Source organism: Castor canadensis, chromosome 6, assembly GCF_047511655.1.
Source record: "Castor canadensis chromosome 6, mCasCan1.hap1v2, whole genome shotgun sequence".
Taxonomy (NCBI): Eukaryota; Metazoa; Chordata; class Mammalia; order Rodentia; family Castoridae; genus Castor; species Castor canadensis.
This window is the reverse complement of record NC_133391.1, coordinates 31,222,683-31,366,861: the sequence shown is the minus strand read 5'-3', so window position 1 is coordinate 31,366,861 and position 144,179 is coordinate 31,222,683. Positions and strand designations below refer to the sequence as shown.

The 144,179-nt window shown below is 35.2% G+C and overlaps 1 protein-coding gene and 1 pseudogene across 7 annotated transcripts; both read right to left on the bottom strand.

Moving 5' to 3' along the window:
• Positions 1–58,329: 58,329 nt before the first annotated feature.
• Positions 58,330–59,167, bottom strand: LOC109674398 (taste receptor type 2 member 13-like; annotated as a pseudogene).
• Positions 59,168–80,306: 21,139 nt separating this feature from the next.
• Positions 80,307–130,264, bottom strand: LOC109674396 (taste receptor type 2 member 13-like). 7 transcript variants are annotated; one of them, XR_012448842.1, is made up of 6 exons: positions 130,028–130,264; positions 111,859–111,903; positions 109,780–109,933; positions 106,601–106,680; positions 82,178–82,309; positions 80,307–80,737 (listed from the first exon to the last, which is right to left on the bottom strand). XR_012448842.1 is itself a non-coding variant. In XM_074076044.1 (6 exons), exons 3-6 carry the CDS (start codon positions 109,824–109,826, stop codon positions 88,682–88,684), a joined length of 261 nt encoding a protein of 86 aa, XP_073932145.1. In that variant the 5' UTR covers positions 109,827–109,933; positions 111,859–111,903; positions 130,028–130,264; the 3' UTR covers positions 85,076–88,681. The 7 variants fall into 7 exon arrangements, 4 of the variants coding, with proteins under 4 accessions (XP_073932145.1, XP_073932146.1, XP_073932142.1 ...); XM_074076044.1 differs by lacking the exons at positions 80,307–80,737; positions 82,178–82,309 and adding exons at positions 85,076–88,718; positions 89,092–89,188; XR_012448841.1 differs by lacking the exons at positions 80,307–80,737; positions 82,178–82,309 and adding an exon at positions 85,076–88,718.
• Positions 130,265–144,179: the final 13,915 nt, after the last annotated feature.

The window sequence follows — 144,179 nt, the reverse complement described above, 5'->3', positions numbered from 1 at the left end:
ATTGTTTTTCTTTTCCCCATGTCTATACAATTTAATCTTGCTACTTGAATTTGGGCAAGTAACATTACAAATCTTTAATGTATATGGAAACCACCAAGAATCAAACCATCTATATGCTACTAACTAAGCAATAAATTTCTTCTAATGGTTCAAAATTAGGGCTCATGCTATTCAAAGTTATCCAATAATCTTTCATTGTTGGTCAAATGCTGGGTACTAAGAAAAATATATATTCAACATGTACATATAACATATTACCATTTTACTTTTTATAAAAGCATGCATACTCACATAATTGCACACACACATGTATGCACAGACATTTTTTTAGGTGCAAACCCTCTATTTCTTCACTGTAATATTCAGATTATTCTTTTAAAATTTCTTATGAATCTAGCTCATACTTAATATTGTGCTAGCAGTTATATGTCATAGAATATTAAATATAGATATTCAGTAAACTTGAACTATTTCATCTGTGCATGTGAAACCAGGAGGAAATGCCTCTGCTTCCACATGAAGCAGACATTGAGGTAAGTAAGTTCTTACACACAGCAAAATCCATCTCTTTCTCTGACATCCTTGCACAGGAAGGCACCTTCCATCAGAAGGAAAGATCTTTGTATTTTATCTAACTCCCATCAATTTTTGCTCCATCATTCTCACTATTGACACCAAGGCAGATGAAGGATGCTACAGTGCCTGGGCAAGATGGGAATACCAACATGATACTATCACTCCTCTTCAGTAGCTAATGAATAAACCAGAGATCAATGAAACAAATTCAGCAGTAACTACCAAGACAACAGAAAAATACATGTATGATAATTCTCAGAGATGGCAGGGAATGACATGGTGTATCCAGGTCTGACATTCCTTAGTCTCCTGAAGCAATAGTAAGCAAAAGAAGTGAAGATAATACACCTCAAAAATTCTCACAAGTGTCCTACATTAAGGGTAGGAACATATGTAGAATTCTTAATAGTGCATTACGGGCTAATTTTAAGAACAAACTCCTAGAAATAGAATCACAAACATACCAATAATGTAGAATCATGAAGTTCCTCTTGGTTTGGCTCCTGTCAGGTGCAAACATGAGCTCTGGAAAGCAGACAGAGAGATGCAAACGACCATGGAGGTGGGGCTGTGTAGAGTGGGTGCAGGTAATAGAACTTCATGAGTTTTTATAGGCAGATTTTGCCTCCCCAATGAAGGCTACACTAATTCCTGAGGGGTACCCCTGAGACCTCTTGACTATAACTTTTCATTCTGGATAAGAAACATTTACATTCCACATGAGCACTTCCCTTTGTCAAGGGAAAGACAATTTTTTTCCACACAAGGTAAGAATGGCACCAAGGATAATCTCTACACTTATCATCCATAATACAAAATTTAAAAAAAATCATTCCCTCAGAGTAGGGCAGTATATTTATCCATTTCAGAGTCTAAGTTTGTATACAGCTATATTTAGAAGTTAGTAAATCTTCTTTTAATTTTTTTCAGTTGTGATAAGATTTATTTAATGACTACACCAAATGCAAGAAATCAGAAAGGAGTTAGTCAAACATAATTTTATTTACTTTCTGTCTGCTAAGATAAATATATTTATTAAAATAATCCTGTGTCTATACTTCTATCAACACTTACAGTCTTCCTTTTAAAAGTAAATTAAGTTCTTTTAATCATAAATTTTATGTAGCAGAAATTAAGGAAAAATATCATGGAAACTCCACTCTCCTTAGATTTTTAGTACTGTTAATTTTAAATATACTTTTGATATATGAAGGGAAAATATGTTTTCCAATAGTAGATAGAAGGTCAGCAAATGAATAGATTTATGCAAGCAATCTTATTCATCTCTGTGGAACTGTTCATCTGTTTTCTCAGTAAGGACATGGTATATGATCACCAGCAAGGTCAGCCTAGCTTACCAGAAACAGAATTGAGAACTTGACCTCTCTAAAATTTTATTTTTAGGAAGAGGAAGACCATCTGATAGAGGAGACTGGGAGACATAGCTCAGTGAAGAAAGATAAAAACCAGGAGCAGGCAGAACCCTGGAAACAAATGAGTTTTATCTAGTGCAGCTGGTAGACCATGCAGGGTGAAGACTGCACATTGGCAGCACAGATACTGTGGGTCCAGTAAAGGGTAGATTCAGGGAGGCTGTGAGAGCAGCAGCCTATGGAGTTGGTTCCTAAGACAGCAGTGGAAGAGGTTTTGTAGTCTCATAATACTATGAAACAGAGGGAAGGAAGAGCTGAAAATTTGTTTCCTGAGATTAGTCTTTGAAGTAGAAATCCAAGGTTTATTGAGTTTTGAAATGCCTTCTGTACATAGATGTGTATATTGTTACATAGATTTGGGGAATTTTCTACTAAGATTTCATTGAAAAGGTTTACCATGCCTTTAGTTTGCTTTTCAGCTCCTTCTTCCATCCTGTGAATCTTGGGTTTGGTCTTTTGTTGTATTCATGGATACTCATTTTTTCTTTCTGATTATTGGCATGCAATATCTCCTTGATGTTGTCCTCCATCTCTGATGTTCTTTCTTCTGTGTGATCCTGTTTGCTGATAATACTATCCACTATGGTTTATATTTGATTTATTGAGGTTTTCATTTCTAATATTTCTACTTGGCTATTTTTCATAATTTCCATTTCCTTGCTGAATTTCTCTTTCATATTGCTGACTTTTTTGTTTAGGTCTTTAATTGATTTCCTAACTTCATTTATCTGCTTATTTGAATCTTATTTGAGGTCATTTTTAAGGGTAGGCTTCTTAATTCTCTCTCAGACATTTCAGCCAATTCATTTTACCTTGATTAGGATGTTGAATCGTGCTGGGAGTTTGGAGGTGAGACATTGCCTTGGTTTTTCAGGTTTAAATGTCTATACTGTGATTTGTGCTTCTGTTGTTCCAAGTTTTCTTTTACTTCCTGTGCAAGCAGATAAACTATTTCAGTTGCAAGGTTAACAATTCAGTAGTAAATCAGGTATTTGAATAAGTTAGGAAGAATTAGAACCCTTATCTGTATCCCTATTAAGTCTGCATGGGACAAAACTCTGGTTTCTAGGGGATGGTCTGGGAGACTAATGATGATTGAAAGGTATAAGGATGGGAAATTGAATCATCTGGGAGTTTGGTGTGGGAAAGGAAGGGGTGTCAGACCAATGGAAAGAAGGGGAAGTTGATAACTGAGATTATGAGAGAGCTCTATAGATTTATAACAGAAAAATAGAAAATGGTTTGGGAATTAGGGAAAGACAGAAAAAAAAAGATTCCAATAATTAGAAGCCATATTTTAACAAAGAGAAGAAAAAAGAGGAACAGCCAAAAGAAAGCAAATTGGATGAAGGAGAAAAGAAGACAAAGAAAACAAAACAAATACAACAAAAACACAAACAACAAAAAAAGACATAACAGGATCCAAGATGGTGACTAGAGTAAGGAAGCAGACAGCATGAGCTCTGTAAATTAAAAATCTTGCTGAGATGCTGGAGTCACACTTGGTGGAAATAAAGCACCAAGAATCAAAACTTCGACACCCTGAACCCCCAGCCTATACAAAGCCTCTCCACTCCATGTTACACTGAGAAAACAGGAAGAATCCTGTACCACCAGATGCTGGCTCTAAACCTGTTTGGGAGACATTCAGCAGACCAACAGGTGAGCACCAAGCATCATGTGGTATTTCCCCAGCTACCCCTGGGATAAACCAGCATAGCTCCCTAGGCAGACTGACACCCCACCCTGCAAAAAAAAAACCAAACTGAATAATAAACAAGGAACTGATAAGGAACATGCAGCAGAGGGGGTGGGGTGCTGAAAGCACACCAGAGAAGGGGGGAAGGCAAGGATATGATCTCCATACAAACTTTCAGTAAACAAAGCCTGGAAAGGCAGAAAGGCTGACAGCAGGTGGGTGATAAGTCACTGCCTGAAATAGGGCAGGTAACAGCCTACAAAGCTCATCTCCTGAGCCAGTGAGCAACATCCAAAGTCAAATGACACTGCAAAATTGAAAAGCAATCAGCAAACCATTACAAGATGCTGACAGCAGGATCTACCTGATAGATCTCTGACCTTGCCCTAGAGAAAGGGGGTGAGGCAAAGAAACAATTCCCCAATAAACCAATATTGCAAAAACTCAACTCCAAAGCAGATGGTTGGTGGGCCACAGTGCTGATCTCCAGAACCTGAGGACAATATACAAACTCAAACTGCCACACCTCACTGAGAGAGGACCTGACTAAGCAGCTGACACTGAAAGACAGGAAAAAAAAAACCAGCAAGACTCCCCAGGCACCTGGTAAGACTAAGAAAGAGCCTTTGCTTAAATACCAACACCAGAACTGGATGCTGAAGGAATAATACCAGAACAACTAAGACTGAAATTCTATTGTTCCTGAACCTGGAATTTTTTTGTATGTTTGTTTGTTTGTTTTGCTTCCTACTTCGTTTGTGTGTGTTTGTCCATCTCTCCCTGTTGATTCCATTGTTTTTTTGTTTGTTTGTTTTATTTTGTTTTGTTAGTTTTACTATTGTCAGTTAGCTAATACTAAATTACACACAGACCAGGGACAGAAATAGCATACATACAGTAAGCTAGAAACCCAATACACCCACAAAACAAAATTAAACAAAGGGAAACAAAACAAGTGACTGAAGCCACCAATAGCTTATCAGGAACATAGTTATACAGTAACATGTGGAGCAATGGGAGGATGAAAAAGGGATGGAAACCATTCTCTTCCCCAAAATAGTTTAATACAGGATTCAGAGGAAAATGAAGAAAATGGATACCCAGTTCCAACTTCAACAAAACAAAGATAAACTATGCCAAGGAACCCAATGAAACCCAAAAGAACATTCTGAAAGAAGAAATCCTGCAAGTAATAACTGAGAATTTCATGGAGATGTTACTAGACATGGTCAACCAAACCATACAAGAGGCACTCAAGAATTCCAAGACACCAAAAATAAAGAACATGAGAAGACACAGAAACAAATAAATGAACCCACAGAAGCCCTAAATAAATACCAAAGTGAAACAGAGAACACTATAAATAGAGAAATAAATGAATTAAAGAAAAAACATTGACAAATTTAAAGAGGAAGTGACCCATGATGTGAAAAATCTCTCAAAAAAGAATGAAACAGAAATACAAAACATAATGGATGGCAACTCCAGCAGACTAGAACAAGTGGAAGACAAAATCTCAGAACTCAAAAATGAAATGGAAATTAAGGGAAAAACTGAAGAGCTATTAGTCAAACAACTCAAGACCTATGAAAGAAATATGCAAGAACTCACTGACTCCATCAAAAGACCAAACCTGAGAATCATGGGCATTGAAGAAGGAGAAGAGGTGCAAGCAAAAGGAATTCACCATATACTCGACAAAATAATAACAGAAAATTTCTCAAATCTAGAGAAAGTTATTCCGATTCAGGTACAGGAAGCCTCCAGGACACCAAACAGACTTGACCAAAATAGAACTAACCCATGACATACTATCATTAAAACAACAAGCACAGAGACTAGAGAAAGAATATTGAAGGCTGTAAGAGAGAAGAAACAGATAACATATACAAAGGTAAATCCATCAAAATCACAGCAAATTTCTCAACAGAAAGCTTAAAAGCAAGAAGAGCATGGAGTGGGGTATTCCAGACAATGAATGAAAATAACTTCAACCCTAAGATACTTTACCCAGAAAAACTATCATTCAAAATAGATGGAGCAATAAAAGTCTTCCACAATAAACACAAACGGAAACAATATATGACCACTAAGCCACCACTACAAAAGATTCTTCAAGGAATTCTGCACACAGAAAATGAAAGCAAACAAAACCATGAAAAGACAGGCAGTACCAAATCACAGGAGAAGAAAAGACAAGGAAATAGAGGTAACATTGATTCAGCTGCACACAATCAAACCCTTAAACAACAAAAACTAAATGACAGGAATCACCAAATACCTATCAATACTAACACTGAATGTTAATGGACTTAACTCCCCCATAAAGAGACACTGTTTGGCAGAAACAAGCACTGGCTTAGGGTGAAAGGCTGGAAGACTTACTAAGCCAGTGGCCTCCCAAAACAGGCAGGAGTAGCAATACTTATCTCAGACAAAGTAAAGACTTCAAACTTACAGTAATCAAATGAGATAAAGAAAGACACTCCATACTAATAAAAAGTGAAATACACCTAAAAGAAATAACAATTATCAACTGTGATAAATAATAAAAATAAGGACTGAAATTAATGAAATAGAAACAAACAAACAAAAAAACATACAAAGAATCAATGAAACAAAAAGCTGGTTCTTTGAAAAAATAAACAAGATTGACAAACTCCTGGCAAACCTGACTAAAATGAGGAGAGAAAAAACCCAAATCAGTAAAATCAGAAGTGCAAAAGGGGAGATAACAACAAACACCACAGAAATCCAGGAAATCATCAGAGACTACTTTGAGAAACTATATTCGAATATATGCTTGGAAATATGGGCAACCTTGAGCAAATAAAATAGGCCCACTATAGTAGCAAGTGAGAGCCTAAAATGATTATTGCCTAGTTAAGAGGTTTAATATTAGGAGTAGAAGGGAAAGAAATGAAGGGAATGGAAGAGAACAGAAAGGAAGGGAAGGGAAAGAAAGGAGAGGGAAGGGGAGGGAGGTGAGGGAAAGGAAAGGAAACAAAAGGGAAAGGGAAAGGAAGGAAGGAAGGAAGAAAGGGAGGGAAGAAGGGAGGGAGGAAAGGAGATTTAATTTAGGGAATAAATTACTGTTTTAATACAGTATAATAATGGTTTGTATTTGTTTTATATTCTTTTTATATTTTTATGGTCTATTTGGTATATATTAGTTTATAGTTGATTTGGTTGTACATTAAGGTTTACAACTTGTTTCCTCTTGGTTAATCCTGTGAAGCTTCTAGATACCCTGGAACTCTTCTCTCAACCCTTCAACAATAGCAACAATGATGTCGAAAGTTCAAATAACCTTTCTCAACTGCTGTAGGGGTAATATTAGAAGTAATATTTTAAACATTTTTACTTGTGTGTTATATGAGTGAAGACCTGTTATCTTTTATGTTTTTCCAAATCTTTGCCTTCTATCATCTCTGCATAGTTTGAGTCATTAAGTTTAGTTGTCAACTAGTAAAAACTTAAACTTAAACCTTGCAGGAAACATCTAAATGATAGATGGAACATAGTTATCTGGAGATAACTTGAATGATTCATTACTATTGAGGGTTTATTTTCACAAAAATATTAAATCCATTTAAAAAGGTTTAAAGAACCAGATCCATATATTTTCAGCTTGTCATATCAAAAGCTTATCATTCCTCCTAGTAAGGATGGTCAAAAGTTGGATGATGATAGCTTATATCTATATTTATTGTTTGTAAGACATAGATGTAGATACACATGCTCACCATTACTTCAAAACACACACACTTCATTTGGTTTCTGAAAAAAAATCTAAGGAACTATAAGATGTGAATTATCCTGTAATTTCCAAAATGTGAAATGAGTTTTGGAGAATATGTTGAATTTTAGTCATCTTCTTTCATAGTCAAGTTTCTTAGACCATTATATTTGTCCAGCATGTCTCTCATCCTTGGGTGAATAGAAAGGCTTCTCTCCTCCCCACATTTAATATTTACATATCTGTTATTTCTTAAAATATACAGGAATTGTATAGAAATTCTTGAAATCCACTGTTGCTTTCATTGGAATTGTATTGGACACTAAATTTTAGGCACAATAACTACCATAGGAAATTGATTGTCTCTACTTAAGAACAAGATACAAATCTATTTCAAAAGTAGAAGATATGAACAATTCGAGATATTATATATGTCTATATATATAGACATATATATACATTTATAGATATATAGACATATAGATAGATAGATAGATAGATACATGGAAATGTCACAAGGAAACTCCCTGTCCAGCCATCTTAAATAAACAAAAAATGTTTTTTACCAAAAACAGAGAATAAGAAACTAAAAAATGTCCTATCTGGGGGTTAGTACCAATGGGACAAGGAGGAAATAAGGACAGAGTAAAAGAGGCTGAATGTAGTGGAAATATTATGTACTCATGTATGAAAATGGAAAAATGAGACCTGTTGAAACCATTCTGGGAATGGGAGAAGGAGAGTATAAAGGAGAATGATGGAGGAGGTGAATTTGACTATGATATATTGTGAGAACATTTATAAATGTCACATCAATAATATAATTTAAAAATGTCATTGCTGGAACAGATTATAAACCCAATATCTCAGTTCACAAGGTCCCAAGTTAAGATGATTTATAGATACTGGGACTGAAGGATCTTTGAATGTGTATCTAGTATAACAGTGTCAACCTGACAGATGTCCTAGTTCTTAGTGTGAACATCTTTGGTGACAGCATAGACAAAGTCAGGTCTGTATCCAAGTCTGGTCAGTTCTCAGAGTAGAGCATGGAGGTATTTTTCTTTGGACTACAGGGATGCTTTGCATTGTCCCAATAAAGATCTGGACAGTCAAGTTTTACTTCTCAATAGTGACAAGTCGAGAGAGAAAGAAAAAAAAAACTGAAAGCAATAATTTGAAAAGTTATATACAGATATTGGAGAAAAATAGAATTAATGAATTGGTAAGGATGAACAAAATATAAAAGGGCATCAGAATACAGTTGAGTTTACAGGTAGATAACAAAGTAAAAGGTAAAACAGAGATTCCAAGAAGGAAATCTCTAGGAAAATAGATCAAAGATAATGACTATAATCAAATATCTCTCAAAAGTACACTATAGCTCTATTGAAACCAAACAGTTCATGTAATTAGCAAGAAGTCATGTACCTACCACCAGGACAAAACAAAAGATGACCTCAAGGCATCTCAGGAATTGGCCAGAACCTACCAATCACAAGCTGAAGGAGGTAAACATGTAAACCTATTTAAAAGGCTTTCTGTTGAGAAGAGAGCATGGTCCTCACATCCTGTTTACAGAAGGTCATCTAAGGATGTGTTTCCTCCTAGTCAGCCATCCAGGAACTCAGAGGCTACTACAGCCAAGGTCCAACAAGGATAGCTATTGGTCAAGCTACTGGCAGATCTTGACTTCATCTACATGATGCTGGTTTTGCAAGTATTCAGAATGCAAGAGTTACAGGATCATGGAGAGTTCCACCCAGACTTTTAAAAAAGGCCTAGCAGGCCAAGCAATGTGCCACAGGATTGGAGTCCTTGTAGGTACGCCTTGAAGATATAATGGATGAAACTGCGATAGTATTGTCAAGACTGTAATGGAGACCATAGAATTTTGGAGGTGCCAGGAACGTCAAACATATGCTAAAGAAAGGTTCAGGCAACAAATGGTGCCAGCCCAAGAGAGAGAAGATGTAGGCTATAAATAGCAAGGTCATAAAGGTGGGTCCTGCCAAGGCTGTTAGAGCTCACAGTATGCCAACATATGTCTCAAATGCTAGACATGGAGCCAATCCTAACTGAATGCTTGCCCTTCTGGTTTCAGTCTTACTTTTGTTCCATCCCTCTTCATATACCCCATTCTTCCTTTTTGGAATGGAAATGTTTACTCTGTGCCATTGTATGGTGGAAATAAGCAATTTCTTTTTAAATTTTCACAGGGCCTCATTGCTAGGAGTTTGCCTGGAATCTCAGAGGAAACTATGAGCTTGGACTTTTGATCAGTGTTGGAGCTGTTAAATTATAAGACTATTGAAGATGGACTGAATGCATTTTGCATTATGAGATGAACATGAGCTTATTGGGGTCCATGGGTGGAATATTAGGGTTTTAGGAGATGTATTTGGGTTTCAAGTTGAAAAAAAGATGGACTTATGGTGATAAATTTTAATTGTTTACTTGATTAGATTGAAGAGTGCCAAAGAGATTAATAAAGCTCTGAGTGTTTCTCTGAGAGCGTTTCCAGAGAGGATTAATTTCAAGGGGAAGACCATGCCTGAATGTGGGCAGTACCATCCTATACGCTGAGTGCCCAGATGTCACAAAAGAGGAAAAACAAGCAAGTCAGAGTAGCACAAATGTAGGCGTGCTCTACCTCTGCTGTGTGGCTTCCATGAGGTGAGTTGCTCTGCTCCATCATGCCCTTTCTGCCATATTGATAACTTTGAAGTCATGAGCCTTGTCTTCAATAAAATTAATAAATTTCTCAATAAAATACAGTGTATAAGATTTATTTCCAGAATATTACTAATTTTTGTTGCTACTATGATAAGTATATTTTTAATAATTTTTAAATAATATAATAATATTGAACATAGGATGTATGGTCATGTTTCCTTCTCTACATTCCAACACTCAAATCCAATTATTTTAAAATTTTCATGTATTTTATTAAATTCCTTTTATGTCATATGACCAATACTAATATCAAATACAATAACCAAAATCCATGATAATTGTTTTGTTGTTAACCATATATTACTCTAAATTTCTGTTCATATGCCCTCCTGGTAGTTTTCCATCTAGTAAAATTTAGGTGTGTGATGAAATAAAGTGTGAACAAAAAAAACCAATCAGAATAAAGTGTGATATTTAGTTAAAAGTTTATTCTTATTGTTTAAAATTGAAAGGGTTGATATACACACCTAAAACCTACATTGAAGAAACCTACCTTGTAAAATATGAAATATTTCCAAATAGAAACTTATATTTAATAATAAATATATAATAAATATGGCGGTTTTGCCTTCTCAATTACTGTCTTATTTCTAATAGATTTCACTGGTATTTTTTCTGATGGATCCAAGTCTGAAATACCAAGTAAAGCCAATTTTTTTTCATTTGTTTTATTTGTATTTTTCATTTATTAATAGTGTTTTTAGGAAGTTTTCTTCACAGACAATCCAGAAGGTAACAGAGTTAAGAATAGGACGGGCTCTTTGCTATCATTTCCTCCTTTGCATAGAGTTGTCAGGTATACTAAGATGAATGTGCTCTTAGGATACAAAACATGGTATTAGAATATAAAAATGTATGTAGTTCATGTGCTACAACTTGCAACACCTGAGTGTGAGCAGAGTTGAAATCTTTCACCAAATTCTACTTTTGGAGTATCTTCCTTCCACTTCTACTGGTATGATCCAGACATGGATGAGTGCCTTTTCTGTTTGGAAGAGGAAGGTTGCTGCCACAGACTTAGTGGGATCCTTCCTTATGAATACTATTTGAAGCTATGACTGCATATATTATAAATGCATTATAAATGACATTTACTGGGAGTGAATGGAAATATGTCATGTACTGTAATGACTTATCTTAATTGTCACCTTGGTTAAGAAACTCCCAGGAGATTAGTAAAGCACATCCCTGGGGGTGTCTGTGATGGGATTTCCAGGGATGATTAGATCATAAGGGCTCTGACCAAATGAATGGATTGATCCCTTGATGTAGTTATAAAATGATGACATTGGAAGATGCTGAATAGTAGGTGGAAGAGAGGTCAGAGGAAGTAGGTAACTGAGAGCATGTCATTCAGAGCTCTGTCTTGCTATATGGTCCCTTGCCACACTCCCCTTTCTATTCTTCCTCTCTGCAAAACTTTACTAATGACAACAAGGAGAAAAAGCAAAAACAGATGAATTTATTTCTGCAGGGAACTATCTCTACCAAAATTAGCTCACACCCCACTAAAAAGACAAAAGGATATTTCTGGGCTGGAGATATAGCTCAGATGTAGAGTGCTACATGTACATTAATACATGAATCCATAAAAGTTAGTGGAATAGGAAGAGAGGAGTCATGAAGTAACACACTCTGAGATCACTGAGTCATGATATAAGACTGGAAGGAAAGGGAGAAATCTGGCTTTATGAGTGTCTGTCTGACTGTGATTTAAGACAAGGCTTATCATTTTGCGAAAATACCAAGATGGTTATCAGCCTATCTCCTATCATAAAAGACAAGTAAAACAAAAAATCACCAGAAATTAAATACAAAATCTGGAAGTACAGACTAATGACCTCATAGAGACAGTAGAATATGTCTGAGATTTTAAGCAAGGTTGTAGTCCCCAGGAGAAGACTATCAACAACAACCTAACTACAAAATTATGGGGGATAATGAATTTGGAGAACATTATAAAGAAGGGCATAGCTTTCAGGTGTTCTAAACTAAACAAGTTAATGGTGTCCCGTGAATTTTTCATCCATAAGATATTTTAACTGAAGCCATCACAAATCTTAGTTGATTAGCACTTGGAAGAATTGAGCAGCTGTAATCAACGTTATTGATCTCTGCTTTTCATTCTTGTATATTCCTGCATAAGTGTTTTTTTCAACCTTGGTGCAATGGACATTTTGTGCCAGATAATTCTGTGCTATGCAGAAGAAGGATGGTATCGTGTGCACTGAAGAATGGTTTGCAATGTCTTTGTTTGGTATTACTATCAAAAATATCTTAGGTTTGGAATTTTGTAAAGAAAAGATGTTTATTTGGCTCATGATTCTGGTGGTTAGAAAGTCCAAACAGCATGTATTTGTATTTGTCATGAGCATTCAATTTTAAAATAGTCCATGAAATCTTCACCACTCCTGTGGACATCTGGAGCTTATGCCTCCTGGTCCATCAATCTAAGATGATTTCTGATCACTTCCAGTTATGTTAGGTATGGAATCACTTTTATTATAAAATCTTCTCAAAATAAAATGCACTGAATATTAAGTTTTACTTCCTTTTAATTTTGTTAAATTCCTGGGTTTGCTTTGGTCACAGTGCATGAGTTACATAATACTTGACATCTGAATTTTAAAAAAGAGCATAATATTTTTAAATGACTTTCTTTGATTTTAAAAACTGTAAGAAGTGTGACTATAGGGAAAATTACACCAAGCAAACATTTCAATGCTCTGAATATGTTAAATATCATAAGAAAACTACTCTGTCACTTTTATCTTTACTCTGATATATATATATACTTATATATATATTATAAATTAAGGAGTGAATGAATATGGACTGATATCAACTTCTGTATGTCAGCATTTACTGACTATCTACTGTGTGCACAGCACTACTGGTAAAAAAAATTTAAGACCCTGTTAACATTAACAAATCTGAGCCTTGTAATAATGTATATTTATTTTTGTCACTTTATTAAGATTAAAAGTGTACTATCCATCTACAGTATTTAAAAAACTAATTTTAATTTTACCTATGTATAAATTATAAAAGCTCTTTACCTACAGACTTTGCAAGTACATTTTAAAATCATCTATAGCTGTTTTAAAATATAGTTATTTAGGTTGTAGTTAACTCATTTAAGAAAAAATTATCTTTCTATATAAAGCCATTTTCAAAAAGCAAGATAATGCTTGTCTTTATTATACTGAGTACAATTCAGTAAGCTGCATGGCAAAATATGTATTATGTAAATAAACTGGGCTTACTAAATATAAAAAAAAGAGATTTGGTTTCAGGAATTCTGAAGCTAAATCATACAGTGCTATGCAGTTTTGTTCTTGATCACAGGAGTATTCACTTTGGAAGTCCTAAGCCACATGTAGGCATCCAACTACTCTGAGTCCTCAGTGTGCAAACCACGTGGAGAGGTCATCAGTAGGCCCTCTAACAGTCCCTTCTGAGCATAATTCTCAAGACTATTTTACCCATGGTCTAAATCTTATAGGGCAAGAAGATTTATATTTGATCTTTTCAATAGGACGGGATAGTTAGTAGCCATATGTTATACATGGATACTTAAATTCAGATTAATTAAAAGCAGATAAGAATGGTAGTCTAGCTCTTCAATGTCATGACTCAATAACAGGTATTGATTATTGTATAGCCAATACACATATGGAACATGATACCGTTGTCAAATGTTCTATTTCTCAGCTCTGCTTAGATTATTTTATTTATCAGTCATTTGAATTAACTTCACTTACCAAATCTTTCTCATTTCCTAAGCACTGAGGAACAAAAAGAAGCCATCCTCTTGTGCCCCATCCAAAGTCCTTATCTATAGAATCCTCAAGGGTAAAAAAATGGTGGTTGTTTTATACAATAAAGTTTTGGGTTGATTATATTATAGAGCTATAAACTATTAGAATACAATTGTTCAGCATATGAAATCTAATAAAATTTTTAATTTTAAATTTCCAACTCTCTCCCTCCTTCTAATTGGGTCATGTATGATATCTTTATTTTCTTCCCAAAATATAAGGGAAGACTTCTATCAATTTTTCCCATATATTGAACAGAATTTACTCAATCAATATTAGTTCTGAGGAGATTACAGGGGGAATGTCACTGGTCAAATTCTCTGAAGTAATGAAAATGCTATGTTTTATTGCCAAAACAGATAGTTCAAAAATTAATGGCATTCCAAAAGCAATAGGAACTATATAAATAGATGAAGGAGGATTCAATGAAAGAGGTTGTATCACCCATTAAGAAGTATACCCTAGATTTCACATAAAAAATCATGACTTAAAGAAAGGTTAATTGTGCCTTTCTATCACAATTAGCAAAAATATTTGGAAGGGAATTTGGGAAAAATAATATGCTATTAAAATGCATTTTTTTAATCAGACAACCAATACTTAATAAATATCTTTGTGCCAGACTTCTAGGAGCTCAAATGAAGCAGTGATCAAGGCTATTGAAAAATAGCTTACAAAAGCTTATGTTCTATCATTAACCAGTAAGTAAAAAAATGTAATGTATAAGAATAAAATGTTGCAAGTATGAATGGAGAAGAGATATAGGTGTAAGAGACTCTTTAAAACTTTGAACAAGACTAACTGTATATAACATTTAACAAAAGCAAAAACTGGTAAGTTTTAAATGCAAATAAAATATCCTTTATTAATTTCAGAGTACTGAGTTTAATTTTGGTTATATATGATCATGAAATTCATATATGTGTTAATCAGTTTTTAAAATTATTTTGCAAATTCTGTGTAGTTTATATATATGTATGTATGTATGTTTCTGTGTATATGTATGTAGTATATTTATATATGCATATATATTTCTCTGTGTAGATATTCATATATTTGTCTCTGTATATGTAGACATATATACATACGTAAAAATATACACAGAAATATATAACACACACATATATTATATATATTTATATATAGTAATGTTATTGCTATTTCATTACTGGTTTTGTTACTAGACTTTCAGAGTAGAAGTCCCAGCTGTGAGAATCCCCATAGACTAGGATCAGTCCACTGTCCCATTAAGCCAATTAAAGAGGCCAGTAGTGGTAAAGAGCACAGGAAGATTTATTTAAGGAGGAATTTAACTACTGGCTTAGGATGGACTAATTGTATTATTTTAATCAAAATGTAAATTCCTCAATCCTTGTTTTCATGGCTTGTACTTCCCTAAATTAAAGGCATAAAAATTTTCTTTTGATTTTCTCAAGAATTTTAAAGGATTATTCTGAAGTTTAAAATGCTAATACTTTTAATATAGTTTTGATTTGTGGCAAGTTAGAACTATACTTTTTTCTTATATTAAATGCTATCTTGAAATCATTACTTGAATACTCTTTATTCCACTGATTTTTAGTGGCAACTATCACACAAGGTATGAGATCTTTGTCTGACATCTTTATTGGGATCCACTAACCTATTTATTACAAAAGTTTCTATTTCTTTCATTTCTGTACTAAAATCTTCATAATTTTAATCATTTGAAAAAATGATTTAAACAAATCTTTATATTTGCTGGGATACCACCACATTATTCTTCTTTTCAAAAAATTATCTGGGCTGGTTTTGAACCATCGTTTTCCATCTGTAATCGACAATCATGCATACACCTTGACAAGAAATACCTTTGGAATTCAATTATAACTGCATTGCTTGTGTGGATTAATCTAAGCATAGTCCATGTTTTAAGAAATCGATCATTTCATATCTCAATTGAGATCTTCTACATTCCTCACTAAAATATTGTAATTATACAATACAAAATATCTCAAGACACTTTTATGGAACTTAATCAAATCAGGTTATGGTTTATTTTATCAAAGTGAGAAACATTGTTTTAAATTATTCTAATGGACTACTACTGGTGAATGAGTACTTTTCAACTATTCATGTTCCTAATGTTGTACTCAAATGTCAAAGTTTATTTAAAAGATTTTCTGTTGATTCTTTTGGATTATTTAGGTATACATTTCTAACATCAACATATAATGAAAATGATTTTTTCACATACACATGCAAATAGTAATTAAGCAAGAATCATTGTCTGATTAAATGGAAATATTTTATGTTAAACTATTAATGATATTTCCCTTTTGTTTAATAGACCTTTTCAAGTTGTTGAAGTTTACTTCTGTCCAAATTTGACTTGGATATTTATCTTCATTACAAGTTAAATCAGGTCAGGTTTGCAGTATATATCAAAGTTATGTAAATTAAAAGTACCAATTTTCCAGTCTTGAATTATCTTCATGTTCTTAGAATGAATTTTCTAATTCATATTTTAAAAATTGTATGTGAAACTGACTTTTTTCACTTTTAAAAGCATTTTACACATATGTTCACTATACTATCTTTTAATTCTTTGCTCTCCTGTATTGTTTTGCCTAATTTTGAGTATTTTATTAATATCAATGCAAATATGAATGGAACCTTTTGTACCCCTACTGTAGTTTAAGAATATAGGATTAGGGCTTATTTTAAAACTGTAAAGCTTCCTCATGAATCCACCTGTGCTTAATTTTTGCATATGATATTATAGTATATTCAGGATCTCTAAAATTATTGATCTATTTTTTGAGATGGGAATCTCCCTAACTTTCTGCTTGGATGGCCTCAAAGCACAACCCTCCCAATCAATTTCTGCCTCTGTAAGTAGCTAGGATTATAGACATGAGCCACTATGTCCAGCTAATATTACCCAATATTTTAATATATTGATCTTTAATAGATTTTAGCAGTGCCTCTTATATTTAAGCTTTCTTTTTATTTAACTTCTACTCCATTTTTATCTTTATTAACATCCAAATGTGTAATTACTGTTACTTCAGCATGTTTAGATTGAAATTCTAACTTCTCCATTTCCAACTATGTGATTTGAGGAAGCTTGCTAATTGTTCTATGTCTCGGAATCTTCACCAGGCAAACAGAGTAAGATTGTGTTCAGAATTAAATATAATAGTACACATATAGCACTTAGTACAATACAAATTGGTAAATAACATTCCTTTTTCACTTTCTTTGGGTTTACCCTGTTGTTCATTTTCTTAGTTCCTGAGTTAAAAATGTGCTTTGTTCATTTAGAAAGTTGGTTTTATTAACAGAGATAATAATGGATATGAGTTTGTAGCTTTAGCTGATTTTCTCAAGTTTGTTATACACAGTATTTTGGGATGTTGAGTTCTAAATGTTTCCCTTTGACTTAGAAACCTAGTTATGGAATGTAGTTTGATTCTAAACTCATATCTTAATTGATTTAGCATTTTATTGTTTTACATTCTGTATAATATATGTTTTATAGAATTAGTTGGAACACTCTTACTAAAGTGAGTGGGGTTCAGATGTGCAAATGTCTCATGTTGTTTAAAATGATTGTGTACAGATTTCTATCAAGAATAGATTTCCACATGAATATTGTATTGATTTTTCTAATTTTCTTCTAATCTCCCACATAATTATTAGTTCTGCTTGACATAACATTTGTAAAATATCTCTTAGGTTTTTGCCATTTGTGAAGCCATCAGTTTGTCTTTCTGATGACTTAGTTTTGCTTTATCTGTTTAGGTAATGCATTTTGAGGTGTGTTCAAATTCTTAGCCATTGTATCTTTTCATTGAATTAGTACTCTGAAGTCATCTTTCTATGACTTTTGTGGTGTTTTCATTAAATGGTAATATTTTGGGGTACAAATTAGTTACAATTCAGTTAGATATAGCAAATATAAAAATAAGCAATTAAATGCTAATAAATCCATTTGGAATACTATATCTCATGTAACTAAAATTTACATAGATACATTTGTGTGGCATAAATATATCCAAAAGAATAACATGAATCTATCATTAACAAAGGGCAGGAGAATCAATATTGAGAAGCACGTAGCAGATATATGACATTAATATGTGGTACATTTCCATTTCTTTATTTTTATCACTATTCTTTTCTGCTTTAGTTATATTAATATAATGACCTATGTAGTCATTAAGTCATTTTCCTTTTTATTCTACATGCTTTTAGATATGTAAATTTATTTAAATGTGTAGCAATTTCTGGTAACATTTTTTAATTTATCAAAGTTTTTGAAAATATGTAAAATGCTACAGAACATAATTTATTTGGTGACTATGCTGAGTCATGCAGTAAGTTGATGAACAGTTCTTCTTTTTCTTTCTTTTATTGTCATGCTAGAGTACATTGTGGCATTTACAAAAATTCTCACAACATGTCGAATATATCCTGCTTGAATTTTTTTCCTGGCAGTTCTGGGGTTTGAACTCAGGAGCTTGTGCTTATTAGACAGGTACTCTACCACTTCAGTCACACGCCCAACTCCCATACTTGGCTAATTACCACTCTTTATCTTTTCATTCTCTTTTTTAAAACCTTGGAATTGAATAAATGGAATTCTTTTGATTTCTTTCTCCATCTACTCTTGTTTCTTTTTCTGTATTACTAACCACCAATTTAAAATAGTGACTTATACCAACAGTTTGATATTTGTTTTCATGGTTTTGCAATTAGCTGGTTTTGGCTTTGCAGCTGTTAGTTGATACTTTATGAAGTTGCTGTCAGAGTCATCTGAAGTCTCAATGGGCCAGACACCTGAAGAGGTTCAACCAAGGCTGGCAGTTGATGAGTTGTCAGTGAGCAGCTCCACAAGTGGTGGCCATCAAAGTGCCTTTCCCTGTGGCTTAGGCTCTTCTGGTTCTGTGTCTTGGTCCCAACAGTGAACGTTGTGAAGAAGGAAGTGAGTGCCACCAAATTGTTAAGATGGGCCTAGAAACTGGCACAACATCAGGCCTTCCATCTTCTGTAATCAAAGTAGTTACAGAGCGTATGCAGGTCCCAGAGTTGGAAAGTAAACACATTTCTTGAAAGAAATGGCCTTTTAAAATCCACTATCCTATATATCATGTTGCAAATTATGTTTTTTTCCTATTTATTCAAATTACTTAAACTTGTTAAAGCACTAATATTTTTAAAAGCAAAATTCTTCTATTATCTTCCAATGACTTATGCCTTTCTGTGCAGTTGTACTTATTCTTCCCTCATATTTTTAATATTCCTCTAACTTGTGATCAATTGTACAACTGTTCCAATATCTGAAGCTTGTTCCAGTAGAAGTATATGTCATATAACACAAACTGAAAATAATGAATATACTATAATAAAAGAAAAGTTCATAGACACTTTGTTTTCATGAATGAAAGAGAAAAAAAGAAAATTTATGGCTGGAATAATACAGAATAAATATACATAATATCATCCATGTATTTTATGTGCATATAAACTTATTCCTTAAAGCAGAAAGCATAATTTTCTAATAGGATTTGTTTAAAGGAAATGAATTAAAGACAATGAAATGAAATTATACAGCATACTTCTATAAATCAGGTTATCATAATTCTAGAAAATAATTTAAAAATTTAATCAAATACAAATTAACCAGTATTTTAAAATTTTAAACAGCAATATTCAACAGATGAGAAAATGATTCATATATTCAGCACTAACAGTAAAAACTTATTAAAATGTAGTAAAATCAACAAAAAAATGTTAATATTCTTGAAGGAAAAAAGGAAACAAATAAACCAACTTTGGAGTATTCAGGTTTAATCTAAGTATACTTCATAAAGATGAGGAATTTCTTTCTGCATTCTGGAAAATAAACTGGTAAGTTGGAAAGCAATAAGTATCTGTTGCTAAAAAACAAACACAAAATGTCTGATAAAGTAGAAAGCAACATGAAAAATATATTAAGCACATTAAAGTACATAATATATATGTAAATTATTATAAAGTTTAACAAAAAATTCCTCCCCAAAGCTGCTGGATATAGGTAGTTTTATGGGATATTTCCTCAAATAATAAGCAGTCCTTTAACATGTCAACTTGTGTAAAACATGTAAGTGAAACATCCAAAGTTTTGAATTTTATTTTTATTTTTTTAATGAACTCATTTTTCTTACTTTTTTTGGTTGCTTGCAGGCTTTAACACACAATTTTGAAGATTACCATCAGATCAGAGTCTTCTTATTTATATCTTTTTAAAAAAATTTTAGCCTGGTTAACTTCGCTCAGAATGATGTTCTCCAGTTCCATCCACGTCCTTACAAATGATAAGATTTCATTCTTCTTCATGGCTGCATAAAATTCCACTGTGTATAAATACCACATTTTCTTGATCCATTCGTCAGTAGTGGGGCTTCTTGGCTGTTTCCATAACTTGGCTATTGTGAATAGAGCTGCAATAAACAAGGGTGTGCAGTGCCTTTGGAGTAGCCTGTGCTGCATTCCATAAATTTTAACGTTTGGATTAAATCCAATCTGCTTCCTTCATTATAAAATTGGACCTAATAAAAGTCATTTGTACTTGAATTCTCATGCTTTCCTAGTAAATTTTTCTTAGAAAGGAAAAAACACACACGTGTAAAGAAAGATTACAAATCCAATGGCCATTGCAGACTAAAACATTGGAAATGCACATAATGAAATCTAAATTGTATATATTTAGCTATTACAACAAGAAATATTGATAGATTCCAAGGGAATTTGAAGTTTTCAGATGATGTCTAGATACATACATACATTTAAATAGTATGATATATATATATCATGAATTAATGTGCAAAAATAAAAGGAAATAGCAGTAGTAAACCACAAGCTACTTTTGTATTTCTGAGAAAGGTCTAACAAGTATTTGCAACCTTGCAAACTTACAATAGAAAAACTGGTATCCATGACATTATAAAATTCACATTTTAGTAAATATATGTTTTCCATGTATAATTTTGTCATTTTTATTACTTTTTCCCAAAGAGATAAAAAATTGAGGCACTATTGTTTTTGTTTTGTTTCTGCCAAAACTCTGATAATTAGGTAATCCATTTAACTTTTTCACAGGTATGAATATGTTAAATATATATACATATACATGTAAACAACATTTAATAGCAAAGGTAAGAAGGGTGTGTTTCAGATAAACATTTGAAAAATACTCAGTATCACATATTATGAAAGAACCTCAAAAAAGGCTGGAGTATCCTGAAAGTTTCCTTGAAAATGCTTTTTTTTTAATAGGTTATGTACAATGTTCATCAAAATGATGCATGGATGTGAGGATTTTCCAGCTTTCAACAGCATCTCAGCCTCCACAGTACCAAAAGACAAGCCTTCCTTAGTTTTGCATTTCCCAGAATCAAGCTAAGTGAGTGGCTTGAAGGATAAACACTTCCCATAACTCAAAGAGGCATGGGGATCATTTTGCTCTTATCTTTACAAATAGAAACTTATGATGACCATCAGGAAATAAACAGCAAATAGTGAAAGGAACAATACCACAGGTTTCATGGCTCTTATATGAGCCCTGGTACTAGGATCCTTGAGTCCAGTTGCATTGCATGTCAGATCCTTGAGATGTTTCCGTAGTGAGAAGTTCAATAGTAAAAAACAAACCAAGGTTACAGCAAAGGGAATAAATACTCCCATACTGAATGGAATGAATTTTGAAAAGTTTTTAGTGTTACTCCTTATGGAACTCAAAATCATATTTCCTTCATATGGATGCATCTTGATATTAATATATTTTGTTACCACAGTAAAATTAAAAGGAAAGAACACTGATGTTCCCAGGAACATCACCAGAATTACCCTTTGAATCCTATGATTTAGGTGAAGAAAAAGAGGATTTGAAAAATTAGCTATCTTAAGAAAATAAAACAGGCTGAGGCTTGCTGCAAGCCATGTGCTGATGTTTGGCCAAGATCCTGGTGATATTAATAAGAATAACTTTCTCTGAATTCATATGTAAAGATGGATAAAACTCCCTTGCATAATAATTCACCAGTATCAGCAAAATCAGAGAAAGCCTGGAGATTACTAAAAAGCAGTTAGGATTTGATCAGGAACAGAGGTCTTCCCATTTTGAGTCAGTGAATGCAATTCATCATTGTTATGAATCCATTTCCCAAAATTCCAGTGATTAATTCTGTACTTTATTATGATGGTGAAAATGCTATGCAATGCATTTACCATGTCTGTGAAGAAAGAACTCTGTGCTTAATTGTAAGGCTGATGATTTCTTGATTTACCACTCGTATGTGGTACATACACTATTTCTACAATGTGCAGTTAAAGTCTTGTTTTGAAAGGTTCATTATCAAGGTAGAAAGCAGTCAGTTATACTAACAGATGAGTAGGTAGCTCTATTCTTAAGAAATCGTTTTCATCCACAGCAAGCTGTACTCAGTTCTACCCATGGAATATTCCAAACACAAAGTAAAATTTCTCGTATTTGTTAGTGATAGAAAAAGCAGAAATCTTATTGGCCAACAAACAAAGACATATTATCTGTCAAATGATTTCTCAGTGTTTTCTCTATCTCTATAGAATTTGCACATCAACTAAGGTGTTTTCAGTGATATAAAAGAAAATCTCAATTCATAGAGCTCTGACATATACCTAATTTACTAGATGTTAATAACTTGTTTTTCTCTCAAATAATACATACTTCATTCCCTCTTTACTCTTTAGTAAACTTCTCCTGATGTTAAAAACACACTAGCTATCAAAAAATATTTAAAACATAATCACTCTTGATCTTCTTGAAAACATAAGTGAAAATATTCAGCTTCTTTTGGAACCATTTCAGAGTTTGTGAGTACTGGTAGAACTCTTAGTCCCCAAAATTAGTCTTTTAGTAAAAGGCAGAGATATAAACAGCACTGAGAGGGAGAAGAGGCTCATTTGTTAAGCATGATTTGTTCTCACTTTTGCTTGAGCACTGTCAGAGCCAGCAGTGGGATCTTGCCTGTGTGAGTTGGTATCTGGCCTTGTGAGAAAGCTCCAAGGAACTGAGGCAAAGGCCTCAGAACCAGACTGTGCATATGTGAGTTGGTATCTGGCCTTGTGAGAAAGCTCAAAGGAACTGAGGCAAAAATCTCAGACCACACTGTGCCTGTGTGAGTTGGTATCTGGCCTTGTGAGAAACTCCAAGGAACTGAGGTAAAAGTCTCAGACCAGACTGTATCTGTGTGAGTTGGTATCTGGCCTTGTAAGAAAGACAGACATCCAGAAAAACAGTATTCAAGGTTCCCAGATGGCTTCATGTCCTTCAGATGTAAATAAGAAGGTTATGCTGACCATGTGCTTCTGCTGCTTCTCTGTTCCCATTTTAAAGGAGACATAACAAAGAGTTAATTTTAACTGTGCTTCCCTGTGCTAATGTAACCTTGACATGTAATACTTGGCATGCTTTTTCTGACCAAATGCGCTCTGTGTAAAAGGATTTCATAAAAGCAGTAGTATGCTTCATTAAAGTGGCTATTGAGCAGGACTCAGTAGTCCCCCCATTCTTTTATGGCTTCAGTCACCCAGGTTCTGCTGGTAAATGGCTTACAATTGGCACCTGAAACAGGAACCTGAAGGATAATTTTGAAAGTGATGTAGAGACCCTCAGAAGGAAGTAAGTGAGAAAAGATGAGGAAAAATCAGTGCAGAGTTCAGTCTTTTCTTTCACTCATGCATCATTTTTTATTATGAGGAGGAGGTTGAGTTTCCAAACAGCAGTTAAAAGGCTGTATAGAATTAATTTGTGAGTATAATCCTTGGTTTCCTGAGGAAGGTACTTTAGATGAAGAAGTTTGGGAGCAAGCACATAAAAATGTTGAAAAGGGAGAAAAGATACCTGTTCATTTTTTGATAACATGGGCTCTGGTTAAATCTGTAATTCTTATACTTGGGGGAGAGAGAAGGGGAGAAAATTTAGAAAAAGTTACTGTAGCCTCCCTTCATGAGTATGAATTAGATGGAGGAGAGATGGAAAAAATCACTAAGGAAAGTAAATGGTGCTTTAGTCATGGCTTTTCTGTGCCAGAGGAAAACAAAAGTAAACCACCAATGCTTTCAGCACCAGCAATTGCAACGGCTCCTCCAAGAGAGTTTGCTGATCTTTTTCCTCCTCACCCAGAGGACTGAGGTTCAGCACTAACTGAGCTCTTTCAAAAATTAACACATGAAGGATGAACTTGCACTGATACATAATATCTGGTCAGACTTGAAAGAAAAGGAATGTTGCAGAAGGATTGTGAATGTAGAGAGAGGGAAATGAAGAAATGGAAACAAAATTGGGATGAGGTCTTCATGGGTAAAGTGAGGAGAGTGAGAGAAAAAGAGTGAAAGAAAGGAGAGAGAAAAAAATAGGGGAGAGAAAAAAATGTCATAGAGATAGAAAAGGATAAAAGGTTTAATACACTCCTTCAGTTGAGTTTTTATGTCCTCAAAATAAAAAGTAAATGAAAGACAATTTAGGATTATTAAAATATGCCAGAAATACTAAATCTCATTCTGATTTTATAGGAAGATTTGAGGAGTCCATAGAAAAACAGATGAGAGAAAATCAAACACAAAAAATTTTACTGCATCAATTGACTTTTGATAATACTAATGAGGATTGCCAAAGTCTCATTTGACCAATTCGGGAGACTGACGATATTGTGGAATATGTAAAGGCTGTCATAATGTAGGTACTTTTAAACATAAAGCCAGAGTTGCTGCTTTAGAAACCATGGCAATACAGAACCAAAAAATGGCAAATATTTTAATTGTGGACCCTGAATAATGAAAAATTACAGGCTTAAAAACAATTTGTTTAAGAACAATTAGAGCACAAACATATAGACCCTTCCTTTTCTCCTTGGATTCCCCAGTGTTTGTTATTAAGAAAAAACCTGGAAAATGGAGACTTCTCATAGATTTAAGAAATGTAAATGCTTCTATGGTAACTATGGGAGCTTTGCAACCTGGATTACCTACTCCTGCATGTACTCCTAAAGAATGGCCTTTGATTGTCTTAGATTTACAAGATTGCTTTTATACTATATCTATACATCCTAAAGATAGGGAAAGTTTTGCATTTTCTGTTCCTAGCTTAAATCAATAAGAACCTTTACAGTGACATCAATGGACAGTGCTGCCACAGGGTATGAATAATTCCCCCACTATGTGTCAGTTTTTTGTAGGAAAGATATTACAACCTATTAGAGTAAAATTTCCTGATGCATATATCATCCACTAAATGGATGACATTTTAATTTCTCATGCATGTTCTAAACAATTACATAAAATTTTTGAAACCACACAAAAAGCTTTACAAGTAGGAAGATTGGTAATAGCTCCTGAAGAAAATACAAACTACTACTCCTTTTCAATATTTAGGTCATGTAGTTGACTCACCATTCATCCTCAAAAATCTGCCATATGAAGAGACTCATTAAAACACTAAATGAAGAGATTCCATGATGGCAAATAGAGGGAGGAAGCAGAAAGCATGCTTCCTAAAATAAAATCTTGGAGAGATGCTAGACATACAACTTGCAGGAAACACCACCAAGAAGAGGCAAAACTCTGACACCTCCACACCCCCAGCCCATGTATAGCATCCCCACTACACATAGAATGGAGAAACCAGGAGGGCTTTCATGCTGCCAGACACCAATACCTAACCTGCTTGAAAGAACAGACCACCAGGTGAGCTAAGTGACATGCGGTACTCCCACAGACAACCCTGGGCCAGATCAGCATAGACCCTTGGACAGACTGACCCCCACCCAGGGAAAGAAAAGAGAAAAAACAAACTGAATAATAAACAAGTAGCTGAAAAAAAAAAGACATGTAACAAAGAGGGCAGGGCATCCTGAGCTCCATAGAGTGGGGGAGGGCACTCCCTCAAGGAACTGTAAATAAGCAAGTTGGCTGGAAGAGGCAGGTGTGGCGCCACCTCCCCCAGTGTGCTTGGAAAGGGGAAGGCTTGTAACAGGAGAGCTAAAGTGTGGAACGTTCTGCTGGAGAGTGGAGAAAATGAGTCACAGCCTCAGATAGACATTCACAAAGCTGTCTCCAGACTCTCTTTTTTCTTTCGTCTTTTGATGAGACAATGACAGAACTGGGATTGGATGCTGAAGGACTAACTGAAACTGTATTGCATTTGAATTTGGGATGTATTTATTTTATTTTGTGTTGTGTTGTTCATTTTCTTTGGTTCTTCCCTCTCTGCTGAGACAATGACAGAACTTTATCACAGACACCAACACCAGGACCTGAGGCTGAAGAACTAACACCAAAATTATTAAGACTGAAATTTTATTGCAGTTGAACTTGGGGATTATTTTTTCTTTTTTTTTCTGTTTTATTTTCCTCTCTCTGTCTCTCTAATGTCTGCTTAGATCACCATTGATTAGTACACTATTTCTCCCTGTTTATTTCTTTGGCTCTGTTTTGTGTGTGTGTGTGTGTGTGTGTGTGTGTGTGTGTGTGTGTGTGTTTGGGTTTTTTTTTTTTTCCCTTTTTCTTTACCTTTTTTGCCTTCCCTCTCCTCTCACCCTTCCATTCTAGATATTACCATTGTTATTATTACAAGCTAGACAATACTGAATTACATACAGTACAGGGACAGTAACAATAGCAAGGGCAATGATGGGAAGGTGGAAAAAAGATGGAAACCACTTTCCCGCCAATAATAAATTAGTACAGGAACCAGAGGGAAATGAAGAAAACAGAACCCAGATCCAGACTGCAACAAAACGAAGATAAACTATGCCACAGAACCCAATGAAGCCCACAAGAACATTCTGCAAGAAGAAATCCTATATGTAATCAATGAGAATTTTATAGAGATGATACTGGATATGGTCAACCAAAATGTACAGGAGTACTCAAGAAATTCCAAGACAACAAAAATAGAGAATTTGAGAAAGCACAAGAACAAATAAAAGAAACTATAGAAGCACTGTATAAACACCAAAGTGAAACAAAGAACACAATTAATAAAGAGATAAATGAACTCAAACTGAAAATAGACAATATTAAAGAGGGAGAGATTCAGAATATTGAAAACCTCAGAAAAAAAGAATGAAACAGAAATGGAAATAAAATGGAAGCCCAATCCAGCAGAATAGAACAAGCAGAAGACAGAATCTCAGAATTTGAAGATGAAATGGTAATTAAAGGAAAAACCAAAGAACTATTAGTTAAACAACTCAAGACTGTGAAAAGAAAATGCAAGAACTCACTGACTCCATCAAAAGACCAAACCTGAGAATCATGGGCATTGAAGAAGGAAAAGAGGTACAAGCAAAAGGGATGTGTAATATATTCAACAAAATAATAACAGAAAATTTCCCATATCTAGAGAAATCCATGCCCACAGAGGTGCAAGAAGCCTCCAGAACACCAAACAGACCTGACCAAAATAGAACTACACCATGGCATATTATCATTAAAACAACAACCAGAGAAGATTGGAGAAAGAATATTGAAGGCTGTAAGAGAAAAGAAACAAATAACATACAAAGGTAAACCCATCAAAATAACAGCAGACTGCTCAACAGAAACATTAAAAGCAAGAAGAGCTTGGGGTGAATTCTTCCAGGCACTGAATGAAAATAACTTCAACTCTAGGATACTCTACCCAGCAAAACTATCATTAAAAATAGATGGAGCAATAAAAGTCTTCCATGATAAGCGGAAACTAAAACACTATATGGCCACAGAGCCACCCCTACAAAAGATTCTTCAAGAAATTCTGCACACAGAAAGTGGAACCCAACATAACCATGAATAGGCAGGCATACCAAACTACAGGAAAAGAAAAAGCAAGACAGTATTGAATAACATCAATTTACCTACACACAATCAAAGCCTCAAATAACTAAGACAACTAAATGACAGGAATCACCACATACCTATCAATACTAACACTTAATGTTAACAGACTTAATTCCCCATCAAAAGGCACCATTTGACAAAATGGATTAAAAAGGAACATCCAACAATTTGTTGTTTACAGGAGACCCATCTCATTGATAGAAATAAGCATAGGCTTAGGATGAAAGGCTTGAAAAAGATTTACCAAGCCAATGGCCCCCCAAAACAGGCAGGAGTAGCAGTACTTATCTTGGCAAAAGTAGACTTCAAACCCACATTGATTAAATGAGATAAAGAAGGACATTCCATACTAATAAAAGGAGGAAATACATCAAAAGGAAATAACAATTATCAACCTATATGCACCCAATGTCAACACACCCAATTTCATCAAACATACTCTGAAGGACCTAAAAGCATATCTTTGCTCCAACACAGTGGTCGTGGGAGACTTTAACACCCCATTATCATCAATAGATAGGTCATCCAAACAAAAAATCAATAAAGAAATCCTAGATCTAAAACATACCATAGACCAAATGGACCTAGTTGATGTCTACAGAACATTTCATCCAACTTCTACATAATATACATTCTTATCAGCAGCCCATGGAACCTTTTCCAAAATAGATCATATCCTAGGGCAAAAAGCTAGCCTCAGCAAATATAAGAAAATAGAAATTATACCATGTATTCTATCTGATCACAATGCAATAAAACTAAATGCAACAACAAAAATAAAGACAAAAAACATGCAAACAGCTGGAAACTTAATAACTCATTGCTTAATGAACAATGGGTCATTGATGAAATAAAAGAGGAAATTAAAAGGTTCCTGGAAGTCAATGAAAATAAAAACACAAAGTACTGGAACCAAAGGGACACAGCAAATTCCAACCTGAGAGGAAACTTTATAGCCATGAGTACATATATTAAAAAGATTGAAATATCTCAAATCTATGACCTAATGATACATCTCAAACTCCTAGAAAAACAAGAACAAGCAAATGCCAAAACAAATAGAAGGAGAAAAATAATGAAAGTAAGAGCTGAAATCAATGAAATAGAAACCAAAAAAACCATACAAAGAATTAATGAAACAAAAAGTTGGTTTTCTGAAAAAATAAACAAGATCAATAGAACCCTGGCAAACCTGACTCAAATGAGGAGAGAAAAAAACCCAAATCAGTAAAATCAGGAATGTAAAAGGGGAAATACAAACAAACACCATGGAATGCAGGAAGTCATCAGAGACTACTTTGAGAACCAATATTCAAATAAATTTGAAAATCTTGAAGAAATGGACAGATTTCTAGATACTAATGATCATCCAAAACTGAACCAAGAGGACATAAATCACCTGAATAGATCTATAAAACAAAATGAAATTGAAACAGCAATCAAGATTCTCCCAAAAAGAAAAGTCCAGGACCTGATGGATTCTCTGCTGAATTCTATCACACCTTGAAAAAAGAAATAATACCAACCCTCCTTAAAATGTTCCATGAAATAGAAAGGGAAGGAAAACTGCCTAACAATTTTATGAAGCCAGTATTACACTTATCCCAAAACCAGGCAAAGACACCTCCAAAACAGAGAACTATAGGCCAACCTCCTTAATGAACATTGATGCAAAAATCCTCAATAAAATAATGACAAACCGAATACAACAACACATCAAAAAGATCATTCACCATGATCAAGTAGGCGTCATCCCAGGAATGCAGATGTGGTTCAACATATGAAAATCAATAAATGTAATACACCACATTAACAGAAGCAAAGACAAAAGCCATTTGATCATCTCAATAGATGCAGAAAAAGCCTTTGATATGATCCAACACCATGTCATGATAAAAGCTCTAAGAAAACTAGGAATAGAAGGAAAGCACCTCAACATTTTAAAAGCTATACATGACAAACCTACAGCCAGCTTTATACTTAATGGTGAAAATCAAGAATGAGGCAAGGATGCTCACTATCTTCACTCCTATTCAACATAGTACTGGAATTCCTAGCCAGAGCAATTAGGCAAGAAGAAGGAATAAAAGGAATACATATAGGTAAAGAAACTGCCAAATATCCCTATTTGCAGATGATATGATCCTATACCTTAAAGATCCAATAAACTCTACTCAGAAGCTTCTAGACATCATCAATAGCTACAGCAAGGTAGCAGGATATAAAATCAACATAGAAAAATCATTAGCATTTCTATACACTAATAATGAACAAACTGAAAAAGAATACATAAAACAATTCCATTTACAATAGCCTCAAAAAAATCAAGTACTGGGGTATAAACTTAACAAAGATGTGAATGATCTCTATAAGGAAAACTATAAATTTCTGAAGAAAGAGATGGAGGAAGACTATAAAAAGTGGAGAGATCTCCCATCCTCATGGATTGGTAGAATCAACATAGTAAAAATGTCAATACTCCCAAAAGCAATCTACATGTTTAATGCAATTCCCATTAAAATTCCAATGACATTCATAAAGAGATTGAAAAATCAACCAGTAAAATTATTTGGAAACACAAGAGGCCACAAATAGCCAAGGCAATTCTCAGTAAAAAGAACAACACTGGAGGTATCACAATACCTATCTTCAAACTATATTATAAAGCAATAGCAATAAAAACAGCATGGTACCGGCACAAAAACAGACATGAAGACCAGTGGAACAGAACAGAGGACCCAGATATGAAGCCACAAAACTATAACCAACTTATTTTTGACAAAGGTGCTAAAAATATACAATGGAGAAAAGACAGCCTCTTCAACAAAACTGCTGGGAAAACTGGTTAGCAGTCTGCAAAACCTGAAACTAGATCTATGTTTATCACCATATACCAATATTAACTCAAAATGGATCAAGGATCTTAATATCAGACCCCAAACTCTAAAGTTGGTACAGGAAAGAGTAGGAAATATTCTAGAACTAATAGGTATAAGCAAGGACTTTCTCAATGGAACCCCAGCAGCTCAGCAACTAAGAGATGGCATAGATAAATGGGACTTCATAAAACTGAAAAGCTTCTGCTTGACAAAAGAAATGGTCTCTAAACTGAAGAGAACACCCACAGAGTGGGAGAAAATATTTGCCAGCTATACATCAGACAGAGGACTGATAACCAGAATACATAGGGAACTCAAAAAACTAAATTCTCCCAAAATTAATGAACCAATAAAGAAATGGGAAGTGAACTAAACAAAACTTTCTCAAAAGAAGAAATTCAAATGGGCAAAAAACACATGAAAAAATGCTCACCATCTCTAGCCATAAAGGAAATGCAAATTAAAACCACACTAAGATTCCACCACACCCCTATTAGAATAGCCATCATTAGCAACACCACTAACAACAGGTGTTGGTGAGGATGTGGGGAAAAAGGAACTCTCATACACTGTTTCTGGGAATGTAAATTAGTACAACCACTCTGGAAAAAATTTGGAGGCTTTTTAAAAATCTAAACATAGATCTGCCATATGATCCAGCAATATCACTCTTGAGGATATACCCAAAAGAATGTGACTCAGGTTATTCCAGAGGCACCTGCACACCCATGTTTGTTGCAGCTCTATTCACAATAGCCAAGTAATGGACACAGCCAAGATGCCCCACCACTGATGAATGGATTAAGAAAATGTGGTATTTATACACAATGGAATTTTATGCAGCCATGCAAAAGAATGAAATCTTATCATTCCCAAGTAAATGGATGGACTGGAGAACATCATTCTGAGCAAGGTTAGCCTGGCCCAAAGGACCAAAAATCATATGTTCTCCCTCATATGCAGACATTATATCAAGGGTAAACAAGGGGATTGGACTTTGATCACATTATAAAGTGAGAGCACACAAGGGAGGTATGAGGATAGGTAAGACACCCAAAAAACTAGATAACATTTGTTGCCCTCAATTCAGAGAAACTAAAGCAGATACTTTAAAGTGACAGATGCCAATAGGAGAAAGGGACCAGGAAGTAGAGGAAGTAGAGAATAGATTAGTTCAAGAAGAATTAATTTAGAATGTAACACACACGTACAGGGAACCAATGCAAGTCAACTCCCTGTATAGCTATCCTTATCTCAACTAGCAGAGATAAGTCCTTCCTATTACTACTTATACTCTCTCTTCAACAAAATTAGAGATAAGGGCAAAATGGTTTCTGCCGGGTATCGGGATGGGGGGGAGAAGGAGGGGGCTGGGGTAATAAGGGGGGAGAAATGACCCAAACATTGTATGCACATATGAATAAAAGAAAAAATTTTTTTAAAAACCTTGAATGATTTTCAAAGGTTACTAGGAGACATTAATTGGCTTCATCCTTCTTTAGGTATACCTAATTATAAACTTACTAATTTGTTTTCTATCTTAGAAGATGATATTGCCCTGGACAGCCCTCAGACTTTAACACCTGCTGTTGAAAATGTATTACAATTTTTTGAATCACGGTTATAGCCTGCCTTTCTAACAAGATTTGATCCTTTAAAACCTATTTCCCTGTTAATATTTCCTTCTCCACATTCTCCCTACAGGAATTTTAGCTGAAGAGTACTCTCCTTTAGAATGGTTATATTTAAAACAAAAAGAAACTAAAGTGTTAACTTCATACATTGATCTAATATCCTCTGTAATTATACATGGAAGAACAAGATGCCTACAGATTCTGGGATTTGATCCACAACTCATTATTTTACCCCTCACTAACAAACAGTTTAAAAATCTGTTACCCCTTAATAATAATTTAAGTAATAGTATAAGTAATTATTATGGATATATAGGTAATCATTACCCAGCAGGTAAATTGTAGGATTTTTAAAAACAAACTCCATTTATTGTTAGCACTGTAGTAAAATTAAATCCTATATCTCATGCTTCAGTTTATTATATAGACAGATCATCACCTGGTAAAGGAAGCATACATAGACCTGATTTACATGAAACTATTCAAACTAATTATTCTTCTACACAGCAAGTAAAATTAGCAGTTCTAATTTATTTGTTGCAAAAAATTGCAGACAAAACTTTAAATATTGTCTCAGATTCATCTTATGCAGTAGGACTGTTTCCTGCTATTTAAACTGCCCTTATTTCTACTACTCATAAAGTTATGAAAACATTATTATCCTCATTACAACATCTAATACAGACCCACACTTATCCCTTATATGTTACTCATTTTAGGGCTCCTTCTAATCTGCCCGGCCCTCTAGTGAAAGAAAATGATGTTGCAGGTAAACTTACATGTATAGTGTTTTCATCCCCTGAAAAAGAACATCAGCATTTATATACTAATGCCAACAGATTACATGTACATTATAAAATTTCTCTTCATTCTGTTCATGATATAGTTAAACCTTGTCTGGTATGTGCTCCTTTACATTGTAGATCTCACCCATCTGGTACTAATCCTCGAGGTCTATGTACTAATGAATTATGACAAATGGATGTGACTCACATAACCTTTTTTCCACAGCAACCATAATTACATGTTGTTATTGATACTTATTCTAAATTCATTTGGACTGTTCCTGAATGCAATGAAAATATTCATGCCATCATTGCCTCTCTTTTACAATGTTTTACAGTTATGGGAGTGCCTTCCAAACTTAAAACAGACAATGGACCTGCTTATAGAGGTCATCGAATTAAACAATTTTGTAAAGAATAGAACATTGTTCATGTCACTGGCCACCCTTACAATCCACAGGGACAAGCTATCATTGAAAGGGCACATAGAACTTTAAAAACACAATTGTTAAAAAATAAAAAAGGGGGAACTCTCTGAGATACCTTAGCATTAACACTTTTCATTCTAAATTTTTTAAAATTAAACTCAGGGTTATATTTTGACTGCAGCAGATAAACATTTTGGTGAACCTCCCTCTTTGCCAGACATACATGTCCCAATTTGGTATAAATCTTTTAACTCTTGGTTGCCTGGGCTATTCCTTTAAAAGGACAAGGGTTACATGCTTGTGTTTCTACAGTTGTCCATGGAACCCCTGAAACATTATGGGTTCCTCTTCGGAGAGTCAGGCCCAGGAAAACCAATGAACATGTCCAACAAAGTGATGACCATCCCTCGGAAGGAGACTCCTGAAGATGAACAAATGGAACAGGCTACATAAAACAAGATGCATGCTCTTTAAGAAGAAACATTCTCATAGCTCTTGGAACTTTTAGTTTTAATTTTACTTTAAAAAGTGTTGACTGCTTTGATTGTAGATTATACATCTGGGTTAACAATTCTTTGTCTATTAATTGGTCCTCTCAAGCATTGTTTATATTAAGGGCAAGAAAAGATGTTTGGTTGCCTGTAAGCTTAACAAGAGAATGGCAACACTCTCCCTTAGAAAGTTTAATGACTAAAGTAGTATCTAAATTATTGACACAATCAAAAAGATTTATCAAATGGGTTATTCTTGCTATAGTTGGTCTGTATAATTTTTTGTATAGGATACTCTTATCTCCAATGACAATTAAAATCTTACAAAACTTCTGAAGCCATGGTCATGCTGGGATTGCTATGTTTAAAAATAAAAAAAAGGGGAATTGTCAGAGCCAGCAGTGAGACCTTGCCTGTGTGAGTTGGTATCTGGCCTTGTGAGAAAACTCCAAGGAACTGAGGCAAAAGCCTCAGAACCAGATTGTGCCTGTATGAGTTGGTATCTGGCCTTGCAAGAAAGACAGACATCCAGAAAAACAGCATTCAAGGTTCCCAGATGGCTTTGCATCCTTCAGATGTAAATAAGAAAGTTCTGTTGACCATGTGCTTCTCCTGCTTCTCTGTTCCCGTTTTAAAGGAGACATAACAAAGAGTTAATTTTAACTGTGCTTCCCTGTGCTAATGTAACCTTGACATGTAATACTTGGCATGCTTTTTCTGACCAAATGCTTTCTGTGTAAAAGGAGTTTATAAAAGCAGTAGTATGCTTCATGAAAGTGGCTATTGAGCAGGACTCAGTAGTCCCCCCATTCTTTTATAGATTCAGTCACCCAGGTTCCACCAGTAAACGGCTTACAGTCCACCACTAAGATTACCCTCAAATATGAAAATATGAAAGAATGGAGATAGAAGAATGAAATAGGAAAAAATGGAGAAATTTATGAGAAAACTCCCAAAGGTAAAAGCACCAACATACCATCCAAGCCAAGGGAGGATGTGTATTATGAACTTGGCACCTTCCAGGAGATGGAAAAGAATTGGGAAAGATAGCTGCTCCCACAAGAGTGGAAATAAAGATAGCATGAGCAAGTGAACTCTGAAACTGAACTTTTATGGGGCTTTACATGATGAATCAGAACCTGGATCTCACTGTCATTAAAATTCACTTCTGAGGAGTTCTGTGCTCTTATTCCACTGTCTCTCCAGAACACATGTACACATGCAGGAGCACCTGCAGCATTTTGCATTAAAAAATAGCCTTTGAAAGAAGTCAAACCAGTTTCATGTAAGGCAAAAAGGAGAATTTCCAAACCCTATAGCCCAAAAAGCAGAAGATCTAGACTACGAACAAAGATTATGAATACCAAGAAAAATGATTGGATTACATTACAGAGAGATTTGTAAGAATGCATATTTGTGTACAATGTTACTCTTGAGCTTGTTTTCAGTAAACTAAACTCTTATGTTATTTAATGATGGAATATGTTATGAGAAATGAGAGATCAGGCAATTTCATTATTCTGCAAACACTAGTGCACAAACCTAGAGGGTAAGACCAAACTCCACACCCAGGCTGTATGACATGGTCGATTGGTCTTAGGATAAAAACCAAGACAATGAGTTCCTGCACTGAATAGCATAGGCAATTGTAACTCAAGGGTAATTATAATGTATCTAATCATACCTAAACATAACAAAGGTGTAGTAAAATTGCAGTATAAAAGATTTTTTAAAGGCTATGGGTACTTACCATGAACAGTTCTTCTTACAAGACTGGAAGTTACTCTGGGTGAGTCAACAGGTGACTGAAGAGTGAATGAACACCAAGGCCTAGAATTTTGCTGTAGACTACTATAAAATTTCTAGTCACTATGGTCATGGACTACACTATGTTTATTATTAACTATTTTCTTTCTTCAATAATAATTTAACTTTATCTCACTGTAATTTTTACAGTGTATCCTCTAACTATTTTAGCTTTATAACTCTTTTGTAATCACACTTAGAACACAGAACATCGTACGACTCTACAAAAGCATTTTGTTTATTCTATGTTAAGAGCTATCCTTTATTTTATTTTTACTTTTTAAACATTTTTGTTAAAAACATAGACATAAATGCACACATTATTCTAGGTTTGTATACACCAGCACTACTACAAACTCAAGTGATACATTGCATTATAACATTTTATTGTTGTGGATTTCAGAGCTGTGGGTTAGCAAAAGAATCTACCAAGAAGGTAAATATTTCATAAGAGGTTTATTAAGATGCTATTAAGGGAAATGGCCACCAGGCAAGCACAAGGGGGTGTTACTGCTTTGTTGGGCAATGTGGTTTTGGGGGCAGACTTTTGTGGGGTTACTGGGGATTGTGCTGATTGGTCATTTGTTCTTGGTGGGCCTTGCTGATTGGTTGGTTTTTTTCTTTACAGCATGGTTTGAATTATATGTGGATGGATGGGGACATTTCACATGCTTGGTACCTATTTCTTCATTCAAGCATTTCATTGTCTTGGCCCTTTATTTCCTCACCTCTCTAGGCTTCTGGAATTTCAAAATGGGGCTTATTTTCCTGCACAGTTCAAACAGAAAAAGCATGAAAAATTCATCACCAATAGAGTCATACTGCAAGAAATCTAAGCAGATGTCCTCTGAGTAGAAGGAATACAATAAGAGAGGGAAGTAGCAATCTACACAAAAATGTGTGAAATGATAGAAATGATAGTTATATGTATGCATGTATAAAATGCTCTTCTTATTATTTTTATTATTTAAATGTTTAAAAATGTAATTGCCTACTTAAAACAATAATAAATGAAGGCTTTTATAATATACATAAAAGTAAAGTATATGCTAATGCATTTTTCTAGAGTAGAATAATGATAATACATTGAAATAGTATATGATAAAAGGAAGAGCTATATAATTTAATTCTTAAAACTTAGACACTGTTGTTAACATCACCCAATTTAAGAGAAAAAAGGATGCTTTCTGCAGTCTTCTTACTCACCACAATAGCTGTTTTATTCCCAATGATACCCACCATCTTTTGTGAAATAATTTGCATAATTTTCTGTTGTTTATTACTAAACATGATTTCTGAGTGTTATAGTTTAATTTGGCATGCATCTGGCTTTTAGGAAAATGCAGTCACTTATGCATTTTTAAGGGGTATATGTGGTTTCTTTTACTCAAAATTGTATTTGCACAAAATCCTTATCCATGTTTTTTGAGTAGTAATTAATTGAATGAATTCACCATATTTTCTTGATCCATTATACTGTTGATAGAAATGATTCTTTATTATTGTTATAAATAACATTAATGAACTCTCTATTAACATCCTATATTCCAATATAATTGCTATTTAATTATTTAGTAAATCATTTCCAAATTATATGTAACTTATTAAAGGTGAGTATTCTCAACATGATAATAAACATGAAAGTATAAAAGGTTAATGAAGAATGAATAATATCTGTCAAATTAAAATTAAAACTCTGCTTAGAAACCAAATAGAATATAAATGTTCATGCTTCCATGTTAGATATTTTTAATGATTCTTATTTTGTCTTTAAATAAATGAATATAAACAAAAGTACTGAGAAAATTAAGTTACACAAAGAAATAAGCCTTCAATTTTTTTTCTAGAAAATATTTCTTTGGACTAAGCCTAAACTAGTGTCTCCTCAGTTTTGAATGTATGTATTTCTGAAGAATTCTTTCTTAATTTGTCTGGGTGCAGTGGGTCACATCAGTAATCCCAGCTACTTTGCAGGTAGAGAGTAAGAAGACCATATTTTGAACTTAGCCCATGAAAACAAAAACCTAGGAAGACCCCATCTCAACAAATAAGCCAGGCGTGGTGTGTGCCACATGATCACAGATCTGAATGAGACCTTAGGTAGGAAGATCACAGACTGAGGCTGGCCCTGAGGGAAAACAAAAAAACTTACTTGAGAAAATAACTAAAGCCAAAAAGACTGAGTATGCAGCTCCAGTGAGAGAGCACTTGTCTAGCAACAGAGAAGGCTCTGATTTCAAAGCCTAGTATATCAAATAAAAGAATTCTTTTAAATAATGAAATTTTTATCATAATCAGCCATATGCCATGACCCCATTTTTATTTTTATTTTATTTTTCTTTAGCTCTTTTATGAAATATAGATTTTATAAGCTTTCTATCTATTTGTATCATGTATAACATTCCTTATTTGGGCCATGAACTCAGTATTGTTATAGCTAACATATACAAGATTTATGAAGATTCAACAGGTTTGTTTTTTCTGCTAGAAGACACACATGGTCTCATTTCCTTTGTTGCAGCCCCTATCTCAGCAGTCACAGAAAGGGCAGAATGATCTGCTTTAACTTCTTTTTCTCCAGACCAGGATAAATGATTGACTTGAAAGGTAGATGACTCCAACAGCCAAACAAAGCATGAAGACTGGTGGGCTCTGCAGCCTATGAGGCCCTCAACTTGATATAGTTAGAGCCAGGAAGTAAAAGGCAACCAGCAGGAGAAAGATCTCAGGTGGCCTGGATACCGTTACATGAACCACAGATTAAAGGGAGAATACCAGTGAGGATGAAAGTGTTTGAAGTTTGCTGGTGTCTCAAACAGCATCACAAGCTCTACACATTTAACTCTCCATTTTGAGTAAGATTGGAGAAAATGGCCACTTTGAACAAATAAAGTAAGTGAGGCTAACAGGAAGCAAAGTGTCAAATAATTGGTTATTGTCTGGACAACATATGCAATAATACTTCTTGTCTACTATGTAATGTTAGATTAAACACAATTAAATACAAATGTGGTGATATTGGTCAAAGCAAAAATCTCTGAAGACAACTGAAGCAGTGAGAATTTGGTCAGCTGAGAACTTTTATTTCTTGACTGAGTCAGTACAGTTCACCAATGCTATGAAGACATTGGCAAAATTTGCAATTTCAAATTCTACCACTTCTAGAATTGAAATGATGCATGGCAGCAAATTTATCGCATCTTGAAAAACAAAGGACAAAGAAAGGCAGGCTTAATATCACTAGTCATGATTCCTTTGGTATCCTGTCCTTAGGTTCCATGGGCACCTGACACCCGATTGTGCAGTGAAGTTCTGTTTTTTTTTTTTTTTTCTTTGTCTGTAGTGTGAAGGTAGCTCAGTAACGGAGCAACTGCCTAGCATGTGTAAGCCTCTGTGTGTGATCCCTAGCACACACAAAAGAATACCTTTTGTATTCAAACAAACCCCAAACAAAAACCTTCTTCTGTCTTCTGTGTTCAGTGTCAAGCAGTATTGTGCCACATTGTGTTCAATACTGTGCTCTTGGAAAATATTATTATTTCCAAACAGCTCAAAACAGCTCCTATTCATGCACTTTGGGTCCTTACCGCACACCAAGATCTGTCATAGCAGATGGAGTGAATGCTGACATCTAATTTGCTAGCATGCAAACAAAGATATCCTCTTTCATGACTTGCGGTTTTTGCTTTGCCTAATGTCTTTGCAATTTGGATTCAACCAGTTTAGATGTTGCCTACTAAAATTTTCAAACCTAATTCACATTCAGAAATGTCAGGCATGATAGATGGACCTCATTTACCTGGAGATGACTTGAGTGATTCATTACAACTCAGGATTTATGTTAACAGAAACTTTAGAATCATGTAGAAATAATTAAAGAAACTAATACATGGGATTTTTCTATCAAAAGATATCCCGTTTCCATAGGAACACCCAGAAAAACAAATTCTCCTTAAAAATCAGTGCTGATAACTTCATTGCTTATGAACCATAAACACAGGCATACACACACCACACCCACCACCACCTGTGTCATTTGGTTTTTGAAAAAAATTCTAAGGAACAATGTGTCTTGAATTATTATCCTATAGTTTCAAAAATGTAAAGTATGGTCGGGGTACCTATTGAGATTCTTTCACAATAAGCTACTGAGTTCATACATATTAAGCATGTTTCTATGCTTAGATCATCAACAAAGGCTTCTCCCCTTGCAACTGTTTCTTGTTTAACTAAAATATTCTAGAGTTTTGTATATATTCCTCAAATTTCCTGTTATGTTTATTAGAATTTTATTATAAATGAGGCTCTAGACACAATAGCTATCTTAGGAAGTTGATTTTTGTCTACTGCAAGATGTGGTATATGTCTGTATTTGTTTACATCTTTATTTTTTGTTTTTCAATAAAGTTTAATGAATGTCTCAATAAATATGGTATGTGAGACTTCACAGGGCACTAATTTTAGTTGCCATTGAGAAAAAAACCCCAGTTTCAAATGTCGTAGTCTATTTACTTATTGCTAGTAAACAGATATAAATTCACACTATTTGACAATTTTGATAAACTTTATTAGATGACTTCTTTATGTACTGCATTGGATTATACACAAGGAAATAAACTACAGCAAAAGTAAATATGTGCCATTTTCATGAGATTTTTTAATATTTTTTCATGCGTCCATTAATAACTCTGGAAATGCTAAGCTCTTTATCCTAGTACAATTGTGATAGATTCTATATTTCAGCATTAAGCAAAGTGTTCAATATTATCAACATTCCAAATAGTATTTTATTTGATCGGTATATGGGAGTAATTTTCATGTCCTTCCACTATATTGATTCCGTTAAAAGTTTAGTCTAATGGTATTTAAACATGTATTAATGGTCAATGTTCAATCAGGAAATAGATCACACAGAAATTAGACCAGGGAATGTTTAATATAAGGGATTATTAACTATAACAGGTTGGAAAAGTAAGGGACTTGTTAGACAAAAGCAAAGATGACTCTAGAGTATATAAAAATAGCTGATATAAGAGTCACTATCTCTAGGAGATAGTGCACAAGGAACCTGCACACATGCACTTGCACACACAAACTCCAACCCAAGGCTTAGAGTAAGACCACATTGAAGACCACACAGCCAGCCATGAACAGCAATGTGAGTCATCTCAAATAGCAGAAATCCACAAGATCCTCCTCCATAGTGTGGGAAACATGCTCAGAGACAGATGTCTCACCAGAGGTGTCTGTAGAAAAGTATTTGAGGGGCTGCTGGGAAAAGCTGCCGACTGCCATCTGCAGTGGTCCACCATGCACCACAGGAGGCTGGAAATGGAGAAGCTGGCCACGCTACTAATCAAGCGCTAAAAATGTCTAATATATATGAAATTATTTTCTTTTTGGTGCAAAAGCATGATTTTGTGCTTTTTATTATTTTCTTCTGCATTATTACTGTGTTTCTGATATTATCTGTCCTTGCTTTTTGTCTGTTTATTGATTTTTACATATAATTCCTTGGATTTACCATCACCTGTATTTCATTTTAGTTTCCTATGTCATTGATTCTTTTTAAAATAGTTTTATTATATTTTTGAATTAGCATAAATCAATAATATGAGGATTTCATTGTGATAATGGTACATGCATACAGTGTACCCTGAAAAATTCACCTCTTTGTGTTATTCCCATTTCTCCCTTCACCCTCACACATTTTCCAAACAGTGTTTAGTGGGTTTCATTGTGTTGCCTTCATATGCTTATATGTAGTGTACTATGATCCTCTTCAACGTCTCAGAGTTCTTTCCTTTCTCGGCCCCCTCTTCCATTGATTCCCAGGAACCATTCCTCCTTCAAATGAATGAGCTTTTATTACATTATTATTTTCCACCACAATCATTTTAGTTCTAGGATCCACAAATGAACAAGAACATGGGATATTTGGCTTTTGGGGCTTCACTTATCTTACTTAACATGATGATCTCCAGTTTTATCCATTTTTCTGCAAATGACATAATTTCATTTTTCTTTATGGCTTTCCCATAAAATATTTTCAAAAGCATCTGAATTTTTCCCATTTTCTTCCTTTTTATTTCCAAAACTTCCTCTCCTATAATTGCTTTTCTATTTAAAAACTTTCAGTTAGCTATTCAGTCCATTTTGTTGGAGACAAATTCTCTTAGTTTTGCTTTATCTGATAATGTTAGAAAGTTCTTTCCATCAAAGGATATTTTCACTAGATACAGAACTTTAGTTGACATTATTATCCCTCATCAATTTAATTATCTGCCCCATTTTCTTCTGGTTTTCATGGTTTCTGGTAATAAAACCACTGCTGTTTACATTGTTTTCACCAGTAACTTTAACTGCAGTGCCATTTTGTTCTTGCTGCATTGAAAACTTGTTCTTTAATTTTATTGATTTTTCTTTTTTATTATGTTATTGTGGTACTTGGGGTATAGTGTGATGTTTTAAAAAGTTACTACAATATTTCATAGTTAAATTTACCCCCTCCATCATTCTCCTTTAGCCTCCCTTCCCCCATTCCTGGAACAGTTTTAACAGGTCTCATTTTTCTATTTTCATACATGAGTACATAATATTTGCTTCACATTCACCCTTCTGCACCCTTTTCTTATATCCTCCTCCTGGTTCCAAGCCCCAGACAAAAACTGTCGTACCTTCCTGTTCTCCATTTTTTGAAGAAAGATGCTTTGTTTGTATAAGATAGTTCTGCAGGGAGTTCCCCTGTGACATTTCCATATACATATATGTATTATAACCCGAACTGTTTCATGCCCTCTAGTTTTCTTCTTTCTACCTGAGACCCCGTCTTATGATGATTTCAACAGGTTTAAAAATTCTGTATTCATTCTTGCATAGAAAGTACATTACCCATATTCACTTTCTTAACTTCCTTTTATCATCCCCTTTCCTTTCAGTTACCTCCCCTTAGTGTAGCCTGTTTTTCATGATATTGCTTATATTTGTATTGTCTCTGCCTCCTACATATAATAGAAAACATATAAATATGTAGCCTTTGTCTTTCTGAGCCTGTCTTACTTCACTTAAAATGATTTTCTCTATTTGTATCAATTTACATTTACCTTCAAACTGCATGGTGTCATTTTTCCTTATGGTTGAATAAAACTCCATTTTTTACATATATATATATATATATATATATATATAACATTTTCTTGATTCATACATCAGTTGTTTCCATAGCTTGGCTATCAGGGCATCTGGGTTGTTTCCATAGCTTGGCTATTGTGTTGTTCTTTGATTTTAATTTTCTGACAATTGACTGTGGTGCTGTGTGACGCGGATTTCCTTGAGGATATCCTAGCTGGAGTTTGCCTAGCTTCTTGAATCTATAGATTGATGTCCTTTGCCAAGTTTGGGGAAAGTTCTGGCATTTTTGCTTGACAACTTTCAGTTCCATCGTCATTCTCTTCTCCTTCTGAAACACAGAGTTGTAATGACAGATCATATCTTTCAACTCCCTGAAAAAAATACTTTTTAAAGTAGTTTGCCCTGCATTCTTCAGATTCCATCAATCTAACCTCAAGTGCACTGATTCACTAACCACATTTCAAATGCTCAGTTTCCACACTGAGATTGGCTATTGTATAGGCAGCACACATGTAGAAGATTTCTACTATTGCCAAATGTTGTTTCTTAGCTATAGATGATTTTAGCTCTCAGTCATTTAAGTTACTTTAGTCACCTAAAACTTTCTACCTAAGTAGAAGGGAACACATTGAAGGGAACAAAACGTAGCCACACTAATATACTATATCTAAAGTCCAGACTTACAGAATCCACAAGTATAAGAAATTTTTTGTTGTTTTACAACAGAAATTATAGGATTGATTACATTAAGCAAAAATAAATTTTTATAACCACCATTTAGTATGAGAATCTTAAAATATTTTGTTAATGCAAGTTTCCAACTGTGCCTCTCTCTCCCACCTCAAATGGAGGTGTGTACAATATCTTTATTTTCTTCACAAAATATGTGATGAGACTTGTGTAAAATTCTCAAGACTTTTCCTATGTCTATTGAATTCAAAGTACTTAATATTAATTCCAATGAGATCAAAGTAGGAAGGAAGGTCCATTTTTCAGATTCATTGAGGTAATGTAACTGCTACATTTTATTCCTAAGATAGTCCAAAATTTAGTTGTATTAAAAAACAGTGGGACCCATATATGTAGATCTAAGCGGACTGAATGGAACAACATGTATAACCTACCAAGAGAAACACCAGCAGAGAATTTTAAAAAATCCAGGACTAAAAGAAAGGTTCAGTATGACAGAAGCAAAAAAGCAAACAAAACTGCAACCAGAATGTTCAAAAAAGAATTCAGGGGAAAATAATATGCTGAAAGATAATATATTATCGTTTTTTACCCAGAAAATAAAAGCTTATTAAATCTTTCCTTTTTACCAGATCTCTGTGAATTCAGGAGCAGCATGGAGCAAGGCTAATTTTTTAAGTACCAACCATGGGTATAAGCTGATAACCTTAGGACTTTATATTTATTACTTATAAAGATAAGTAATAAAAATGTAATCCCAAGTATAAAATGCCGTGTATAAAATGTTGGAAATATAAGCTGAAGAGAGACATAGGAAATTGTGAGGAGGGAGAATGAAATGTTAAATAAGCAAATGAGTAGTGACTCACAGGTGGTATCTGAACAGAGACCTAAAATAGGTAAAGGAATGAGCCATGCTTTGTCTGGGGAAAATACATTCCACCTACAGGAGATAGCAAATGTCAAGAACCACCTAATGTGTTTGAAGAAGAGCAAGGAAATCAGAGTAGTGGGTGCAGAAAAATGGAGAAGGAAAGCAAGGAAGGAAGAGTTGTGAGGGATATTGGAAAGATTTGGCTTATACTTGAGAGAAGTGTGAAGACTTTGTAGGATTTTGAGTAGAAAAGTGACATAATTTAATTTGTATTAAAATACTCTTGGTGAGAATAAAACCTAACTCTAGAAAAGTTGAAGAAGAGAAACTAAGAGGACTGGGGTGTAGCTTAAGTGATAGAGTATCTGCCAAGCAAGCAGAAGGCCCTGATTTCAATCCTGAGTTCCTCCAAACAAACAGAAAAAGAAATTAAGGGGAAGCTTTGGAGATAAACTAGGAAGAGCATGAGGTTAATCTGGGAGACTATTTAAATATATTCTTAAATGATTGTGATGACAGTGTGGACATACATGTATTATGAGAACAGGGTAGATTGTCAATGTATTTCAATACAGTGTTCATAGTATTTACTGATGGCCTTAATGCAGTTTATAAGACAGAAGTGACAGTATCTTTTCTTAAAAATGAAACTCTTAGTTAAATCCTTCCCATAAATCAGTGAATTAGATGAACAGGATTGCTACCAAATAATTGAAGAAAAAAAAATTCCAATCTTGCACAAATCTCTTAGAAAATACAGGAGGGGGCCCATTAACATTTAAGTTACAATGTTAGAAATGTCTTGAAGCCAAGTCTCAGAAGCATATTTTAAGGAAATGAAAGTATGGACAAAACAGTATTTATTCCAGCAGGAAGGTAAGAAAATCATGTAACCATTTCAATATTGTATAAAAATCACTTGACAAAAGTTAGCTCATATTCAATATAAAACATCTCAGAAACCCTAAAACTGATTAAGGATGTTTTTGCAATCTGTACCTATCATGATATTAATTGTTAAAAGGAGATGCTTCACTCTAAGATTGGAACAAGACAGAAATGTGTGCTCTTATCACTTATATTCAACTTTTTCTCAGAGGCCATATCTGGTAAAACACAGCAAGAAAATTAAGTAAAATTTATGCAGATTGCAAAGGGAAAACAAAATTCTTTTTCTTCCAGGCAGAATGATTGTGTATATAGACAATCACAGGCAACTTCTAAAAGCTAGAAATAAAAAGAGAATTTTGCAAGTTTATACCACATTAAATTAATTTTACACAAAAGTCAATAGTATGTTTATACTAGAGACAATCAGAAATGAGAATTTTTTAAAAAACAGCATTTTTAAATTCAATTTATTTCTTGGTGAGACTGGGATTTAAACTCAGAACTTTGTGCTAGCAAAATAGTTGCTCTACTGTTTGAGTCAAACCTAAGTCCATTCACTCTTATTATTTTGAAGATAAGGTCTTAGTCTCAATCAAAGCAGTTTATCACTACTGTGAAGCCATTGCTCAATATCCCAAATATGATCTGTGCAACTCTTATGACAGAGAAGATGCTCTGCAGGGCTCTCCCCGTGTTCAAGCAGAGAATGCTCAAAGTCAAATGCAAGTGCTGGTTAACTGTTGATCTAGAAAAGCATGCATATTCTCCAGCGTACAACTACAATTTTCTTCTTCCTATTCCTTCTTCTCCTTCCTTAATAGCTCACCTGATGTCAAAGTAGGCATTTCAAGGTCTACTACTTAATCTGCAACTAGTCATTCTTACGATGTATTTATTTTTCTTCAATTGTTCTGCAAAGCTGAAGCTAAGACTTTGATGTTCTATGATGGGCTAGAATATTTCATAGATGATTAAGAAGCAATGCAAAGCTCACATTTGGCAACATGAAAATAAATACATATTCCATTTTAATGTTTGGTACATTGGGCTTTGTCTCAGATGTAGAAAATTTGGTTCCACCAGATTGAGTTCTGAATCATAAAATCTGATTCATCCAATATGTAGCTAAAGGAAGCTTCTGGTTTCTCACAGTATTGCCAGTGAGGACCTAGAAAAGATGCAGAGACATGTCTGTATTAGTTTGTAAGAGTCCTCAGTTTCCTGTGGAGCTGAGGCCCCATCTTTCAATACTGGGCATCTTTCAATACTGGGCATGCTTTTCCTATTGGCCTCAGTTGCTTTAAGGTGTCTGCTTTAGTTTCTCTGCATTAAGGGCAACAAATGCTAGCTAGTTTTTTAGGTGTCTTACCTATCCTCACCCCTCCCTTGTGTCCTCTCACTTTTATCATGTGCTCAAGGTCCAATCTCCTTGCTGTGTTCGCCTTTGATCTAATGTCCGCATATGAGGGAGAACATACGATTTTTGATCTTTTGGGCAGGCTAACCTCACTCAGAATGATGTTCTCCAATTCCACCATTTACCACTGAATGATAACATTTCGTTCTTCTTCATGACTGTATAAAATTCCATTGTGTATAGATACCACATTTTCTTGATCCATTCGTCAGTGGTGGGGCATCTTGGCTGTTTCCATAACTTGGCTATTGTGAATAGTGTTGCAATAAACATGGTTGTGCAGGTGCCTCTGGAGTAACCTGTGTCAGTCTTTTGGGTATATTCCCAAGAGTGGTATTGCTGGATCAAATGGTAGATCAATGTTTAGCTTTTTAAGTAGCCTCCAAATTTTTTTCCAGAGTGGTTGTACTAGTCTACAATCCCACCAACAGTGTAAGAGGGTTCCTTTTTCCCCTCATCCTCGCCAACATCTGTTGTTGGTGGTGTTGCTAATGATGGCTATTCTAACAGGGGTGAGGTGGAATCTTAGTGTGGTTTTAATTTGCATTTCCTTTATGGATAGAGATGGTGAGCATTTTTTCATGTGCTTTTTGACCATTAGAATTTCTTCTTTTGAGAAAGTTGTGTTTAGTTCACTTTCCCATTTCGTTATTGGTTCATTAGTTTTGGGAGAATTTAGGTTTTTGAGTTCCCTATATATTCTGGTTATCAGTCCTTTGTCTGATGTGTAGCGGGCAAATATATTCTCCCACTCTGTGGGTGTTCTCTTCAGTTTAGAGACCATTTCTTTTGATGAACAGAAGCTTTTTAGTTTTATGAGGTCCCATTTATCTATGCTATCTCTTAGTTGCTCTGCTGCTGGGGTTCCATTGAGAAAGTCCTTACCTATACCTACTAACTCCAGAGTATTTCCTACTCTTTCCTGTATCAACTTTAGATTTTGGGTCTGATATTAAGATCCTTGATCCATTTTGAGTTAATATTGGTTATAGGGTGATATACATGGATCTAGTTTCAGTTTTTTGCAGACCGCTAACCAGTTTTCCCAGAAGTTTTTGTTGAAGAGGCTGCTATTTCTCCATCGTATATTTTTAGCTCCTTTATCAAAGACACGTTGGTTATAGTTGTGTGGCTTCATATCTGGGTCCTCTATTCTGTTCCACTGGTCTTCGTGTCTGTTTTTGTGCCAGTACCATGCTGTTTTTATTGTTATTGCTTTGTAACATAGTTTGAAGTCAGGTATCATGATACCTCCAGCATTGTTCTTTTGACTGAGTATTGCCTTGGCTATTCGTGGCCTCTTGTGTTTCCATATAAATTTCATGGTAGATTTTTCAATCTTTTAATGAATGTCATTGGAATTTTGAAGCGAACTGCATTAAACATGTAGATTACTTTTGGGAGTATTGACATTTTTACTATGTTGATTCTACCAATCCATGAGCATGGGAGATCTCTCCACTTCAATAGTCTTCCTCAATCTCTTTCTTCAGAAGTGTATAGTTTTCCTTGTAGAGGTCCGTCACATCTTTTGTTAGGTTTACACCTAGGTATTTGATTGTTTTTGAGGCTAATGTAAATGGAATTATTTTCATACATTCTTTTTCAGTTTGCTCATTGTTAGTGTATAGAAATGCGAATGATTTTTCTATATTGATTTTATATCCTGCTACCTTGCTGTAGCTATCGATGATGTCTAGAAGCTTCTGAGTAGAGTTTTTTGGGTCTTTAAGGTATAGGATCATGTCATCTGCAAATAGAGATATTTTGACAGTTTCTTTACCTATTTGTATTCCTTTTATTCCTTTTCTTGCCTAATTGCTCTGGCTAGGAATTCCAGTACTTTGTTGAATAGGAGTGGAGAGAGTGGGCATCCTTGTCTGGTTCCTGATTTTAGAGGGAATGGTTTCAGTTTTTCTCCATTAAGTATAATGCTGGCTGTAGGTTTGTCATATATAGCTTTTATAATGTTGAGGAACTTTCCTTCTATTCCTAGTTTTCTTAGAGCTTTTATCATGAAATGGTGTTGGATCTTATCAAAGTCTTTTTCTGCAGCTATTGAGATGATCAAGTGGTTTTTGTCTTTGCTTCTGTTAATGTGGTTTATTACATTTATTGATTTTCGTAAGTTGAACCACACCTGTATTCCTGGGATGAAGCCTACTTGGTCGTGGTGAATAATCTTTTTGATGTGTTGTTGAATTTGGTTTGCCATTATTTTGTTGAGGATTTTTGCATCAATGTTCATAAAGGAGATTGGCATAGAGTTCTCCTTTTTGGAGGTGTCTTTGCCTGGTTTTGGGATAAGTGTAATACTGGCTTCATAAAATATGTTAGGCAGTTTTCTTTTCCTTTCTATTTTGTGGAACAGTTTAAGGACAGTTGGTATTAGTTCTTCTTTAAAGGTCTGATAGAATTCAGTAGAGAATCCATCAGATCCTGGACTTTTCTTTTTGGGGAGACTCTTGATTGCTGCTTCAATTTCGTTTTGTGTTATAGATCTATTCATGTGATTAAGGTCCTCTTGGTTCAGTTTTGGATGATTATATGTATCCAGAAATCTGTCCATTTCTTTAAGATTTTCAAATTTATTTGAATATAGGTTCTTGAAGTAGTCTCTGATGATTTCCTGGACTTCCCTGGTGTTTTTTCTTATCTCCCCTTTTGCATTCCTGATTCTACCGATTTGGGTTTTTTCTCTCCTCATTTTAGTCAGGTTTGCCAGGGGTCTATTGATCTTGTTAATTTTTTCAAAGAACCAACTTTTTGTTTCATTAATTCTTCATGTGGTGTTTTTGGTTTCTATTTTGTTGATTTCAGCTCTTATTTTTATTATTTCACTCCTTCTATTTGTTTTTGGATTTGCTTGTTCTTGTTTTTCTAGGACTTTGAGATGTATCATTAGGTCATTGATTTGGGATCGTTCAGTCTTTTTAATATATACACTCATGGCTATAAACTTTCCTCTCAGGACTGCCTTAGCTGTGTCCCATAGGTTCTGGTGGTTGTGTTTTCATTTTCATTGACTTCCAGGAACTTTTTAATTTCCCCTTTTATTTCATCAATGATCCATTGTTCATTAAGTAATAAGTCATTTAGTTTCCAGCTGTTTGCATGCTTTTTGTCTTTACTTTTGTTGTTGAGTTCTAGTTTTACTGCATTGTGATCAGATAGTATGCACGGTATAATTTCTATTTTCTTATATTTGCTGAGGCTTGCTTTGTGCCCTAGGATATGATCTATTTTAGAGAAGGTTCCATGGGCTGCTGAGAAGAATGTATATTGTGTAGAAGTTGGATGAAGTGTTCTGTAGACATCAAGTAGGTCCATTTGATCTATTGTGTATTTTAGATCTTGGATTTCTTTGTTGATTTTTTGTTTGGATGACCTATCTATTGATGATAATGGGGTGTTAAAGTCTCTCACAATCACTGTGTTGGAGTTAATATATGCTTTTAGGTCTTTCTGGGTATGTTTGATGAAATTGGGTGTGTTGACATTGTGTGCATACAGGTTGATAATTATTATTTCCTTTTGGTCTATTTCCCCTTTTATTAGTATGGAATGTCCTTCTTTATCTCGTTTGATCAATGTAGGTTTGAAGTCTACTTTGTCAGAGATAAGTATTGCTACTCCTGCCTGTTTTTGGGGGCCATTGGTTTGGTAAATCTTCTTCCAGCCTTTCATGCTAAGCCTATGCTTATTTCCGTCAGGGAGATGGGTCTCCTGTAAGCAACAAATTGTTGTATCTTCCTTTTTAATCCATTTCATCAAGCGGTGCCTTTTGATGGGTGAACTAAGTCCATTAACATTAAGTGTTAGTACTGATAGGTATGTGGTGATTCCTGTCATTTAGTTGTCTTAGTTGTTTGAAGGTTTGATTGTGTGTGCCTAATTTGAGTTTACTCTATACTTCCTTGCTTTTTCTTTTCCTGTGGTTTGGTGCTGCCTGTCTTTTCATGGTTAAGTTATGTTTCACTATCTGTGTGCAGAATCCCTTGATGAATCTTTTATAGTGGTGGCTTTGTGGTCACATATTGTTTTAGTTTCTGCTTATCATGGAAGACTTTTATTGCTCCATCTATTTTGAATGATAGTTTTCTGAGTATCCTGGGGTTGAAGTTATTTTCATTCAGTGCCCGGAAGATCTCACCCCAAGCTCTTCTTCCTTTTAATGTTTCTGTTGAGAAGTCTGCTGTGATTTTGATGGGTTTACTTTTGTATGTTATTTGTTTTTTCTCTCTTACAGCCTTCAATATTCCTTCCCTAGTTTCTGAACTTGTTGTTTTAATGATGATATGCCGTGGGGTAGTTCTATTTTGATTTGGTCTGTTTGGTGTCCTGGAGGCCTCTTGCATCTCTATGGGAATATCTTTCTCTAGATTTGGGAAATTTTCTGTTATTATTTTGTTGAATATATTATGCAATCCTTTTGCTTGCACCTTTTCTCCTTCTTCAATGCCCATGATCCTCAAGTTTGGTCTTTTGTTGGAGTCGGTGAGTTCTTGCATTTTCTTTTCACAGGTCTTGAGTTGTTTAATTAATAGTTCTTTGGTTTTTCCTTTAATTACCATTTCATCTTCACGTTCTGAGATTCTGTCTTCTGTTTGTTCTATTCTGCTGGATTGGCCTTCCGTTTTGTTTTGCCGTTCTGTTTCATTCTGTTTTCTGAGGTTTTCCATATCCCGGGTGGTTTCCTCTTTAATGTTGTCTATTTTTGTCCTGAGTTCATTTATCTGTTTATTAATCATGTTCTCTGTTTCACTTTGGTGTTTATACAGTGCTTCTATTGTTTCCTTTATTTCTTCTTTTGCTTTTTGAAATTCTCTATTTTTGTTGTCTTGGAATTTCTTGAGTGTCTCCTGTACATTTTGGTTGGCCATATCCAGTACCATCTCTATAAAATTCTCATTGAGCACCTGTAGGATGTCTTCTTTTAAATTATTCTTGTGGGCTTCATTGGGTTCTTTGGCATAGTTTATCTTCATTTTTTGGAGTCTGGTTCTGAGTATCTGTTTTCTTTATTTCCCCTCTGGTTCCTGTACTAATTTTTTGCTGTGGGGAAACTGGTTTCCCTGTTTATTCTGTCTTTCTGTCACTGCCCTTGGTGTTGTTATTGTCTCTGTACTGTGTGCAATTAAGTATTTTCTGGGTGTAATAATAGCACTAGTGATATTTAGAATGGTAGGGTGAGAGGGGATGGAAAGCAAAGAAGTTAAAGGAAAAGGGAAAAACAAATAATCAAGTAGAAAAAAACAAAACAAAGAAACAAACAAAAAAAGTTTCAAAGTTATAAACAGGGAGAGACAGTGTACTAATCAAGTGTAAGCTGAAAAGGCATTAGAGACAGAGAGAGGATTGAAAATAAAAAATAAAAAGAATAAAGATAAGAATAAATATAAAAAATAAGTAAATGAAAGAAAAAATATATATATATAAAATAAAATAAAACAAAATGAAAAATAGAATATAAAAATAAAAACCTCCAAGTTCAAATGCAATGAAGTTTCAGTCTTAATAATTTTGGTGTCCGTCTCAGCCTCCAATCCTGGAGATTGTGCCTCAGATATTGTTCTGTAGTTGTCACATCAAAGGCGATGCATAAAGTAGAACAAAACTGCACCAAAAAAAAAAAACCCACAAAGTGTCCCTAGTTCAAGTGCAATACAGTTTCAGTAAGGTTTTCAGCATGCAGGTGCAATTCAGTTGTTTTCTCATCAAAGGTAGGGAGAGGGAAAAAAAAGAGTCTGGAGACAGTTCTGTGAATGGCTATCTGTGGCTGTGGCTTACTTGCTGCTCTCAGCCTGCTTTTGCTGGAGGCGTTATTTATGCAGATCTCTGTGTTGAGCTTAACACTCCCCTGGCCCTGCAGGCTTTGTTTACTCAGAGTTCTGTGCTTGAGCCTCTGCTGCAAGCTTTCCCCTTTCCAAGCACACTGGGGAAGGTGACACTGCACCCACTTTCTCAGGCCTGCATGTTTGTTTACAGCTCACATGGGAAGTGGGTCTTCCCCCCATCTCCTGTGGAGTTTCCTCCCTTTGCCACTCTCACAAGCTTTCCCACTCCTGGTTTTTGGGCACGTGTCCTTGCTCTTGCCCTCTCCTCTCTGGCCAGGCCTGGCTTGTTTATTTACAGTTCCAGGAAGGATTCCACTGCCCCCATCTTTGGCACTCAGGGTGCCCCACCCTCTTTGCCATCTGTCTTTATTGTTCTTCTTGCTTATTACTCAGTTTCTCTTTTTTCCCCGGGTGGGGGTTCGTCTGTCCATGGGACTGTGCTGATCTGGCCCAGGGTTGTCTGTGGAAGTACCATGTACCGCTAAGCTCACCTTGTCCATGTCTTCCCAAGCCATCTGGGCACAGGCATCTGGCAGCCCGGGGACCCTCCTTGTTTTTCCATTCAACATGAAGTGGAGATTCTCTGCGCCGGCTGGAGGTGTGGAAGAGTCAAAGTTTTGCCTCTTCTCAGTGGTTTTGCCTGCAAGGTGTGTCACCAGCATCTCTCCAAGATTTCACTATTGGAGGCATGCTTTCTGCTTCCTCCCTCTAGCTGCCATCTTGGAATTCCTCTTCAAATACCTTTCTAACAATCCTACATAGTAATTATATGAAGCTTTAAATATGTCAACTTAATCAAATTCTTTAGTAAATCATTTCCAAACAGCACAAGGCTTATTGAAGTATCTTAACAAAAGTAAGAGTACTAGCCAGTTGTGAAGAATGAATAGTCCCTGTGAAATAAAAGTGAAACTTTTCTGCATAGCAACCAACTCTTTCATGAATATGCATATGTCCATGTGACATATTTTAAATGCCTCTAATTAGGCCTTTAAATAAATGAATGTGAATCAAAGTAGGGTAGAAGAACAAACTAATCACACAAAGCAAAAAGCCTTCAAGTTACAGAAATATTTGTTCAAAAATAAGTCTCAAGCAAGCATCTCCTAGCCCTTTGATGTGTATGTTTTTCTAAAGAATTCTCCACAAAACTTTAAAAATCTTTGAACACAGATCAAGACTGTTATTTTTTGTTTCTTCTTGTTTTTCTTTCTTCATCCCTCTAAAAGCATTTAGATTCTCAAAGCCATTTATCTATTTATATTTGATGCTACTTATCTGCACTATCAAGTCAGTATCATGTATAATTAACACATACACGATTTATGTAGACTCATGGTTTGTGTTTTGCTAGGAGACACACATCCCCTTCTCATTTCTTTTCATTCAGCCTCAGTTCAGTGACCACAGAAACAGTAGAAAGAATTTTTAAACTTCTTGTTTCACAAAATCAGAATGAATTCTAAATTTTTTCTTGAAGAGCCTTACAGGTGCTAGACAAGCACTCTAACAACCAAGCCACGTGCTACTTAGTTCTTAATTGTATTTAAAAATGTGACTCATGCTTATTAAATTTAACTCTGTAATCTAAGTGGTTGTCTCTAATTTATTTTCTTTTGAAGCATTCATTTTTCTTTTTTTCCTTGCAATGACTTTCATCAAATGAGATCCTGCATTTGCTACTCTAGCCTCCCAGAATTTTACTCACTTGTGATCATACACTTGCTTTCCTTATAAAGTTACCCAATTAAGTAAAATTTGATATTTACTGCAAAGGTTCAGATTGAAGGGCTGAAATAAATCTGTTTAATGTGACACTTTTTGATTGTGTCATCACTGTCTATATACTTGCTGTACTGAAAGTACTCACATACTTTCAGTGTTTGAGTGTTTGGAGAGGACTCAATAATGTTAAGTCTTTAAATTGACTGCATTTTTATCACTCAAATAAAGGTTTGATTAAATTTTAGTTCCTACTTACAATTTCAATTTGAGTTCTTGTTTTAAATGTTCAAAAGAGGTTTAGAGTAATTATGTTAAAGGTCATTTTAGGAAACAAATTTCTGTGATTCTACATATAAATCTGTTTACAAAAACACATTGAGGCATATAAGTTTATACTGTATTCTAATATTTATTTGAAATTTTAATTTTAAAGATGAAATATTTTATATTTTACAGTACCTAATGTAAAAAACATAACATATTATAATTTTATAACAGATTAAATATATAATTTTATTATAATTATATATTAATAAAGATTAAATAATATAATTTTATATAAAAGATGAAATAGAAAGTAGAAATCATTTCCTTTCAATTTAAACCAGGAAGATACTTTCAAAATTCTTAATAGTGCATCAAAGAACATGAGAGATTGGTGAATAGTACAAATGTGACATCCTTCTTTTTCTCTTCATTCTTTTCCTTGTTGTTGTTGAGATTGTGTCTCACTTTGTAGCTCTGGCTACAAACTCATGATACACCCTTATTAGCCTCCCAAGTTCTGGGATTGCAGAAATGTACTACCATGCTCAGCCTTTCTTCTTACTACCTCCCCCACCCAGAAAATCAGATCAGGCATGTTTTCAGGAATGAAGGGTTATTTACTCTCTGACACATTTCAGCTTCCTCAAAACACAGAGAGATGCCTGTTTCAGTTTTCTGTTCCATAAAATCAGAAGAAATGGATGACCAGATAGATATAAAAATATCAGAACATGAGCAAAAATCCTTGCAACAATACTATCTTGATTAGAATAGGTCACCTTTAACATAATTTTCCCAAAATAATGCATAATGTAGAGGACTAGGAAGGAAACTATAGTTTTCATAGCTCTTACATGGGCCTCTCTGCTTGAATTCTTAGAATACATGCCTTGTAGCTTCATCTGCCTGGTGTGTCTCAATAAGGAAAAGATTAAAAGCAGAAAGGAGGTCAGTGACATCACAAAAAACATGATAAGGATCATGTTAGGGAGAATATGGTAAGTCAAATAATCATATAGATTCATCATAATATTGAATGTCAAATTTTTTTCCATTGTTACCCATTCTTGCATCAAATTATTAGTTAATTTTTCCACAAATATGAGAAATATGCAGAAAGAGAGCATTGCCACCAGTACAATTATAAGAAGCACTTTGTGAAGCCTCCATTTCATCCAAATGAAAAAGGGATTAGAGAAGCTGGCTATCTTGAAGAAATAGAAGGCACTGAGGCAGGTGGTGCATACCGAACAGAAATAGTTGGATCCTGTCCAGAGAATGATAAAACTCATAATTAGAGTCTTAGAGAAAAATAAGTTCTTGTGGAATGTCTTGAAAGCAATAACTATCATTGTTGACCACAGGAAACATAGCTTAGATATCGCCAAGCAGGTGAGAATGAAATCAATCAGGGAGATCTTCCTATTCCTAATCCAGTAAATGTTGTTTAAAACCACAATGAATCCATTTCCAAAATTCCCCATTATGAATTCTACAGCATAAACCATCTTAAACAAAGTCCCCTGTATGCTTGTCATTTTTGTTCATCAGAAGTCTCTATCTTCAATTCTCAGTTAAATGGTGGATTCTAGCTGTCCTGGTAGAGATTGATGGATCCAAAGTTGAAATAGCCAATGAATGTCTGCTTTCTCTTTATTGATGGGCACTGGTAGAGTGTGGAAAGGCCTGATGGTATGCTCCCAAATGAGGCCTCAATTAAATTACAAAATCTACATCTATTTTATGTAAGAATATCAATTACTGATTTTCAAGGCAGATATTATATTACCTGTTGCTATGGCACTGATATATTTTACATATAAATCTTTGCATTGGAATTTGAGTTCCCAGTTTCTAACATGCAAAATTGAGATACTATTTTTTTGTATAATTTCTCATCTTTTTTATTAAAATTTATTCATTTTGGTGAATTAATTCATTTTCTCTACCCTCAGAGAAGTTGAAGAAAAGAATTAAAAGGAGGTTTTTGCTGATCAATTTGATGCAACTTATGAGAAAAATAAGGTGCCAAGGGTGATTCCTATGATATATTTGGTTCTGGAAGAAAGAAGTTGCCTTTTATTGATATGAAAATAACCATAACAGAAGCAGTATTGAGAGGGGGCCTTGGGTCAGAATGTGTCAGTTAAAGATGTCACATTTGACTTGTACATTCCACATCCACCTATAGATGTTGAGTTGGCATCTATTCATATAAATCTGAGTTTAAAGATAAGGTCATAAATGCATGTGGCAGTGCATAGAGAATTTTATAGTATGAATTCACAATGGAATGTTATTCAGCCATAAAATGAATGAAATTATGTCCTTTGCAGGAAAATGAATGTTAAATGAGACATCAGACTCACAGAAATAAGCACTGCATTTTCTCCTACATGCAGAATGTAGAGCCAAAGATGGCATGAATATAAAGGGGTTTATACATATACTTACCATTTTATTTGAGTTTTACTTCGAAGTATTTACCCAAGATTAAAATTATATATCCAGAAAAGACACATACATGAGGATTGATACCAGTTTTATGCTCAATGGCCAATAATTTGTTCAACAATAAGTAAGAAATTTTTTTCTTAAATGTGGCGTACCTAATAGAATTCAAGAGTACTCCCAGGAATATCACTCAGAAACAAAGCATTGATTTATATAGCAAAATAAATGATACTTAAAAGCATTATGCAATGTTCAAGAAGCCTTACATATAACAGAACATACTCCATGATCAAATATATGTGAAACTGCAGTAGATAACAAAGCAGATAACTATCTAGCTGAGTGAAAGGAATTAAAATATGTTGGGGAGGAAAGACTATGGATAGCATTGTTGCTGTGGTCCCACAAGTATATACATCATGTGAAATGTACACAGTTTTTGCATTTTATTATATGTAACTTATATCTTACTAATGTTTGTTTAATATACATGAAATATTGCATGCCTGCACACATATGTACAGTATAACTATTAAAAGAGGAAGGACATTTTAATGTGGTGGTTATTCATATCAAATGTTTTAATTCTCTAAAGTTCTCATTCTAGCATTACTAGCAAAAGTCAGGTATCCAAACTTCCTTATCTCTGTTCCACATAACTTTTCAGTTGTCTTCAATTTGCCAGTTAAATAGAGGTAGTAAAGTAATTACCTTGAATATCTATCCCCATTGAGTGATTTTTAATTTAAGGACCATAGTAAGAAAAAGGTTCGGAGTTCAAAATTAACATCTAAGTTTGCTATGGTAGATACTTTCAAATTATAAAGCAATCAGCAAGTATTTCCTCAAATTTATTTTAACTTCTCAATAATATGGAAATACACATCATAAATATGCAATGTTCTTAGGGAAGATGCTATTATAGATGTTCACCTGAAAAATTTACAAAGATTTTCATACTGGAAAATCTGAAAGGAAGAATAAAATACTTTTGTAATTCTGATAGATTAATTTTTATCTACACTACACAGTAGTCCCTGGTCATTTTTATTTCTATTTCTCTCTTTACTTGTGGTTCTTGGAATTGAACTTAAGGACTTCTGCATGCTAGGCAAGTGCTCTACCCACTCTGTTAAACACCAGTCATGATGTTATATGGCTTGAATGTCTTATAAATTCCCAGAATTAGAATAAAAGAGGCTTGAAGGACAGATTAGTCTAGTAGTCAGGCAAACCAGGTGAACCAGTTTGTTCTGATGCAACTTAGAAAGCCATGATATGAAAAGGAACGGAAAGTAAGTAGCATACAGGAAGAGGAAGGAGATCATGATTTTTAAGGCATGTATGTGAGCCTTCGTACTAGGGTCTCTGTGACCTTCGGAAGTGAGCTGCATTCTCTGGAGATATTTCCACAGGGAGAAGATTAGGAGGAGACCAGGGCCACAGTGAATGGAATTAGGGAGAACAGAGTCACATTGAATGTGAGCAGCAATGAAAGCATTGCAAAGTCACTCATTTCTGAATTCCAAGTTGTGTTTCTTTCCAGTTAATGCAGTCCATCTTCAATATGCATGTTTGCTTCTATCAGATTTAAAAGCAAGAAATTAAGCTTCCCATTAGCACTATTACAGTCACTTTCTTTACTCTACACTTCAGATAGAGAAAAGCAATTTTGGAGAAAGTGGCTATTTTGAGCAAATAAAAGATGCTGAGGATGGTAGCAAGCCAGAGACTGAAGTGAGTGGTAAAAATGAGTATTGGACAGTTTCAAACCAACTTACTACTATTTCCCAGATCAGACCAATCCTGGAAGTGGACAAGATCACGAGAATTTGATCAACTGAAAAGAGCTTCCTTTGGGTGACCCAGTCAATGACATTTATTACCACTACCAATCCATTGTTCAAGTTCCCCAATATGAACTGTGTGATTACTATAACAGAGAAGATGCTGTGCAGGCCACTCTTCATGTTCAGACAGAAAACTCAAATTCTAATGTAGCTGATTTGCTGATCTAAAATACAATGCATATTCTCAAAGGTACAGCCAAGTTCTTCTTTCGCCTCCTTCTGCATCTTCTTTAATTTTGGCCTGATATGAAGTTCATAATTTCTAAGCATTGATAGTTAATCTTCACAAAGATGTCCCTGTGAAATATTCATTTTTTTCCAAACTCTTTGCCAAACTTAAGCTCAGATATTTGTTCCCACACCACTGGCTTAAATATTTAATAGATGCTTAGAAAGCAATGCAAAACTCACATTTGCTAACATGCAAATAAAGACATATTCTCTTTCACTGTTTTGTACATTTTGCTTGGTCTCAGATGCAGAAAATTTGGTTCTATCAAAAAATCAAATTCATCATATATTAGCTAAAGGAAGCTTTTGGTGTCTCATAAAATTGTCACTGAGATCTTACAAAGCATGCAGTCATGTCTGATTTCTCAAGAGTCTTCAGTTTCCTGTGGAGTTGCAACCCTGTTTTAAGCATTTTGAGAATGCAGATAAACTGATGCACAGGGACTCAGACTTCCTCAGCCTCTGCCTCTCCTCTACTCAGTAGTACTTACCACCCTGCACCAAGAGCATCACATGGTTTCATACTATATTCACTTACCCCCACATTTCTTTTCCAAACATAAAAATATACAAGAGATAAATTTTTAAATATCAGTAATAGCTAACAAACTATATTGTGTCATAAATTTCAAAATTGGAAGCCAAGCAAAGAAAGACATATTCATTGTGAAAAGCTAATTTTTCTCACTATACCAGTTTCTGCCAAACAATGCAGAGGAAAGAAAGTAAGTCAGCTAAATTCTGAAATTGTTGAGACTCAAAAAAGATAATTAATTTGACATTAATATAAATAAACCACTATTTTATGTATTTATATTATAATATATAGGTAGTTTTCAGGACTATGAAAAAATCCAATTTTTAAGTTAATGAATGAATAATTAATTATAACTTTGCTGAATGATTATATGTCACAAAATATATCATCTTTCATAATTCACACTTTTCCATTACAACTCAAAGTAGTTATGGTGTTGCCTATGTCAGTTTAGAACAGAAAGCATTTCATTAACAGTTTGTTGACTTTATATTTGTAATTTATCGGTATTTAGATACATGATATGTGGACTTCCATATGAACTCTTGACACAGAACTAAAGAAATCCTTTATAACGTTTTTTCTCTTTAGGAACAGAAAGGATAAACATCCTGTGAATGCACAGGTGTGTGAACCCTTCTCAGAGCTTGTTGAACTTAAAATCTGCATCTGAGGGACTGGATAGTTCTTGCATATGAGAAAATGCCATAGTCCATTTGCTGATCAAAAATACCATGTTGCCTTCTTGTGCTCCTTCTTCAATTGTTGCACTGAAGTCAAGTCAGCAATTTCTAAGATTTGAGAGTTAATCTGCAAATAGATGTTCTTATGAATTTTTTAATTCAATTTTTGTGATAAGTATAAGCTATTTATATTCTAATATGATCGGAAATGTTTTGATAATTAAGCCATGTAAAACTCATATTCATAACATGTAAATAAAGATAAATTCTATTTTACTATTTTGTATATTTAGCTTTCTCTCAATGTAACAAATACTTAAACTGCTTTTTCTGAGTAGCACTGACTCCTTTCCTGGGTCCATGAATTAACGAAAAACAGAAGAAAAACTTAACATCTCTGTCTCCATTTTGCATCTGTGGAGATGCAAGGTGACTGAGCCATCTTCTCTGCAGTCACCTTGGAATGTAGAAAGGACAGATTGATACCATCTTTACAATGAGTGGCAGAGGAAACTGCCTTCAAAAAAACAACAGCAGTCTCCTCAGGACAGGCCACCTGCCAGTGAACCTTACCTTGCTCAGATTGCTTCCCTCAAGTAATGACAGCAATAACATTTCTGAACCCCTCCCCAACCAAGACTGAGGTAATAATCAACCAAGCCAAACCTGTGAAGTGGCCATATAACTAAGCATACTTCTTACCACCTGACATTTATTTTTTTTCTATTTAAACCAAAAGTACATACCTGTACAGAAGATAGGCTGAATGCTTACTCCCAGTGTGTGTCCCATGCCACGTAACAAACCTTTCTGTGCTTCTGTGTTCTCTTCACCTTACTCAGAGTATAGGGGTGAATATCCTGACCTGGATATCCCCCTGGAGAGGGGGACTGGGCCTAAGACTCTGGTTTCTTCATTCTTCATTTTTTAATATTCTTCTTGACATTTGATTCATGATTTATTTGAGCAATAATTTATTAATTTCATCAGCAAATTCACACCAGCAAGTATGCTTTGGTTCATAATTTTAAATGCATTATCTTTGGTTAATTTCTTCTCTCACATTTACTCTTTATTTTGTCTTTGAGTAAATTTATTACTATTTTCCTAATTTTCTAAGATGAAGAGTTTGAACATTAATTCTCATACTTGCTTCTTTTTTAACGTATTTATTCCAAAACTTTACATTTTCCCCAAGAATCATTAGCCATTTGTCATTGGGATTTAAGTATTTCATTTAACCATTTGTCATTAGAATTTAAGTATTTCATTTACTTAAGTTTAAATATTTGACAATTTTCATTGTGGTTTTTCTTTAACAGATGGACTATTTTTAAAATACATGTTTAAGTTTCCATCTGTACCGGGTACTTAGAAACTGCTGTTGCTAAAAAAATCCTCACTTGGGACAATAAGGCAAGTAAAAATGGATTAAAAGCCTGACATTCCTGCCTTCATTTTGCATCTGTCTCCTTTGTCTCAAAACTTTGGGTCAGACTCCTACTGAACTCTGCATGTAGACATGTTAACCATTCAAAGAGTCTTCTAAAAATCAGCTATACCTAACCTATCCCATCCCCTGTCAATGCTGAATACACAAAGATAAGTGTAACTTAGGTGTCTTACTATTACAATGCCATTTTCCAGATCTCTGAAACAGTATTTGAAGGTCTCTAGACACTGTTGTAAACCTGCAGTCACCTTGTATTCCAGGAACAGCATAGTGTGCAGATAGATCACCCCATGATGAGACCACCCTTGAAGACAACACAGGTCCCCTGCTGCTCCTGCCTAATAAACCACGATCCCTAACTCCCAATGCGAGCCAACCTATTACCAATCAGCATGTTCACCCATATCCCTTGCACTTCCCTATAATAATCCTATAATTTCACTGTTCAGGGCCCAGAATTTTGAGTATGAGCTCATCTGGGACCACTGGTATAAAATAAAGTCTGAGTTCTCCTACTTCTATGAGTGTCACTTGGTTTCTCATCAGACAATATTTCCACAGCATTTCTGGAAGCCCCAGAGAGATTCCCACCATTCTGGCTCCTTGACCACCAGCCAGCAGCTGGGCTGCACCACAGTAGGGAGGGACTTCAGACTTTACGAGCTGATGCACCACCTGATGGTATTCCAGGTCCTCCTTTGTCCCAGAGTTCCAACTCTCTGAGTAGTCTTACCCTGACTGGACTCCAAAGAGAAGTGAACAAACTCACCTGGAAGGGATTTACTAATAAAGTTCAGAACCCAAATCACCTTCACCAAGGGAGGGACCATAAGCCTTATGGTGAGAGAACCAAATGCCCTCATCATGGCAGTAACTATGCCTACAGAAGGCGAATGGCAGCTCCATCACCAGGGAATAGGGAATCCAATGAAACCCAACTGCCTGCTGGAAGTTTCCTGATGTCTGGTCTGAAAAAGGGTCCCCTGGCTGGGCTCTCAACCATGCACCCATAATAGTAGATCTCAAACCTGGGGGTCTCCCTGTTAGACAGAGGAAATATCCAGTGCCACCGGAAGCTTGCCTGGGAATTCAGGCCCACCTACAATGGCTGAAGGATGCAGGGATATTGATAAAATGCCAATCACCATGGAACACCCCACTGTTACCCATCAAGAAGGCAGGAAAAAACAATTACCAGCCTGTCCAGGACCTACGGGCAGTCAACAACACTGTTATCACGTTGCACCTGGTAGTTCCTAACCCTTACACTCTCCTGAGCTTTCTACCACCAAAAGCAAGCTGGTTCACCTGTCTGGACCTAAAGGAAAGTGTCTTCTGTCTCCACTTGGCCCCCGTTAGACAGCTTCTATTCACCTTTGAATAGGAAGACCCCCATACTGGAAGAAAGACACAAATGACCTGGACCAGCTCACCTCAAGGATTCAAAAACTCACCCACTTTGTTCTGGGAAGCCCTAGAAACAGATTTATTGATTTTACCAGAAAAAAACCCAAGTTGTACCTTGCTTCAATACATGGATGATTTGTTCCTGGCAAGCCGCAATCAAGGGAAATGCTGGGAGGGGATGAAGCCATTGTTAGCCCAACTCTCTGAGGCAGGGTACAAAGTTTCCTGAAAAAAGGCCCAAGTTTGACAGCAAGAGGACTAATACCTCAGGTTCATCATTTCAGAAGGACTACATGCCCTAGGTCCAGAGAGGAAACAGGTCATCTGCTCCATTCCACAGCCAAAGACCAAAAGGGAGATCCAAGAAGTCTTGGGTGCATCAGGATTCTGTCACATCTGGATACCCAGGTATTCAAGCCTGGCCAAACTGCTTAATGAGGCCACAGCAGGCTCCCGAAAGAACCCTCTAAACTGGGGACCAAATCAAGAAATGGCCTTCCAGGAGAAAAAGAGACTGTTAACCAGTGCCCCAATGCTAGGGCTTCCAGATTTAATGAGACCATTCAATCTCTTCATCTATGAGAAAAATCACAGAGCTCTGGAGGTCCTCACCCAAATGGTGGGCCTTTTGTTGCGCCTGGACTCAGTGGCCTCAGGGGGGCCTCCATGTCTTGGGCCTTGGCTGGCACAGTAACCCTAATCAGGGAGGCCAACAAGCTCACCCTGGGACAGGACATTAATATTAAGATAACCCATTCAGTCATGGCCCTAATGAATGGGCAGGAACATAAATGGCTGACCAGTTCCTGAATGGTCCATTACCAAGGACTACTATGTGAGACTCCTTAAGTCAGACATGAAACTGTATGAATTTTAAATCCTGCCAGCAGTGTAAGGGTCCCAGATCATGAATGGAGGAGGTAAAGGATGAAGTGTACTCCAGCAGGCCAGACCTAATAGACGCCTCTCCCTCTAGAATCCAGAGCTCGAACTCTTTACAGACGGAAGTAGTTTTATCCAGGGAGGACAACAAAAGGCCGGGTTTGCAGTCACCACTGCTATTGACATAATACAGTCTGAAGCCTTACCACCACAAGGATGGTCCGAACAACCAGTTGAACTTTAGGTGCTGATCCAGGCATTGTGATATGCAAAGGGAAAGTAGCCTACCACCACAAGGATGGTCCGAACAACCAGTTGAACTTTAGGTGCTGATCCAGGCATTGTGATATGCAAAGGGAAAGTGGGTGAACATATACACTGATTCAAAGTATGCCTTTGCCACCCTACATGTGCATGGAGCAATATAGAAAAAAAGAGGACTGTTGACAGCAGGGGGAAAAGAGATTAAAAACAAAGAAAGAAATCTTCCAACTGCTGGGAGATGTCTCAGGTGGCTATCACCCATAGTAGAAGCCACCAAAGGGGCACAGACAACATCAGCAGAAGAAACTGCCTGGTTGACCAGGCAGCAAAGAGGGCAATAGAAGAGCTAAGTTCCTCTGGAGAGCCAGAGGAAACCACCAAACTTCTGCTAGCTCCAGAGCTACCTCCCACCCGGAATTACATCAAGGAGGAAGAACAATGGACAAAAGATGAAAAAGGAATAAAAGAAAAAGGGGGCTGGTAGAAGTTGCCTGACCAGAGACTCTTTGTCCCCAGTGCTATAGCAGCCCCTCTGGTAAAGTAACAACATGAGCCTACACACTTGGGGAAAATGGCACTGGAAAAATACAGTACTGGAGAAACACAATTTCATTCCCAAGCTCCCTACCCTGTGTGCTCAAATAATTGCTAGGTGCATTACATCCACACAAAACAATGCAAGTCAAGGACCTAAGGCAAGCCCTGGGATACAATCAACAGGCATCATTACTTTTGAGGACCTAGAAGTGGACTTCACAGAGGTCAAGCCCTGCCAAGGATACCAGTACCTCCTGGTCCTTGTCTGCACTTACTCAGGGTGGGTTGAGGCTTACCCACCACCACACATAGAAAAGGCACGAGAGATACAAAAGGCCCTCTTGAGAGAAATTATCCACAGATATAGGCTTCCCTTTTCTATCAGATCAGACAACAGACCAGCCTTCTTGGTGGAGATAGTCCAGGGCTTGGCTAAAATTTTGAGAATAAAATGGAAACTCCACAGAGCATACAGGCCTCAGAATTCAGGGAAAGTAGAGCACATGAATCAGACCCTCAAAATTACGTTAGCCAAACTCTGCCAAGAAACACAGTCCCCCTGAATAGACATGCGGTCATCGGCCCTGCTCAGGGCACACTGTACCCCTAGACCCTCCGGCTACTCACCCTTTGAGATTCTCTATGGCAGTTCCCCACCCATAATAAACAGGCTCAGAGGGGACCTAAGGCAAATTGGAAATCTAGACAAGTCCCAACATCTCCAGGCCTTAGGAAAAACCCTACACCACATCTCCCAGGAAGTCTTAGAAAGGACCTCAATTCCCATGGGTAACTGGGCCCATCCCCACTAACCCAGGGATATGATATGAGTAAATGATTGGAAAAAAGAACCACTCCAACCCAGTTGGACAGGTTCCCATCTAGTAATATGAGCAACCTCTGTGGCTGTTAAAATTACAGGTATTACTCCCTGGATTCATCACTCCTGGATAAAGAAGGCAGCAGATCATCTCCTCCCCCCAGACCCTAATGACTGGCAGGCTGTTTGTGATCAAACTAACCCCTCAAATTAAGGTTCCAGGAGATGTCACAGCAGCACAGCACCACCCGAGAGCTCCAGTCCTGCTCCAGCAACCTCCCAGAAGCTGGTTGGTCAATGCATGGTGGAAGCCTGATGATTTGCCCACCAGGACATAAATTCCCCTTTCTGCCACCCTTACCCCAACCTGCTGATTAGCATTGTTGCAACACTGTTCATATTAGGACTGGCTGGCACTGCTCCCCAGAATTGGAATTTAGGCCAAAGTGTACTGCAGGCCTCCTGTTATCTCCTCATAGTAGGAAGTCTTATTGCTGTTTGGTGCTATCTTAACCCAGACCCCACTCTCAGGCATGAGGTCTCTTAAGTGTTTTGGCTTCCTGACTCTTACATTTTGAGGTTGTCCCATCTAGAGGATAGGATAACTGCTCAGCTTGCATAAAACCTCTCTGCTTCCAGGGAAAACTGTGGTATGCCTTCACCTGTTACCAATACCTGTCACCCACATGCAGCACATCAATTTCTGAATGTACCAGAGGGAGGACAATTTACTGTAAAGGAAAACCAACAGGCCTGACAGGGTCCTACAGGAACAAAGCCACGAGAGGACAGATGATTTGCTGGAAGAAAGATGGGGACCCCTTAAAGGCATGGAACAACAAAATGACAAGGGGAGGAAATAAAACTCATTATGTCTGGGTACCCTTCCCAATCACCCTGTCCCCATGTCATTCTACAAAGGGAAAATCTGCAGATACAGAGAGGCCTTCCAAAGGAAGTTACCTAGATGGCTATGAGTCTACAAAATACATTGATCTGCCACCACCATGACCCCCATTAAGGCTTCCTTCCAGGACAGGGAACCTTACTTGGAACCACGACAGGACAGGCTATTAAATGCAACTCACTGCCTCCTTAATCTTATGAACCCACAATTGGCAGGTGATTCTTGGGTCTACCTGTGCTCAGGTCCCCTTCATTATGTAGCAGCCATGGTGAACCCCCTTAGCCAGAGCATGCATGATGCTACTCCCAACTCTACCAGCACAAAATTCAAAGTAAGCAATATACAGCTGTCTCAGAGGGCCCCTAATTGTATCTACAACTCAGGAGGAAACTATACAGTGGGGGACTGGCTGTTAGCCAATGTGCCCAAATTCAAAACTATACAGCCACCACCATTAGATGTACAGAAGACAGACCATGGTGCAGCAGCCTAGGAACCCTCTTTGTTTGCAGAACCCTTGCTTATCAGTGCTTACCATCTAACTGGAAGGGCATTTGCACATTAGCATTCCTCACCCCCCAGATAAAGATAGTGCCTAACAATCAGACCCTCCCAATACCTTTGACAGCTGACACATGGACAAAGACAGCTATCCAATTTATACCTTTACTAATTGAATTAGGGGTAATGGCTGGAATAGGAACAGGCATAGGAGGGACTGCCTCATCAGCCTCCTATTATAATCAATTATCTGCAGACCTAACAAATGATATAGAACAAGTGGCTAGGTCCATAGTGGCCATGCAAGACCAACTGGACTCCTTAGCATCAGTGGTCTTCCAAAATCATAGAGGGTTGGACTTACTGCTGGAAAGGGGGGACTCTGTCTCTTTTTAAATGAAAAAGGTTGCTTTTATGTGAATCAGTTGGGAATAGTCAGACACATGGCCCAGCAATTACAGGACCAAATCACAAGTAGAAAACAAGAATTAGTAAATTCCTGAAACAGATGGAGAGACATCTGGAATTGGGCCTCATGGCTTCTCCCCAAAAATGGTCCTATTTTCATGCTCCTATTGGCCCTTTTATTTGTCCCTTGCATTCTCAATGCCATGACTCACTTCATTAGCTCACAGATGGAAGCAATAAAGTTATAGCTCCTGGTGATCCAATATAGACCCTTGGGCCAAGAGGAACCTGATAAAATCATGGGAACCTAGGGATGATGCTTGTCTACAAGTAGGAAAAGCATCGAAAGGGAGGAATGAATAGGAAAATTACCCTAAAAGCAGGTTACAAGGACACTAGAAACTGCTAGTTAAGCCATGGTTCCAGGGCCAAGATAAAAAGTGCCAAGTGGAGATAACCACACATTCCAGCCTTTCTTTGTCTCTTTCTGTAAACAGACATCTAGACACAGGTCCCACACTGCTCTCACCTAACAAACTCTGATCCCTAACCCCCAGTGTGAGCCCACCTCTTAGACACCAGCATGTTCACTCATAACCCAATCTCTTGCACTTCCCTATAAGAATCCATAATTTCACTGCTCAGGGCCCAGAATTTTGAGTGTGGGCTCATCAGGGCCCACTGGCATAAAATAAAGTCTGAGTTCTCCTACTTCTATGAGTGTCACTCGGTTTTTCATTGGACAATATTTCCATAACACCATGTCATCTGAGTTTAGACAAAAAATCTCTTAAATAGCATAAAGGTCATAAAAACAAAAGTAGGACTATACACTGATATTCCATTTTTGTAGGATTATAAGAAATACATTTTAGTATTATCTTCCCCCTTGAAATATAGATTGTCATGTGACATTGGTCAATAAAATATTGTGAAATTTGCATATTTCTATGAGTACAAGTCACTGCAGGGCTCTTATCATCTGGATGTAACATTTTAACAAGGGTATAAAAAAAGAATCTGTCAGTGGATCCCTGTGTTATCACTCTTTTTTTCAGCACATGACATATAATGGAAAAAAAAAAACAAGAAAACAAACACTTGTTTCCTGTATGATTGTCTTGTTAGGGGAAATGAGTTTATAATGATTGGCCTCTTGAAGGAGGGAGGCTATCAAAACAAAATTCTAAACACGTCACAATTCATCATCAATGATTTGGCATACAGAATGAGATGATGCAAAACATTTGAATCTATTACCTATGACTATTTGGAAAATAGATCACATAATTGAGAATACTCTAACTAATTGCAACTGAGTAATATCAAAGGTGAATGTAGCAACTTATTTTTTAATTGATATCAGAAAATGATTGGTTTTTTCTGAGAAGAAACAAAAGTCTGAAAACAGGGAGTCCTGCAAGTCTGCAAGTAGCAAATGCTTCTCAACACTAAATAGTATTTGAGTATCAAAGACTGGTGAAAACTCATCCTTCAGGCTAAGATTAAATATTTTTTCAAACTTATTTCAAATATTTTTTAAAACTTCTGATTAGATTAAAATTGTAGATGAAGACTCAACTAAAAATTATTACATCCAATAAAGTAACTCAAAGCACATAGGTTAAATATCTGGTTTTCCTGGTAAGTCTCATATGCTCAGTATATTTGCTATTAAGTTCAGAAAGAAAGGCACAAGATTGACAAAGCAATGAAATACAACAAAAACTGGAATGATGATTGGGAAAGAACTCTGAGTCACCTACCTATAAATGAAGCTAAAAATAATCAATGAAAAACACTGAGTATTTGAATGAATTATATTTCTGAAGAACTACAAGACTATGTAATATTTATTAAAATAACTTGAGACCAATCCTGACTAATTCCTGTGCAAGCAGAGCCAATGAGGCTGTACAAGTACAAATGGAACTTGAGCTACTTCTTATAAATGTCTACATTAAGAAAAAAGTGAACTTACGATCAACCAATCAGAAGCAGACACAAAACTTGGCTTTTCAAAAGGGCAGACCAAATGAGGCAACTCTGTTGTAACCAACAAAATGTCTTATTGGCTACACTCTGTGCTATACTTCTTAGCTGTATTCTGTGTCTGACTTAGGCAGTCTTCCCTTCTGTTCACGCAGAGGAAATCCTATACCACTTCTGGTCTGAGCTGCCTAACTTATGAATGACTGCTTACCCAAATAAACCATAAAATTTTATAGGGCCTCCGAGTTTACTTTTTAAAAACAGCTGAGCAAAAACCCTATTTTAGACGTATATTTTCACATGTTAGAAAGACAGCTTAGAGACCAAAGAAAATATGAGAGAGTCTTAAAGATTATGTTTTTTTCTAGGTCAGAAGATACATCGTTATTTATATTGTACTGTGTTTACTCTCCACCATGTCATCTTCATATGTCTCTGGCCTTAAGAGGACCTGCACCCTTAGGGGACCTAGGAAAATGAATGTAGCAATCACATAAGCTCTCACATTACTTATGCAAGGTGTTAATAGATGGAAAGAATCATCAACAAGAAAAGAAAAAGGCAAATGAGTGAGAAATATAACAAAAAGATGAAGAGACCAAAAATATGTAAATGTATCAGGGAAACTCTCGTTTTTCCAAGTTAACAGTGATATGAAGATGTGAAAGAGAGACGCTATAGAAATGGAGTAGTATCTCCACCAAGAAATAAGTTCAGGAGGTAAGCTGAGAAGAATAAGAGTGCTGGCAGAGATAGTCTGTTCTTTTCTCACTCACAGCAGTAATGAGTCCCACATGAAAATGTCCTCCTCTGAACTTGACTTCGTTCAGAGAGAAAAATCCCAGATTCTATAATAATTTATCATTTTAATTAAGGTATTAATATAATTAAGTAATTAACATCTAATATTTGTTTTAATAGTTTTCTGTTAACATTTCATCTGACTCTATTTTGAAAGATCATTTCTCTTTTTATTTTTTGGCAGCACTGGGGTTTGAACTCAGGCCTAACAACTTGCTAGGCAGTTGCTCTTACCTCTTAAGCCATTCCACAAAAGATCACTTCTTTTGTAGAATAGGGCCATGTTAGCCTTTTTTTTTTTAATTTTTATTTTATTCCTATGTGCATATAATGTTTGGGTCATTTCTCCCCCCTTACCCCGTCCCCTCTCTTACCCCCCTCCCTGCTTCCTCCCTTAATCCCCCTTACCCCTCGCTACCAGGTAGAGAGTATTTTGTCCTTATATCTAATTTTGTTGAAGAGAGAGTATAAGCAATAATAGGAAGGACCAAGGGTTTTTGCTAGTTGAGATAAGGATAGCTATACAGGGAGTTGACTCACATTGCTTTCCTGTACATGTGTGTTACCTTCTAAGTTAATTCTTCTTGAGCTAACCTTTTCTCTAGTTCCTGGTCACCTTCTCCTATTGGCCTCAGTTGCTTTAAAGTATCTGCTTTAGTTTCTCTGCGTTGAGGGCAACAAATGCTATCTAATTTTTTGGGTGTCTTACCTACCCTCATACCTTCCTCGTGTGCTCTCGCTTTATCATGTGATCAAAGTCCAATCCCCTTGTTGTGTTTGCCCTTGATCTAATGTCTGCATATAAGGGAAAACATACAATTTTTGGTCTTTTGGGCCAGGCTAACCTCACTTGGAATGATGTTCTCCAATTCTATCCATTTAACTGTGAATGATAGCATTTCATTCTTCTTCATAGCTGCACAAAATTCCATTGTGGATAAATACATTTTCTTTAATCCATTCGTCAGTAGTAGGGCATCTTGGCTGTTTCCATAACTTGGCTATTGTGAATAGTGCTGCAACAGAAACAAAGACAAAACCACTTGATCATCTCAATAGATGCAAGAAAAAGCCTTTGATAAGATCCCACACCATTTCATGATAAAAGCTCTAAGAAAACTAGGAATAGAAGGAAAGTACCTCAACATTATAAAAGCTATATATGACAACCCTACAGCCCACATTATACATAATGGTGAAAAGCTGAAACCATTCCTTCTAAAATCAGGAACTAGACAAGGATGCCCACTATCTCCACTCCTATTCAACATAGTACTGGAATTCCTAGCCAAAGCAATTAGGCAAGAAGAAGGAATAAAAGGAATACAAATAGGTAAAGAAACTGTCATGTTAGTATTAATGAAATCATACTGTCAATTTTCAGTGATTCACCCAGCAATTTCCATTCTAGCAAATGTTTATTGCTTTCATAAGAGACACAGATGCTCATTTCCCATATGCAAAAGGGTAGCCAAACAAGGATGTTGTGTTGATAGAAGCTGCAAATATGACAGCTTTCCTTTTACTGTTTTCTTTTTTTGGTCCACACTAAGATGCAACTTACTAATGTATTACAGTCTCCAATTAAGAAACTAGCAGTTGATTGCAGAATGGAACTGGAAGATTCATGAATTTAGAGATGGTAACCCAGCGTCATCATCATAACCAATAGCTTCACTTACTAATTTTTAAACTACCTTGTAGCAGGAGTTAACTTGAAAGTGGTAGTTTAGAGAAAATCAGACCCCTCATTCCATTAGTCATAAGCATTTTATAGTATTTAATTTTTAGCTATCACAGGGGTACTGCACTTACATGCAGTAAAAGTATTGGTAAGCTATAAGAGGAAAATAAGAGCCATGAATACTTCTTCCATGACTGGCCATTTCAAGGTATCTATTGTATCACAATAAAGCTTAAAGCATGATCGTGTGTAGGAACACACACCAACCCCCACAAATACACTATAAAACACTGAAACCGCATCTACTTTGATCTTTTAAGTAGCTTTCCTGTTGAAGGGATGGTTTGTCTGGTCAAAGAAGTTTGGAAACACCATTTGCTATATCTTTCTATTAAGTGTTAGCAAGATACATTAGCATGTTCAGGAACTCAGAGAGGTTCTGAAACATAGAACACACTTAACTTGATGAACCTACCATTTTCCAAACACATTTTTGAAGAGGAGAACTATTTCCATGAAACCTTTAGGACCACCTTGATAATATTTGTATGATATGGCATGTGCCCATTTATTATTTAGTTATTTATACAAAATAGTTTGGGTGTTTTAAATATTTCATATCATAAACTCTATGATGAGATTTCTAATCATCTGTGAAATGAAGTTAGAGAAATTGGTCAAGTCCTAGAAATGCATCAAAATCTTCATAAATGTTTTAAATTTCTGTTAATATTTACAAACATCCCTATAAAATGGACACAAGGACATAAGTTCTCACAGTAGTAAATGAAAGAGACTTTTCATAATGGCACACAGGCTAACAGTCTGTAACAGTAACAACAGGAAAAGGTGGACAATTTGAAATACAAACCAAAGCATTCATTATTCATTTTAGAGTAGCCTTGAATTTAATTTTGATTAAATATGATGATAAATTTTATATAAATGAGTAAAGCATATACATATATAAAATTATGATTTTCATTCATGGTTATGTACATCACCAGCCTTTTTGTGAGAAGTCATTGGTATTAAGTCTTTTTCTATCATATACATTGAAAATACCTTTTAAAGTCTATTGTTCACATTTGATTGTATTTATATCCCTGAGGCCCTCAGAAAATACCATAATAATATTATGTAATCTGCCCATTATTAATGCAGTCTGCTTTAACATCATATTTAAGCTGGTCTTCTCATCTTTCAAGATTATAAAATTATGATATTTCCTGTCTTTGATTATGCTTGTGTTTCTCACATTGGACATTATCCACTTGATATTTATCTTGGAGAAATACATGTTCTGTTGATTTGTTGAATTTCACATTATGATCTTCTTAAGTCTAAGTTATTGAAGTTTTAATTTTTCTCCAGAGGTTTAAGGTGGCACATCTGTCACACACACTATAGTTGTGCATAAAATGGTACAGTGTGCTACACTATCTTCTCTCTTTTTCCACTGGAGCTCCACCTACCCTCCTTCATGATGCTGTCCTATGTTACTTCTTAAAGGGGAGAACCAGAGGGCAGGGAAGGTGAGCACATAGGTATATGTAACTACTGGCTAGTTGGACACTGGTAAAGGATGGACCAGTTGCATTGTTTTAATCAAAAATGTTAACTGCTCAATCATCTCTATGTCTTGTGTTTCCCTAAAGTAAAAGCAGAGAAGTCTTGCTTTGATTTTTCAAGAGTTTTAAAGGATTGATTGTAACTTTGAAATGATGATACATTTAATGTAGTTTTCATTTAAGTTGGAAATGTACTTTTGTCCCCATATTAAATGCAAGTCTTGATAGCATTACTTGAATTTTCTCTTCACTGGTTTGTAATGGCACATAAGAGGGTGCCCAGGGGATGGGAGCCTGGCCTGATGACATTATTATGATCCACTGCTCTATTTATTACATAAATCAATTTCTATTTCTATGTTTTGGTATTTCTGAAGCAAAACTTCATTATTTTAATTGTTCAAATAAAAAATATTAACAAATCTTGATATTTGCCATAATACCCCTTATCTATTCTTTTCCAAGAATTGTCTGAGCTATTTTTGATTCTTTAATTTTCCATATATAATTTAGAATCATATTGTCAACTTTGCAAGAAATACCTTTGGGATTCTGGTTATAAATTGCATTAAACATTTGAATTAATCTGGGCATAATCTAAGGTATAGAATATTCAGTATTACATATCTCTGTTCAGATCTTTTATGCCCTTCACCAAAGTATTATAAATACATGATATTTAAAATGTCAAAAATAATTTAATGAAACTTAGCCATAATTGATTTAGGATACTTTTACCAATGTGAAAGGGATTATTTTCAAATGACTTCCTCCAATTGACTACTGGCAAATAAGTACTTTGGAACTATATACATTGATATTCTATCTCTGAAAGTTGTCAAATTTTATTAAAGTTTTCTTTTCTTTTTTTAAAATTTTTACTTTATTCATATGTGCATACAATGTTTGGGTCATTTCTCCCCCCTTCCCCCACCCTCTCCCTTATCCCCCCTCCCCCCATATCCTATGCTACCAGGCAGAAACTATTCTGCCCTTATCTCTAATTTTGTTGAAGAGAGAGTATAAGCAATAATAGGAAGGACCAAGGGTTTTTGCTAGTTGAGATAAGGATAGCTATACAGGGAGTTGACTCACATTGATTTACTGTGCATGTGTGTTACCTTCTAAATTAATTCTTCACAAACTAACCTTTTCTCTAGTTCCTGGTCACCTTCTCCTGTTGGTCTCAGTTGTTTTAAAGTATCTGCTTTAGTTTCTCTGCATTGAGGGCAACAAATGCTATCTAAATTTTGGATGTCTTACCTATCCTCATACCTTCCTTGTGTGCTCTTGCTTTATCATGTGGTCAAAGTCCAACCCCCTTGTTATGTTTGCCCTTGATCTAATGTCCGCATATGAGGGAGAACATACGATTTTTGGTCTTTTGAGCCAGGCTAATCTCACTCAGAATGATGTTCTCCAATTCCATCCATTTACCTGTGAATGATAACATTTCATTCTTCTTCATGGCTGCATAAAATTCCATTGTATATGAATACCACATTTTCTTATCCATTCATCAGTAGTAGAGCATCTTGGCCTTTCCCATAAATTGGCTATTGTGAATAGTGCTGCAATAAACATGGGTGTGCAGGTGCCTCTGGAGTAACCTGTGTCACATTCCTTTGGGTATATTCCCAAGAGTGGTATTGCTGGATCAAATGGTAGATCAATGTTTAGCTTTTTAAGTAGCCTCCAAATTTTTTTTTCCTGAGTGGTTGTACTAGTTTACATTACACCAGCACTGTAAGAGGGTTCCTTTTTCCTCGTATCCTTGCCAACACCTGTTGTTAGTGGTGTTGCTAATGATGGCTATTCTAACAGGGGTGAGGTGGAATCTTAGTGTGGTTTTAATTTGCATTTCCTTTGCTACTAGGGATGATGAGCATTTTTTCATGTGTTTTATGGCCATCTGAATTTCTTCTTTTGAGAAAGTTCTGTTTAGTTCACTTGCCCATTTCTTTATTGGTTCATTAATTTTGGGAGAATTTAGTCTTTCGAGTTCCCTATATATTCTGGTTATCAGTCCTCTGTCTAAAGTGTAGCTAGCAAATATTTTCTCTCACTCTGTGGGTGGTCTCTTCAGTTTAGAGACCATTTCTTTTGTCAAGCAAAAGCTTTTTATGAAGTCCCATTTATCTATGCTATCTCTTAGTTGCTGAGCTGCTGGGGTTCCATTGAAAAAGTCCTTGCCTATACCTATTAGTTCTGGAGTATATCCTACTCTTTCCTGTACCAACTTTAGAGTTTGGCGTCTAATATTAAGATCCTTGATCCATTTTGAGTTAATATTGGTAAATGGTGATAAACATAGATCTAGTTTCAGTTTATTGCAGACTGCTAACCAGTTTTCCCAGCAGTTTTTTGTTGAAGAGGCTGTCTTTTCTCCATTGTATATTTTTAGCACCTTTGTCAAAGACAAGTTGGTTATAGTTTTGTGGCTTCATATCTGGGTCCTCTATTCTGTTCCACTGGTCTTCATGTCTGTTTTTGTGCTAGTACCATGCTGTTTTTATTGTTATTGCTTTGTAATATAGTTTGAAGTTGGGTATTGTGATACCTCCAGTGTTGTTCTTTTTACTGAGTATTGCCTTGACTATTCATGGCCTCTTGTGTCTCCATATAAATTTAATGGTAGATTTTAGAATGTCTTTAATGAATGTCATTGGGATTTTGATGGGAATTGCATTAAACATGTAAATTACTTTTGGGAGTATAGTCATTTTTACTATGTTGATTCTACCAATCCATGAGCATGGGATCTCTCCATTAAAACTCCATTAAAAGTTTTTCTATTAATTCTTTTGGGTTATCTAGTTAGTCATATTTGCTATTGGTATATAATAAAAATATTTTCTCACCCAAATAGCTGTATAACATTAATATTGTTTTCATATTATATGGGTAAAATTATCTGGTGAAATAGTAACCAAACAAGTTTTTTTGTCTTAGTTATATTAAATGGAAATACTTTGCATTGCACTATCAACCATAATAGTTCTTTATTATAGTCCTTTTCAAGTTGTTGCAAACTACATTCATACAAACTTGAATTGGGTATTTATCTTCTTTAGAAGCTATACTTTGTCATTTTGCAGTATCCATTAAAATGATCTACTTTCTTTTTTTTTAATTTTTATTTTATTCATGTGTGCATACAATGTTTGGGTCATTTCTCTCCCCTTCCCCCAATCCCTTCCTTACCTCCCCTGCCCCCTCCCTCTCCGCCTCTACCCCTCACTACCCAGCAGAAACAATTTTGCCCTTATCTCTAATTTTGTTGAATAGAGAATATAAGCAATAATAGGAAGGAACAAGGGTTTTTTGCTAGTTTAGATAAGGATAGCTATACAGGAAGTTGACTCACATTGATTTCCTGTGCATGTGTGTTACCTTCTAAGTTAATTCTTCTTGAACTAACCTTTTCTCTATTTCCTGGTCCCCTTCTCCTATTGGCCTCAGTTGCTTTAAAGTATCTACTTTCTAGTTTCAAATTATCTTCATGTTCTTGGAAAATTATTCTCATTTACAGTATATCTTAAAACTATATTGTGAAATAATTTTTGTCACTTTTTAAAAGCTTTTTGCACCTATGCTTATTATGTGCTCTGTTAATTACCTCTCCTATACTGCTTTGCTTATTTTCAGTTAAAATTCTTCACTTATTAAAATAAATAGTCATGGAAATTTTACAGTTTGCCATGGTAGTTTAAGAATATGCTTTACTTTTAAACCTCAAAGCTTCCCCATAAATCCACTGAGGCTTGATTTCTTGCATATATTTTGATATTGTATTCAAGATATTCAAATTTTTGATCTATTAATGTTTTCTACTACTAAATAAGTTTCCAATGTGGCTATTTCAGTTGAGATTTTCAATTTTTATAGCAAGTATATTTGAATATTAACTACAGAAACTTCTACACTATCTGTTAATTTAAATTTTTAATAGTTTTATTATATTCTTGAATTAGCATCCATTGATAGTTGGAGAGGATTTCCTTGTGATAATTCCAAAGATGCACACAGAGGACTTTGAACAAGTTCATTCCTTCCATTACATTCCCAGTCCCTCAATTCTCCCCTCTTTTTCTAACAGTGTTTGGCGGGTTTCATCATGCTGCCTTCATGTACATATATATATGTGTATATATAATGTATTATACTTCAGGCTTCTTCACCCCTCAGTGTCCTTTCCTTTCTCCCTTCCCACTGAACTCTCCTTTTCGCATTCATATCCCATTATCATCATCCTCCTCCTCATCATCATCAATTAATATTATCTTTTTGAATTTGCTGATTGTCAAAGATGTTCTATATGAGTTGTTTTTGGTGAGACAGAGATTTGAACTCAAGGTCTTATGCTTTCTAGGCAGGTGCTCTACCACTTCAACCAGTCTATTAGCGCCTTTAAAGATTTTCATTCTTTCCAGTCTCTATTATAGTTCAGCTTTCTATCTATTTCATTTCTACTCTGAATTTTATCTTTTTTGATATCCTAAAGTATAATTACTATTGCTTCATTTAAATGAGCTATAACTTCTTCCTGTTTCATTTCCCAACCATGTGACTTGAGGAAGTTAGCTAACCTTGCTGTTACTCAGAATCCAGCTGAAGATGTTCAACCCAAGACTGGTAGTTGAGGTTGTCAGTGAGAAGCTCCATGGGAGCCTCCCATCAAGTGACTTCTTGGCCTCTTCTTGTGGTGTGGTCTTCCTAAGTGTGACGTCTGGGTCTCAAGAGTAAATGCTTCAAAGACAGGAAGTGAATGCTGCCAGTATTGCTAAGAATGGGCCTAGAAACTAGCACATCAGGTTTACCATCTTCTGTCAATCAAAACAGGTGACCTGCCCAGATTCAAAGAGAGGGGAAGTAAATTCCCCTTTTTTTTATTTTTTATTTTATTGTTTTTACATTTACTCACATATGTATACATTGTTTGGGCCACCTCCCACACCTCAACCCCACCCCCCACCCTTGTGTCTTATTCCTACACAGATGTGAGGTATTTTGTTAATATTCACTATCTAGCCTTCTTTTTTTCTTTCCCTACTCCTTTGGTCTCTAACAGAACATTTTTAGAAACATGTTTTGTTTATATTTATATGCATGTATAATAATGCTTGTATTTGCATTTTATCAATCTTCCACATATGTGACCTTTATCTTTCTGAACCTGGCTAACATCACTTGAGATGATGTACTCCAGGAACTAATTTATCAAAAGCAAAATTTAATGTCTCAATTCCTCTGTTTTCTTCTAATCAGGATATATTTCTTCCCATATATTGTATTTGGTCTTTCCACATACATTAAAATATTCTACCAACTTATGATTATACAAAGATTCCAAAATTTGAAGTTTTTCTTGTAGGACAATTATATGCAAGTAACACAAATTGGGGGAAATGGCAAAAATAATAATGGAACTTATAGAAGACAATGGATGAATATAAACCAACAGCAGTAGAATTTCAAAGACATTTTCCTTTGGCAGATGACAGACAAATATAAAACCAGTGCCTGGAATTCTATAAATCAAAAATTTAATATTATGAATATATTACACATATGTGTAAATTTGTAACTTAAAGCAAGAAACATGTTTTCTTACTAGAATTTATTAAATACAAAGTAACTCATAACTCTAGAAAACAAATAATGAATTTTCTAGCTCATAGAAAATAATAAAAAATTGAAATCAAATATAAAATAGCCCACTTACACTATTGAAATACTTATAATAAAAACTGATTAAACAGAACAGTTAAATTTATTAACAATTTTGAAAAGAATGAGGTACAGGATGCAAAACTGATATGATTGAACAAATAATCAGGGAAATTTTTAGAAATTGAGTGATTTTATGGTGCAACATGGACATTGACAAAAAACGAAGTATGAATTAAAATTAAATAATTAGAAAAGAAGACAAAATAAAACTGGGATAACAGAAATAAGAGTTAAAAATTAGTAAGTCAAATTAAATTGAGAATAAATGATTCATAAACTCAACTAACAGCAATAACTTTTAAAATAGTAATAAAATTGCCAATAATGTTAAAATATCAGAAAAAAAGAAACAATCATTGACAAAGTCTAAGAGAAGTTTTAAAAACTGAGGAATTTCTTTCTACATTCTGAAGAATAAACTGGCAAAGAGGAAAATAGTCAATTTCCATCAACACAATACACAAAATGACTTATGAAGTACACATTAAACTGTGTACAAATAAGCAAATTCTTATGAAATTTAACAGGCAATGCATTTGGTTATGGAGAGCATCAACACTGACTACCTCAAGTAGCAACCAGTTCTTAATATGATAATCCACATACCATATTGAAAAGAAATACTCCAAAATATTTAATAAAATGAAATAATGTTTATATAATTCCTCTAACAAAAGAATAACCAATAAATGTTGTGATAACAATACATGAAAGATTTTCAAACAATTCCAATTATATTTGTTAAATTATAGCCAACAGACTTTAATTCATAAAGGTCAATGATAATTCAATATGTTTTAATAAGTCATAACAGAAAATATATGCAGTCATTTCAAAAGATGCCATTGTTTCTTTGTTAATATTTAACATATTTTTAAATTAATTCTCATAGGAGCCTTCTGAACACATTTAAAATTCTGTATTTTGAAGCTAATGAAACTTATGTTTACATGCAACACAATGGAGAAATCTCTAATGAAAAAGAACAGAATAAGTTTTTCCAAAGTCCTGCGTATGACATTTTGTTCTCGCTTTTGTTGTTTGTTTTTGGTTTTTTTCAGAAAGTTTCTCAGACTGGCCTGGAACTCAGATCCTCCTGCCTCCTCCTCACTATGGTGGGATTGCAGAAATGTGAACTCATGCTGGCTACTCAGTTGTGGATGCTTAGTGGAAAGTGAATGTTCTTATTTAGCATTAGACAAACAAGCACACAAAGGAGATGGAGTAAAATTGTAACTGCATGTAGATGCTTCTGTCCTGAAAGTTAAAAACACTTGACTAAAGAAAAAAGAAAGGAAAAATTATAAGTAACATAAAATTTAATGCAATATCTAATTATTAATTGTATTTTAAGAAATCTTTACGTAGACAATACCAGACAGCAAACATCGTAAGTGACCATTTATAAAAAAACCAAAGGCATATTTTTCTGTTTGTTATTTGTTTTGCATACTTTTGTGATAGCATCTGAATCTTTTAATTATGATTTATTTCTACTTCCCATTATAAGACCAGCTGCTTTTCTTGTGATGTGTTCCCCTAGTATTGTCTGCAACATGAGCGTTCACAGCTCTGGCTGCTGAAAAACTTGAATTCATGAAATATAAGTAAAATTTAAAAGCCAAGTCTGAAAAATGTGCAATATGCAGGCTGATTGTTTGAGAGAATAAAGTTAGCTCTTACAGTGCTAGTGTACACAGTTCCTACAATCATTCTTTCCATTATTAATCAACTAGACATTTGCTGAACTATTCTGTGTGCCCAGATATCTTGGACATTATTAGGCTACAGTAACGAAAGGTACACAAAGTTGCTGCATTATGGATCTTGCATTCTACTCTAGAGACAGAGTGGTCTCTAGCACTCATTGTATTCAGATGTGACATCATTAATCCCTCAGCAAGATTGATTCTCACATGATCTTGATTTTAGAGAAGTGACTTAAATTGAACCTAATCTTCATTCTTTCCATTATCAAATCAATACTAGTGTCACGTGAAATATCTGAAATCCATATTTTTTCTTAATCATTTTACCCTGTCTTTTCTTAATATCCATTCTGTTTTCTACACAATAAAAAATCCAATAAAAAAAAGAAACAAAAATACATAAAGAAAGATTTCTAATTCATTGACTGTTATAGACTAAAGTATGAGATTCATGCATGAAAATCTATTGTTTCTGTATACATTTGACTATTACCTGAAGAAAGATTGATGAATTCCAAATTGCATATATTTATATATCACTATATATGTATTATATTATTGCATGAAGATAAGAAAATAATAAGAGTAAAACACAAGTTGCTTTCTCAATTTTGAGAAATAGCCAACAAATATTTGAAAATATACTCTTAGAGCTGGAAAATGGAGATGGGTAAATTATCATTTATGCATTTTAGAATATACATATGCCTGCCATTTTTATTTTGACAATTTTTTATAGTTTTAAGACATTAAAAAATGAAACACTATATTATTTGTTGCTAACACAGCACTTATAAGTATGTAATTCATTTAAATTTTTCATTTATGTGAATAAGTTAAATATAAATGCACACATAATTGCAACCAATATTTAACAGCCTAGACAGGAGTTTGTTTCAGATAAACATTTTTTAAATATTCAGTAACATGCATTACAAAAGACCCTCAAAGAAATTAGCATAAAAATTCCTTAATGATGCTTCACTTGTGAGTTATACAAGATGCTCACCAGAATTGCAGATGTATGTAAGAGTTTCCAGCTTTCACCTGCATCTCAGCCTCCACAGGACCAAAAGAAAAGACTTCCTTAGCTTTCCATTTCCCAGAATCAGGATAAGTGTGTGTCCTGAAGGATAAAGAGCTGCGAAAGCCCGAAGAAGCATAAGCATCACTTTTCTCTGTATCTTTATAGTGTTGAAAGTTATTATGATGACAGACAAGAAGTAAATAATGAATAGTAAGAGGAACAATACCACAAACTTCATGGCTCTTATGTGGACCCTGGTACTATGATCTCTGAATCCAGTAGCATTGAGCTTCATATTCTTAACATGTTTCCTTAGTGAGAAGATTAACAGGAAAAAACAATTCAAAGTTAGAGAAAAGGGAATCAAAACTCCCAAAGTGAATGAAATTAGTTTTGAAAACTTTTCATTGTCATTCCATATGGAAGCCAAAGTCATATTCCCTTTATGTGGATATATCTGGATATTAACACATTTTGTTATTGCAATAAAATAAAAAGGCAAGAACATGAATGATCCCAGAAATATCACCAGAATTACCCTTTTAACTCTATGTTTTAGGTGAAGAAAAAGTGGATTTGAAAAACTGGCTATCTTGAGGCAATAAAACAGGCTGAGACTTGTTGCAAGCCATGTGCTGAAATGATTGGCCAGTGTAGCAGCAGTGTCAATAATTGTAACTTTCTTTGTAGTCATATATAAAGACGGATAAAACTCCTTTGTGAAATAACTCACCATTAGCATCAAAATCAGACAAATTCTGGAGATTGCTAAAGCAGTAAGGATTTGATGTGCAAGGGAGAACTTTTGCATCTTGACCCAGTCCATGAAATTCAACAGTGTTATGAATTCATTCCCCAAAATCCCAATTATTAATTCCATATATATCAGGATGAAGAGGCTGTGCAAGGCACTTACCATGCCTGCAAAGAAGGAGCTCAGTGTTTAATTGTAAGACTGAAGATTTCTTGATCAATCACATGCAGGTGGTTTATCTACCTATTTCTTGGATGTGCAGTTACAGTCTTCCTTTAAAAAAATTATAGGCTTTATATCAAAGTAGAAAGCAATAAGGTGTACTAATGAATGGGTAAGTAGATCTCTTCATAAAAAATAATTTTCCCTGACAAGGTCGCTTCACTGTTTTCCAGTCATGATATGTTCTGAACAGGACCTGAAATTTCCCACAGTTTATAGTGAATGGGAAAGCTGAACTCTCATTTGCTCACATGCAAATAAAGACATATTATCTTTCATGATTTTACAATGTTTGTACCTCTCTGTTTAGAATTTACTCATCAATTTGAGGTGCTCACAATAATAAAAATTCAGTACCTAGAGCTCTGAAAATATAACTAATATCTAACTTCGTAAATGGAATTTAGCGGACTTTAAAGCCTCAAACCACAATCCTACCAATCTCTACTTCGAAGGCTTTTTGCCTTTAAATTCCTAATGCAATTCATTTAGTGATTTGTTGTAAGTTTGTACTCTTTGAATATCCTAGTCATGGTTGTTAATCATACTCTCTTTCTTGCCTGAGTTTCATTGTTTGCTTTGTCTTGGATTATTGACATTCATTCTGTTATTCGTTTCTCTGATACAGCATTTACTTAATATTTTTCTTTCACTTCTGTAACATACATTTGTTAATATATCATGCTTCTTTCAATCATGTATGAATTACAGCACCATGTCATTTTAATCCAAGCAAAGGTCTTGATATGCTTTACAACCACCTTCCACTAGTCACCACTTCCAATGCATGTCATGTAGATATTTTTGTTTTAATAATCAAATGAATGTAAAATTTATTCAGGATAAAACTGAATATTTTTTAGTTGCTGACATATGTTCTTCATGTATTTAACATTTCATTTTCACAGTGCCACTCTCCATATTAAATTTTTGTCTTTGTACTATTGTGGTTAGCTTGCCATAATAAAATAGCACAGTCTGAATTTGTTAGACAATACAAATTTATTTACTCACAGCTTTTAAGGCTAAAAGCTCAAAATCAAGGGTGTGTTTTTGGTGTGTCCTCTGTTTCTTGCTTGTACACAGGCCTCCTTCTCACAGGGCCTTTTCCCTGTGAGCATAGACTGTTTACATAGACTCCTGATGTCTCACACCTGCTTGTAAGGGCACAGGTCTCATTGGATTAGGTGCTGTTTCATGAACCCATTTTAATTTAATTGCCTCCTAAAGGCTCTTTCCTTAAATTCAGTTATTTATGGATTAACAACTCAATTTGTATCTTATGAGGGGAAGTATTTCAACCCACAGAAGACATTCTGGAACAGGTCCATTGGTTGAATTTTCAGTGAAAAGGTGAATGTAGGAAAAAGAATTGATATCTTTTGTTTGGAAATGGCATAATTTATCAACATTTAGGACATATTTTGATGAAGAATTCAGGAGGATAATTCCATTCATCACCAATTTTAAACTATGAATCAATTCTTCTCTCAGATACAATTTTTTGAGATTTCTCATTTGATTCAAATAGATCTTTCCAATCTTTGGAGGTTATCATTCCTACACAGAAACTTTGTAAATTTTAATTTGTCTCTGATGGTTGTAAAAGGTCTGTAGCCATAGGTCAAGTGTTAGAGCATCTGCCTAGCAAGTGTGAAACCCTGAATTAAAACCCTAGTTCTGCCAAAAGAAGAAAAATCAAAACTTGGGCCAGCAGTGAAGACTACACTCACCCCTGCAGAGGTCACCCTGAGGTCACCACTGTACCTTTCTTTTTTTTTTTTTTTTTTTTTGTGGCAGTACTGGGGTTTGAACTCAGAGCCTCATGCTTGCTAGGCAGGTGCTCTACTGCTTGAGCCACTCCTCCAGCCCACCACTGTACCTTTCACTGTGGATTGGTTGGGCACACTTTAGGTTTCCATTTGAACAAATGATTCTGGGGAAAGATAGTCCTTTCAATACCAGATAAGAATGGCACAAAAGCAATTTCCACATGTTTAAAGCAAAATGACAAGTCATTTCCCCCAAAGAGGTCTAGTCTTTATGCATCTCAAAGTCAATGTTATATTTAGGTATATTTGAACAAGGTTAGTAAATTTCCATTCTAAAGGATGCTGAAAAGATAATCAGGGGCATATCCATGGAAGCAATGTCATTCCCTGGACTCTTTCTGAATTTAGCTTTATCTACTTCCTGTCTGCCATGAAGTGATCAGCTCTCCTCCGTCTCATGTCCCTGCCACCATGATGTTCTGTTCAAGCTCATGGGGCCAAATGACCAAAGACTGAATACTCTAAAATCATGAGCCAAAAATAAATTGTCCCTCCCTTAAATTATTTCTTTCAGAGTATCTTTGTTTCTTCTCTTACCTGAAATCTTAGTAGATATTTGATACTCTTTTCAAATATCTTTTTATTTGATACTGATTTTAATTCAATCATAAAGTTTCCAAAATAATATTTCACAAATGCTTGGGATCTGCTATAATATCTAATCATAGTTTAAATAAAGTTTCTTTCCTTCCTAAGATTTATCTTCCCAAGATTACATATCCAGATTTTCAATAATCACATACATATATGGTAAACAATTCCTTTCCATTGACTATCTGACATCATTTCCTTCTCACTTCTCTACAATGACCATTCCAATCCCATGCATGATATCTGATATGAAGGACAACTAAAGAAAAGCTATCAGGTTTTCTGATGCATAGAACCTGTAGCCCATTTATAAACACCAAAGCATAGAATCTCTGCATCAAACATCCTACTTTTAATACTTCATATCACAATTGGCTTTTTTGGAACACCCTCCATGAGTTCGTGTCATAAATTCTTGAACTCTGTGAATATCCCACTTGCAGCACGGGGAGAGAGCAGGATGATACGGAATTACACCTAAACAAATTAAGTCCAGTATCCATGGGCACAAGAGTGAATGCAAAAAGATGAGCTTGATCTTTGAGCATTAGTTGTCTTGTTACTCTACATAGCTCCAGTTTGAGGATTATTGGTTGTTTTATTTTTAGTATAGAAAGTTAAATATTACTTTGTTAAACACTGTGTTTTAAGAAGATCTGAACTTTTAAAGAAGCCTACCACTACACTATTGGATAGAGATCTCAGGTCTAGTTTGACAGAGATCAGCATAGAGGGTAAGATATAATCAGGAAGCTGTGGAAAAGTGTCACCATGCCAGGAGCAAGAAACATTTATTTCACATTCAAGCGGAATAGCAATAACTCATGTCTCAACAGTATAAACATCGGTGTTTGCATACACACAAAAAAAGCCTGCATCAGCTTTGATGAACACTTTCATTCTTTTGGCTCCAGTTGTCTAGAGCAGACAATAAAAAATGCCATTCAGGATGCTGGTTTCTGTTATACCTCCTGGTACTCAGCTGTCATCCAATTCCCAATCCTACTCATGCGTGATCAACATGATGGAGTTATGTTTTTTGCACAATAGACCACAGAGTTTGTTAACATGCCAGCTATTAACTTCTTTTGGAATTTCCTTAAATCACATTAACCAGAACATAAAAAGCATGTAGTAATTTTTTCCAAAACAGTTGTATGTTAACAAATTATTCAGTACTTATTATACTTACAGAAGCCACAAGATTGTTTATTATTCAGAAAAGTAGTAGGAACCAGAAAAAAACATCACAACACTGTTTTCAAAAACTTCAAACCCCTCAGAGAAATAAGGTAGAGGTCAGATGTCATGTGTATATGTAGTAGGGTGCATCACAGAGAAGGTAACCCCAGATTCTGATTATTCTGGCTAACCTGAGAGACCATCTTTCCTCTAAGAGAGACTGAGAGACCTTGTCTTTACCTTGAAATGTAATCAGATATCTGGGGAGAAACATCAGCTACCTTTAATCACAATGCCTATGTGATCCAGATAGATTCACTATTTCCAAATCTCAAGGTTCTTTGTCAGGATCTGGTAGTTAATAAAGTGAGAAAGGCAGCTATGAGGAAAAAAAAGTTAGAGAGGCCTAGAATCAGTTGATGACTTTGCACTCTAGGTGGCTTACTTGTCTAATGCTAGTCTAGGCACTGCTATTTATTAATAAACTATGCTCTTTGCTCAGAAGACAAGATTTAAACCATGTAGAAATTCAATGAAATGCAGGGACAAATTCTCCCAACACCCACCCCCAAAATAAGTTCTCACAGGTACCCAGAGCATTCTTCAGCATCACATCTGTTATGGTCTGTAGCAATGACATTGAACAATGTACATCAACCTCACCATCATAGAGTCAACCTCTTAAGTTTCCTCCATCTTCACCATTTCTGTCTTGGAAGGAATAATAATTTGTTATTTGGACAAGATAAAATGATAAAATGATGATAAAATTAGCATTCTCACAGTAATTCTGTATCACTCTGCCTTTACACATTGAAATAAATTAGTTGTTATATAGTTTGGTAAACACTGCTCACAAAAATTTACAGCCTATAGAGAAAATGGTGACCCTTTGACAATAAGCTTTCCATCCAGTATCTAGAATCAGAAACAATTATGAGAATTCATACTGTCTGGACATCATTAAGGTTCTGACAACTTCTCCCTACAGTGTCACTGTCTTTGTTATCACATTGTCTGGACTCTAGGGCTACTTAGACAGTGTCTATTATTACCTGTATGATACTTTGAGCTATTAATGGTCATCAATGAGTCACTCTGAGAGTGAATGTAACCTATTCCAAGGTGGTCAAGGGATCTGTGGGAATACTTATAATTACTTAGAACATTTTCTTTTCCATTATTCTTATTTCCTCCTTTAGAAAGCTACTTTTCACTAGGACTGATAATAACAACTAGGAAATAATATTGTTGATTGGCTTACCTTCTTCTTGTCATTGCACAATTATCAAGATCCAAATCTATTTCCTCTAACAATTGTGACCATCACTACTAAATGTTAGCCCTTTACAGTATGGACATAAGAGTTTTCTTCCCAGTATCAAAATCATACTATGCTTTTTCATCTCCCTTCTATTTCTTGTCAAATTTTCTTCGTGGTTATAAGTGATGGCTCTAAGATATTACTATTACCATCAATTCATCTGTCCATGTTTGAATTTTTTGTTATAATTTCCTCAGTCTGCCTCCATTCCACTTTTATTTTTTACAATTTTAATGGGTTTTGTTATGCTATTTTCATGTATACAATGAAATTTACTTCTATCATATTCAACCCCCATCACTCACTTTTTGCTCTCCTCCTTTTAGTTGTTTCCCCCTCAAAGAAGTACTCCCTTTACATCCATGTCTTTTTTTTTAGGTCTAGAGTCCACATATGAGAAAAAACATGCTGTATTTGTCTTTCTTAGTCTGTCTTATTCCACTTAACATGAATATCTCCATTCCTATTCATTTTCCTACAAACAGCATAATTTCATTCTTCTTTATGGCTGGATAGTATTCATAGTAGTCCATTGTATGTATACACCACATTTCTTTATCCATTCATTGGTTGATGGGCTATTAGACTGATTCCATAGCTTGGCTATTGTGAATATTTCTGCAATAAACAAAAAGCATAGTTTTATTGTATGCAGATTTACATTCCTTCATGTATAAGCCAAGGAGTTGTATACCGGGATTGTATACCTAAGTCTACTTTAGATTTTGGGGACCCTACATATTTATTTCCATGGTGGCTCTGCTAATTAGTAGTCTAAATAATGGCCAAATGAGTTGAACAAGCAGTTCTCAAAAGAAGACTTCCAAATGGCTGGTAAATACATGAAATGTCCATTAGCCTACATTAACACCTGGTACTAATTGTGTCAAAGCACACTCAAGCAAATCATATAACTAACACTATCCCAAACTTTACTAAGAATGAAAAGAAGAAAGGCAAAACCTGATATGGAATTCCTTTCTGAACCTACCTAATTGAACTAGAAGTAGCTTCAAAATAAGATTTTTCTTGTTCGGAAGTCCAGAGGTAGAGTTCATTCCATGCATATGTGAGGTCCTGGGTGTAATCTCCAGAAATGTAAAAAAAACATTGTTACTGCCTCCAGCATTAAAATGTGATGTTCTCTTGGGACAGAGTACTGAGTCATGAAAGTGACAACCCTCTCTGAAAGCAAAGAGTTATGAGAAAGGGTTGGAAGGAAAGATGGAAATCTGTTTTTATGAAGATGTGTCAGTGTGTGATATAAGTCTATGCTTATCATTTAGCAAAAGCACCAAAATGAATAATCAGAATATTCCATATCATGATAAGAGAATAAAAGAGAAACAAAACAAAAAATCATTAAGGAATTAAATACAAAGCTTGGAATTTCAGGCCTCAGAGAGACTGCAGGACATATCTGACATTTCAAACAAGGTTACAGTTCCAGAAGACTATAAAGAATGACCTGTCCACAAAGTTATGGGGAATAAGGAATTCAGAGAACACTATAAAGAAGGATACAGTTTTGAGGGTTCTCTAAATTAAATAAATTGCTGCTGTTTTTTGAATTTAATACCCATAGGTTATTTTAATGGAAACCGTCACACGTGTTCATTGATTAGCAAATGGTGGAGGACTTGAGCAGCCCAAATTCTCCCTGCCTCAAGGTAAGGTTGACTAGGAGCAAGTGTTACCTAAGGCTGTATGTGCAGAAAGTTGATATCCCTATGATGGTAAGTTGTACACTTCAAAGATGAGGAAAACAATTGCTATTTTTAAACTCTTGTATAAATTTCTTGTTTTACTGTAACTGTCATTAAAACCACCATTATTGTACCTTGGCTTTTCATTCTTATATCTTGCTTGGAAAAGTGTTTTTCAACTTTCTGCTACCACTATTTTGTGCCAGATAGATCTGTGTTATGGGGGACTGTCATATACTTTGTAAAATTGTTAGTGATATTTTTGTCTTTTTGGTATTGCTATCACAAATAAAAAAATATGTTTACTTGGCCCATGAATCTTGTGGCTGGAAAGTCCAAACATCATGGTGCTGATTGACGTAGAACATAGAAGCTCAGTGGGCATATGTAGATGCAGTTTGTGTGCAAGACAATGGAAGCAAGAGAATGATTTAAGAAAGCCAAACTTGCTTGATAACTACCCATTTTTGTGGGAACTAATCTAGTCTCACCGCATCTTATTTATATAAGTGATGCTTTTATGACCTAATCACTTTCACTAGACCCCCATCCTTAACACCATTGCATTGGAGACTATCTTCCAGCACACGGACATTCAAGGACTAAAACATTAAATATCCAAACCATTGCAAACAGCATACTGTGTACAGTTACAGGGTGTAGTTTGAACTCTGGATGAGCAACAGATTTGTCACTGTCTACTATCAAATTGCCAAGGTACCTTTGTCTTTGCCCACCATATCTTACTTATATAATGCTATCTTCATATTAAAATTACCCCTAGGCATACTTAGGGAAAAATCTATACTTTGTTTTGTATCTGAAATTCAAAATTACTTTATCTTTCTAAATTTTTATGTAACAAACCTTGCAACCCTACAGTATATGCCAATAATATGTCCCTAATTTCAGACATTGCAAAGTATCCCCTAAGGGGACAAACTTGTCCTGTGTTATGAACAGTGTTCTAAATGCGTTATGTCCTTTACACATGGTAGTTTCATTGTCTGTACTTTAGATAAGTTATTTTTACCCACCCACCTATTTATTTATTTATTTATTTTAGACCTAAATGTTCAGATTATTGGTATAACCTTTATCTTTCATTCTACCTATTACTGTATACTTGAAATTTTAAATTACTTGCTGCAATATTGAAATTTTTTGTGTTGAATTTGTCACTGAGAATTATACTATTTTCTTATAATATCTTCTCTCCTTTCTTGGAGAGCATATTGATCTCCACATTCTGCTATTTTTGCCATTTTAGTAATTTATTCTTTCTCTTAAATTTATTACTTTGTGCTTTGACCTGCAAGGTTTTCATGATTCCTCATATTTTTCATAGTGCTGTGGATTGAACCAGGGCCCAGCACATATCTATACTCCCAAACCCTAAGTATTTTTGAAAGGGGAAATCCCTATTAGATTTAACTCTGTAATCTTGATGGTAGTCTGTGGTTTGTTTTTCCTTTGAAACTTTCATTTGTCTTTGTTTCTTTGCAGTAACTTTCATAAGATGAGTTCCTGTGTTTGCTCCTATCATCTCCAGTAATTTTACTCATTTTCTAATACATATCTGGCCTTCTTTATACAGCCAAATAATTGAATACAATTTAACTTTTACTGTAAATGTTCAGATCTTAGAATAAAAGTCAGTTGGTTGCTACAGTTTTTAATAATCATTGTTTTCTCATTATTTTGCTGAAAATATTTATGAAACGGGGCTATATTTGCAAAGAACACTCAGGGACATGTGCCTTTCAATTTATTTTTATACTCTCTAATAACATTTGAGTTAAACTATAGAACATATTAACTATTTTCCTTTAGGTACTTTTTGTTCTTTTAGGATGTATTCATCATATGGGGGGAAACTCATACTGACATTTCTAATTAGACTTTATTATACATTAGTTATTTCATCCCCTATTATCTCTCCCTGTCAACCCCCTCCCTGCCCCACTTAAAGTAATTGCAAGAGGTTTCTTTGTTCTGTTTCATATAAGTATATGAAGTCCATCAACATTATACCCTCACCTTAATCTCCTTCATCCACACTTCCCATAACTAATAGTACCCCCACACACACTGTACCTATTTCGCAGTCCTATTTTTCATTATTAATATTTAAGTTGGTGTTCAAAAAGGTGTTTCTCAATGTATGCCCACTGAGGTATACTTTACTTTAGGTCCACTCATCCCCTTCCATAATTTACTCTCCCTTACACCTCTATCTCCCACTGTTCATTTTTCAACAGCTTTCCATAAACATCCTTGTATCCTCTACCTTCAGAAATCTTCTTTTACATTATGACTGATTCTCTATTATTCTCTTTTCCTTTCCTTATTTCCCCAAGTTCCATAGTGTAGTTCTCCAATTATTACAAACATTCTACATATGAGTTTGTATATGGTCATGCTTGTTTTTGTGTATGTGTTTAACTTTTGGATCTGTCTTTCAAGTATGAGAGAAAACACTCATCCTTTAAGTTTTATTTTTATATAATCAATTCATCACCATACTTAGTGATCATTTTAAGAGTTAGAGTACCACATTTTTTCCATGTATGTTTGTACATATATATATATACTAATACATATTCCTTTAAAATTATTCATAAATTTCCATTCTATTTCATTCCAATATTTACCAAATTATCAATAAAAATTTAAGGAAATAGTATATCTTTTATAGCAACTAATGTAAAATACATCATCAACATACTATAATTTTACTTGGAAATATATAACCCCCATGTCTAGTTCAAATAAAATAAGAATATTTCCCTTTTATGTTAAACCAGGAAAGTATTTTCAATAATGCTTAGTAACATTTCACAGAATATGATGAGAGAAGAAGAGATAGGTTGAAAGGACAGATGTAAAGTTCTTATTTTTTCCTTCTTCTTTTCCCCACAGAGAATAATAAGTCTAATAAGCATGTTGACAGGAATAGGGAATTACTTCCTCTCTGACACATGTCAGCTTCCACAGGACACAGAGAGATGCCTGTTTCAATTTTCTGTTCCATAAAATCAGAAGAAATGGATGACCAGAAGGATACAAAAATATTAGGACATGAGCAAAACTCTTTGCAACAACGCTGTCTAGAATGATATCATAGTTTTTATAGCTCTTATGTGGGCTTCTGTGCTTAAACCCCTAGAATATGTGCCTTGTATCCTCATCCATCTGATGTCCCTCTATAAAGAGAGGATTAAAAGCAAGATGGAGGCCAATGGCACCAGAAAAAAGATGACGGAGATCATGTGAAGGAGAGGTGGTGAAGTTGAGAAATCACAGAGAATCACTGTAAAATTGAGTGTTAAGTTTTTATCCATATTTACCTAATCTTAGATCAGATTATTAATTAATATTTCCTTAAAAATGAGACATACACAGAAAGAGAGTAATCCCCCTAGTACAATAAAAAGAAAGACCTTGTGAATTCTCCATTTCATCCAGAGAAAAATGGGATTAGAGAAGCTGGCTGTCTTGAAGAAACAGAAGACACTGAGGCCAGTGGTACATGTAGAACAGAAATATTTGGACCCTGACCAAAGGATGTCAAAACTCATCACTAGACTCTAAGAGTAAAACAACTTCTCATACCCCATATTAGATGAGGCAATTGACATTGCTGTCCACAGAAATCATGTCCTAGAGATAGCCATGCAGGTGATGATGACATTGATCAAGGAGATCTTCCGATTCCTAATACAGTCAATGCTGTTTATCAGTGCAATGAATCCATTTCCAAAAATCCCCAATATGAATTCTATAACAAAAACAAACAGAAGCAAAGTCTCCACTATTCTTGACATGTTGTTCATAGGAATCTCTGCCTTCAGTTCACCACCATGTGATGTCTAGCTGCACTGAAAGAGATTGATGTTTCCAAAACTGAAATGTCTAATCAGTGTCTGTTTTCTCTTTTATTATGGTCACCGGTAGAGTGTAAAAGTCCTAAAGGTATGCTCCCAAATAAAGTCTCAATCAAACTATAAAACATACATCTATTTTTCTTAAGGATGTCAACTTTTGACTTTCAATGTATACATTACTTGCTGCTATAGACACTGGCTATATTTTACATATAAAGCTTTGCATTGAATTTGAAGCCCCATTTGCTAACATGCAAAACTGGCATATTCTTTCTTTTCTAATTTTTCCTTAAAAATTATTCATTATGATGTATTAACTCATTTGATCCTTTCATCACCTTGGGGATCTGAATTCTATGTTCCCTAAAGAAAATGCAGCATGTATCTAAGTATGTGATCAGCATATACCTTAATAACCAACCTCACCCATGCAGATTATTTATAAAATACCTAAAGTTTTAAAAATAACAAAAGCTACTTTCTGCTGTAAGACCTTATATCTTAGAGAATCTATGGCAGTTTTAAAACAAGCCACAAATGTTTGCAATGCCTCATATGGATATCTAGATTCTCTGACCCGTATCCTTGTATCTAGGATTATTTTTGTGGGAATAGGGTTTGAACTCAGGGCTTATGCTTGCATAGCATGTGCTCTACTACTTGAGCCACACTTCCAGTCTAAATCTAGGATTTTTTTTCTGATTAACTAATAAAAATGCTATAAATATGACTGTAGAAATTCTGAAACGAAATCATATGAAACTGTGCAGTTTTGTTTTCATCACTGGAACATTTACTCTTGGAGTCTTAAGCCACATGTAGTTAGTCTAACTACTCTGAAATCACAATCCCAACACTATACAAAGATGCCATAAGCAGCCCCTCTGGTCAACATGCCCTCTCTTCTCAGCTTTTAATTGCTTTATCCAATGTTACAAATGTAAAAACCAAGACATTTTTATATTTGAACATTCCAATAGGATAGTTACTTGCAACACGTCTATTTAAATACAGATTAAGTAATGTCAAGCAAGATTAAAAATATAGTTCCTCAGTGTCACTAATCAGATTTTAAATGCTTAGTGACCACACATCTGTTGGCTATTTTATATGCAGCACACATGTGGGAAATTTTCACCATGGCTAAATGTTCTGTTTTTCAGCTTTGCTGAAGATAATTTTAGCTCCCAGTCATTGAATTAATTCAGTCACTCGCATCATTCTGCCTAAGGGCCTACATATTTAAGAACAAAAAGAAGCCATCTTTCTATGCACTATCCAAGATGTGACTTACAAAATCCACAAGTGTAAGAAAATGTATATGTCATGCAATTTAAAATTATTATATTATGCAGCCATATGTTATCAGTATAGAATTATTTAACATAAATGTTGACAATATATTCAAATTGCCAACTTTCTCTTTTCCATATAAAATAGAGCTAAGCATAGGTTTTAATCTGCCTCACTAAGTGTATGGTGAGACTTGTGTAAAATTTTCAAAACTTTCCAATATATTGAACTGAATTTGCTTAATTAGTTTTAATTCAGATGAGGTGAAACAAAGGAAGGTCAATTAGGTTTTTTGGGGTAATGCAACTACTACATTTTTCCCACAGTATTTAGTTCAAAATTTAGTCACATCCAAAACACAGTCATAGGTGTATATACAAACCTAGCCAGATTGAATGAAACCAACAGCATAACCACTAATTGGCACATCATAGGAAGATTTATACAAACATTTCCATGACCAAAAGATGCAAAGAGCAGACAAAACTGAATCCAAAATAAGCAGAATGAGACTCAGGAAAAATATTACTTCAAAAGAGGTTTATCATATTTACTCAAACAACAAAAGTTTATTAAATATATCCTCTCTGGAAAAATCTAGGCATTCAGATGCAACAGTGAGAAGAACTATTTTGAATGCCTTCCATTAGCTTATGCTTTACCATAAATAAGTAATAAGATACAACATACATGAATAAAATGTAGTGTATAAAAAGTTCCAAATATAAATAGAGAAGAAACATAGGAAGCATGTGAGGAGAGAGGATGAAATGTTGAATAAGATGGTTGGAGAAAGATTCACTGAGGAGCCATGTTTCAACAAGGACATAAAATAGGTAAGGGAAGGAGCTGTGCTTTGTCTGGGAAATGTACATTCCACACATGGGAAGAGCAAGTGACAAGTATGCTCACATTGGAACTCCCTAATGTGTTTGAGGAAGAGCAAGGAAACCTGCATGGTTGGTACCAAGAGAAGGAGAGGGAAACCTCTGGAGAGGAGACCAAAAGGTGTGAAGGGGACAAATTATGTAAGATTTGAAAGAGTATTGACTTTTACTTGAAAGGATTTTGGTTAGAAAAGTAATATAAATTAATTTACATCAAAATACTCAGGTTGACAGCAAAACCCCTTGTTCCTTCCTATTATTGCTTATACTCTCTCTACAACAAAATTAGAGATAAGGGCAAAATAGTTTCTGCTGGGTATTGAGGGGGTGGGGGGGAAAGGGAGGGGGCTGGAGTGGGTGGTAAGGGAGGGGGTGGGGGCAGGGGGGAGAAATGAACCAAGCCTTGTATGCACATATGAATAATAAAAGAAAAAAAAAACAAAAACAAAATACTCAGGTTGAAAATATAATTTCACTCTAGAAAAGTTGAAGAAAAGCAGTTAGAGGGAGGCATTAATGCTTAACCAAGGATGCTGAATAACCAGATGCTATTCTGGGACAAGGTTTAAAGGCATGGACAGATTCTGGAGATGGCAGTGTGGATATTGATATAGTGTGACAACTGATTTAAAGAGTATAATGAAAGAATTACTGATGGATTTGATGCAGCTTATGAGAAAAAAGGAGGGTGACAAGAGAGACTCCGAGAAAATGTTTGTTTCTGGAAGTATGTGGTTGGTTTTTACTGATATGAAAATAACTGTACCAGAGCAGCACTGTGTCGGGGAAGACACATCAGAATGAGTCAGTTAAAGATGAGTCACATTTGAAATGTCAACTCTACATCTAACTAGAGATGTGGAGTCAGCAGTTCAGAGATAAGATCAAAGCAAGAACTATAAATGTAGCCTCAGTGCAGCAATAGTAATAAAAAATTAAAAGAACTATAAATGTATGAGACAGAGAGTGATTTTTATAGCCATAAACATAAGTAAGAGCAGCAAGAATTGGCTTATGGAGAAAGGAAGGAATTCTAGACAAATCTTGCAACTTAAAGATTGACAACAGTATTTCTTGAAAGACAAAATTACTAAACTAAGGACACGGAGAGGTGGAAAATTTTTTAATTTTATGCAGTTCCTAAAATTAAACACTCAAATAAAAACCTTCCCATAAGTCAAGTAATCATCCTAATGGTAATTTCTATCAAATATTAAGGAGAAAAATTATAATCTTACACAAATCTTTGGAAAATACAAGAGGAAGGACACAACCCCCAAAATCCTTATGAAGTTAGAAATATTCTGATAACAAAGCCAGAGAAAAATATTTGAAAAATAAAAGTATGAAATAAACAGAATTTATTCTGGCTAGGTAATGCTGGGTTAGCATTCTAAAATTGCTTACTGTATTTCACATATTCACAGAACAAAATGTGCCAACCATAGAATCATTTCAACAGATATATAAATATCATTTGACAAAATTCAGTAACTTTTCAACATAAAAACTCTCACTAAAGTAGGAAACCCTAAAACTAATTATGGACATTTTTATAACCCATAGACAGTATCATATTATGGTTAAAACTGTATACTTTCCCAAAGATTGGAATAAGATAGGAATGTGTGCTCTCCTCAGTTATATTCAACTTTGTTTTAGAATTTAATGCAAGAAAATTAAATAAAAGCTCTAAAGATGGCAAAGAGAAAGCAGAATTTCTTTTTTCTCCAAGCAGCATAATTGTACACACAAAAAATTCCAAGCAATCTCCAAAAGACAGTACTATAAATGATAGAATTTTAAAAATTCATAGCACATAAAGTTAATTTTACAGAAAACTTCATTGTATTTCTGTAAAATAGTAATAAATGATCAGAAATTGTCATTTTAAAAACATCATTTATGATAACCAGATAAACATGATAAAACCAGGAATAAATGTAACAAACTGTGAGTGAAATGAAATGCTGGGGAACTCTATATTATTAAGGTGCCAATTATTCCAAGCTTATATCTATACACAATCAATACAATTCCAGTCAATGTTCTATGAATCTTCATTAAGGTAATTGATAAACTAAATATAAAATGCATACACAAGAGAGAAGGAATCAGAAAACTGAAACAATTTTGAAAAAGGACAGCTCTTAAAGGCTTTTTGTTACATTTCAAGAGGCAGGATTACACTGCATTAATCACGAAAGTTTTTATCTGGTTGTGGTGGTACAGACATGTAGTACCAGCACTTGGGAGGCGTGGTAGGATAATTAAGGTATAAAGCCAGCCTAAATTGTATCATGAGTCCCTATGTCAAAAAAAAAGTATTTTATGGACATAAAAATGGACATACAAACAAATAAACAGAATATTTAGTCTAGAAATAGACCCAAACACATGTAGTGAACCAGTGTTAACATAGTGCCAAGTTGAAATAATGTCAAAAGACAGTCTTTTAAGGAGTGATGCTAGGAAAACAGACATCTGAATTTCTAAAATGAATCTCAGACCTAATCATACACTGCAACTAGAATTTTAAATTATCTAGTCAAAAATAAAGCCTGAAATATAAAACTTCCAAAAAATCCATATTTATTGACCTTTAGAAACTTAGAGTTGTCCAAAATCTTCTTAAACAGGAAAGAAAACTCATAAGCATAAAACTTGATTTCAGGAATTCATTATTGTTTTTAAATCTTCTCTTTGAAAGACACTGTTAAGAAAATGAAATGACAAGCCAATAGCTGGGAGAAAATATTTACAAAACATGTATCCAATAAAGAAAGATGTTACATGAGGACCAGATATGAAGAGTGTTCAGCATTCTTGGCCAAGAGTCCAATGTGAATTGCAACACAACATGAAGCCTTTGCACATGGATTAGCAGCATCAACATGGAAAGCATCACAGGTGTCCAACTGTTGGTCAGATGCACACTAACTGAACTTCTGCAGATCATTGGTGGGAATATGAAATGGGAAAACTCCTTTAGTGATTAATTTGGCAGTTTTCAATAATGTCAAACAAACACCATGGGATTGGAATTTTACTCTGAGGTATTTACCCAAGAGCAATGTAATCACACATACAGAAAAAGGCACAAATATGAATATCAATTTGAGTTTTATTCATATAACCAAGAAATAGGAATCATTCAAATGTTCATCACAGGTAAGATGATGCTTAAATGTCTGACGATACTCAGCTGTACTACTAAGGAATACTACAGGAACAAACTATTGATGTCTACAACAAAAGAGATGAATTTCACATGTATTATGCAAAGTTTGAGACATTATACACACAACAGCATATAGTCTATGATTATATATTTATGTGAAATTATAGAAATCAAAGAACTATGTATAGTTACCAAAAGCAGATGTGTGGTTGTCTGGGTGGAAGAGGTGAGGATGGGGGGATCTACTGCAAGGGGCATTGACATTGTGGTCACTTAACTATATACATCATCAATAACTAGATTGTACACACAATTTTTGCATTTTATTACATATAAATTATATTTCAATGATGTTTATATGAAAGACATGAAGTAATATATGCATATACACATATGTAAAGCGCAATTACTAAAGAGGAATGTCATGGTTTTATGTGGCAGTTATTCATATTAATTTTTTTATTCTTTCAACATTCCCAAATATCACTATTAGTAAAAGTAAAATTTTGAACCTTTCCCTATTTCTATTCCAAATAAATGGTTTAGTTGTTCTTAATTCACCAACTAAATAAAGGTACATGAGATAATAAAATAGTTACCTTAAATATCTATCCACATTGAGTTATTTAGAATTGAAAGATCAGTCCAAAAATTTGGGTGTTCATAATTGACATCTAAGTGTGTCGGTGAGATAATTTAAGCTGTAATGCAATCTGCAATGATTTTCTTGAATAAGATTAAAGTTTTCAATAATTTAGAAATACACATCAGAAATGTGTAATATTCTTAGGTAAGATGATATTATAAATATTCACTGGAAAAATTTACAATGACCATGATATTAGAAAAACCTGAGGGAAAGAATAAAAGGTTTTCACACATCTCATAGATCCCTATTTAATGTAGAACATACAAGAGTATTGGTTTGCTTTTCCTTTTAAATTTTTTTTGAGGGGACAATAGGCTTCAAACCTAAAACCTTGTGCTTGTGAGGCAGGCACTGTACTATTGAGTTACTCACCCAACCTTAAACATATATCGTTTGAAATGCCTTATGGAATTGTGAGTGTCTTAGGTTTTGGACCACATCTCAACTGCTTCAACATGAAAACAAAAGCCTGCCTTAATTTTGAGTTTCCAAGAATCAGGATAAATGAGTGGCTTGAAGGATAAATAAGTCCAATAGTCAGACAAACTATGTAGGACAATTTGCTCTCAAGTATCCTAGAAATCCATGATATGAAAAAGGACAGAAAGTAAGTTGCATAGAGAAGGAGGAATGAGATCATAATTTTCAAGGCATTTATGTGAGCCTTGGTCCTGGGGTCTCTGTGTCTTTTGGAAGTGAGCTGCATCTTCTTGAGATGTTTCCATAAGGAAAAGATTAGCAGGAAAAAGGAGATCAGGGCCACAGTAAATGGCATTAGAGAGAATAGAATCATTTTTTGTATGACTAGATTTGAAAATATTCCAAAGTCACTCATTTTGCAATTCCAAGTTGTGTTTCGTTCTAATTGATGCATCCAGTCTTCAATGTGTTTGTTTACTTCTATCAGATTTAAAAGCAAGAAAAGCAGGTTTCCCAGCAATATTGTCAGAGTCACTTTCTTTACTTTCCACTTCAGATAGAGAAAAGCAGGCCTGGAGAAAGTGGCTATTTTGAGCAAATAAAAGATGCTAAGGATGGTAGAAAGCCAGAGACTGAAGTGATTGGAAATTATCCATGCGAAAACAAGAATTCTTAATTCTGTTCCAGCCATAAATGTAAATGAATATTGCACAGTTTTAAACCAACTTACTAATATTTGCCAGATCGCACCAATTCTGGAAATGGCCAAGATCATGAGAATTTGATCAACTGAAGACAGCTTTCTTTTTTTGACCCAGTCAATGCAGTTTATCACTACTATGAATCCATTGCTGAAATTCCCAAGTATGCTCTGTGCAACAACTATGATGGCAAAGATATTCTTCAGGCTACCTCTCATGTTTAAGAGAGAAAACTCAAAGTCTAAAATAACTTCTGATTATCTGCAGATCCAAAATACTGTGTGTATTCTTCAATGTACAGCCATGCTCTTGTTCTTTGCCTTCTGCTCCTTCTTTTGTTGTTGGTCTGATGTCAAGTCAGGAATTTCCAACTTGTGTTAATTAATCCTCACACAGGTGTACTGATGAAATTTTTATTTTTCTGCAATTCCTTCCCAAGCCAAAGCTAAGATAGTATATTACGGGCTGAAATGTTTCATACATATATAATTAGCAAGCAAAGCTTAACTCACTTTTGCTAACATGCAAATAAAGAAATATTCTATTTCACTGTATTGTACATTTTGCATATTTCAACTGTAGGAACTTTGTTCTACCAGAATGAGTTATAAGGTAAAAATGTTACAAAATATGATTTGTCAAATATGAAGCTAAATAAAACTTTTGGAGTTTCATAACATTGTCCCTGAGGATTTATGGAACATCCAAAGACAAGTCTGTGTTATTTCTCAAGAGTCCTCAGTTTCCAGTGCAGCCTGCTCAAACAGCTTCAGGCTCCCTCAGCCCCTGCTTCTTCTCCATGCAGTGGTGCTCACCACTCTGCACGAGTAACACCAAGTGGCTTCAGATCTACCCACTTCCTCTTACATTTCTTTTCCAAGCATAATCGTGGAGAAAAGATAAATATAAAAATATCAGCAATGGCTACCAATGAAAACTGAGCTACATCATGTCATGAATTTCAATATTGAGAGTCATGAGAAGAAAGAGGTATTCATTGTGAAGTGTCATTTCTTCACCCTACCTCTGTCCCCAACAATACAGAGGATAAGCAGTGAGTGAGCCAAATTTTGCAATTGTAGGGACTCAAGAAAAGTGTCAAATTTGACATTTCTATGAAAAAAAAACACTTTATGTTGACTATAGTTTAACATACAGCTGTTTTGCTGGCTGAAGAAGGCAGCAATTTTATTTAATAAATATATAATTTCTAAATCATTAAATGTTGGTATTTTATTAATCACATAAACTTTTCTAGGTGGTTTTGAGAATTCCCAGATATTCAGAGAGTAATTTAAGTATATCATCTTTGAATACTTGCAAATTTCAGTTAAATAGTTGTTCAGATGGTACATTTGTCAATTTAGACCAGAATATACCTCCCTTATCAATCTGTTTGCTTTATATATTTATAACTTCTAAATATTTTGATATATGGTATGTAGACTTCCATTTGCACTATTGACAGAAACCTAAAGAAACCCTTTACATCTTTTGTATTTTAAGAGCAGAAAGGATAAACATCCTATCTATGTAGAGACAGAGATGTTTGGTTGCTGCCCAGAGCTTCTCAATACTCAGAATCTGCACAAACAGATCACCTGTGTGCTTGCACATAAGAAAATACCATAGTCCATTAGAATATGTGATGTAATGCATGAAAAAAATTTAGAACTGAATAGTATTGTTGTAATTTTGAGATGCACGTTCCTGGTATATTTCCATCAGAGAAAGCATTAAAAAGAGCAATCAGACCAAAGAAGTTTTTCCATTTCTATGAGAGAGGGAGAATAGACATCAGAGAAAAATTGCAGAAAGACAGTCAGAAATATGTAAAGAAAAGAGAGGGGGAAAAGTAAGAAAGGAGGCCATGACATATATTTAATTTAAAATGTTTTTCCTTGGGTTTCACAAAATCACATGACGTATACACTTTTAATGTTTTGCTTCCCATATTGTCATTCAGTTAACAGACCCTCAACCATTGAGCAAACTCTGGCAAGTCCTTTACCACTTTGCAAGCTGATAGTGTATAGAGAATACCTTCCTTGCACTAATGCATTGGTCAGTAAACTGTCAACTAGAGGTGCCAATGGTGGACAACCATGTACTATCCTTGGTCCTAAAAAGAATGTATTCCATATTTTCCCTTCATTAAAGATGTTCTTCCCTAAAGAACAATGTTTCTTCTTGATAATTTGTGGATTCACTTAAAATGTCTCCTAGTAGTCCTATTTTGTTTATTTTTCTTTATGAATCCACAGGTTACTTCATCATATATAACTTTTACCTGCTAGTGTGTCAAATTTTTATAATAAATGTTTTTGCATTAATCAAAATTGCAAGATAGGGATAAATCTATATTGGCTATGAAATGCTCACCCTACTTAACTGCTTTGGGATTTAGTTTGCCAATAGTGTATTAGGATATTTGCATCTATGTTTATTAGGAAAATTAATATCTGATTTTTATTTCTCACATTTTGCCATTAGAATGTGGTGCTAAGGTTTTCCTAGCCTCATAACTTTTGTTAAAAACGCTCTTTTTTGTATTTTCCTTTTTTCTTGAATTATTGTTATATGTATCATATGTAGAACATTTAGCAAAGTATAAGTGATAAGAACATCAATTTTTTCATACTTTCTCCTTTTCTAACATATTCTAAAGATATAAATTTTCTGCCAAGAATCATTAACTAAGAATCATCTTTCCAAGTGATTTTTTAAAATTATTATTGTTGTGCTGGGTGGGGTTATAAGGAAGTATTTACAAAGGTTACTACAATGTATCAAATATATCATGCTTGAATTCACCCCCTCCACTGGTCTCTTTCATTCCCTCTCCCCTGATTCCTGGAACAGTTTCAACAAGTATCACTTTTGCATTTGCTTACAAGTGTATACATTATTTGCACCACTTCCCCCTCCTCAACCTCCTCCTCAAGGCAGAACCTGTTCCATCCTCCTATTCTCCAATTTTGTAGAAGAAAACATAAAAGATAATAAGAAAAACATGTCATTTTTGCTAGCTTGAGATAAAACTAGGTGTACAAGGAGATTCCTTGTGTTGTTTCCATCCATATATGTATTATAATCTAAATTAGTTCAAGTCTACCAGATCTGTTCAGTACTCCCTAATTTCCTTCCCATAGTGGCCATAATCAGTTCAAGATTTCTGTATTCATTCCTGTACAGTGAGCACATCCACCACATTCAAGTTTTTTATTTCTTTCCCTTGGCCTATCCCTCCCATGCATGGTCTCCCCTTAGTGTGTTACCCATGTCCAATAATGTTGATGCTTTTATTTTAGGTCTATAACCTACATGTGTTCTTGCAGGTAGCCATTCTAACAGGAGTGAGGTAGAATCTGACTGTGGTTTTGATTTGCATTTCCTTTATGGCCATGGATGGTGAGCATTTTTTAGTGTGTTTTTTAGCCATTTGGACTTCTTCCTTTGAAAAAGTTCTGCTTAATTCAGTTGCTAATTTCTTTATTGGATCATTGATTTTGGGGGAGTTTAGTCTTTGGAGTTCCCTGTGTATTCTGGTTATCAGTCCCTTGTCTGATGTATAGCTAGCAAAGATTTTCTCCCATTCTGTGAGTGGTCTCTTTAGTTTAGAGACCATTTCTTTAGTTGTGCAGAAGCTTTTAAGTTTCATGTAGCCCCATTTGTTAATCCTTTCTGCCTGGCTGCTTGAGTTCTACTGAGGAAGACCTTGCCTATACCTATTATTTCCAGGGTATTCCCTGCTCCTTCTAAGTTTAATGCTTCATATATACTTAAGTTTAAATATTTTTCAATTCTCATTATTATTTTTCTTCAACCCATGGACTATTTTTAAAATGCATATTTAAGTTTCCATTTATAACTTGTGGTTATAATGCTTTTACTAAAAAGCACTGGATTCTCACTTGGGTCCGCAATTTAAAATCAGGATGAAAGCCTAGCATCCTTGCCTTCATTTTGTATATGTCTCCTTTGTCTTAAAATTTGGATCAAATTCCTGTTTAACTCTGCATGTAGTCTTGTTAATCACTCAAGAGTGTCTGCCTAAAAACTGGTGTTAACTAACCTATCTTATCCCCCTTCAAGGCTGAAGGCACAGAGATATGAGTAACTGAGGTTACTGTCAGCTTTGATTTACAATATCCTACTTCAGACCTCCAAAAAAGTGCTTGAAAGTCTCCAATAATTGTCCTAAACATTTTTTCACCCTGAAATTTAAACAGCAGTCTCATAGACAGATCCCTCAAGCAGGAGCAATCATCTCGTGGGAACAGGATTGTTCTCTCAAGGAATAAGAACATTTTTGGGCCACCTTGCAGAACCAGACCACATTTTGACCAAGAGAACTTATTCACACTTCTTGCCACTCCCCAATTCTTCCTTTATTCAGAAATAAATCTCCTGTCAGTACCTTAAAAATGGCTATTTTTGTCTTCCCAACAAAACTATGGCAATTAAAATTCTTTCCTGCCTTTTTATCATAAGTTACATTTGTTTTCTTTGGGGTAAGTGGCCAGAACTGACATGTTGGAACCTACAAAGTCAAGTTTCTGGCTTAGGAATCTGGTTATACATTCACAAAGGTTTTTTCACTGAGTGTTTGTTATTCATTTCTAGCAAAATTGAATTAAAGTCACAGATCAGATTCTATAGGCTGAAAACAGATGATATATGCTGAAACTTATTTTATTGCATATTTACAGTCAATTTTGATAAATGTTTTATGTTTCCTGAAAGTAATGTGTATCAGGTTGCTTGTGGGTGCAGGGTTTCAGACATAAGTTAGACTTGTAAATCATCCTACTTTAATTCTGTTTATCTTTCTATCATTATTGAGATTTAATGTGAATTAATCCTACTATAAATATGAATGAGTCTACTTCTCTTTGAAGTTCTGCCATTGAAGTTACATTGTTTGATGCATTTTTTAGCAAATTTAGTCTTTAGCCATGTGAGAAGACACATTATCTAATGTCTTTTTTTCTTAAAAATCTACTTTGTTTTTATGAAAATGATTTTCAAGCTTATTTCTATTATTACTTTATGGTATTATTTTCCACATTTTATTTTCAACTATCCAAGTCATCAGGATTTGCATTTAAATTTTGTAAATAGCATAAAGTTTGGTAAAAAAGGCAATAGGCTATATAATATACTTTTAGGTTATAAGAAATGCATTTTTGCAGCATTTGCTTTCTGCTTTGAAGTTATACATTGCCGTGTGAACTCTTAGGTTAATAGCATATTGTGAAATTGCATATTGCTTCTGAGTGGATTCATATCGCTGCAAGGTTCTCATCTTTTTGCCTTAACACTCAAACAGAAGTCAAGAAAGAAGATCTGTCAACTTGGATTTGTATGTGACCACTATGAGCACTGGGCATATTACAGAGATTAACCAAAACAAATACTTAACAGTTTTCTGTGTGAAGTCCTTAAAATTGTGAGATCTTAAGAGGGAAACATAGATATATAATATGATAACCTGATGAGAATGGGTTTGGCCTCTAGGGGCACTGCTGAAACAAAACTCAATGTACAGCAGCACCTTAATAGTCAATTCATTGGCAATGGGCAACCACCATAGTGGAGGATGGAAAATAAATTGAGAAGTAACATAATATTTAGTAAACTGTCGCCTATGACTACTTGGAAAGTAAATCTCACACTTGAGAATTTTCTCACTCCAGGAAGAAAAGATTATAATTGAGTCATATTAGGGATGCCTATGATAACATATTTTTAATTGCACTCAGAAAATGATTACCTCCTTTGTGAGCAGGAACAAAAACTGCCAGAAGGTCTGGAAACTTGTGTCCTGCAGGCATGGAGGTGGTGAGTACTTCTCTGCAATAAACAGTATGTAAGTATCAAAACCCGGCAAAGACACCCTTTAGGATAAGATCATCTCAAAATATAGCTGTCAAACCTATTTTATAATTTCTGATTGGCTTATATTTACAGATTAAGGTTTAGCTAGCATTTATTATATCAAATAAATACTTTCACTTTGACAAAGCAATTCAAAGCACAGAGGCTACCTATCTGGTTTTCCTGGCAAAGCCTCAAATGAGCACATATGCTCAAATTATCTGCCATTAAATCAGAGAGAAAGGCACAGGGCTGAAAGAGCAGTGAAATAGCAAGGAAAGGAACGATGACTGGGGAAGAAACTGTGAGTTGTCTCTTGCTTTATGAAGCTGACTGTAATCAAATGATGAAACAGTTGCTAAGAGCATAGTTCTGCTGAGATTCCATTTTACTCTAGTCAGAATCACTACCATGAAGAAAACAAATGACAACAAATGCTGGCAAGAATGTAGGGAAAAGGGAACCCTCATACACTGTTACTGAAAATGTAAACTAGTGCAACCACCATCAATATGCTACAAATATACTTACCTTACGACCTTGCTTTATAACTATTAGGCATATATCCAAAGGAAGGTAAATCAACATACAAGAGAGATACCTGCACACCCATGTTTAGCATAGCATGAATCACAATAGCCAAGCTACGATGAAAGAATAAAGAAAATGCGATTATTCAGTAGGAAAATGGACGGAAATATAGATCATCATGTTGAGCAAAATAAGCAAATTTCAAAAAGCCAAACACCATGTTTTCACTCATATGCAGAATCTAGACCTAAAATGCAAGTAATAAAAATAGTAATGGAAATTGGTATAAAGAGGGAGCCATGTTGGAGTGGGAATGAGCAGGAAGAGGAAAGAAAGGAGAGGGTGAGGTTACTTGGGGATTAAAAGAGTAGAAGTAAATATGTACATATGTATGTATATAAAGATAGTATAATGAACTCACTAAATGCTATTTTAAGAAGGGTGGTATAGGGAGGGGGTCTAAGGGACTATAATAAAGAGAACAAACTTGTTCAAAGTATACCATACACATCTATGGAATTATCACAATGAATCACCTTTAAAATTAATGTATGCTAATTAACAAAAGAAAAACAACTAAAATAAAATGGGTGAGAGGCATGGTTCAAGTAGTACAGTGCTTGTTTAGCAAGCATGAGGCCCTGATTCAAAATAAGTAACACCAAAACCCCAAGAGATTATTAGGAGGGGTGAAAAAAGAAACGCTAAACTGTTCCTACCACTGTTTCAAGCTCCAGGTGACACTGCTTCTGTCCCCAAGTGGAAACTGCCACTGCTGATATTGACTGTAGAAAACAACTATAAAATGAATACATGGCTTCCTGGTTGGCTTTATTTGTGTGACTTTTACACATCAAAGTAAATAAGTCCTATAAATACATCTGATTGACAGAGTCTGAGTAACAAATATATATCCTGATGACAAAGAAAACTAGAAATACAGGAAAGAAAAAAATAATAACAGTATAGTTCTGAAAGAATCACCAGCAAGACTAGGCCAGAGATAGTAAAATAAAATGGAGATCTGGCCTGACCAGTCCCAGTGCAGGCAAAGCCATTGAAGCTTCATAAGTGGCTTGATTTGCAAACATAAGCAGAACTTAACTTGAGCTACTTCTTATAAATAGGTACATTACAAACAATGTGAGTTTAAGTTCAACAGTCAGGGGCAACCATCAAACTTGGTTTTCTTTCCAAAGGACAGACAAAATAAGGAAACTAACTTTAACCAATAAAGTATCTTCATACTGTACTTCTTTGTCTGTCTTATGAAGCTATTCCCTCCATTCCCTCAGTGGAGCTCCTTAGACACTTCTGGTTTGAGTTGCCTAACTTATGAATGGTTGTTTATTTAATAACTATAAAATTTTATTGTGACTCTCAGTTTACCTCTTAATAATTGAACAAAACCTTACTACAAAGATATTTTTAACACATTATAAAGACAAATTGGAGATCACAGAAGAAATGAGCTTACTCTTTTTCTAGTTTGAAAGATACATATTTATTTATATTATAATATGGTCTTCTCTCTCCCAGAACATCCTTCACTATTGCCTAAATGGAGATCTGACATAGATAGGGGACCAGAGAAATATAGAAGTAACAGCTAACATAAATGCTCACATTACCTACACTGGTGGAAGGAAAGAGTCATCAGTAAGAAGAGAAAAAAAATGAGGCATGTATGAAAGAAACCTAGCAAATATTTAAGGGGTGCTGAAATATGTAAATATGTCAAAACTCAAGGAAATCCTCATTCTTCCAGGTTTACTAGTGCTATGAAGATCTGAAAAGAACTCCTTCAGAAATGGAGAAATGTCTCCATCAAGAAGAAGTTCAGAAGATGAGCTGATGAGACTGAAGTCACTGAAATAGGTATTCTGTTCTCTCCCAACTCATAAAAAGTGATGAATGCCACCATGAACATGACCTTCTCTGAACTTGGTTTCTTTTCAGAGAGAACAATCCCAGATTCCATAATAATTTAACTAAGGAATAATAATTAGGTACCTCACATTTAATATTCATTGATTTGGTATTTCTCTGTTACTAATCTATTTTAAAAAATCAGTTCTACTATAGAATAGGACCATGTCAGTCTTGATGACTGGCTTTCTATTTTCAGTGATGCAGCTAGCAATTTCCATCCTAGCAAATGTTTATTTTTTCAGAGAAGCCACAGGTGGTAATTTTCCATATTCAAAAGAGTAGTCAAACAAGGACATCAAGTGTTGACAGAAGCAAATATGGGCAGTTTTGATTTCACTGTTTTCTCTTTTGGTTCACACTCAGATATAATTTATTAATACATTACAGTCCTCAGTTAAGAGGCTAACAGGAGATTGGAGAGTGGTACTGGGAGGAGATTTATTAATTTAGAGATGGAAACCTGGAATCTCCATCACAATCAGCAGCATCATTTACTATATTTTAAATTATATACTTGACAATTTATTAGGAGTTAATTTGAATGTGAGTTATGGATTCCCTTTGTCTCGAATACTTTTGTAATAATTTTTATCACAGAAGTACTGAACTTACATGTAAAAAAGCATTGGTAGGTTAATATTTCTTCCATTGATTGCCATTTCCTGAAGGAATGATCACATGCATGTATGTGCACAAACACCGCCAAACATGTAATAAATCCTTATCATCCATGGAAACACATCATCTCGTTTAGTCATTCAAGTCACTGGAAAGAGAAGGAAAATTTTCTATAAACAAAGAAGTTGGAAACACTGTACAGATTATATACTGCAGAAGAAAATATTAGTGAATTTGAAGATATAATAATAATAAACATAGTAAAAAAAAGTTTAGACAAAAAAATGAGCATCATTGATCTGTGAAGAAATTCAAGAGTTTAACTCATAAATAATTAGATTGTCCTAAAATGTAGGGATGGGTGGAAGAGGTAATGAACAAATTTTCCCATATCTGATGGAGATATATTATATATACTTCCTTTCCTCAGTATCGTTTCGAGGGACTTCAATTAGAGTCATCCATTCATACTGAAATACTTATGTCTTCTTCTGCCATCTCTGGGAATTATTACACATGATTTTCAGCTGTCTTTGTTGTTGTTTAATCTGTTTCTTGTTTCTAGAAACAAGATGAATATGTTGTTTTGAGGATAGATGGTTCTAAGAGCCAAGCAAAGCATGAGGACTGGTTTGTTTTGCAGCCTCTCCTCAACTGAATATGATTAGAATTAGGACATAAATGGCCAACAGTAGGAGAGAGGAGAGATCAGTTTGCAACTCTTTTAAGTGATTCTTTGTGCTGGAATTGTGGATTATTTGCCATAGAGCTATTTACCCCAAAAGACTTGGAGTCTCAAAAGACTAACAATGAAAAACTAATCAACCACAGAGCAAAGGGTCTGAAATTTGCTGAGGAGAATGCAGTCACACTTGAAAAGTATACAGTGACCTTCAACATAATGTTCAAAGACATGATTCTTTAAATTGACTCATCTGATTTACTGTTATATGTGCTTACCACTAAAGACAACACAGATAAACAAAAAGAGCAAAATACAGTATACCCAACAGTGTCACTAAATCCATACTTTAACTCAGTAATTTAGGTTCATGAAAATAAGATAGGAGAAAATGGCTAACTTGACTAAATAAAATATTTGAGACTAGCAACAGACTAGGCTCAAAATGAGTGACTATCAGGCAATATATGAAATAATTCTTACTTGTCCACTACTCATTGTTGGATTAAACACAGCAAAATACTAATTTAGTAACACCACTAAAAGTGAACAAACTCTGGCAACAGATAAAGCAGTGAGAATTTGAACAGCTGAGGTCTTTCATCTCTTGACCAAGTCAGTAGAGTTCACCAGTGCTATGAAGACATTGGTAAAATTTGCACAGATAAGTTCTGCCACTAATATTGAAACAATGCATGGTAGCAAGTTTATCACCTCTAGAAAGCAAAGGTAAAGAAAGGCAGCCCTAATATCACTGGTCATGATTCCTTTAATATCCTAATCTTAGGTTCCGTGTGCACCTGATATCTGCCTGTATAGTGAAACTCTCTTTTTCTTCTCAGTTTTGAACTGTGGCTGCAGATCAGTGGTAGAACACTTCCCTAGCCCTGGGTTTGATTCCCAGAACTACAAAAAAATAATAAAGATAAATAAATAATAAGGAAAACTTCCTATACATTCTGTGACTAATGTCAAGTAGAATTGTACCATTGTATGGTAAAGGATAAGTTCAATGATATGTTCATGGAAAATATTATTATTCCCCAAGCATCTCAAAATAACTCCTATTCATATGCTTTGTGTCCTTACCATAGGCTGACATCTTCCATAGCAGATGTTAGGGGGGAAGTTGAAATCCAATTTGCTACCATGCAAATAAAGATATTCTCTTTCATGGCTTGCTGTTTTTTGCCTTGGCTAACATCTTTGTAACTTGAATTCAAGTTTAGAATTACCCTAGTAAAATTGTAAGACCTTGCAATACCCCATTCAGGAAAAGTCTGACATGACATATGGACCTTGCTTATTGGCAGATGGCATGAGTGATAAATTATCTAAGATGATTTATTGTTGCACTTTACATTCATGTAGAAATGTTTTAAGAAACTGACCTGTAGCTTTCTCCATGTTTTCTTCTCCAGCTTTATGCTGCTTCCCTAGAATATTTAGGAAGAAAATTATTTCTTAAAATTGGGTGCTGAGCTGAGTGTAGTGGCATACTCCTGTTATCCCAGCTATTCAGGAGGTGGACATAAGATATTGGTTGTTCAAAGACACCCAGGCAAAATGAGTTACCAAGACCTTCTTTCAAAAATAAGCTGAGCATGGTAGTGAATGCCTGCAATCATCTACTTGGGAGGCAAAGTGGTCTGAGTCCAGGCCTAGGCAAAAGTGGGCAATCCCATATGAAAAATAAACCAAAGCAAAAATAATTTACTACATGGCCCAAGTGGTAGAGCACTTGCCTCGCAAAAGACCCTGAGATCAAACCCCAGTTTGCCACTAAAATGTAGTTCTTACATAGCTTCATTATTTAGACCATAAAAACAGATTCACACATATTTTCCCTGTCACCACCCATGTGTTTCAATTGGAAATTGCTGATGGCTCTCCTGAATAAATATTCACTGTTTAGGTATACCCAAAGTCCTGTGCCAGCTTTGGGGATTCTTTCAACCTTCTATTTTCTGGAGTTGAGAGCAAAAACAATCATGCACTTTGCACAGAAAACAAGACTTAAACTATGTAGAAATGTGATTGGGAGAGACTGTCCCAACACCCACACTAAAGGTCAAGGTTACACTGGTGCCTACATTTTGGAGTCTGCTTTATCATGGCATCTGTCATGGTCAATATAAATGATGTAACATAATATGCATTTGGCTGTTCATCATAAGTTGATGTAGGGTTTCCTAGACCCTTAATGTTTCTACTATAGATGGGGTATTAAATTTATATTCAGAGATGGAATAATGCAGATACTTATCTCAGGATAATTCTGCCTAAACTTTCTTCTGAATAGTACATTAAGTTAGTTATTATACAGTTTGGAAGAGACTTCTCACAAAAATCTAATTCTTCCATTTAGTGTCTATGATTAGAGATTATTCTGAGAATTCATGTCATCAAGAATTCATAAAGCTACTAAAATGGCTAGTTCATAAGGTGTCATAGCTCTTTGTAGGAACACCCCTTCAATTCTAAGGTCACCATTCCACTGCTCATTACTACTTAGATAATCATTGGGAAAGTAATCATTGGTCACTTTGAGGGCAAACATAAACTATTGCCAGATGGTAAACATAAACTTTTCCCAGATGGTAAAGGAAGTATGGGAATACATTCAGGAATTTGCAGAATGTTTTCTGTTCTAATATTCTCACATCCTCCATTATAAGGTTAATTTACATAATGGTTATTAATTGTACTAAGGAATAGGATTTGGGGGTTAACTTTCTTCATTTTTGACATTGTTTGTCTGTATAATTATCCAGGTCTCTTTGTCTAAATCCATTTCCTCCAAAATCTATTGTTGAGATAGGATAGCTAGCTGAAAACTTTAGCCATTTTGTATTAAGGATGCAGGAGTTTGACCCCCCCTATCAAAATCTTACTATAATTTTTATTTGCCTTCTTTGTTATCAAAATGTATCTTCCTGGTGATAATTTATGGTTTTCAAAAATAAGGTGGTGGCTACAATTGTTATGAAACATTTAGCTGGGGTCCTTTTGATCTATCCATATAAGAATCATGGACAGGAAAGGAGAAGCTCTTTCAGTGCTGGCAATCACAGATCTGAGTGCCCAAGGTTTAAGACTGGCTCACAGCTCCAAACTCTGAAAGCAGAGAGCCTATTTCTCCAGACTTTTAAAGCCAGAGACTTATGGCTCTAGACTAACTTTCGGAGGCTGATTGCTGTGATCTATAACCACCAGTGACCCCATGCACTTAGAAAGCTTTTGTAATTCTCAGATTCTGGGAGCACTGAGCAGTGGCAGCAGACAGCAGAAAGCAATACATTCTAGTATAACAACTCTCATGTAAGCCTCAGGTGCCGGGACCCTCAGCCCTATAGCAACAAGTATTACTGCTCTTTGACCTAGGGTATCTGAGATCTTAACCCTTAAGGCTTAGCTGGTCTCTTGAATTCTTGGAGTAATCAGGGCCCCCAGTTCTCATTTTCATCTCTCCATCACCTCCATACCCCATAATTTCTTCCATGAATTTTCTCTGGAACTTTTTAGGTTTCCTCTTAACACTACTGCTGCTATTGCTGCTGTTGCCAGTGAGAAGACAGCAGTCACCACCACAGCTATGACTGCTTTCAATCACTGCTACATTCTGCTGTTTTTTCAGCAGTCCTCTTTTCATTTGACCAGTTTAGTCCTTTCTACTCATAATGAAGATCAAAAGTAGGCAAGAAAAGACCACTCAAGAGAAACCATTTACTTATTGATCCTAATGCTGCCACAGAAGGGTCAGAACAGGAGAGTGTATCACAATTGGTTCACAAAGTGGCCTGGGCAGACTACTTACATAGCTAGAAAGGGCATATGGCAACAATAATAATACCAATAACAGCAGTCATTCATTCAAACAAACACTGTGCTTGCGCCAATAGTGGCACAGTTCTTCATGCAAATGAAAGACTGTTTATACCAATCAAAGGACTTCTGCTGAGCCAACAGTGGAAGTGCTCCTACCTCTGGCCTAGAGGTAACTAGAGGTAACTGTGGGCTTTTGATGGCAAAACGTCCAGCTATTTGTAAAGTTGTGGCTGAGAAAGTGCTTTCAGGATCCAAAGTTGTACATTTGCAGTCAAAGGTTTTCTTGTTACCAATAATAAGCATTGTGTAGTGTTCAAAGCAGTTGTGCTATCATAAGGGTAGTCTTGCTCAGTGTTCATCTAATAATCATTTGCTCAAGATAGCAAGGGCTCTAGGAATAGGTTTAGCAGGTGTCAATTAAGAAATCAAATCTTACCCAGACCCCAACATCTTAGTTTAGTCTAAAGGAAAAATAAACATTAAATGGATGCCTACAATAAAGACATGATTCATATTAACAGTGATTTAAAAGTATTAACTGGTTTAACAATGATTAAATACTGTCACAGTTCTCCAGGGATAAGTGGGTACCTTTAATCTATCTCATTACCCCCTCAGAAGCTTCAGCCTCCTTGACTCTAAGGAGACCAAGTGAAGATCTCATTCTTCTTAACTTCTTCAAGCTGAAGACAGTCAATGTCCTTGGGTACCCTGGAGTTAGGATAGACTTTGGCTGTCTGCTCTATGTTGTTTCAGGACTCAAGCTTCCTGGGGGAATGACTGGAAACTGTGCTATTATCATCATGTTAGCCTGAAATTGTTATAGCCTGCAAGATGCATACTTTCAGAATGTTAGAAATAGTCAAAACATCAGAAAGTGTAAAATCATCACTATAGAGGCAAGTAAGGATTGGAGTCAGGCTAGATTAAGTAAAGAAGCTTTATGGCATTTGGATCCAGACCTGGTTATATTGGTAATCCATCAAAACAAATCTCCCTTCAGCTGCCCAATGTGTGGGGCTATGTTCAGGATAGTGTAGTTCCAGACACACATCAAGAATGTCCTGCACTCATGTTCTTTCTCGAAGGACACAATGTGATATTATACAGTCTTACAGACTAAACTGAAGTTTTGCATTGAAGACTCCCATTATGAAGTCTATGAATTCCCAATGTTTTCAAGGGTGTTTTAGTCTGATCTGAGTTAGAATTGTATTCTTTGGGAAGGCATGTCACATCAGTTTCAAGTGACCTCAACAAGAAAGCCCTCCCAGAAATACTTTGTAGTGATGCTTTGAAAACACCAATTGTAAAAAATGATATTGGTCTTCTATGTTGGGCTTGACTAAAGTAGAATGAACCAGCCACAGCATGTCATGGAATTAATGGTGACTTATGATCACGAGGTTCCTGGAGATTCTGCCAGGAAACTAGTAGAAAAGAATAAATAAAGTTGCTCATAATAACTTTAGTGATATTACTCACTGAGTTTTTAAGCCCATTGGTGCAAGTCAGGAAACCAAAGCTGAAACAGAATGAGCGTAAGATATATCCCACTATTTTGCATCTTATTAATAGGCCTGTTTTCAGCAAAGTCAAAAGAAGTGCATCCTAGGAATAAGGGATGGTTGTAGATGATGAAGAGCAATGAGAATCCCTAATATAGTTAATATGTACCCAGATACATTGTTCAAGGCTGTCCCTTTGGAAGCTTTTATCTGCCAGATTATTTCCATGTATTTTAAGAGTGACCTATATTATAGATGAAAGCTACCTCTTAAAAAGTTATTGTCTTTTTGAAATCCTTTTCCTTCTGAGTGGTGGTATGAGAATGCAGCACCAAAACATATACACAGAACTGATACAACTCTTTGACTTTTTATACTGCCTCAGCTGTAGAGCTTTAGCTAGAGCACTAAGATCAAATTTTTTAGCTGAGGTTTGTAACTGAAGGATTTTAACCATCCCGGAGTCTTATGCAGGTAGGTAGAAGAGCCTTCACTTAATAATCTTTTTTCCTATCCCTCTTTTCTAAGACTGTGTTTAAACCTTTGTCCTATTGTCTTCTTTTAAAAGGATTAAGCTTCTGTTATTCTGAAACAAATCACCTGCTTGTTTTTGCCATCCATTCTTTTTCCTAATGATATATATACCATCTGATTTTTATGTTAATACCATGGACCAAATTTCATTAAATTCTCTGTAGAAATGCTTTTCATTTTTGCCATTTGTGCCTATTAACTGTTGAGGGTTTCTAACACACAGTACATTTTAAGCCAATAACCACAGATACACAGACTAGCACCTGGCTTCCTCAAACAAACCTAGGTTGTTTTTTTTTTTTCATCAAATTCATTCTTCTAGTCTTTGTTTGGTATTTATTTTTCTGCTGTGTGCCATCATTAATATATTGTTTTTAGTCAAATTTGCTCCCTTCAAATTAACCTTAGACTGTTTCTTAACCTCCAAGCTTCTCAATCTATCATTTTTATTTTCTACCATCCATCACATGCACACACATAGGCAAAGTCTTATAGAGTCTTAACATTCTAGCTTCTGGTTATATTTCCTTACCAAGTGTTCAAGACAGAATAGGTGGCCACCATGCCAACCAAAACTGACCCTACGTTCCTACTTCCATGGTTAGTCTAGGCTCTTATAAGTACTACCTTTAGGATCTTTCAAGAGTTCTCTTTTCTTCTAGCCTCTGGGGTCTTTGTTTTCCTCCCAATTAGAAAGTCAAGTGACTCACCAGAGTTCCCAGGGATTCTCTTTAGAAAGTGTCCCATCTGTCACTGGAGCACGCTGAATTTTAAGTATGAGGGCCAAAAGTTGGCTGTCCTCTTGGCTTCCTTTATCATCCTCTGCTTGACCCTCATGTCTTTGATATCAAACACTTGGAAGATCCTTTCCACAATTCTAGAGTAAATTTCTAGGCTTGTTCTTACCTGTTCTATAGATTAGAGTTAGCTTCTAATACTTTAGGAATAACCAAATTTTAGTTACATAACAGATTGTTTTTTTCAGAAAGCTACTCTTTTTTCTTTTATTCATATATGCATACAATGGGTCATTTATCCCCCTTCCCCCCTCCCCCTCCCTCATCCCTCCTACACTCTCACTTCCAGGCAGAAACTATTTTGTCCTTATCTCTAATATTGTTGGAGAGAGAGTATAAGCAATAATAGGAAGGATCAAGGGTTTTTGCTAGTTGAGATAAGGATAGCTATTCAGGGAGTTGACTTGCCCAGAAAGTTACTTTTAAGAGTACATGTTGACATCTTTTTCATGAACTGTATTGCAAATGCTTCTGCCAAATGTCACAACAGTGGAAGACAAAAGACATACAATAGTCATGTTTAACAATTTAAAAATTTTGCTGTTCCCATTGTATACAGCATTTTGAGATAACAATTATTTAGGCCCCATCAGATCTCTGGTTTATTAAAACATATACACATCCAATTTTCTTTCCACAAAAATGTAACCTTTTCATATCTTTTGGGGTTTTTTTCTGCCTCCTTTCCTCTTCACCATCCAGTCATAAGACAATAAACTTACTTTTATCAAAATCATTCTCATTCTGAGACATGCTCTTCTTTTTGCCTTCAAAAAGATGTCCCCATTCTCATAACCTTCCTCACATCTCTTTCTCCCACTTACTGTTTCCTTTCTGCCTGTTTCCTTGGAATGACTTTATAAAATGATTCCTCTTTTAACAAAGCTTTTTCTAATTCCTTTATCAAACTACACACTTAATTTCTTTTTATATATTTTTACTTTTTTAATATATGTCCTAATTAGAGTTTTAACCCCTGTGATAGTCAGCTACATTCTACACACTTAATTTCTTTTTATATATTTTTACTTTTTTAATATATGTCCTAATTAGAGTTTTAACCCCTGTGATAGTCAGCTACATTCTGAGAAACCCAGAATATTTACATTTAGTTTAAAACTCTACCAGGAATTGATTGGCCAGCAAACCTTGCAAAAATTTAACAACAAATTTTGCCTTAGTTCATCTTCCAAAGACTTACTGAAGACATGTGAACCATAAAGAACCTGGGGGTTTAGCAATCTTAATTTTATGTGACTCCAATTTGAGTAGAATTCCCTGAAGGATTTTGTCATGTAAATATACCATATAACACTAGCAGTCTAAAGAAATAGGACACTGTAAAAGCCAAAGGATTCCCCAACCATGGAGAACACTGATAAAATGGTTTTGACACCTGCTTTTTTAGCCTTGGAGGAAGCCTTGTTTGACAAGCTTATGAGTCCAAGAGGATTCCATCTAAACAAGGCTCTATAAAGTTAAACATGAGGGTACTTGGTTAATAAAAACACACATATACATAGTTTGCAATATTAAACACGTCTCAATCTTCTGAGTTTTCCTTGTACACTTAGGGCATTTTCTTTGATAAATGTGTACTTAATTGTCTTCAGTCCATTTAGTGTCCTATACACAACCATAGTAACATACATATGTAAACATGTAATATAGAGAGAGAAAATGTGCACTTTCACACATGTAAAACAGACATGAAAAAAAGTCTTATTATCTGTGAAAAGCAAACAATTGTGATAACCTGCAATGCCAAGAATTCCTCAAAGCCCCAGTGATGTGGCTGCTTCATAGGGTCTCCTCAATCTGAGGGCCAATTTTCTCTTTTGAGAGACACTTCCTGAACTAAGGCTTTAGGTGGATTTCTGTCTGGCCTCTCTTGTGATGGTTCAGACAGTCTCTTACAGTGCCATTACTTCTAACAGCGTGTCCTATGTGTCTTAACAAGGCATTAGTTAGATTACTGAGACTTTAGTAAACCCAGAGATGGTGCCTACATCTGGATGTCCATGAATTGAAGCCTGTTCTTTATCTTTCTGATTTTCTCAAACCAGTGATGCAGCAGAGTTTGGGATCTTGTCTTGAACTCCTGTGGCTACTATTGGGTGTCTAGCTCAGGGGAACTGGAGACTGTAGTTACACATATGCAACAGGAATTTCCAAGTCTAAGATACTTGTATAATTTATAAAGGTGTGAACATGAGATCTCTGCCCACTTCTTCCCTTTACCAAATAATTCTTGCTGGTAAATAGTGTTATATCTGGCAACTTATTCCTTGGCCAATGTTCCTGGTTTCCTATTTTGTACAGAGGCAAGACATTTACAAAGGAAAGGTAGTCTCTTTTTCCTGTGTGACCTTCCGACTTTAATTGGCCCTAGTTAGCCATTAAACATGCAAATAGTGCATCCTATGGAATACCAGAGATGTTACACACATTTACATTTTCTATGCAGAGGGTAGAGAAAGCATATCATGAAGTGAGAAGAATGAGACAGAAATGTTTGTATTTTCTTAACTATATTTTTATCACATACAAAGAGTCACTCTTGATATGGCCCTTACAAATGCTCACCAAAAAAGTTCTTACAAATGCTCAGTAACCAAAGCACATGCCAGTTCAAAGTTCCTAGAAACTAAACCAAAATGGTGAGGTATGGGTATACATTGGAGTGGACTCTTTCAAAATACACTCTCTACATCTATGGAATTATCACAATGAATCCCCTGATAATTCAAGGTACACCAATTTTCAATAGATGTTGAAGTTTGAGCTGAACCCCACTAAGTGTACTCTCTAATTCCATAAGTATCTTCATATACAGTCATTTCCCCCTCCACCATACTTTCTGTTTGCCTTTATGAAATTTTAAAAATAACTCCAGGAATAGCCAGTTATTAGGGGATTTCCTCATTCATTGTTTTTTTCCTACCAAAAACTAAATGTTCTAATAAAAATTTTAAAAAACAAGACTCATAAATGTTGCAGAAAGCAAGATAAACTATTTTTAGACTACTGTATTAAAAGCCCAAAATGAACTTCTGGAAACCAGAGTAAGGCCACAAAATTTGTCAAAGTGGTACTAGTGGTCCTCAGTCATAACACTGGACTATGGAAACAAAGCTCCCCAAATCTAAGAAAGTGTCATGGATTCTCTAAGGTGATGTGACTGGGAACTCAAAATAAAGTTTCTGAGACCACAGTAGAACCCCAGAGTCACTTCAGAAACCAAGATGAAAACTACTACTACACCATAATCAACAATCCCAAATAAAGTTTCTGCGAGACTAACTGTTCCCAATGGCAAAACTGCTCTGTTAAGAAGTAGTTTTCTATAGAAATTATGCCCTTTGCACAAGGTCATCTCATGGTCTATACTCCAGACATTTTATTTTTACTCAAGTATTTATTGCTTAAGCCTGAAAATACCAGTTATTTTTCTAAGCTTTTTTTTCATACTACTGACTCGTATCTAACTGACTTTTTAAATACTAACTGCAATATTAAAAAACTCTGTTGATTTTGCTGAGAATTACAAAATTTCTTTGCAATGATTTTTCTTTTCTCAATATAATTCTCTAAATTCTGCTCTTATGCCATTGTAATAATTTAGTACAATTCTCTTCAATTATTTTCTTTCTTTCTCTTTGACCAGAAATTTTTCACATGCTTGTTTTTTTTTTTTTTTTCTATAAGTACTGGGATTGAACCCAGAGTGACATACATGCTAAACAAGCACTGTTAAATCCCAACCCGTAACTGCAATTTTTAAAAAGGAGAACTTTTTTTGTTGTTTTTTTCCCTGCAATACTGGGGATTGAACTCAGGGCCTTGTGCTTGGTGTCAGCAGGCATTCTACCACTTGAGCAATGCTGTAAATGCTTTTTGTGTTGGTTATTTTTAAAATAGGATTTGACTTTTTTGGCCAGACTGGTCTAGATTGTGATCCTTTATTTGTGCTTCCCTGCATAGCTGGGAACATAGGAGCACATCACCATCCCAGCCATTGGGTGAGATGGAGTCTAGTGAACTTTTTTGCCCAGGCTGTCCTCAACCCACCATCCTCCTGATTTCTGCCTCCCAAGGAACAAGGATTATAACTTGAGTCACCATGCCTGAGAACTCCCTCTTATTAAAAATAATTGTGTAATCTCAATGGATAAACCTTACTTTTTCCTTTGAACTATTCATTTTCCTTTGTTTCTTTGCAGTGACTTTGATCAAGTGAAATTCTATATTTGCTACATTAATTTACTCATTTTCTAATATTTATTCTTGTCTTCTTATAGCATTGCCTAATCAACTACAATTTAATCTCTACTCCAAATATTCACATAGTAGAGTTAAAATCTGTTTGTCTAATGCTTTTTGCTGAAAATGCAGAACCAGATTTTGAATTAGGAAAAAACTCTAAATAATGTGCACCTTCAAATTGATTATATTTTTATACTCTCAAATAAAGCATTCATAAAACTTTAGACTTTATTAACTATTCTAATTTAGTTTCAGTTTTAAATGATTACTGAATTGACACTTTTTGACTGGTCATTTTGGGAAATACATTTTTACATGTTCCAACATATTTCAGCAGACAAGTTTGTTTTATATGCACATTGATATATATTTAATAAACATATTGTGATCCTTCAAATGTTTCAATTCTATTTTAATACTTATCTAACATATTAATAAAATTTGAAACTGAAATAATCTAATGTAAAATGCATTTTTAATAAAATGCAATTTAATCTAATGAAAACAAATTAGAAGTACTTTTTAAAAATTTAAAAAAGCAAGTTTTCTCAGTAATGCTCAATAGCATATCAGAGAACATAATGACAGGAGAAGAGTTAAATGAAAGGGACAGAAGGTGAAGTTTTTCCTTTTTCCTTGTTCTTTCTCCTTTTTCTTTTGAGATGTGGTGTCAAGATCTATCTCAACCTGGCCTGCAAATAGTTATGTAACTAGGATGACCTCAAATACATGATCTTCTTGTCTCAGTGTCACAACTTGTGGGATTAGTAATGTGTACCTCCACATCTGCTGTTTCTTCTAGCTCTTCAGAACAACCTTAATCAAATCAGGCATGTTTTCAGGAATGAGGGATCATATCATATCAGACACATTTTAGCTTCCTCAGGATACAGAGAGATGCCTGTTTCAGTTTGCTATTCTATAAAATCAGAAGAAATGGATGACAAGAAGGATACAAAAATAATAGCATGTGAGCAAAATTCTTTGCCACATGACTGCATAGAAAAGAATAGGCGAACAAAACCATAAATTTGCTAAAATAATGCATAAAAAAGAGGACAAGGAATGAAATCATAGTTTTCATAGCTCTTATGTGGGCCTCTGTCCTTGAATCTTTAGAATATATGCCCTGCAGCTTCATCTGCCTGGTGTGGCTCCATAAGGATAGTACTAAAAACAGGAAGGAGGCTAGTGATACTCCCAAAAACATGAGGAGGATCAGGTTAAGGAGAACATGATAAATTATGAAATTATATACAGCCTCTGTAAAATTGTGTGTCAAGTTCTTTTCCATTTTTATAACTTCTCCAATTACAGTATTAGTTGCTGATTCCAAAGAAATAAGAAATATGCAGAAATAGAGTATTGCCCCCAGTACAGTCTTGAGAAGCACCTTGTGAATTCTCCATTTCATCCAGAGGAAAACAGGATTAGAGAAATTGGCAATCTTGAAGAAATAGAAGACACTGATACAGGTGGTGCAGGCTGAGCAGAGATAGTTGGATCCTGTCCAGAGGATATAAAAACTAACTAATATACTCTTAAAGTGAAATAGTTTCTCATCAATTATATGAATGGAAATACATGAAATTGTCATCCACAGAACAGAAATCCTAGAAATGGCCAAGCAGGTAAAAATAAAATCCATCAAGGAGGTCTTCCTATTCCTGATCCAGTTCATGCTGTTTATTAGGACAATGAATCCATTTCCAAAAATCCCCATGATAAATTCTACAAGAGAAACCACAAAAAACAAATTATCCATTATGCTTAACATGTCTGCTTGTAGGGAAAACCTGCCTTTAATTCACCATGGATTGATGAATTCTTATTGAACTGGTATAGATTTATGTATCCAAAGCTGAAACTTCCAATGAGTGTCTTCTTTCTCCTTTAATTATGGCCCCAAGTAGAATCTGTATATCTCAAAATGTATGATCTCTGGGTTGCAAGTGTTAAAACACATACTTAACATTTTTAAGGTTGAGTTACTAATTTGCAATCAGAGGTTATATTTCCTGATGTTATAAAAGTGGTTGTGTTTTACATATAAGACTTTGCATTGGAACTTGAATTTCCATTTGCCAACATGTAAAACAGATATATTTCCTCTTATAGTTTTCAAATGTCATCTTTTCCTGAAAATGCATTCATCTGATATATTCATTTGTTAGATTCATTCATCATTCGTTAGAACCTTAATCCCCATCTACAAAATGCCACATGTATCTACAGTTTGTGATCAGCATATATAAACTGCATCCATGCACATTATTTATAAAATACGCACATTTTAAGAAAATGGAGGTCTACTTTCTTATGTAAGACTTAAATGTTTAAGAGTGTATATCAGTTTTAAAAGATACTACAAATTCTTTGCCCTTCCTCCTGTGAATATCTAGGCAGTTTCTCTATCACTTGAGCCACTCCACCAGCCTGCTCCTGTTAACATCTAGAGTCAATTATCCTTATCCTTGAATCCAGGTTGTTTTCTGAACACTTCAAATAATACAAAATGGCAGAAATGTGGCTCTAGGATTCTGAAGCTTCTCATATGTAGCTGTATAGTTTTGTTTGTAATCACTGGAGCATTCACTCTTAGAACCCTAAACAATATGTAGGTGTCTAACTACTTTGAGGTCATAATACACAAACCATATGGAGAGGCCACAAATAGACCCTATTGTCAACATTATCATCTGTATCAGGATTTGAATTCATTTTCATCCTACTAACTAAACTTATAATTGAAGAAGACATTATATTTGAACTTTGCAATAGAATTGGATAGCTAGTAGCTGTGTGTTATACACAGATACTTAAATGCAGATTAATTAAAACCAAGTAAAATTAAAAGTATAGCTCCCCAATGTCACTAAACACATTTCAAGTGCTCAATGGAAGACCCAACTATGGTCTATTGTATAGTTATCACACATATGAAACATTTCCACCATTGTTAAATGTTCCATTTCACACCTGTGCTGTAGATAATGGTAGCCCTCAGCCATTTCAAATTTTCTACCTAAGTTTCTCCAATCTGAGAAACAAAACAAAACCCATTTTTCTATGTCTTATCTAAAGACATGACCTATGGAAACTTCAAATGTGTTATATAGTGGTAGAACCCTTGCACAGCAAGAATTAATCCCAGAGTTCTAAACCCAGTAAAACCAAAATGAAAAGTACAACAAAAGGAAAATTTTAAAAAACCCTTAAGGCAATGAATTTTCTGATAGTGATTTCTTCAAATATTTCAGTAGGAAAAAACAACTTTACACTAATCTTTCAGAAGTTAAAGGTTGACAGGAATGTTTCTGAAATTTTTATGACATCATCCTGATATCAAAACCAGAGAAATATATTTTAAGAAAATAAAAGTAGGGACAAAACAGAATTTAGCCTAGCAAAGTAAGCCTGGCTTAATATTAAGAATGACTGGATATAATTCACCATATTTATAGAACAAGTTATGAAAATCATATGATCATTTGAATAGATGAACAAAAGTCATTTGACAAAATTTCGTACACATGCAACATAAAAGCTTACTGAAAACTAAAAATAAGTAAAACTGATGAAACTGATTTAGTAAATTTTCAAAAGCCTATGGTTAATATCATATTAAAGATTAAATACTGAATGCTTTTTGAGAACAAGACAATTTGAGAACAAGACAGAATGTGTACCTTCAACACTTGTATGCAATTTTACTTCAGCAGGCAGAATTGGACAAGCCCCTATATACAGCAGAATATATTCTATGACCACATATGTGTGAAATTATAGAAATAGTCAACTCTACAGTTGTTAATTTATCAAAAACAGATAGGTATTGACCTGAGAGAAAAAAACCACTTACTGGACTGAATGAATCAAAATGTCAGAGGAAAAATATAGCTACTCTGGAGAGAAAGTACTGAATGGTTGTTGTGTTGTCATTGTTGTTGCTTATTGTTTTATTTATAATTTAGTTACTTATGGTATCCTCCAAAAGCCAACAACTAAATTATAAAGGGTGTGAATGATAGTTAAGTGGATGAAAGTTCAAACAATGAACTCAAAATACAATGATATTTATAGTTGATGAAATTAAAGAGGATATGTACAAGCACCCAAATGAATTCAAAGAGGATACAAATAAACAGTTAATTAAACTGAAAGAGAATTCAAGCTGCTGACAGAAATAAGGAAGACTGTGCAGGATATGAAAACAAGTCAATGCAGGTATGAAATCCTGAAAAAATGACAAATTCAAACACTGGAAATGAAAATCTCAATAACCAATAACCCCAATAAAAGATTCAGTGAAAAGCCTTGATAATAGAATAGAAAAATTTGAAATGAGAGTTCCAAGGATTGCAGGTAAATTAGAAGAATCTGATAAAACACACAAAGACTAAATAAAAATACTAACAAATATGAATGGGACATGCAAGATGTCTGGAACACTATCAAAAGATAAACCTTACAAATCATAGATATAGAAGAAGAAGAGGTACAACCTAAAGGTATAAGTAAAATATTCCATAAAATTACAGCAGAAACTATCCCAATCTTAAGACTGGGTCATCCAGATACAGAGTGCTTTCTGAATATAAAACAGTCAACATCAAAAAAGAAATGCCCCAGGCATATTATAATTAAAGTACTAAATATACAGAACAGAGAAAGAATATTGAAAGCTACAAGAGAGAGGTGACAAGTCATTTATAAAGGCAAATACATCAGAACAAAAACAGATTTCTCAACAGAAATTGTGAAATCAAGGAAGGCATGGGATGACATATTCCAAGTCCTGAAACAATATAACTCAATCTACATTAATGCATCCTGCAAAGCTGGACGCATAATTGAAAGAGAAATGAACATCTTCCATGATAAACCAAAGTTCAAGGAATTCATGATGACTAAATTAACTCTGACAAAGCTACTTAAAGGAATCCTACATGGAGAATAAGAAGACAAACGTGCCAGGTAAATGTAGGTAAGGATAAACCCCACTAGATAAGCAGATTTACAGTGAGGAATAGGAAATAAGTAAACATCACAAATTTTTTTCAAGATTAGAGGAAATGCTATATAACTTTCAATATTAATACTGCATACTAATGGCATCAATTCTCCAATCAAAATAAATAACATGGCATGTTGGTTTAAAAGAAAAAATCTACAATCTTTTCCTAATATCACTGACAAAGAAAAATACTGCCTTAGGGTGAAAGAATGGAAAAAAGATTTTCCAAGCAAATGGACCCCCAAAGTAGGCAACAGTAGTTAAATCTATACAACAGACTACAAACCAAAATTAGTGAAGTGACAAGGAAAGTCACTTCATAATAATAAAGGGAACAAAACATTGAGAGAAAATAATGATTGTTAGCACACATGAAAAATGTTGGTGCATTCAATTACATTAAATGAACACTACTGGAGTGATAAACACAGATAAGCCACAAGAAAATAAAGGTGAGAGGTTTCAATACTACACTGTCACCAATAGATAAATCATCTAGACTAGATAATCAAAAGTCTTCAGCTATAATTGGCACTGTTGACCAAATGGGCCTTAACAGATATCTACAGAATATTTCCTACAGTTGATACACAATACACATTTTTCTCATCAGTCCATGGAACTTTCTCAAAAATATATCATATTTTAAGGTATAAAATAAACTGTAGCAAATAAAAGTGAACTCATCCCCTGTATTCTATCAGCCCAAAATGAAATGAAACTAGAAATCTATACCAAAAGAAACTACACAAAATATTCAAACACATTTTCACATTGTTGAACAACCTGTAGATCATGAAAGAATTAAGAGGAGGATATTAAAATTTCCTGAAATCTAATGAAAATGAAGACATAACTTCCAGAATCTTTGATATACAGTAATGAAAATGATAGGATTGGCTGCATAAGAAAAACAGAGATGCCAAATGATATACTTCAAACAAGAATAAGCAAATCCCAAAATCAAAATATAGAAAGAAAAAATACAGATTAGGGCAGAAATTATTGAAACAGAGGCTATAAAATCAATACAAAGAATCACTGATACAAAAGTTGGTTGTTTGAATAGATAAATAAGATTAATAAAACCTTACTCAAACTAACCAAAAGAAGGAGGGCAGCCCGAACAATGTATATACATATGAATAAATTTATAAACAATTAACAAAAAAAAGGAAGGAGAAGACCTATATCAATAAAAGTAGAGATGAGAAGGAAATAACATAACAAATTCCAATGAAATCCAGAGGATCTTTACCAGATTATTTCCCTCAAAAGATGGCAGTGATAGCAATTTTTCTGTAATCCTTCTTGGAACCAGAAACAAAGAAATCAACTAAATCATATTTTGACCAGGATTACCCCAATTATTCTTCTATTTAAAGCTGAAACTCCTGTGTTTACCTTGGAAGGGCCAAAATACTTAACCTTTATTCATGCTGTGCCCATTCCACATAATAAACCTCCTATCTCTACCCTTAACCATTATTGATCTCTGTATTTACCATACTATGGCAAGTGGCTGGAGAAAACATGTTGAAACCCAAACAAGCCTAGGACAGATCTCTGTCCTAGAACTCCAAACTTTTCTGAGAAAGATCTAGGCAAAAAACACCATTTAGGCTTATCCACATGTAGGTAGCTGAAGCTAGGCAAGCAGTCCAAAAAAAGAAAAAAAGGATCCCATGTAGCTGCCAAAGTCACATTTATTTGGGGGTATATCCATTTTGGACTGGTATCATTTGCTTTCTACCATCATTTGATGAGGCAGAGAAATGAATATTTGGAATCCATGCAGCCTGAATTTTGAACCTTACTAAGTTGTCAGTGTACCTTGGTCTTCCCTTCCTTTTCCTGTTGTCTGGACTCTATTGTGAACTTATTTGGGTTTCCTTAATTAAGGATACTGCTAATTAATTGTCTGACAGGAAACTTTGGATTCTATAACTTTGTGTTGGAAATTATCAGAGAGATGTAAATGGCACAGAAACCAGAGTATTTGAAGGGAAATATTGTGGTTTTCATAAAAAATTTAAAAGTTCTTTAAGTCTATCATCTTTCCCAGTAATGAGAATTCTAAATTGTAACTAGATTTTAGTTATAATCAGATAATTGGAAAAAAGACAAAAGGTTGATTTATCTAAGAGTACACACTTAAGTAATTTCAAATGTCATTTTGTTTATTAGTCCATGTCATTGACAAGTGGCTTAAGAGAGGCTAAAAAAGCATAATGAGGCTGCAACAACAGTCCTATTGGAGATTGACCCAAAGTACTTCCCTAGCATTGACCCTCACTTCAGCCACCAAATCAAACCTCTAATAAAACAGCACTGGGGCCACTCTCAGAGTTTGTTCCTTGTCCTGCCCCTGTTGACAGAGTTTGAATTCTCACCCTACCCCCACTCTCCAAAAGAGTCTAAGAGACATCCACAGAAGTATATTTCTTGGTTTCCTGAGCCTGTAGATGAACCAGAACTAGAATCAGAATCAGAAGAAGAAGGGAGGGGGCAAGATGGCAGATTCCTACAGCCCAGCGGTGACCAACTACCCCAAAAAAGGAAGATCAGAAAACACCAAAAGGTACCCACGGGGTCCCATAACCAGCAAGAAGCAAAGCCTTCTCCAAATCTGCCAATATAGAAACATCTAACCACAGGAAGAATAGGAAGAATAACCTGCAGCTCAACAGTCCTAATCCCCTGCCCCTGAAGTCACCAGTCATCATGTAGCTCCAGGCTCCATTACTCTGCAGTAAGTCCCACTTGTTGACACACTCAAGAACTCAGAACTCCATGCTCCCCACTAATACAGGACCTGCTACCTTTGCCCTGAAACACCAGAGAAACCAATGCCCCTGTGTAAGCAGATCCCATAGTTCCCACTGCTCCAGGAGTAACAAGAGACAAGCAAGCAGGCTCTATATCTCCAGCAACAGCACCACAGGACTGCACTCCTTGAAGCTGTGCAGAAGATTGGACCATGGAACTCATGCTGCCCACAGGCTTTGTTTTCTGAAGCCAGAAGCAGTGCCATGGGACTGTGCTTCTGGAAGCCCCTGCAGGAAATTAGACTCCAAAACTCCTACAGCCCACAGATTTGGCTCTCCTGAGTGGACAGGAGTGCCACAGAAATGTGCTCCCAGAAGCTCCTGTGGCAAATCAGGCCCCCAAACTCCTGCTGCCCACAGGCTTTGTTCTCCAGTACCTGCAGCAGCTGCCATGACTCCTGGAAGCCTACACCCCAATGTAAGTAGAACCCAGGGCCTCTACTGCCTGGTGAGCACCAAGATGATCCAAGTCTGCTGGACTTGCAGACACATAGGTACTTTCAACTTGCTACACAGTGCCATGAGCCTGTCACCACACACCCAAGTGAAACCCAGACTCCAGACATTGCTAATCTGCTGGTACCAGGAGGCCCATAGAGCATGGAAGCCCAGCACTCTGCACTGTTCTTGACAGCAAGAGAGCCCTACTTCTTCCATCAAAGAATGAGAATGCCAGATTCCCCACTGAGAAGAGGGAAGCTATAACCTGCCACTCTGAGGGGGCACCTGAAGCTCTGTTCCTCCAAGGTACATAGAAGCCCAGCACTTCACACTGTACCTACCTGCAAGAGAGTCACATCTCTCTTGTCCAAGAGCAAGAATCTCAGCTCCTCTACCAAGTGGCAATCTGCTAATATGCTGGCACTAGAAGGCCAACCCCCACAGTGCACAGAGACTCAGCACTCCCTACTGCAACTGCAGGAGAGCCCTTGAATCTCATCTAAAAGTGGAAAGTCCAGACCCCTCTCAAAGAATAAACACAAAAGTTTCTATTTAACCTCAAAAAGGATGTGAATAAACAATTAAGTGAGATCAAAGAAAATACAAACAAACAGATGAATGATATTAAATAGACTATCTGAGATGTGAAAGAGGAAATCAATAAAGATGTGGAAACCCTGAGAAATAATCAATCCAAAAAAAAAAATTCAAACACCAGAACTAATGAGACATCATGGCATTAATCCCCAAGCTTCAAATTTAGTATCTAGATTTGAGATTATTCTGAAAATCCATACTATCAAGATTCATTAAGCTTTTAATGACTACTTCATATAATGTGACAGTTCTTCTTTAGAATATTCTCTGAGTTGTAAGATCACATAGCCATTGCCTATCACCAATTGTATAATCTTTTGGGCAATCTCTGGTCACTTTGAAGGTGAACATAAGATACTTCCAGGGATCAATCACAATGGAAATATATCTAGTAACTTGAACACTATCTGCCAATATTCTTATTTCCCTGTTAGAAGTCTAGTATTTACCAGAGATGCTAATTTCATAAAAAGGAATAATATTTTGTACTATTTTGCCTTCTATCCATTGTATGTCTGTCCAGTTATTTAGGTCTCTGTGTTCAAAACTCTTCCTACAAAATATATTGTTAAGATTGTTGTGAAACTGTAGGCATGTTGTAGTAGGGATAGAAAGGTTTACATCACAGCATCAAATTCTTATTATACTTTTATTTTTTCCTGCCAATATGAAATTTCCCATGTCTTATGGCTCTGAATCATACCATGGCTACCATCAATCTATCAGTCCATGTTAACACACAGGATTGAAGTGACAAAGCACATTAATCCAAATCATGCAACTCACACACTGTCAAAATTTACTAAGAATTAAAAGGAGGAAGAAAAACAGACACAGAATTTCTTTCTGGAGAAGTATAATTCTGTCAGAAGCAGCTCTCAGAAAATGTTTCAGGATTGAGAATGTAGCTCAGAGGTAAAACACTTGCATAGCATGTTTGAGGCCTTGGGTTCAATGCCCAGCATTCTGAATTTTTTTTTCTTCTGCATTATGAAATGATTTGATCTGAGATTAGTAATACATGAGTCCAAAATATTAAGTGGGATAGGAGAAGAACTATGTCATGAACTGACAACAACTCAGAGAGCATTGAAGCCTTGACAAAGGACAGGAACAAATCTTGTTTTCTGAGGATGTATCAGGGTGTGATTTAAGTCTACACTTACACCTTAACAATACTTAGAAAATGACTCAACAGAATATCCATGTAATGATAACCATATGAAGGAGAATTACAATAAAAAAATCACCAAGGATTTAATATAGACTTTAGAAGTTTGGGCTGATAACCTCAGAAAGATAGAAGGAATGCTTAAGATTTCAAGCAAGGTTCTAGTTTCTGGTGACAACTGTCCTGAGTAACCTAGGTACAAAATTATAGGAATAAGACAGGCATGGTGGCACAAGCCTATAATTCTAGTACTTGGGCCCCCTAGAGTAGTGGACTCCAAGTTCATGAACAACTTTGTTTATACACTGAGAGTGTCCTAAAAACAAATTCCAAACCAAACAAAATTATAAGGAGCTAAGAAATTCAGAGAACACCAGAATGAAGAAAGCAGCTTTGAGAATTCTCTAAATTGGGAACATTAATTCTATCCTATTATTTAAAATATATCTTGGTGAAATTTCTATATAGTCTGCATCCTGTTGAATACTGACCAATAACAGATATTGAAATATCATTTGATCATATTTTGCACTGAACCATTCTACATGGAAGGAAATGATTTTTAAAAATCCAATAGAAGGTGTGTTTTAAATAGATATGATAATATTATGCTTTTTGTTGAGATGTAGTCTTTTATACTGATACTTAAAGTACAAACAAGTATTAGAGCTGTTAGCCAGTGCATTTAGAAAAGATATGAAAAAGCTTACAAATATTTGAATGAACATGAAAAAATAGATTTTTCTTGCACGTAATATTTTTACCTAGATATTATCCCGCTATCCTGTGTAATACACCAAGAATTAAGTTATAAGTTTCTCACATAAAATTAGTAGGTTTAGCCATATAGTCCAATATGATATTAAAATATACAAGTCACCATTTAAGACTAGAGTTTGACAATTGAAATTGAACTTTCTTGGAATAACAGCAAAAATTAGAAGCCTGAAAAATGCAACAAAAACATCAATAAAGTTATTTAATTGTACTAAGGAACACAAAAGAACATCTGAATAAATGTAGATATTCTTGTTCTTCAGATAGAATCAATTTTGTGAAGGTGCTACTTTGTCCAAAATATTGGGCCAAATGCAATTCTAATGAAAATTACAGTGTTTAAGAACATCTACAAAGTTTGTGAATATTTTAATTAAAAATGCACATTTAAATGTTAAATAGAATCAGGAGGGAAGCATTTCTAAGAGACACAAGTGTGAAGGAAATGCCTGATAAATATTATTAGGTAAGAAGCCTGATTTTTTTAAACTTCCCTAATTAATGTTACTGTTTTCTTTTTTAAGTCAAGATTTCTATCTCCCATTTCATACACTTCATGTTGCAGCTTATATAGGGAAATGCCACTTTTGCATTTTGGCCCATTTTACAAAAGAACCTTCACATACAAAATTTATCTAATAAAAAGTAGAACATTAAAAGTTAAAATATCCTCAAAATTAGATAGGAATAAATTATGAAGTTAAAAACTTATCTTTATAGGTTCACAGGATCAATGCCCTGTATAGCTATCCTTACCTCAACCAGCAAAAACCCTTGTTCCTTCCTATTATTGCTTATACGCTCCTTCAACAAAATTAGAGATAAGGGCAAAATAGTTTCTGCTGGGTATTGAGGGGGTGGGGGGGAGAGGGAGGGGGCGGAGTGGGTGGTAAGGGAGGGGGTGGGGGCAGGGGGGGAAATGAACCAAGCCTTGTATGCACATATGAATAATAAAAGAAAAAGGAAAAAAAAAAGAAATGCAGATGCAAGGAAAAAAAAACTATCTCTATCATTATGGTCATATATATATATTTTTTTAATTTTTTATTAATTTATTCACATGTGCATACATTGTTTGGGCCATTTCTCATCCCCTCTACCACTCTCGCTCCCAGGCAAAACCTGTTCTGCCCTTTTCTCCAATTTTGTTGAAGAGAAGACATAAGTAATAATAAGAAAGACAAAGCATTTTTGCTAGTTGAGATAAGGATAGCTATACAAAGAGATTCCTAGCATTGCTTCCATGCACAAGTGTGTTACAACCCAAGTTGATTCATCTCTACCTGACCTTTTCACTAGTTCCTGATCCCCTTCCCATATTGACCTCTGTCACTTTAAGGTTTCTTTATTAGTTTCTCTGCAGTGGGGACATAAGACACTTTCATGTTTTGGGTTTCCTACCTATCCCCATCCCTCCCGTATGTGCTCTCCCCTTATCATGGGACCCAAGTTCAACAGCATTTCTATATTTTCACTAGATCTAAAGTCTGCAATATGAGAGAGAACATATGATTTTTGGCCTTCTGAGCCTGGCTAACCTCGCTCAGAAGGATGTTCTCCAGTTCCATCCATTTACTTGAGAATAATAAGATTTCATTCTTCTTCATGGCTGAATAAAACTGTATTGTGTATAAGTACCACATTTTTTTAATCCATTCATCTATAGTGGGGCTATTCCATAACTTGGCTATTGTGAAAAGCGCTACAATAAACATGGGTGCGCAGGTGCCTTTGGAGTAACCTGTGTCATATTCCTTTGGGTATATCCCCAGGAATAGGATGGAAAAAGCCTGTTTGTGAAATGAGGTGTTTCAAGTCTCAATAAGTTCATCTAGACTAATTTTTTAAAAAATTAGTTTAAAATTAAAATATTTGCTCATGTCTTATTTTTCCTTAGAATTTTTTAAGAAACCAAATGAAACATGCAGTGGCCAAGTTGATGAATGTGTGTGTCTGTGTTTATGGTTTGTGAATAATGAAGATATCAGAAGATAATTGTAGGGAAGATTGGCATCCTGTGATGTCCTAGAAAAGACTAAATTGCTTTGAAAGGAAAAAACTACAGATCAGTTGCTTAAAACCTTTTTCATGGATCCAGTGTTTTCATTAAAATCACACATAAATGACAAAGAACAACTTAGGTTATCACCAGAGGACTGAGTTTCTTGTATCAACTTAGACATTTCCTGTATGCTTCATATATTAAGTCTGAAATTAAACTAGCTGACATGTGTCTGTGATTAAATTATGTACAGTTTAGAAAGGGCAAAAAAAACCACAAAGCAAAGAATGATGTATGTCTTCTTTGTTTGCATGCTATCAAGTGAGAATTCAGTTTTCCCTCTTATATATGCTGGGAAGGTGGCAGCTATCGTAAGCACATACAATATATATGCATGGGTGTTATTTTGGGTTGTTTGGGGAATAACAAGATTTCCATAAAAACACAACTGAACCCATCCTACAGCATCATGAGGTATTGTCCTGGGTACCTTGGTCACAGAATGTAAAAGATGAGAGAAACTTCACTGACCATTGGAAACCAGCTGTTGGTAGAACTTTCGATCAGGATTCAAGAAATCACAGTCAGGGATATTGTACTCCTTTTTTACTTTTTTCTTGCTTTACTTATTACTGAGCACTATGTCCATCCAAGTAATGTCAGAATTTGTTTTGGAAATTTTGTCAAGGCCTTTGTAGCACCAGTGAACTGCACTGATTGGATCAAGAGACCAGAGACCTCAGGAAATTATAAAGTCCCTCAGTTCTTCCTGTGTTCAGTATTAGTGCACTTTGGGAATGTTAATGAAAGTAATTCATGCACGATTGTATAGTAGAAAAATAGGAATTATTATTCTTGTTGGTGGCTGAAAGAATAGAAATCTTAAGTCCACAGATCAACAGGTACCTGGTGTGACTTCAGCAGAGATTATAATACTGGAGTCCATAACATTTTATACTTCTTACCCAAATTCCCAGTGTGTAGATCTTTTAGTAATTACTAAAGATATTCCCAAAAAGTCTTTTTCTTAATCTAGTGATACAAAAATACATGAATATGTATATTCACACACACATATACATATATATACACATGAGTATGTAATATTTCCACTACAATCACCCCCTACAGTTTTTGCATATATCCTCCCTCCTTCCAGTGGTACCAACTCCCAGAATGTAGTTTTGATTTGCATTTATCTGATGGCTAAGTTTATTTAACATTTTTCCCATGTATTTATTGGCCATTAGTCCTTCATTTGAGAATTGTCTTTTCAATTCACTTTTCCATTTATTTATTGGATTATTTATTCTTTTGGCATTTATTAATTTACTGTGTTCTGCATATATAATGGATATTAATCTCCTGTTACATGAATATGTGGCAAAGATTTTTCCCATTCTGGAGGATGTCTCTTCACTTTGGTAATTGTTTCCTAGGCTATACAGAAGGTTCCTGGCAAGTTTGTCAGCAATCAGGTGGTGTTGAGCATCATAGGTTTTTTTCCTGGATCATTTACTCTATTACATTCATCTACGTGTCTGTTTTGTTCCATACCATGTTGTTTTTGTTAGTCTGGCTCTGCAGTGGAATTTGAAGTCCGGTATGGTGTCAGCCACAGTGCTGCTTTTCTTGCACAGGATTGCTTTGGCTATTCAGTGACCTTTGTGCTTCCATATGAGTTTCTGGTTGGTTTTTCTGTGAAATAGTCCACTGGAGTTTTAAGGAGGATTGCATTGAATCTATGGATTGCTTTCAGTAGTATATCCGTTTTCACGATATTAATTCTTCTGATCCTTGAACATGGGTGTTTTTCCATCTTCTAGTGTTTTATTCAATTTTTTCAGTGTTTTATCATTTTTATTTTAGAGGCCTTTTACCTCCGGCAATAGGTTTACTCCTAAGTACTTTATTCATTTTTTTGAGGCATGAGTGGGAGTATTTTCATGATTTCATTCTCAACATCTTTGTTATACAGGAGATTTCTGATGTGTATACGTTGATTTTGTGTCCTCCTGCTTGCTGCAAGTGTTTATTAGACCTAAGAGTTTTCTGATTACTTCTTTGTACCCCAGATAATTTTATTTTATTCTATTGCCTTTCTTCTATGGCTAAAACTTTAATAATTACTCTGAGTAAAAGTTGAGTAACTGGGTACCCTTATCAACTTTCTGATTTTAGAGGGAAAACTTTCATATTTTCCGATTGTATAAGGTTGGCTTTATGTTTCTCATACACTGCCATTTTTTTTGTTTGGTTGTATCTCATTCTTCTATATCAAAGAATTTTAGCCAAGGTTTCATAAAAACTGTGCTTACATAATGTAAGAGGTAATTTTTCTAACCTGAAGTGAGGGAAATAGAATAAAGTGGATTCTAATGAGAAAACAGGCTTATTATTCTGGAAATATCAAGGATCCTCTGCCTCTAAATTTCATTCATTTTGTTTCTATTCTCTGTGTTTCCTTAAAATTAACAAAATATCAATTGAAGATTTATTTTAAAAATTGAAAATGAATTTATCTTAGAATCCACAGAAGTTTGGGTATAAGATATATCATTAATTTGACAGACAGAAGCATCCAGTCCTTGTTATTCCTATATTGTGTTCACTGCATTCAAATTATGGTCTCACTCATACTCAGAAAGAGAAAGGGCAGTCAGAATTTGCATGCTTCTTATTTTATTGATTTAGTAAGGATGCAGTTATGATTATATTCTTCCAATGGCATAACTTTCTGAAGAACATGTTCTCATTCACTTTCTGAAAGAAAGAAGAAGGGAAGGTTTCAGGTAGTTCTTGACATAGTGGGTGCTATTCAGGAAGTGGAGATTGTGAGGGTGGCAGTTCAAGACCAACCAGGCAAAAAGTTAGGTTGCTGTGGAAGCTCATGTCTATAATTCTAATTATATGGGAAGTGAAAGTAATAGGATTGTGGTTTCATACTACCCTGAACAAGAAGCAACTACTTACCTACAAAAAATAGAATAAAAAAGCAAAAAATGCTGGTTGTATGCCTCAAGTGACAGAATGAATGCATAACAAGCATAAGGCCTTGTGTTCAAACCCTAGAACCATCAAAAATAAAATATAAGTGAACAAATAAATAAATGAGTATAATAAACAGATTTGAATATAAACCATTACCTCATGAATGGAAAAAATGATTATATATATTTAATGCTAGCAACATTTATAAGAGATTGGCCAAAAAAATTAAGTATAGAGGATGCTGGGGAAGGGATAGGCAGGTATAATGAGATGTGCTTTCAGCATTAAGCTTCATGGCTTTTTATTCAGATAGAATCCTTTAAAAGTTGAAAACAATAGTCACTTACATCATACGAGTTATCATTTAGCAGGGACACTGGATCTGAGAGTCCTGATTAGAGAAAGCACTGAGTAAAGAGAGATCAGGTGGGAACATAAGGTGGGAAGCCATTGAGTCTGAGCAAGGAGCCCAGCCCTAGGGAGACACAGCACTTGTTCCAAAAAGGGACCCAAGTTAAGACAGGTGATCATGGTACAACAGAAAGTTGGAGCAGTGTTTCACAAAAGCTGAGTATCTAAATAGTAATAATGGGTATGGGATCTAAGAGTATGTAATTTTAACAGGTTAAATTTGATTAATTTGGGACTAGGGATTTTCAAGGAGTTTAAATTTAAATCATACCTGACATTGAATTGTGGATTACTGAGAAATTTCACCTTGTGGTAGTCTTTGAATTTGGTCTTCTTGTGGTAGTCCTTGTTATTGGCCTCCTATAGTGGTCCTTGTGATCACCTCTCTTGGGGTGATCCTTGTGCTTGACCTTGTGGTGGGCCTCCTTGCTGTGGTGCTTCCTGCTGAGGATCTTGTCTTCATTCCCATCATTACTAGTTGGTCTTTGTGGTTGTTCTTCAGCTTGTGGTCCCTGACTGGGGCTCTGATTTAGGGGTTCAAGTCCTGTGTGTGTGCACAGCAGGAACAGAAGAGCTTAGTGACTAAACACTGTCCTCTCTGCCTTTTTTAACCTCAATGATCTTATCTCACCATCTACTTCTCTCAGAACCTGCTTCTCAACTGCCCATCTACTTCTTGATCACTTTCCTACAATAGCTTCTCTTAACCTACAAAATGATCAAATGGAATGTCACATTTGACAATTGGGGCAATCCTTTGAGGTATACATAACATTGAACTTCCCAGAGTTTGAGGCCCAGAAATATGACCCAAGATTTTTTATCTCTTTCTAATCACAGAAGCCTTTGTATTGGAGGAACTGAATGCCTAAAACATTCTATTCTTTTTTTCTTTTATTCATATGTGCATACAATGTTTGGGTCATTTATGTACTTGTAGGTCTTTAAAGTAACAATGGCCACAGAATCCACCATGGGATTTCCATAGAACAGTAAATATAATGCGTGATTCCATGCTATGTCATTTATCTGAGTCTTCTCTTGTCTACTTTCCATTTTCAAAAACGTTCTGTAAGATTGGGTTTGGGTCTTATATTTTTTTAGGGGGTGGGAATATATTTTTATTCACCACCACTAAAAACTGATTGTTCAAACTTATGCAATTGAACAAAGGAAGTATTATTGTGTCCTTTGAATAAGTTAAATGTTTTAATGGTACAATTAGAAAAGAATCACAGTTGTCTCAAGAAGTAAACTTTGATTTCTTACAGATTCTGGCTCTCTTATTCTAATGTGGTTTCATATGTTTTCACTTTATCTTTATGTTAACTAAAGATATATTGTCAAATTATATTATGTATATTCTTCCAATCTGTTTTGGACAAAGTTGCTTATAATAAAGAATGTTTCCTAAGTATTTACTACATAACACTTTATCTTCAGAACCACCTTGTCATGTATGTATGAGTATTTTTATTATCTCACTTCACATATGAGATGACTGAGGTCTGGCCCAGGCTATATTGAAGGCAGTCAGGGATCTAGGAGGTAGTGGGGCACAGGCTTGTGTTTGTACTCCTCTGTCTTACTGCTCTCCTGCTACTCAATTGTTTGAAAGGGAAGAGGTAATGAGATATGGAGAATTAAAGAAATTCTTTTATCAAGAAGTGGTTAATGTACATTTTTCAGAATTTTACAATGAGTTAAGACAAAATATTTCCTCAATAAATGAATTTTAAAAAAACATCAGCACGCTAAGTGTTCTAATTAGTTGGTTTTTCCCCTTTTATAAAAATAGATATATTCTTTATTTTTCAGGTATAAATGTCCTGGCAATTCAGGTCTTGATTGCATGCACTTCTTGATCCATGCTTACATAGGTTGGTGTGGGGGGGGTCACATGAACATTAGGGAATCAAATGTTGCTCTTTTAAATGGATCTTCTTTGCTTCCTCTAATCACAATGGATATGTAAGTATGGAAAGCCAAGAAGTAGACTGTTGAAAGAGTTGTCTACCAAAGCACATAAAAGTACATCCACAGCACTGCTTCTCATCTTCTGGCTGAAGTGTCACCCAAGCCCGGTCATCATATATGGAGTTCCATTCTTACAGGTTGGGGTATGGAGACTAAGGCATTACTTACCATCTTTATGTGAAGTTAATAATAGCCTCAGTTCATCATTATTTTAGCGACGTTAGCATATGCTCTGAACTTTCAATAACTGTTCTGAATTCTCAGCAAAATATAATTCCAGCTTTTCTCATAGGTTATATGCAGCAGCGTCTATCTCTTCACATATTTATAAAGGAATACAAAAAGCAGATAAATATAGAATCTTAAAAGAGGGATTAAATTCAAGTGATTAATGAAAGATTCACATTTCTTCAAGGTCAACAAAGACATTTTCTTTCAGAACAGGGACTTCCTTCTCCCTTTTAAAAACATAGTACAATATATTACTTCCATATTTTGTTATTTCAAGGTACACATTTTTATAATGGTAACATCATAGAAGTTTGGATGTGTGACAGATGTATATTCCAGATTTGGGCCACAAAAGTGTATCTTGTCTGCAGATTGAATCTTTCTATGGCAATGGCAATTGACATCCTGTGTTCAAAGGGTGATATCCATTTCCTCCACAATGAACCTCCAGCATATTTGTATCTGGTAATAAGGTAGGTCAGAAGTGAAACTTTGTGACTTTTGAGTCTAGATCACAAAAGTGTCATGTGCTTCAAACTTGTTTCTTATGAAGCTGGTTAGATTCTGTGAGGAAACTCATCTGTGAGGTTTAATTTTAATCCACAATTAAAATGTGAGGAAAAATGGATTGGTAATTCCCCCAAGTAACAGTGAATAAATATATCTTCTTTAGTGAATGAATTTCTGTATTTATCATAAAATATATTTTAATTCTTAAAAGATTCTGTAGCTAAAGATTTATTGATCATTATCTTGTTCTTTGAATGATAAAATGTTCTATATTATATTCATTAGATCTTTGATAAAGTCGATTTGATAGCTCTTTGATGATTTTATATGTTATGTGCACTTTTTTAGATGAAGGAACAAAAGTATAATGTGACTGGGTGACTTTATCAAAGCCAAAGCCATAAGTATATACATCAGCTAGTTAGATAATTGAGAGAGAGAAAGATAAGAGAGGGAGGAGCCCTTATACACAACACAGTTTAGAATTAATATTTTCAAGTTCATTACAATGTGTACTGCTGCTTTATGTGTTCCCAATCACAACAGAAGGGCCAGCAAACATTTTGTTTTTATCTCAGGCATTAAGTACAAGGGTCTCTTTCTTTTGTTCATTCTTGTCTAGTCACAGTTCACTGTGGTTCGTCCTTTATTCTTCAGCTTTAATACCCTACACTGGTCCAAGTAGAATTGAAATGTGAGGACCTACACAACTGAGGTATAAAAAGTTGTGTGCCCTCCTTCCTTGAAGTTTCATAATATGCTTGCATGGGTGTGCAGCACCTTTGGACAGAGAGGTGCAGTCTAAGTCCTTAAAGCAATGAAGATGAGAGTGGTGGAAAAAAGGTAATCAGGGGCAATGAGTAAATGTCTCTATGCCTATAAGATAGATGCATGTACTTTCAAATTTAAGGCATTCACCAATTGCTCATGGCTTAATAAAGTAGACATTTGATTTTTTAGGTATACCCAAATACCTGCTTCAGCTTTGTGCAGTCTTTCATTCTATTGTCTCCTGGATTCAAGCGTAAAGAGCAAACACTAAAAGTACCATTAGAGATGGTGGTTTCAACTCTACCACCTAGTGCCCAGTACGTAAGCAGTTCTTCATCTTCCTCATTCATGAACAACATAATGGAGAGTTACTTAGCAACCAATGGACCAAAGAGTTTGTTGAACATTCCTCACACTAATTTCTATGGAATTTCCACAAATTCCATTAATTTGCTTGTAGGAAAGTCAATATTCATTCCACAAAACATACCTTTGGCCAGTGCCTAACATTTTACTTGCAAAAATTTTGTAAATTAGCACATTATCTTGCCACTTATATTGCTTGCAGAAGACCCAAGCATGTTTATTATTTGAACTACAAGCATCAGGACTAATAAGAACATCAAATCTCTGTTTTGCCAAGCTTCAAATCCTCTAGAGATATAAGGTACAGGCCAGGTATTAAATGTACATGCAGGTGAGGCGCATTGTATGAAAGGAATACCCAAATTAGGAAACTCTGACCTTAGAAACTCTTGTTATTGTCAGTGACTTGTCCCGTTTCCTTTCTAGAGAGAAAAAGAGACCTTAACTTTATACTGAATGTAAACAAATACCTCTGGAGAGAAGCAGCTCTATCTTTAATCAAATCTCCTGTTTGGCCCAGAAGGATACATTATTTCTCAGTTCCAAGACTCTTTTCCATAACATGGTTTTTAATGATATGAGAAAGACACCTAGGACACAAATTAGTATGTAGCCCTAGATCAATTGCTGACTCTGTAACCAAGTGGATCCTCAAACTTTGGCCCCTAGGTGCCTTGCTTGCTTGGTCTGAGTTTGTTGTCATTTGCTAAGAAGGTTAAGACTTACACCATAATGAAATACCATTAAATATGTGGAGAGATTCTCACAAAAAACACTGAAAGATCAAGCTTTCAAACTTACATAGGTGTCCAAGTCTTCTGTATCTTGGCATCTATTATAGTTAGTACTACTGGCATTAAATAATGTGTATTTAGCTGACCATCATACATCAATGTAGAGTATCTTGCACCCAATGGCATTTATGCTATGGAAGGAATAGTAAATTTGTGTTTGGAGAGGGAATGATAGGGTTATGCTGTCTGAATGATTCTTCCTAACTTTGTATTTACACATTGAAATAAGTTATTCGTTACACATTTTTGAAGAAACTGCTGGCAAAAATTTGCACCTATGGAGAAAAGGAGGGAATGATATATCAACTTTATGCTCCTTTTCAGTGTTTAGATATGAAAATTTTCACAGAATCTGTGATATCAAAAATAAATTAAGCTTCTGATGGATTTCCATGAAGTGTCAGAGTTCTTTTTTATGATACCTTTGGATTCCAAAGTCACAAGGCCACTGCCCATTGCTACCTGTATAAATAACCCTTGGATAATCAGTGTCATAAGTGATCACTTTGAGGGTTAACATAAGCTATTTCCAGGTGGTCAATGAATATGAGTACACTTCTAGTGACTTGAAGACCACTTATCTACCAATATTGTTATTGTCCGTTCCAGAAGTATTAGTTTTACAAGGGCTGTTAATTATAGCTAGAGGATAATTTGGGTTAATTTTCCTTCTAGCCATTGTCTGCTTATACAATTATTCAGGTCTGTCTAAATCTATTTCTTTTTTTTTTCTTTGTTCATATATTCATATGTGCATACATCGTTTGGGCCATTTTTCCGCCCCATCCCCAACCCCCTCCCTCTTCCTCCGCCCACCACCCCTCTCTCTTCCAGGCAGAACATGTTCTGCCCTTTTCTCCAATTTTGTTGAAGAGAAGACATAAGCAATAATAAGAGAGACAAAGCATTTTTGCTAGTTGTGTTAAGGACAGCTATACAGAGAGATTCCTAGCATTGCTTCCATGCACAAGTGTATTACAACCCTAACTGATTCATCTTTACCTGACCTCTTCACTACTTCCCGAACACTATCCCATTTTGACCTCTGTCACTTTAAGTTTACTGTATTAGCTCCTCTGAACTGGGAACATAAAACACTTTCAAGTTTTGGGTTTCCTACCTATCCCCATTCCTCCCATATGTGCTCTCCCCTTAGCATGCAACCCAAGTCCAATAGCATTACTGCCTTTGCCCTAGATCTAAATTCCCCATATAAGGAAAACATGATTTTTGGTCTTCTGGGCCTAGTTAACCTCAGTCAGGATGAGGTTTTCCAGTTCCATCCATTTACTTGCAAATGATAAGATTTTATTCTTCTTCATGGCTGAGTAAAATTCCATTGTATAAATACCACATTTTCTTAATTCCATTTGTCAGTAGTGGGGCATCTTGGCTGTTTCCATAACTTGGCTATTCTGAATAGTGCTACAATAAACATGGGTGTGCAGGTGCCTCAGGAATAACCTGAGTCACATTCCTTTAGGTATATCCCTAGGAGTGGGATTGCAAGATCATATGGCAGATCTATGTTTAGTTTTTTTAAGAAGTCTCCATATTGTTTTCCAGATGGTTGCACTAGCTTGCATTCCCACCAGGAGTGTATGAGGGTTCCTTTCCCCACATCCACGCTAACACTTGGTGGTGGTGGTGTTTTTGATGATAGCTATTCTAACAAGGGTGAAGTGGAATCTTAGTGTGGTTTTGATTTGCATTCCCTTTATGGCCAGAGATGGGGAGCATTTTTTTCATGTGTTTTTTGGCCATTTAAATTTCTTCTTTTGTAAAGGTTCTGTTTAATTCAGTTGCCCATTTTTTTATTGGCTCATTGATTTTGGGAGAGTTTAGTTTTGGAGCTCCCTGTATATTCTGGTTATCAGTCCTTTGTCTGATGTATA

Excerpts from the sequence above, each read along its gene's own strand:
- LOC109674396 (XM_074076041.1), bottom strand. The coding sequence starts at position 101,042 with ATGAGAGGTAGCCTGAAGAATATCTTTGCCATCATAGTTGTTGCACAG.